The sequence below is a fragment of the Callospermophilus lateralis genome, chromosome 1 (assembly GCF_048772815.1).
Source record: "Callospermophilus lateralis isolate mCalLat2 chromosome 1, mCalLat2.hap1, whole genome shotgun sequence".
Taxonomy (NCBI): Eukaryota; Metazoa; Chordata; class Mammalia; order Rodentia; family Sciuridae; genus Callospermophilus; species Callospermophilus lateralis.
In genome coordinates, this window is record NC_135305.1 from 60629802 (window position 1) to 60773980 (window position 144179).

Below are 144179 nucleotides of genomic sequence, written 5' to 3' on the forward strand. Positions count from 1 at the left end.
AACAAGAGCACATACAGGTAGGACATTAATAATGTTAATGTTATTTAATTCTTAACTATATTCAATGCTTAAAAAATTTCCACAAACATGGTATGCAAACTGAGTTTTGTGCCTGCAGCAAAGAAATCTAGATAAGTTATAAATGTATTGCTTATCCTTGCTCATTGACACAGATGTCCATACATAAATACCTGATGATACAAAGAATAACTTACTGGTTTGTAGTAATTTCAATAAACTCAAATAGAAAGCTCATTTCTATGGTTGTGCATCTCTGAGTAATGCAGGGTTCATTGCTTAGCCTCTAAGGACCCATCAGTATGCATTACCAAGATTATCATAATTTGTAATTTGTATGTTTGTATTTGTCAGAATTCTCTTTTTTTGGGGGGGGGCAGGGTGGGTACTGGGGATTGAACACAGGGGCACTCAACCACTGAGCCACATCCCCAGGCCTATTTTGTATTTTATTTAGAGACAGGGTCTCACTGAGTTGCTTAGAGCCTCACCATTCCTGAGGCTGGCTTTGAACTCATGATCCTCCTGCCTTAGCCCCCCTTGCCACTGGGAATACAGGTGTACACCACCATGCCTGGTTTAGAATTCTCTTAATAAAGCTAACTGTTCATATCTTGGTTTGTCTTCTAAGTCCTTATTACTCAAATGTGATTCCTAGATCATCAGTATCCACATTTCCTGGCTGCTTGTCAAAAATGCAGACTTCAGGCCTTAACCCAGATCTTCCTAGTTGTAATTTACATTTTAACAAGATCCTCTGGTTATCTGTATGCACATTAGAGTGTGAGCAGACATGCTTAAAATATTAGAAACCTAATAAGTCTTGGGTAATGTGGAAAGAAAACAAATTCCAAAGAAATGTAGCCCCAAATTATATTTAATTTAATATTTTTCAATCTTGGATTCTGTTTAGAATCTTTATGTTGTAATTACATCATTGAGTGACTCTGTTAAGCAAATAGGCATATTTCAGGATCTGGTAGAAACCACAAATTTTAATTAGGGTTAGTATGCTGGAAAATTGCTTCTTGCACTGGGGCTGTAGCTCAGTGGTAGAGCATCCACCTTGCATGTGTGAGGCACTGGGTTGTATCTTCAGCACCACGTAAAAATAAATAAAGATACTAAAAAGAGAAAGAGAGAGAAAATTGTTTCTAAAGTAGAAAAATAGAGCTAGTAGTTCTTGCTGAGTTGTTTTTTCTGGTGAATTTCTTCATCATTTTAAATCACAAATTCAGTAATATTCAATGTGTCCCTGCATTAAATGCAAAAGTCTTTAAATAGTCAAGTGATTGAAAACTCCATTCACTTTCTTTGCATGATTTGAAAAGACTTCCAAATCTAAAGAAGTTGTAATAAAGTGGAGAATACAGAGGCATTGGTCCTCTTGTGACAATCCACCTGATTTATGTGCTGAAAATTTTTCCACCTTCACATATTGAGTCCTTTATGAACATTTGCTAAACGAATAAACTAGTCAGGAATCAAAGGCAAAGACTATTCTTTCTACAATAGACTATAATAAAAATATACTGGGTAATGTGCAAAAATAATATACATTCAAAATGATTTTACTTAACTGTTCATAAACCCAAAAAGCCAAACTGTTGTTTTAAAATGAGAATTATATCATCAAGAAAAAGAATACTTGTGTTTACTGATCAGGACATTCTCTTCCTGGAGAAAATATGTTTCAGAAGCAGTGTTTAATCAGAAAGTTATTGTGAACCAGAGATGTTAGATGAATGATTATAATGACTAGTGCCATCAAGCCTGAAAAACAAATGCATTGTTTTTTGCCATAAGAATGTGTTAAGCTCACAGAATATTTGATTTTGTGTGTTCAGGGCACCTCATCTGCTGATCAGTAGACACATTTACAACTATTAGTTTTCTTGATTCCTCTCTCCCTTGTGCATGCGCTCTCTCTCTCTCCTTCTCTCTCTCTCTCTCTCTCTCTCTCTCTCTCTCTCTCTCTCTCCCATTCTTCCCTCCTCCTCCCTCTGTCTCTCCTTCTTTAAGACAAATAGACTGAGGGATAGATTGAGAATGGATTGAGAGAGAGCAGTTAGCTGTTATTGCTCCAGTAAGTTTGTGAATGTGTGTGTGTGTTTGTGTGTACCCATGCACATACATGACCTCAGTTACTAGTTTGGCTAGAAAGGCCTTGTTTACATCTATTTATCATTTTGTTAGGATTTTCTGTTTTTATTAAAACATTGGTATTAATATTTGCATTAAATAATCAGGGGTTAGTTTGTTAGTTATAATTTTTATATTTCTCGTTTCTATCAATCTGTCCAACACATAGTTAGCATCTTTTTTAAAAAAATTATTTATTATTTTTATATGGTGCTGAGGATCAAACCCAGTGTCTCACCTTTGCTAGGCAAATGCTCTACCACTGAGCCACAACCCCAAACGCATAGTTGACATCTTAAAATCAATCTTCTATAACCATCTGCCTCTTCCAGAGCCTCTCCAAATTCAGCGTAACTAACATTTTCCTTTCAAAGATGGAATACAGTTCACTCACTATTAACACCAAGCACTCTTAGATATCAAGGTCTAAGGACAGTCAACTCTTTGCAGTTTCAGGTAGTGATGAAAAATGCTTTTGAAGTTACAATTTCTGATAGACACTTGACAAAGCAGCCCCTCTTTTGTGACATAGGCCATAGCCCAGAAGATGCTTGAGGTCACCAATCAATAATAAATGAAAAATTATAAAGAGAAGATATTTCTGCAATATAGGTAGAAAATACTCTAAAATATCTTGCTACTGTAATTTTGACATATATTGAACACTGTGAATACTATGAATATTTATTTTATTATTTGGTAAAGCTTTTTTATTTTGCTTTAGACGTTTTTGGCATCAATGAACTCAAAAAAGTGAAAAGTATGTTTGATGAAAAATCCAATACTGAATATCCACTTTTCAATCAAATAGAATATTAATACAAACTTGCACAAAAAGTGCTAATCAATACTTTTATCATTACCATAGAGACCATAGTAAAGTTAATAGTCACTGGAAGGCCAAGAAATACAAATCTCTAAGACATATCAACATCTACTACAAAAGTTATTTTTAAAAGAATATTCCCAAAGACAACAATTTAACATGTGCGGCTGCTACATTCCATTCTCAAAAGCATGAATTTTTATTTAGGTCAGATCAGTGTTCTTCTAAATAATTAATTTATTTCTAATTCCAAGTGAAGTAAATAGTTTTGATGTTATTTTTATATAAATACTATTAGAAACTTCAAGTAAGACATTATAGAAGATAATTCCAAAATGACTGTGATATTTTTCCACTCACTTTATGGAATAAAAGTAATATTAAAATGAACATTTTTGGGAAAATGAAACATATTGTCTTTTAATTTGAAAGCTGAACATTTTAAATATAATTGTTTCCTTTTACAGTGATAATATGAATACTGTAAAAGGCAAGCATTGTGGTAAAAAATAACATTGTATCTAATTTAAGAAAACTATTGTATCAATTGGCCATTTCTACATTAATATTTCATAATAAATCAACCTAAATCCAGTGGTTTAAAACAGCATTTATTCTCATGGACATATGATTAGCTATCAGCAGTAATACTAGCTGACAGGGTAATGCAATAATCAAGAGTGAGATGATGGTGACTCAGAGAAGAAGTGAAGACTTGTGTAGTAGTGAGAAGTTAATGAATTTAACTGTGGGTTTGGGCTTTGTTTCAGGCTATGGCAGCTCAGGCCAAATGATCTGAGCTCCATTCGGCTGACACTCTATTTCATGTTTCCCACCCTCTCATGGAACCAGTTGTCTGTCTAGACCAGGTCTTGCTCTTCTCCTAGTGATGGAAAAAGGCTCAGAAGCAGAAGCAGAAGCAGAATTACTGAAGGCCTCTTAGAGCCTAGACCCAGAATTAGCACATTTTCAAACCTATCCACTGGCCAAAATAAGCCAAGAGATGGGGAAGTACTCTTCTCGGAATAAGGGTATAAATTCAAAAAAGATGCAAAGATGTGGGTCATTCAGTCTATAAACCCTTTTGGAATTGGCTAGCAGGCACACATAATTTTTGCATTCCCCAAAGTGTGATAATCAAACTAGAGAATTTAGATGTCAAATTTTTATTATTTTGTAGTGAGAATCTAATCCAGAGCCACTGGGCTACCTCCCCAGAACTTTTTATTTTCTATTTTGAGACGGGAGCTCACTAAGTTGCTGAGGGCCTGGCTAAATTGTTGATGTTGATAGTGAACTTGTGATCTTCCTGCTCAGTCACTGGGATTACAGGTATATGCACCATCATGTCAAAATTTACACATTTTTGTATGTTCAAAGACTAGCTGAACTACAAAAAATTTTTGATAAAAGTTATTTTTAAATAAAACCCACTTCAGTTTGGCAATAGATATTTTTTCTCTTCACTGTTCATCATCAATAAGATTTTAAAAAAATAACTGAAGTTTTGATGAATTTGTTTATACAATAACTTAAAGACTGCGTGGAATTAAACTAAAAAAAAAAAGGTACATGATTTAATATTGTAACCCTATAATTGCATCCAAAATACTTAAATTTGTGGGATGAACCCTTTAATCAAGGGCTTTTTATTTGATAAATTTATAATTTCTACTAAAATTGAATAAAAGACCTACAATGTCAAATTGGTAAAATATTCATAAATTTAAAATATTCAGAAATTTAAATAATCATCAAAGAAAATTTTTATGAATGAAGACAAAAATGTAAAAGTGTGCCAAAATATTTAGACTTAAATACTTGTATATTTTAATTAAAATAAGTAAATAAACAGTAAAATTTAAGAAAATTGCCAATATCCCCCACTTAGCAGTTTGGTCAGATCTTAATCAAACATTTTAGTATCCATAAAGAGAATATTTAATTAAAAATATGATGATCTACAAATAAAAGTCAGTTTAAATAATCAGCAATTTCAAATTTATTAATTATAAGATATAAACTGGATGATTGTAGGTAATTTTATCAAAATAGGACAATATTGAAAAAAACATAAGAAAAATATTAGTGGTATTATATATAGAAATATACATTGTAAACTGATTAAAGAGTATTTTCTAAGAATAATTATTTTGCTTACATTTTAAATGTTTATATAATCAATATAAATCAATGTTAAAATTTTCTTTTTTGACCATGATTATATATATGTTATTTCTGTTTTTACAAATTATTTTATAATTTGAACATTATACTAAAATCATTGTCTTTTACTGGTAAAAAGAGAAACATTTAAATATATATGCATTTTATTTTGGGTCCTCTTTAATCCCCTAAAATATGCCAAATCAAAGGCTTAAAACAAGGTGTCAAACCCATATTTCAGAGGCCTATACATGATAAAATGGTACATTAAACTAGGTAGATGGTATTTGTCAGAGAGAAATGAAGATAGAGTTTAATTTTATTTAAGAAGTAAAATCAATAGGATGTGACATCGACTCTCCTAGGCTTATTGTAGTTAGTGAATCTATGTGGCTAGTAGGTTAGTAGATGCTGGCCTTCAAGGGATTAAAAAAAAAAAAAAAGATACAGTTTGTCAGGCAATTAGTTTTCAAGTGAGATTTTCAAGAAATATTACCCATTGGTCTGAAGTCCGGAGAAGTGTTGGCTATGGATGTAAACTGAAGGAACAACTTCTTCCTCAAGTGACTGCATCAAAGGCTTTTCTCTTATCGAATGTACTGAGTTCTATTCATTTGAAATCTCTGAATATAGTCACATTAGGTGTTCTGAAAAGATATCACAGAAAAAAATAACATTTTCTGTATTTATCTTGGTAGAATAGAATAAGAAGATAGTAATAAGAAAAAATACTCATCATGTGTTAAAATTTTTATACCAGGTAAATCAATGAAGAGTTCAGCAAGATAATATTGAGAAGTAATTTTATAATTACATTTATCCTGAAAACATAATGTATAATTCAACTAAACAATAAATCCATTGGAATTTAGTGTACTAAAGTAATTAAAAATTAACATATTTTCATTCAATATTGATTCATTATTCATAAAAAAATACTGTTTTGTTGTGTATAAAGGCATATATTGACTCACAGCTCATACAGTACCTCCGTTAAAAATGTTGATATATGATATATAAATCTAGGGCAATTGAGCATTTTATTTATTTATTTTTGTTATTGATCTTTATTCCATCTTTTTTCCCCCTTTTTAAAATTTTGTTCTAATTAGTTACACATGACAGTAGAATGTATTTTGACACATCATATATATACGGAATATAACTTCTCATTCTTCTGGTTGTACATGATGTAGAGTCACACTGGTGATGCAAATCATATAAGCACATAGGGTATCAATGTCCAATTCATTCTACTATCCTTCATACCTCCATTTTCTTCCCTCCTTTCGCTCCCCTCTGCCTAATCCAAAGTACCTTTATTCTTCCCTAGTACCCTACTTTTTGTGAATTAGCATGCACATATCAGAGAAAACATTGGCCTTTGGGTTTGGGGGATTGCCTTATTTTGCTTAGGATGATATTCTCCAGCTCCATCCATTTATCTGCAAATGCCAAATTTCATTCTTCTTTAAGGCTGAATAATATTCCATTTGTATAAATACCACATTTTCTTTATTTATTCATCTGTTGAAGGGTATCTAGATTGTTTCCATAGTTAAGCTATTGTGAATTGAGCTACTATAAACATTGATGTGGCTACATCACTGTAGTATGCTCATTTGAAGTCCTTTGGGGATAAACTGAAGAGTGGGATAGCTGGGTCAAATGATGGTTCCATTTCAAGTTTTCTGAGGAATTTCCATATTGCTTTCCATAATGGTTGTACCAGCGATTGGGCATTTTAAAGGTTTTAAAAACAATAGACTATTTTAAAATTTTAACTTGATCAAGGTTTTTAGTCTTCTGATATATGTAATAGGACACTTGATTTTTGCTTTAGTATTAATTAGGTTATTTGCATTATCTTATTACTAAAATTTATGCTTTTTTGTTTCCCATCTTTAAGATCTTAAATTATTTTATATTAGTTTAATCTTACTTGCTTGAATATCTTGAAAAGAAATTTTTGCATATGTGTACATTATGGAAAATACTTGTGGAAAATATGATGTAGATTCCTGCAATAATATAACAACTTAATTTATGGGGCAGGAATTGGTATTTCCAGGATTTCTCATTACTTTCAAGGTATTCTAAGTAATACCTGACTCTCTTTTTTTTTTTCTTTTTCTCTTTACTGGGGATTGATCACTGGGCTACTGTATTTCTTTGCGGTATTCCCATTCTTTTGATTTCTTACTTTGACACAGGATCATGCTAAGCTGCCCAGGCTAATTTCAAACTTGTGATCTATTTGCTTCATCTCCCAAATCTAGGATTAGTGACATATGACTAAATACCTCTCTTTATTGAAGACATTTAGATATTTAGTCAGGCTAGGTGTCAGCGTAGCTAATCAAGTGCTTCCCAGATAACTAAAAGCAGAACAGAAAATAAATTAGCTAAATGGAAACACAATCAATTAGATTATAACAATTATTAGAAAGCTGAATCTCAACTTAATATGAGGCCTTAATTTCTGAACCTGTGAAAATATGTCAGTCAGACTACTTGATCGCTCATCTCTCATGTCATGTCTCACTCATTGTGATATTAGAACACAACACGAACATCCTCCGTTGCTCCTAGTGAGAACATCCTCATCCCCATCCCATCCCCAATTAACTGATGCTCAGGTCTTCCTCTTGCTCCAGACCTGCCTCTGCTCAGCTCAGTCTTTGCTCTTAGCAGATATCCATATCACAACCTACCTCCTGGTTCACTGAAAAAGTTACTAGAAGCAGATTTATTCACTTTTTGTTCATTCACTCCTACAGGTTCAAAAGAACTCACTGTCCTATTAACTCTATTATCAGCATATAGATATTTTCTATTTCCATTTTTAAAATCCCTCCCCTAAAACTTTATACCTGCCAGTTGCTGCTCTATTTTTTTGAAAAAAACTTTATTTGTTTTAATTAGTTGTACATGAAAGTAGAATGCATTTATGCACTTTGATATATCATATATAGTTGGGGTATAATTTCTCATTTTTCTGATTGTACATGTTGTAGAATCACATTGGTCCTGCAGTCTTATATATACATAAAGTAATAATGTCTGTTTCATTCTACTATCCTTCCTATTCCCATATCCCCTCCTGTACCCTCCCCTTACTCCCCTCTAACCAATCTAAGGTAACTCTATTTTTCCCAAATGCCCTGCCCCCCACATTGTGAATTAGCATTCACATATTAGAGAAAACATTTTGCCTTTTGATTTTGGGGGGTTCAGATAGTGGTCTATTCTTTTTTTAACTCTTCTTCCCAGAAAAATAATTTGTTTAGTTGCATTGATTACTTTTTCTAATTCCATTTCTACAATTCACACATTAAATTACACATACTTGACATGATTCCCCTTTCCACTGACTCTATCCTTTCCAAGATCATCAGGTCAAAGTTGCCAATTCCAGGAGGAATTTCTCTCTGTTTAGGCTACTTGGCCTGACAACAGCATTTCACCCACTGGCTGCACGGTTCCTCTGGAAACCTTCCCTCCTGGATTCCTTGACCTCATAGTCTTGGGCTTTTCGTCCCTTCCTTACTGTCTCCTCAAACTCTGTCTAATTTGTGTCCTGTTCTTTCTGACCCACTTTCTTCATGGCTATTCACATGTTTTTTTCTCTGTTATCCCTGTCTCTCCTGTTGCTTTCAGTAGCATTTCTGTGCTCCCATTCACAATTTTCTTTCTGAGGTGAGGTCTATCCCCTTAATCTCAATTTTAACTCATATATTAAACTGCCTCTCTGACATCTTAGATACCTAATTAGGTTGAAATGTTCAAAAAGTAGCTGGTGATTCTCTTTGGCAACTCATTCCTCTTATTTTTCACTTTATAAAATGGCCCTGCCGGTTAATTAATTAAAAGAAAAATCTAAAATATATCCTTGGTTCCTCTCTGTTCTATTGCACCATCCCTAACATTCTATTGGTCATCAGCTCTTCTTGATTCTAACTCTGGACTGCCACAGCCTTATTCTAAATTATCTTCCTGTCTTTTCTAAAATACTGTAAGAATGTCTTAGTTACTATCCCTCTTTAATAGTTCATCTATTCTCCACATTGTGGCAAGAGTGATCTTTTAAAATAAATTTGGATCACTTCCCTTCTCTGTTTATTCTTTGATTGTTCCCATTGCTCCTCTGTTTACCTCTGCAACACAGGTCCCCATATTATCTCTTGCTTGTGCTCCATGCTCTCCAATATCCAGGTTACCTTTCTCTGCTTGAATCTTCTTCTTTCCACCCTTACTCTTCACCTGGATCATTCTTATCCTTCAGATTTGAGCTCAAACTTCTGTTTGTGTATTCCTTCCCTTTCATACCATTTAAAGTAGACTCTGCCTTATGTTCTTTATCTTCTCATTCTGTTTATTTGGCCCTGCATCACACCAAAACATCCAATTTGTCTTATTGATGATCATTTGAATATCCACTGGAACATAACAGGGACATTGTATTTTGTATTCTTTTGGTTCTATAAAAGTGCTTGTACTATATATCAGTGGACAGATAATTGTTTTCTAAGTTCAAATGAATGTTCAAATGAATAGATTATTTATATAGCTTCTTTTTATACGGAAAAGGCCAAAGACTATGGTGTTGGATAACATAACAACGTAACTCAAAATAAATGATCTGCCAACATCAATTGTATAGAAAATTCAGAAAATATTTCAAAATCTTAGAGGACATGGAACAACAGCAGAGTTGAAAACAACAAAAATAAACATTTTTTAGAGGGACAGTTTTTCTTTCCTTTTCTGAGAAATTATTCAGCAATGTATATATAACTATAAAAATCTTAGATAATTATGTAAGGTACCTGAACTTCCTTCATCTGGTTAGAATCTCAATTAGTACATTATATAATTCCCAGATTTTCCTATGGAGATCTGAGTATGATTACTGAACTCTTGAAATGTGGTTAGTGCAAATGAGAAGCTGAATTTGAATTTGAATTTATTTTTAATAAAACTAAAAACTTAAGAAATATTTTCCAGTAAACACAACTCTATTGTTTGGTATAGTTACATTTATTGAAAATGCAATCTTGAGCCAGGTGTGGTAGCACACGCTTGTAATCTCACTGGCTCAGGAGGCTGAGTAGGAGGACTGTAAGTTCAAAGCCAGCCTCAGCAAAAGCGAAGTGCTAAGCAACTCAATGAGACTCTGTCCCTAAATAAAATACGAAAAAGGGCTGGGGACGTGGCTCAGTGGTCAAATGCCCCTGAGTTTAATCCCTGGTACACACATCCCCACCAGAAAAAAAAATGCAATCCTGAAATTGAGATGTTTTGTAAATATAAAATATCTGAAGGATTTTTGAAGAAAATGTACAAAAGAATGCAAAATATCTTAATGTTTTTGTTGATTAGATGTTTAAATGGTCCTATTTTGGCTCTAATGGATTAAGTTAAACATACTTCAAAAAATAAATTTAACTTATTTATTTTTAGTTTTTCTACTGTGGCCACCAGAAAATTTAGATTACATGTAGTTTATTATATTTCTACTGAATTGCAATAGATATACATATACACATATCTGGGTTTTTAATGAAACTTAATTAAATAAACCACTTCTTAGCAATATCATAAAATCATTGAAGTAAATAAATACAAATTTATATTTGGCCTTTTTGAATAATTATTTAATATTTCACTGTGACAAATATAGATTTTTTTATTAGTAAATGTTTAGGTGGTTTCTAAATTTTCACCTTTATATTTAACACCAGTATAAACACAGTATAGGGCACTTTTACTGATGGGGAATGATTATAAAGATCAAGTATCTTCTAGGCTAACATTTAAAAACATTTGAGAAGGCTATGGGATAATTTTGGAAAATCAATTTTATGATGTACATAAGCTTACATTGCTTTGTGAAAGCATAGATCATATAATTTTTCATATATTTAAAATATTTATTTTAAAAATAATTTATTTTAAAAATCATTTTTCTGATTGTACATGTTGTAGAATCACATTGGTCCTGCAGTCTTATATTTATTTTTTAGTTTCAAGTGGACATAATATCGTTATTTTACCTTGTGCTGAGGATCAAACTCAGTGCCTCAACATGCTAGGTGAGCACCCTACCACTGAGCCACAACTCCAGTCCCTAACTTTTCATATTTTATAAAGTGCATTAATCATAATATAAAATGCATAATGTGTATTATGAAGATTTCTATCAATAACAAATTTTTTAATGCTAAGACATTTTTAATTTTCTGAAAAATAAAAAGATGATGATGATGATTTTACCTAAGAATGCTTTTTATAATTTTGAATAAGTGAAATGTTGCTATTTAAAATAAAATACAAACCCTCAGATATAAGTTACTGAAATCTCTGATCTATTTCTGTCATTTTTGTCTGTCTGTGAGAAGATGCCCTGAGTACAACCTCTTGTAAACAGCCTGCATGAACAGGTTCCTGGAGCAGTCCTCCTGAGACCCTGCTTGTCATTTGTATGCTGATGTCACCCATCTAGGTTCTAGTCAGGGTTTGCAGATATGTGGAACTGAATACTTCTCAGGCCAGGTAGCGAGACCTTTATCCCTCACACTTAACCTGTTATACCTACTCCACATGAACAGAATCTGTAATATATCCCTAGAGTATCAGAATATACTCTATATTAGAGGAAATACATGAAGTAGGACTCTTTGTATCAATTGTCTAAGTGTTTTGAGTATATTAAATGCTCAATCTTTCAGTATTACATATATTCAACATGTATTTCAGTATCTAAGGCCACAACCAGGCTCCTAGATAGCAAAGGATTCAGGCTTAACAAAGAAAAATTACAGATATAGACAGAGAAAATTACAGATATAGACAAGAAAATACTGTATGGTATTCTATCAAAGTAAAAAAATGAGATAAACATTATATTTAGTAATGCTAGAAAAAGAATCTTAGAATTTGAATCAGTTGTTTTTCTTAAAACAAACCAGTCACAGTTAATGGGAACTGGCCACCAAAGACTATAGGGGCAGTGAGACCAATGAAACAGACAGACAGATCCAGGACTGTACAAAGTGCAATTTATTGGGGACTTAAGGGCAGAAACATGTCTTGGGCAGCAGCAAGACAGAAGGATCCCCCACACCTCAAGGCAGGAGGAAGGATTTGTGTTCAACTAGACAAGGTGGGTGTGGCTAACCAGAATGTACCTCACCTTTCTCAAATAACTGTCAGCATCTGTAAGGTCAGTTAAGAAACAGTCCAGGCACCAGTGGCCAGAACACCACACTCTACTGACTATATATATTACTGACATTGTCCTAAGGGCATATGTGACAGGGTCACGTGGTGGGCAAAATGGCAGTTATGACCAAGATGGCTTTAGTCATACCAAGCTAGATTCCTACAGTTATGCCACTTGCCTTCTAAATCAAATGCCTTTCTTGATTAAGAGCAGTAAAATTCCATAATTTTCCATTGTTAACAAAGTTTTCACTCTTTTGTCACCTAGGTCTTCCATTAAAATTTTACTATAATTTCACTCAATTTAAATGGATAGTGAGATCTAACCAATGTTCAATTTCTAACCTTTACCCCTTTTGTATAACTAAGTTAGAAATTCAGTTAGCAGACCCTTCTGTCTGAGGTATCTCTATAGTGTTCCAGAAGCACCCAGAAGCTCTGTCCTCTTTTACTGGTTCTGTCAGTACTAATTATGTAACCGAGAACATGCCAATTAATTCCTCTGCAAGTCAATTTCTCACCTATAATACAGGGACAATGAATCCCATGCTATCATCTACTTCATAGGATTGTCATGAGAATCAAATGAGTCAAAACATTTCAAAATACATGGAAAAGACACACCGACTGACTATTCCAGGAAGTCTAGAACAATTTTAATACTGATAACAATAACGAGCCCTCATTTTGTATCTGTTCTTTATATTATTAGGTCTCTTGTGATTACAAGCAATAGAAATCAACTAAAGCTAGTTTGAGTGGGACAAAAGGTGGAGACAGTGTTGTATTATAAGCACACAAAAGCATTTCCTGCCAGCGAAATCTAGGAGCACATCAAGGTCCCAGGAAAAAAACCAAAACCAATTACTTTTGCTCTCTCTCCTCTCTTTTATTTGTTCTGTTTGTCTAAAGCATTTTTTTTTTAATCTAAAGATGGATTTCTTCTGCTTATTCTTGAATGAAAATGTCACTGCCTGCAGATTCATAGCATACATTTTACAGATCCAGTCAAATACAGACAATGATCTCTCTTTTATTTCCAGCTACAAAATCACAGGGCATCTAACTTTGCCAGATTATCAATGATCAAGGAGGAAACAAATCAAATGGGTGCTGAATGAGTAATGCTATGTTCCAATGTATTGGAAAGAGAGCTCATCCCCCAATCTACTACTACAAAGGGGTCTTCGAATATGGAATCCCTTACGTATCTACTATTCTCTTTAAATTTCCAAAGCACGTTCACATGTGAATGAAATGGGGGGGGGATGTATTAACAGATAGAAACAGAATTTCTCTAAGGGATGAAACTATTTTGGTTGACAGGGGAAAAAAAATAGATACTTTGGCAAACCATTTGAAAGAGAAGTGATAGCTTGGGGGCATTGGTACCAGCTGAGTTCCAAGAACAAAAGAGCTTAGGGTGCTCTGCTGTAGAAAACTAAAGGCATTGGCTTCTGCTCCTAAGAGGATTGGGGAACAAAAAGGCAGGAAAGAGGAATCTGTAAGGCAAAGTGTTGTGCATCAATGCTGATGGAGTAAAGTATTTGTAAAAATCTCCATGGTAAAAATCTCCAGTATAGGCCCCAGTAAACCAACTCACTGCTCCCCTCCCTCCACACACAGGGAAAAAAATACCTTTAAGTTAAAAAATACCCAATGTGTGAGTTTCAGTTGCTTCCATATAATTTTGGTTCTTTGTCTTCTCTGTGAACATTGCATGAACCAGAAAGGTGTGTGTGTGTGTATAAATTCAGTGTGTCTGGACCAGATCAGCATAGAACAGAGGGGATATGTTTTAAAACAAAGGTGGAGGCAGAGCATACATCACTCAACCACTCCGAATGCCAAGGGCAAGGAGGCAGAAGCTGAATTTGAGTTATGAATGCATTATTTCCTATAATCTGCCCAACAACTTGTCAAGTAACTGCAACAGATGTCATTACCACTTAACAGATGAGGAAACTGAAGATAACACTTTACCTAATGTCTTATAGCAAATGAGTCTCAGAACTGAAATAAAGCGTATATGTCTTCCCTCCCAGGGGAGTTCGTATTATTGCACTAAACTTCCTTCCTTCAAATAGTATGACAGTGACAGAACAGTGGTAGAATACCTTAGTGGCAAGAATCAAGAAGACATTCCTTTAATGAATACCTTCAGTGTTTTTAATGAAAACAGTAAGATTACCTTGTACTCTCTGTTCCTTTCATTGAATATATATTTCCTAAATTCCTACTCTGTAACCAGTAGCAGGATAGGTGCCAATCCTTTGCTTATGAGTAATAATGATCTGACTAAAGTGAATGTTAAAATTATGAAAAGACTAAATAATAATGAAAGGCCAAGCACTTCACGACATTTACTTCCTTTCTTTCTTTTTTATTTTTTCTGTACTTTTTGAAATTTCAATGACACACAAAGTCTGATTATGGTTCTAGTAGCAGAGGTGACTAAGAATTCAAGTCTAGTCACATCAACCTCATATATTGATAGGGAGAATATAATGATATATCCATTTTGGAAAACACCTTGGCAGTTGCTCTCAAACCTAAAAAAGAGTTAGCATATGACGCAGCAACTCCTCCTTAGGTACATGCTTAAGAGAAATAAAAACAGGTATTAAAATCAATATTTGTACATAAATCTTCATATCAGCACTATTCATAATAGCCCAACGGTAAAAACAAACCAAATTGACTAACGTCTGGATAAATAAGAGGTAGCATATTTATACATAGAAAAGTATTCAGCAATATATTCAGGAATAAATTACCCATGCATGCTACAACATTGATGCAGTCTGAAACAGTATGAAGGAAGACACAAAAAGTCATATGTTGTATGATACCATTTATAGGAAAAGTCCAGAATAGTCAAATGCACAAGACAGAAAATAGTTAGTGGTTGCTATGGGTTGGGACAGTAAGGAATTGGAAGTGACTACTAACAGGTAGCAGATTTCATTTGGGGGTGATGAAAATGTTCTGGAATTAGTGTCAATGGTTGCACAACATTATGAACATGCTAAAATTTTCTGAATTCTTTACTTTAAAATGGTGAATTTCATGTATGAATTAAAACAAACTAACCACATAATATTTCTATCTGTGTACAAGGACAATAAAACCAACATCAAAAGGAACACTGAACACAGAGAAATCACAGTAGGTCACCACCTTCTCCTTTTCAGTGTCTCCTCTGTGCTATCCAACATTTCCTCAGTCAGCTCCCTTATGTTAAAAAGCAGCCTCAGCAGTCTTGGGGAGGCTGAATTTCTAAGAGAGAGCTGTGCCTTTCTTTACTCTTCATTTTTTCAACATTCTGGTTCTACTTTATTATTTTTTAGCTATATTCTCATAATAAACTTTTTGTTATTGTTGAAAAAGCAATTATTAGTGGCTCAGCCTCCTGTAGATCAATTGACAACCTTCGTTGTATGAATTATTAGAGATTAAGGTAAAACATAGATAATAATTTTGATTTTTCTTTGTAGGGTCAAGAAATGCTTGGAAAGTGCCCTGTCAACAGAAAGCCTCTTCTTTATGTAGGAATTCCCAGGAGCTGTTTAGAAAATAGGCAGGAGTACTCTGTGAATCAAAGCATCACTCTTGTCAATAACCACGCTTCCCCAGATATCCAAAGTCCAGCCTCAGTGAAGGGAAGAGGGTGAATGCATGGCTGAAGTTTGAGGACAAAGCAGCACCTCCTAGTGAATTGTGGGAACAACAGCAACAACAAACATGTAACCAGGCAGGCTTTGAGCCTGTGTTCCCATTAGGGTGAATCAAATGAAAGAGAAAGCCCCACAGAGGCCCTACCTGAGTCTGTCCAACCCTTGGAGGTCAGAAGCAAGACGTGTAAGCAGAACCCCTCTTTACAAGACAATGTTCTGGGACCCATTCCATGTCTAGGGCGTTGGCCTATTGAATTGATTAGTGCATCTTCCTGGATGTTAGGGTAACCGTAAACTGGAAATCAAAGGGATATGTGCCATAGATATGTGCAGAGATACTGTGCCAGGTCAGGAGAGGTGACCATGGATTTTACTTCATTAGTTCTATTTTGTCCCTGTCACTTTTTGTGCAGAAGATTTACGATATAATATTCATCATTTGACTGATTGACTTTCCATTTTGCTGGCTGGTATGGTATATGGAAAATGTGGATAATCCCATGCCTTAAAGCTTCACATGCCATTTTTCTCCCACTCAATGATCTTGAACTCTTACAAAGAGCTTTTATTTAAAAAAAAAAAAAATCTGAAAACATATCTTGTCCCTTTTAGCTTCTAATTTATATGCAATCTAATAAGGTACTGATGTTGGCAAATGTTTGCCAAACTCCTTAATACCATTATTTGGAATAACATTCCTCCTAATAGTAATTAGGATAGAAAAGCTCTTAATAGTGCTTCTCTGAATCCCTTTGGCCCAGTCCTCTATCAACCCTTCTGTTGCAGTTCCTGCTGAGCTGAACAAGAGACACACATGTCGGCTTCACAGCTTAAACAAAGAGCTACAGTGAGTGGAAAAACAGCTGAGCCAGCAGGAAGCATAAACAGAGGGGGAGGTGTCAATATAGCTATTTTTTAATCCAATGTAGTAAACAGGCGTTAGTAGAGCCAGGTAACTCTTTCCTTGAGAAGCTAGCCCTTGCTTCAAGCTTTCGCTCCAGGTTGGCTTCATTCTTTATTAGGACCGTTCTTATGAAATGTTGGTAAAGTCAAACAAATATTGGGCGCAAGAGAAGATATGTCCTCCTGCTTAGCCTTATTATCACAAAGAAAAGCAGGAAGTTTGAGAATCATGAAAACACATGGCCTATAGGAATCACAGAAATATATACATATACGTATACATACATAATTTTGTTACCCATTAAGCTACAAGTGTATATTGTATCATGAATTTAGTACAAAGCAATTTTTCCCTTTTGGATCTAATCCCCCTTCAAAGCCTCAGATATTTCTTTACCTTAATCTCCTTTTTCCTTCTATTTTGCTCTTACTCTGATCTCACAAAGCAGAAAGAAAACAGTACTATAATTATAAGCACATGATGTGCTAGGAACAGTTATGCATCATATTATTCATACAGTGCAACATTGCTGGTACCTCCAGTTTTGAAGAAGAAATTGACAAAAATATCAATTTAAAATAAATGGGAAATGATTTTACAATGAAGTCCGATTACCTTCAGATGGCCTACACAGCTCTAAGGACCTAGTCCCTGCTGACCAGGCAGCCTCAGCTCTCCAGTCTCCTACTGCATATTCAATTACTAAATTCTGGGTTCCTTGAGGAACTAGGAACTAATCAGGCTAACTTCAGTCCTACCCTAGGGACTTTGCCCTTGCACTCTGTGAGAGAGGTTGAAATCTTTTTCACGCAAAATCTGTTTCCTTCTTGTTATATAGTTTCAGCTCAAACATGTCATCTCCTTAGAACAACCTCCATGAACATTCAGGTGAAGATGCCTAACTCTTCCCTCAGAATGACTCCTTGCTGTGGCCACTTAGGTACATGTTCAGTTCTCCACTTAGGATAGTATAGGTGGCCTACAGGCTCCAAATGCCCATCTTTAGACCCACCACAGAGTTCACAGCTAGGCCTGAGGCCTCACTCCAGGGAGGCTGTCCCCAACCCAAGGCTGCAAGGCAGGGATACTAGACCTTGACCATTTTATCCATTTCTGCCCAGTGAATAATATTGCCCCTCATGAGCAATATTCATTCAAGATAGGCTCTGCAGACATCCCTATAGGCCTTGCTAAGACCTTCTCAGAGTGGCACCGGGGTCAGAGGCTCTTACTACACAAAATGTGTTTCCTTCTCTCTTGCCCTGGTTTCAAAGCTGTATCCCTGGTTTCAAGGCTGTATTCCCTACTCCTGTGCACTTTCTCCTTTGTGTTTCGTGACCATATCCCCCAGTAAATAAGAATCTCATCAAATTCTGCTTTAACATCCACTTGTCAAAACACTGAACTGTTGTACTTTCTTGTGAGTTTTATTATCTTCATAGCATGTAGGACAATTTTTATTTTATCCCATTTAATGAATCTACTTACATGTTGTTTCAATATCATCCTTCTACACTGCTATCATCTCCATCTCAATTTAATCTTATTCACTACCTTATTCTCAGTGTTAAGAACACTTCCTGGATCATAATAGGTCTTCAACTAATATTGTTGAGTAAGTGTATTAATAAATTTAGAAAACTAATTTATACTCTAAATCCTGATCCTCCTCTTTGTTCATGTACTATAAATTTTACTGTTTTAGGCACTGGACACAAAATAGTACACAATGGGAGCAAATCCTCTGACCTTTTGAATTTATACTCAATTAGAGAAGATAGGCAATAAGTAATCACAAAAATAATATGCTTTATGATGAGAGTTATAAAAAATCATAGTGCATAGTAAAGGAATAAAGAAGGATGAGTGGGTGGAGAGACTATACCTCTCTGATAAGGTGACATTTGAACAGAGATCTGAATGAAATAAGGGGGTGAGTCAAGCAAGTATCTGGCTGAGTAGTGTTCTAGGTACGTGGAACTTAAGTGCAACGGCAAGTTCAAGGAATAGCCTAGGGTCAAAGAGACTGACCATAGAGAATAAGAGGGAGGGTGATAGTATATAATATGGGTAAAAGGGGTGGGCATGTTGAATCAATCCTTTTATGACATCATAAGAACTTTGGATTTTTTTCCAACATGTAAATAAATGAATAACTCTGATATTTTGAAAGGATGACTCTGGTTACTACGTGAAACATAATAAGGGATAAAGGTGGAAACCGAGGGACCAGAAATCAGGCTATTACAGTATTCCATAAATGTCTTGAACTCAGGTATATTAGTCTTGATGGATAAAATTCTGGATATATTTGAAGATGGTGTTGACAGGATTTTTTGACAGCTTGAATGTATATGCTTTGAAGAAAAGGAAATAATCAAAGATGACTTGAAGTTTTTGACCTGAACAAATCAAAGGGTGGAGTTCTTGATTACTGTGTTTTCCTCCAGTGAAACTTAGCTGTATAGGTACAGACACAGATAAGTAATGGTAGATTCAAGCAGATTTTAGGTATTTAATAGTGACTACAGTGGCAGAGATGTTTTGAAAGTATATATAAGGGAATGATTATCCTGATGAAAAAATGGAAGATAAGCTGAATAAGGAGAAAAAGTAGCATATGAGAAGGCATAAAGCTCAGGGAAATGACCTATGATCACTAGATGGAAGGTCTCTTAGGATTAAAGAAGTAATAGTGATGAGGTAACAGGAATGAGATGAACAGGTCAGAGGTGGAGGAAGAAAGTGTCATAACTATATTGTTTCCTTTGTACCATAATAATATTTTCTCCACCTGCATGACACTAGAGAAGAGTAGTCATGACAGAAATAGAACAACCCCCAAAACCACCTCCAGATCTACCACCCCATGTGTCTAACACATTCTGTGGTTAAAATTTAGTACCCTTATCGACCTTCTGAATTCTCATTATTTACTTACTACAGAATCCTATATGGGAAGGCTTCTATTCATACAAATGTTTCAGTATATTTGCCAACCATCTTGTCTGGTTGATATGACAACCTCATACAAATTCAGAATTATTGGAACTTTGTTTTGATGATCTAATTCAATACATTCATGTTTATAGATAGGAACATAGCATTTAGAGATTAAAGGACTTCAAAAGACAGATACGGAGTTAAAGACAGAATTCTGAATCGCTATAAGCATGCCTGATTTCTGGTCTAGATTTTCTTCCCTATACCACAACCACCATTTCCTTTTCTTTATGTTTGTTCATAGTGATCTTCTCTTGATGCATTGAAAACCACATATTTCTTTTCTTTTTTTTTTTTTTTTTTTAAACTTCTCCCACCTTTACTTATGAGGCTGTGTTGCCCTCTCTGCCTTCTGGCCCTATCAACAGTGACTTCAAGACTTATCTGCTTCAGTAGAAAATTAAATCTCTCCAGCCTATTCCCTAGATATTTCTGAGTCCTCCAATGTGGTATCATGTTTACAAGTGCTCATGAACTTGTCTATTGGTTGGTGTCACTGCCTAGTATTTTCCATTTCCCCCTCTTTTACAGTTCTTTTTTTGTGGTAGCCACTGTCTATGAAGCTACTTGAGGGAGACTTTGAGTGTTGCTGATGGTGTAGGACCCATCAGCAGAATGCAAATGTCCATACTCAAAGTGTTGTCTTTAGATGTTTTCCTTCAGTTCATCAGTGCTTGGATGCCTGAGTGGTTATGTTACATGCAGGGTCAATGGCCACACATGATTTCTTTGCCAATGTGATATATAACCTGAGTACTCAAAGAATGCTGTTTGTTTTGCAAAGTCCCTCCATGGGTTTTGGCTTTTCAAGCTTTGCCTAGAATCTCACAATATCTCTAATGAAAATGCTTTAAGTTTGGGGCCTTATATCATTCTACAGAAGGTTATAGATGCCATGTGCTCCCTCTATCTTTCTAAATATGCCTAGCTTGTGCCAAAACATTTTTCTCCTATAGGATGCAAAAACGTCAATGCAGTAATGAAGAGGTGTGAACATGCCACATTGGTTAGCAGCTTAACTAGCCAAAGATATGCAATGCCCTTCTGATCTTGCCTCCCCTCCACCTACAGGTCATATCCTCTTTCCAATGTTCGTCTTTATTCTCATGCTAATCCATCAAAAGATCAAACCAAGATATCTCAAACTATCCTTTCCCACTTTTGCGTGTTTATCTGAGGATAGTATGAGTAGGAGGCCAGAGGAGTTTACAAGTAGTACAATCTCAGCCTCTGACACCAGTCCCATTTGATGTCTGAATAATACAGAATCTCATAGTTGGGAGTCATCCTAAGAGTTCACCCAGCTCTAGATTGTGCCCAATATGAGAGTTTTACATCTCAGTCAAATGTTTTTGAGATTGCCTATTTCACATGTGCACATACACTAGTCTATTGGTTGGTATCACTGCCTAGAAATTGTGTAACATTTTTCCTCACATCAAGATAAAATTTTTCTTGTCATAACTTTCCTTTAGTACTTCTAAGTCTATGTATGACCTTGAAGCAGGACAGAAAGTGTGTCTTTCCTCTGATTTGTGACATTTCTTCAGTCATTTGGAAATAACTGTCAAGTCACTTGTATCTTCTTGTTCCTTCAATAAATATCCCCAGTTTCTCCAATTATTCCTTATGACACAGTATGAGTTACTTAAAGCCTGATGCTTTCAGCTGAACGTATTCCAATTTGTCTCTTAACATATGTCTAACTCTCTTAACATATGATGCTCAGTATTATTCAGCAATAAAAAGAAATGAAGTAATGAGACCTGCTACAACATGAATAAACCTTAAACATTTTATGTTGAGTGAAAAAAGTCAATTATAAAAGACTACATCCATATTATCCCTTTTATATAAAATGTCTAGAATATGCAAATACAGAGGCAGAATTTAAATTGGTAGTGTCTAGGACTAGCAGAATGGAAGGATGGGGAATGATGGGGATGGATACAGGGATTCCTTTGGGGGTGATAAAAATGTTCTACAATTTGGTAGTGGCTCCACAACTGTGAATATACTAAAGCCATTGAACTGTATGCTTTAAATGAGTAAGTTCTATGGTATGTGATTTATGTCTCAATAAAGAGGTTAAAGAAACAGATGATGTTCCGAAGGGAAAACACTATTCTGAAGTAGAATGCTTTAACCTCTGCAATTTAAATTTCTCTCTTTCACTCTCTATAAAATAGATGAGTTAATAATGTCTGCTCCATCTCCTTGAAAAGGTTGTTGTATCATATTTCACAACCTCATAACTATGTAAGTTATTAGTCTGAACGACTCTCTTACCACCCCATGTTTGGATTACTAATACCATGCACTTGTTGGTAACTCATTTGTTTTACACATATGGTAAGAGGGTTTTTATTTTTTCTTAAACATCTATTACCCAACTCAGGAGAATGTATGGGACACTTAGTATTCACTGTGTCAAGTCCAACTCTTCACCTTAAGATGTAAAGCTCTCTTTCAATATTGTCCCATATATCTTATCATTCATCATAGCCAAACTACCTTTAAATTGTTAAATAATCACTATTTTTTTGTGTGTACTTTGTCATTCCTCTGAAACAAAAATTCACTATTCTGGACTGAATGTGTATGTCTCCCCGAGATTCATATGTTGAAGTCCTAAACCCCAATGGAGGGAGAACCTTGGTTAGGTGGTTTAGTTTAGTGGTCCTAAAAGTGGAGTATCTATGACAAGATTAGAGACCCTATAAGAAAAGGAATAGAGAGCAAACATGGCTTTTCTCTCCCTTTCCCTTCTGTCCCTCTCTCTCATACCTCCCCAACTTCTTCCTTTCCACCATGTGAGGACACAGAAAGAAAGCAGTCATCTACAAGCCAGGAAGAGGGGCTTCACAAGAGATCTCAATCAGTTGAAACCTTAATCTTTGGCTTTCTGGCCTCCAGAATCATGAGACATTATTTCCATCCAGTCTATGGTATTTTGTTTTGACAGATGGTATTGACTAATATATTCTCCTTCAAACTGGCCTCTAATATCCTGTTATCACTTACTTCAATATTTTTTTTCAAACTTTTTTCTCTTGGAATTTCCTTCCATACTGATTATTTCATTACTTTGTATCCTCTTAGAAGTTTTGTTTCACATAAGATTAATTTGCAGTTCTTAATTGTCTATGTACTACATATAAGCTACTCAACTACTTGACAAGCTTTTCAAATTGATAGAGATAATGTGTATAATTTCATTACAACTTCATTTCTCCAAAACACAAGTTCTGTAGTGGTTTCTACCAGTACTCAGTCATAATTGATTTCTCTTTGGCTAAAACTGTTGATCCTACACTCCATCTGGCCTGAAGCTTATAGGAAAGACAGTAACAGATCAGCCCAAATGACTAATACGGAAATACTGTGTTGAAAGTTGATTTCATTAAATTTAATTTCAGAGTTCCTGATGGACATGTAATGTGCCAGGAATTATAATGAGGGTAGAAGGTGATTATGTACCATTGAAGATTGCTCCTTTTTGTTGTTATATTACAAAAGGCCATAGGAAAATTTAGGCAGGTTTTGAAATCATATCGCAGGTCTGACTTCGGGGAAAACAGGAAAGGGCAGGTCCCACATAGAAGGAATTGACAATCCAACTCGCTCTGATTATTTGGAGCACAAGCATGGCCAGTGGGGTGTAGAGCAGAACTAGCTTACAGGCCCGGTCTGAATGACCCAACCTAAAGGTATTCTGCCCTCTACCCATGCCATCAATTCAATCTCAATTTCTCAGAAAAACTCAAGCCCGGTTTTCTCAAATGATTTTTACAAAATAAGACTTCTGAATGGAAACCTAGAAGCAATTAAAAAAAATACATCAAGGAAGACGTCTTTCTTTGACACTAGTTTCATCTTTCCATCAGTCAACGTTTTTTTCCTGTGGTGTTTGTAAGGAAAAACTTAGAACAACAGGCATTGAGAAATGAAACTTTAAATCTATCCTCATCCATTTGGTGTTGGGTGTATGAATGCATCATCCCTGCCTGCCGGAGTTGGAAGGAGGCAACAATATCGCACAACTCCTCATTTTATGTGCAAGGAAGCCATAGCTTCCAAAAAAGAATGGCATGCCCATTGGCACAGGAGTTAGGAACATGGTCATAAATACTGGTTCAAAACTTGGCATGGGAGCTTACATGTGCCCTAGAGGAGATCTGCTACCGCTGTGGAGCAGACTTGTTTGTGTGGGTGTGTTTTATTGCTCTTGTCATTTTTAAATATACTCTTTGATTTTTGGTCTCATATTTTCTAAGGTTATGAAGAAATCCTTAAAATTATAATCTGTTTATGAAAAGGCGACAAAGGAAGGAAAAAGGGAAAGAAAGAAAAGTGGAAGGAAGTTGACCTTGGTGCCCACTACCACCACATCTCCTGACTTCTGTTTCCCACTGTCCCCACCTCTGGTCCCACCGCGGCTCCATTTGCAGCTCCCTGTCTTTCCCACCGCCCTGAACGCCGCCGACACCGTTTTACATTTTAAAACCCTTGTTTGTTTGCGGGCGCTGGGTTTGCTCAAACGCCCTGGACAGGCTTTTCTGGGCTTCCAACTTTGGCAGCTCTCCCATCCCCATCGGTAGAGGGGCAGGTACGCACACATTCCTTGGTATCAGTAAACCCGGAGAAATTACCCCATTCCCGCCGCGGGCGCAGGGTTAGGGAGCGCGAGGGCCTGAGGCCACAGCCCCGCGGGCAATTCCTCGCTCTCTGGCACTTCCAGGGGGTGCGCGGGGGCGCGGGGCCCTCGCGGGGTGCGCGGCGCCGTGGTCGGCGGCCACGCGGGCGCGCGGCCCTTCGGAGGGGGCGCTGTCCGAGGGCACGTGCGCGGGAGCGCGCTCTGGGAGTGGTCGCGGGGTGGCGGGAGAGGCGGGCAGGGGCGGGGCCGCGGCGGCGCGCGGACGCGGAGCTCGCCTGAGCTTTGCGAGGCTGCGGCTCAGCCACCGGCTGGAGGGCGGTAGCCTCTGAAGTCAGAGCCTTCAAACCTGGGTCTCCCGGCGCTGAGCGGAGCCAAAAGCGGAGCCGGGCCGGGGAACTAGTCGCCCAGGGCTGTTTGCTGGTTTGCGGAAAGCGTTTCTCTGGACTCCGTTTAGGACGTAGTGGGGGTGGTGTGGCCGGTTTTGGGAGGTATTCCAAAGAGAGCTTTCACCTGTGTTCCGAGGCAGCAAGAGGGCGCGGAGGGAGCGGCGGCAGGCTCTCGCTCTAGGCACCATGGGCTGTACGCTGAGCGCCGAGGACAAGGCGGCGGTGGAGCGGAGTAAGATGATCGACCGGAACCTCCGCGAGGATGGCGAGAAGGCGGCGCGCGAGGTCAAGCTGCTGCTGCTCGGTGAGGCTGGCCGAAGGGCTAGGTGCCCGGGCGGGCGAATGAGCGAGTGGGCTGGGCGCGGCGGGGGCCTCTGTGGGCCCCTCGGCGTCGGGAAACCGGAGGGGACGCGTGACAGCAGGCGAGGGCGCATCTGGCAGCGCCCGAGGTTGGTTCGGAGTGCGAGTGTGGCCATTGCGGTGCGGAGCCCAGGCGGGTCCCTTCCTAGGTCCCCTTCCGCCCTCCTGCCAGGCGCTGAGATCTCCCCGCGGCAGGGCAGGCATTGCACTGCGCTCGGTGCTTTAGTGACCCTACTGGAAGCCGAGCTGCATTTTGAGGCGGCAGATCCCGTGTAAACCCTTTTCTTTGAAGTTTAGCTGAGCCTTACAAATATGAAGGGGTATTCTTGTCAAGAAAATAAAAGAAACCACCACCACCACCACCCCCCCTTTCCCGGAAAACCTTTTATCCAGAGGATGGTTTCTCGTTTGTGGTTTTTCTCACACCAGGAGTGCCGCTTTTGGTGAAGTCAGTGTACCTTTCCTGGGGCCTCTGTAGGGTTGAAATGTGTCTTTACTGTCAACTTCCCATGGCGACTCAGTGAGTGTTAAAAAGCACCGATTATGTTTACCCTGCGTAAGGCAATAAGCTATGCTGGATATTTGATTTTTATCACTGTGGGGGTAGGGAAACCACCAAAGTTGGATTGCGTTTGCTCCAGTAGTAGGTAAGGAAGATACTTCAGTGGTAGAACCGCTGTGAAAGGTGCAGAGGGGTCACCGGAACAACAGGATTTTCTCTACTGCCATGGTTTCTGATGAATGAGGTTTGCCAGGTGCACGCCAGGCTTTGATTTGTTCTTAGCCCTGTTCTCTTGCTGAAGTGCGACGTGGAGATCTTTTTCCAATTGTTTGAAGGGGAAGAGAATAATAAAAGTAACCCAGGGACACTTGACTGAGGGGAACATTTTGATAATATTCACAGTTTAAGATCTTTAAATCTCTGAGTTAGGGGTTCCTTTTGTTTGGTTTCTTCCCACACTCTAAGTATTAGATAGATGAAAGATTTCTTAAAATCTTCATTTGCACTTTCAGCTTGTATTTTTTTATATAAGTTATAATAAAAGAGAAATATTATTGCCTAAATCCGTTTTCAGTAAGCTCCAGTTTTATTGGTTTAATGACTGCAGGAAAAAATGGTGGGCTTTTTTTTTTTCTTTCTCCATTACTAGTAGGCTTAGAAGCAAACTTGGCATGACTAAAAGTAATAATGATCTGAGTCATTTTGCAAGCAAACTGTGAAATAACTTTGCATTTTAAAGACCTGGTGGCTTTTTCACCCTCCGCAGCTTCCAGCATAAATCTTTCTTTGTAAATACTGTTAACCGAAGTTTTTAATTAATAAGATATATTGTATTTTGATGACGCCAGTGAAATTTCAAGAGTATTGGCTATAGAAGACACACAGCTTGATAATGGAACCATGTAAATGCTCCTCTTGTAAAGTGAATCTCTAGACAGAAATGAAATGAAAGGATTTAAAAGTTCTTTTTCTGCTTTTCTGCTCTGATACATTATCTCTATTTCTGTGTGACTTTTAGTTGGAATCAACCATCCACCATCTTTAAACCAATTGAAAAATGGGTCTTTGGGTGGTGGTGGTTTAGTCCTTTAATTGACTGTTAAGACATGGGCTAGGATAAAGGTCCAAGAAGTAGGTTGTTGCTTGAACAGTATTCAGGAGAGATCAGTGTTTCTTAACCTAGTACTGTTGGCATTTTGAACTTGATAATTCTTTGCAGTCAGGAAATCTTGTGCACTGTAAGGATGTTTAACAGCATCTTTAGCCACCATCCATTAGATGCCAACAGCTGCCCCCCATACCAAACTGTGACACTTAAAAATGTTGTCATATGTCTCCTGGGGAAAAATTTAACCTTCATTGAGAACTACTGTTCTAGATTAACATATATAGTTTAATATAGTGTAGATCCTAAAGCTGAATTGCTACAGTCATCTATGACGATTTATGAGGAAGTTGAAGGAGAGTCCTGATTTTCAGAAGAAATTATGGAATTTTTATTTCTTCTTACCAGTGACATTAGAAAGATTCCAAAAAGATTTTTTTTTTTTTTTTAATTAGGCAACTGATTTCCTTCAGTTGTCTAATCTAGCTTGGGCTTGGGCTTTTGCATTTCCCTACATCTCTTCTTTCTATAGGAATCCAGTTACTTCCCTTTCTTGTTGGTCTAACACTCTCATCTGTCTTACCCCACTCCACTCTACCCTTTGCCCAGACTTCCAAAACCGTATAAACAGAATGCTGGCTTACTTATTTCATAAATCTTAATTCTTGGAAGGCTTGAAAACATTTTTCCCCCCTAATTTGACTTTAGCAGTGAATTGCGACCTTTGGTTCATTTTTGGATGTTTAAAGGCTATGTGTAAGCAGCTCAATGGAATCATTCCATTGAAAACATAGCAATTGAATCAACTAGAAATGTAAAATGGATTCTAGGTAATCTATAACAATGTCACTTACATTTACATCAATAGGTCTTCCTCATCAATTATTTTGTTTTTCCTCATTAAATGATTTTTCAAATTTTATTTAAAGTACAATATCTTTAGAGTACCTTTAGCATGGTATATTAATAGTTCATTATGTTGTATTTTTTTGCTAGAGAATATATGGTCTTTAGATATTGGAACGGAAAGATTAAAGAATAAGATTTGCATTATAAGTAAAGATTTGGTGCTGGGATGTCTAATATATATAATTTATATCAAAGGCATTTCACTATCCTAATTAAGCACAGTAAATTAGGGCTTGAAAAAGAGAGGACCTCGTCTAATCATTGACCTAAAGGAAATTAGGTCATGGTTTGGGTGATTTAAGGCTTTCAGGTCTAATTTTCAGGTTTCATAGTGTTATAATATAATCCTAAATAGAGAAAAATTAATGAAAGAAATAAAAAGAAAAGTTTCTTTCCATTATATATAGGTACTTGTTAACAAAGGAAAATATTTTTATTGTTGTATCTTTGAGGATGTAACTTATCATCTTTTTAAGGTCAGTATCATTAGTCTTCAAATGCTTTTCAGTAAGACTATGGTGTACTACTGATTTTATGAAATTACAGTTTTCATGAATTAGCTTATTCCTAAATCACAATATCACTTCAAATGTTTGTACTTCATTATACTAGTCCTTTTCTTGACTCCATATATCTCTACAACCAGACCAGCAAACAAAAATCCATACCTCATCTTCTTCTCTAGTTTAGTTTAATATCGCAGGGTTGGGCAAAAATAAATGAGAAGTTGCAGCTCTTCTGTTTCCTGCATATTTTTCCATTGCTACCACAAACCAGCTATTTGGGATGTTACATCATTAATCTTTTCACTCTCTTTGAACTTGTCCTGTGACTTCCCTAGTTGAGAAATTATGGCATTGCAGGACTTATTTCATTGCTTTAGCTTTTTCCTTCCAATTGGCTGAGGATCTTAAGTAACACAAACCTATTTCCTTGAACAAATGGATCTGGTATTTAAACATGGGTTGTGTGCTTCTCTCTGCCTGGTTTACCTTGAATTAGTAGATACTTTTGATAGAAACCACAGGTGGTATAAAATTATGTGCTGAGATTCGAGATTTTTCTGCATCTTATGTTTTTCATTCTCAAATTCATAATTCAGGTTCTCTCCTTCTGACAGCCTAATTCCAGTAGGCTCTCCTGCTTCTAGTCTTTCCTTTTAGCCTGTTCTTCTGGTATCATAATACTAGCTTGATCAAAAACTTTCTTTTAGACCTGGCTTTCCTGAGTCTTACACTGTTTTCCCCAGGGTGCTCTCCTCCAAGCAGGAGCAGTTAACATATGTTAAAGCTATTTTGGTCTTGGTTCCTAGCGGTTGAGACTTAGGCCCTGCTTGTTTCACTATTACTGTGAGCACTTTAGCAGCAGAATCTTCATCTTTGTGTTCTTAGCAACGCTTCTACTTTGTCATGTGTAAAATGTGCTCTAAATGATGTAAAATTATCTTTCTGCTTTCTGGAATATAAACCACACACTCTGCCATTTTCAGTATTTATCGGAATAAATAACTACCCAAACAGTGTTTTAAAAAAAAAGAAAGAAAGAAAAAGAGAATAGAAGAACATATATGATGACCAAAGTTAACGCATGGTATTTGAAAGCAAATAGAAACAAAGATAAAAGCAAGCAATTTGATTTAGTATTTTATTTTCCATATGTAATAGTTTTTCATAGTCATTATATTCTTTGACAAAGAATTAGACAAAATCTCTATTGATGGAGAATCTGCTATGTCTGTTGAAGCTGTGATGTTTTTCCTTAAATTTTTTTTTTTTTTTTTTTTTGGTGAAGGTACATCTCATTTTCTAGCATTTATTTTGGCTTCTCTTATAAAGAATTTATCAAGGATAGCAAACATAATGCCTACCTTTTAGGATTTAGTGGAAAATAGTAGGAAATATAATTGCTTACAGGATTTAGTACATGTTATTTAAACATGAAAAAGATTGCTATAATTTTTTAAACCAAAATGAACTATCCAGCCACAATTCTTATTTTGTTACACACTTCTCATTGCCCTGGAAAACTTAAGATAGAGCATATTCATGCAAGGGTTCTTGAGTGTATTGGCTGCATTTCTAGGTCATGTATTTCTTAATCACATGTCCTGGCCTGCATTTTACTCAGTGTGTGACTACCCAGAGTATGACGTTGGTGAAGTTCAGATCCCAGATGGCATTTGAGCCTGTGAACTGAAGTTAACAGTACCTAATCTTAGGCTGTTTTCTGGTATAATTTATTAAACAATAATTAAAAACCCTAAGATAAATAGCAAACTAATTTTAAAATGAATATTTATTACTATATGCTTAGCAACTTCTGAAAAAAATATTATTATATAGTTACAGGTTAGAAATCCACAGAGGGTATGCACAGGGCTAAAAATCGGGGCTTTTCTTCTGCACTTTCTAGGAGACTCCCTTTCCCCTCTCCAGGCTCTGTCAAGGGGCTGCCTGCTTTTATTGGCTCATGCTGCCTTTCCCCATCTTCAGAGGCAACTGTGGTTGGTGGTTTTCCTCCTTTGGCTTCCCTCTCCTGTCTTCTGCTTTCATTTATGAGAACCCTTGCAGGATAACAGCCCCACATCAAAACTCTTAATCAAATTATACCTGTAGTATTCTTTTTACCATGTAAGGTAACATATTCGCAGGTTTCAGGGATTGGGGGATATGTCTCTCTGGGGTCTATTATAGTGCCCACCATAGTTCACCATCTGGATCCTAAAGATTCAAGTCCATTTTTCATGAAAAATGCATTCACCACCTTCCAACATCTGCAAAAGCTTCAACTCATTATAGAACGTACTCAAATTCCAAAGCTCCGGATCTAACTCAGGAATGGGTGCAATTTGGGGTCTAATCAGTACTAGGATAAATCCTTTTAATCTGTGAACTGTTGAAACGATAAAACAAGTTATCTTATCCCAGATTATAATGGTGGGGCAGGCACAGGTTATCAATTACAGACATTGTCATTTCAAAAGGGAGAAAATGGAAAGGAAGAAAGAATTATCTATCTCAAGTACAGCCAAAACTACGTTAGGTATCAAGAGCTGGGAATAGACCTCTGTGACTCGACTGCGCCTTTGCCACCCTGGACTCTGCCCTTGGGTGCTTGTCTTTCTAAAGAAGAGTAGGATGTGTACTCAGCTGGTAGTCTGTCAGCCTAGTACTTACTCATAGCAGTTTGGTGGTCTTACAGCATTTCATTTTGTAGTCTCATAATTTTTTTCCCATCTTAATGTAATCAGCAAGGAAAAAACACATCTTTAATACCTAACTTGGAAATGTCTTCATTTCAGTATCTGGGTTCCTGGATCATAAGGTTTGATTTCACATAATAGCAGGACCCAATTCATCTAAGCTTTCTGCGTCTGAATAACAAGTGTTCCCTTACCTCTGGTTTCTAGTAAGATGTCCTTCCTTTCTCACCAGGAGCACATTTAAAGCCTATGTTTCTTTTCCACAGTCTTTCATTGTAATTTAGGTATTTTCTAGGATGAAATAAATTTCCTCCATCATGCTTCTCACTTCTTTCTGAGCCCTCATGAGGAGAGGCATTAATATCAGGTCTCTCCTAACAGTTATGGAAACAGCCAAGGCCTTTTCTATCATGTTCCTTAATATTCTTTCAGCCTTTGCCTATTTCCCAAATCCAAAGCCATTTCAACATTTTTAAATGTTTGTTAAAGCAATGCCCCCTCTCCCAGGTATCTTTATTGATATCACATGAATTATACTTTAGGGAAAGCATAATGATTATAATTTTGTATTCTCGAATCCTTCATACTTTATGTAACTATGGAAACCCTAAAATCACCAGTTTCTGGCATTTAATATTGAACCCCTGGTATTTTACTCAAGTCATGATGTGAAAGAGAAAGGCTTTTGTTTGTCTCCTCTTCAGTGAAGTTTTTCTTGATCTTCCAGCCAAAATTACTCTTCCTCGCCCTTCCTGCTTACACCATACTAAAATCATTCTGTGCATTTACTTGTTCTAATAGTTAGTCTCTATGGCATCAGCTCCCTTAGAACATGAATCCTGTAGAACTTGTTTATCATCTGATGGAATGGCATATAGTATCCATTTCATAAATAAATGTTGGTTGAATGAATGAATACCATAGTGAACACAAATTTTGTCCTTCAGAAGTAGAGAATTGATTTATTTTCTTTGTACTTTGAGTAATTAAGTGAATTTTGCCACAATATTTGCACTTTTTTTTTTTTTAAATCTTGGTCGTTTGAGTAACTAAAGCCTATATTATTCCTAACATTCGTTCAAAAATTAAGTTAATCAGCATGACAAATTATTGCATGATCAGAAAAAAATTGTGATTCAGCTAATTGAAAGTAGAATTTTCATATGTGCTATTTGAATACTTTGTTTTCTTCAGTATTGTTTCATTGCTGCTTCACATTTGAACACTTTCTTAAAATGCCCAATTCTATGTGGCATGTGCTATGTTCTCACAGCTGTGTGTATCACACAGGTTGGTGTGATTATTGGTAACCTTGGCTTTCAGGAGCCAGCAGGGTGCTCATCCCCAGTTTGTTTTATGTCTTGCCAGCCTTTATGTGGTGGAAATCCTTGGCTGCATTTGTAAAGTGTGTTCTGTGCTTTGGGGAGGTCCAGCTATGCCTTATGCTTACCAGATCATTAAGAGAATGTGTGCAGTCTACTTAGGGAAGTAAACCAGATGCATGAAAATGATTCATCATAATGGCAAATGGGGAGGTAATAAAATGATAATAGACACTAAGAGAGATGAGGTTCAGTATTGCGTACTTCAGTGTTGGTCCTGTGGGGCAGGGGTAGAGGTGGACATAGAATGACTCTCAGGAATTATTGTGGTTCTAAATCTGTCAGTTTCCTTCATGTATTTCTGAGATGCTTCTTTAATTACAATTGACTGTAAACTCTATGTTGTATAGAAATACAATTTAGAAGAGACTCTGCTGTTAGTGAATGGTGAATTTAGTTTTCTTCTCTTCTTTCTGCATAAGGAAATTTATCCTCCAAGGTTTATTCAGTTCTGTAGGGAGACTCTCCCGATAGGGGATAAAGCAGTTGACCTAGAACTCTGGTGGTTAAATGTTTTTTCTTGGGACCTTGAACAGGTTATCCAAATTATTTAAGCTTCAGTTTTCTTTTCTGTAAGTGCTGGATAATAAACGTAACTACCTCACAGGGCCAGGGACAGAGTAAGCTAATGTACTGACGTACTGAGACTAGAATGTGGCACATAAGTACTTAATAAATATAAGCTGTTATTATAAACATTTTAGAGACTTTGAGATCAGCCCTCCCTGCAGTTTGATCCATTTTTTGTCATAGACATTAATCCCTTTGTTGGTTTTTCTTAGCAAGGGTGTGTATATAGCAAAGACTTCAAGAAGTACAAAATCAATTTTAATTACTGGTTTCTGATCCCACCCTAGATTACTTGTGGAATTGGAATTTCTGGTAACAGGGTCCTTATTAGGACTAGACAAGGTAATATCTGTACTATGTTAAGAATTATATACAGAGTGAATTTTAAGCAATCAGAAAACTATACAAATCATTTAAAAGTAATTTTCTCTGTATTTTATTACTCATTGTTGGAATAAATTCAACGATTTCTTCTGAACTTTTCATTTGCACTTTCTTGCAAATAAAAGCTATTAGTTTTTTAAAATATGAAACATTATTTGAGTTACTTAAAAAGAATGTGCTTTTTCTCAGGCACAAGATTTTAAAATCCCACAAAATTTAAAATCTTACTGAAGCTTTCCGTATTGTTGGCTCAGGAGATGCCTAACAAAACTCTAGTTACCTTGATTATACTTTTAAGAGAAGTGTCTCTTGAAAAGCGGTACCAACCTTGACTTAGAAACACTGAGGCATTAAATCCATGATAGTATTTGTACCTTTTAATAAAATTTAAAAGCAGTCCCTTAAGACCTAGCCTTGAGTTGTCAGGGCCTCTTTCTGTTGCCTCGTCTTTCTAAGGTACAGTCCAAGAGCTTTTTCTAGTGATTTACTTGTCTAATCCATATTATATTTTTTCTTTCTTGGACACGTGCCTTTTATTTGACAGCCTTTTATTAAGGTTTACTAATGTTGTTCTTCATGGTATTTAAGAGGTATGGAACTTGTCAATAAAATTGCAGGTAAGTTCAATATAATACACTAAGAATTAGAAAAAATGCTGTTTTTAGGCTGTTTTTCTTTTTTTAAAAACTTTTTAGTCACTTGAAAAAAATGTTTTACTATAAATTATATGTTTTTTTTTCATAGACACAGAATAGACTTTAAAATGTAGACATTTTTATGGAACTAGATGTGTTGAGAAATATAGGGAGACAATCATGTAAGCCATAATACCTGTTTATATTTATTTAAAGAGGTGACATCTTGTGTTTGTTCTTTCTCCTTTCCTTATGGAATACTTTTTTATGTAGGTTGGGCTTCTCATTTTACCTTCTATTTAGCCTCTGTTTTATTTCTTTTAAAACTTCTTTACCTTGTGTGCTATTTATTATATATCTTCTAGGTTCATTTGTCTCTTTGCTAATAAACTAATCTGCTTTTAACATATTGACCTTTCAATATTAATGGTGACATTTTTATATCTGGAAGCGATTTCTAATCCATCTTTTAACATTCATTTACCATTCTTTCCCCTTATTTTCTGGTTACTTTTGTCTTACTATGCCTCTTGTCTAGTTTGAAGAGTGTATCCTTCCAGGCAGTTGTGTTCGGTTGGGTGTCTGGACCTCTCAACGGCAGTATCCTCTTGTAATTCCTCATTGTGAGCCTATGTTAAGCAGTGAATTGTCTGTGTGACCCTGTGCACACTGGGTTGGCTGCAGTTTTCCTGTCAGTCCCATGGGGTAGGGGTGGAGGACAGGTCTATTTCTAACTTACCCTAACACAGCATAAAAGCTGAAAGCATCATTTCTCATCCTTGGGTTAACTACTTTCTCCATGCTTCATCTGTCTTAGTTGACACCCTCCATCCTTGTCATCTCATTTATCTTAACACCCGATAAATCAAAAGCCTCATTCATTCTAAACATTTTACTCATTTTCCTGCCTCACATTTTATGATCCAGTAACACAGAACTGATGGTTTCCTGTGTGTGTTTGAGAGAGAAAGTGAGTGCGTGCGTGCCCTGAAGGGTTTCCTAATACTCTTCTGGGCATCTTGTGGACTTTCATGGTGTGCTTGTAAGTCAGCTTATTTCTTACCTGCTGGCATCTGCTCCTGAAGTGTGAGTGTATTTGTTAGCCTATTGTCTCCCATTTTTATCACAGCCAGGACCAAGTCTCTAACTGTCTTGGCACTATTGTGTCTCGTGAGTGCTGTGGCCCTCCCAGTCACCATTTTCTCCAGGCAAACCTTTACTGCAGAGCCACTATGCGGGAGCCAGGCTTTGAGCTATCTTGAGTCCTCTGCCTTCTCAGGTCTTTTCAAGCATGAAGAAAATTACGCGTTACATCAGTTGCATAGAGGTGCCAATATGCTAGGGTGAAATGAGCTCAGGAGTTCCTTCTGCTTAGCCAACTTCTCCACCAGGCCCCTGGGAGACTTTCTTACCCCAAATCGGTACCTCTGCCTCTAGCAGTCTCTTCATCTTCCCCAACCTACCATTTACCTCTGGAACTTGATTCTGCCCAGAGAGGCAATCAAGATAAAGAGTTCTGCCTCTCTGCTTCCCTTACCCCATCTGCCTTCGGCAGTTGCTGCTTACTGATTGCCCAAGTGCCTCCCAGTTTCGTAGGCTTTGCCAGGGGATGCCTGGGGAAGTAAGTCACTCGTACCCTTCCAGTTCTATCTGGATGACACTGATGTGACTTTTCTACCATTATCCATGCAAGTACAAGAGAGCAAAAAGCACATTAGTAGGCTTCCAACTATGCATCTTTGTTGTTTGCTCTGAAGTTAAAGTTTTAAAATTTTTTTTTCCCAGTTGTTTGCATTGTCTTTGGTTGTGTCACATTTGTGAAGTTTACTTTTTCTAGAGCTGCTCTTCTTTAATGTAAATTTTGCTGTGCATAGAAATAATTTGGAATCTTTTAATATGCAGATTCTTGTTCAGTTGGTCCAGGGCAGGGCCTGAGATTTTGCATGTCTCACAAGCTCCCAGGAGATGAATGTGCTGCTGGTCCACTTTGAGAAGCAACATCCTAGAAGTGGTGATCCTCCTGACTATTTTTTTTTTATCAACTTGTGAGCACTTTTCACCGTTTTTTAGCCACATTCATGAAACCTCCCATAATCTTACCAAAAAAGTGTTTGAAACGGTGCCTTGCCAGAAGTAAGCACTCATTATGTTTTATACATTCACATATATGCCCCCCACACACGCATGTAATGCCTGTCACACTTGATGTTGTTGTTCTATAGTTAAGCTTCTGATGTTAATCTGGAACCTTATTTCAGCAGTGCGTTTTGAGAAAAATTATTCAGCATTATTTTATATGGAAACGTGCACTGTCTGAGGTGTGACCAGAAGCTGTGAGTGATAATGAATTTTCTAGTATTTCTATGTATGCAAGAACTTTGTAAGTGGAGTTCTTTTGATGACAGGATTATTCAGGCCAGGTTGAACGTGTACCTAGAATAGTGTTTTTATGACTGTTTTTATCTCCGGATGTTCATGATAAAATTTCTTCGTCAGAAGTAAATAAAGTGCGGTTGCTTGCCATGGACTGAATGTTTCTATCTTCCCCAAAAGTGTATGTTAATAATCAACCCATCTCCCACACCCAAAAAACCCCAATCCCCAATATGGGGACTTTCGAAGGTAATTAGGGTTGGATTAGATCATGGGGGTTGGGCCTTTGTGATAGGATTGAAATTAATGGTGCTGGCACCCTGATCTTGGATTTCTAGCCTCCAGGACTATGAGAAATAAATGTTTAGTTTTTAAGACACCTGATCTATATATGCCATTTTAGTAGCCCAGACTGAATGAGGTATGTAAAGTGTGAAGATGCTAGAGAGAACCATTTGATAACATTTTATAGTCATTGGACTTGAAAAATTGATCATGTTACTTTTATATAACCTCAGCTCTCCTAATCTAAAGCCACATGCAATGGAATTTTCATTGCCTTTAAAAGGAAATTCTGATCTTAGAAAATTCATCTTCCTGTTAATATTTAGTGATAAGTAATCACAAAAAATGTTTTGTGATTAAACATGGCCTAAGTGTCCCACAACTTCTTTCTTTCATTGTAGTATCCTTTGCTGGTTGGGCTTACTTGAAGTTAGTCATAACATCTGGTTCTTATGAAACAAGTGTAATTCATTCAGCAAATATTTATAGAATGTCAGCTCTATGGACTACATGTTCTAGATATCTGGATATGGAACAGTCTTTGTGACGCTGATATAAATTAGAGAAAATGTTCTTTAAACATTTGCCATTAGATACAACAATGTGGTTATTTTGGATTGTTGAGTTATAAATACTAAAAAAAAAAAAAAAAACACAGGTTCTTGGTACTTTCCTATCCCATTTATCTCAGTATACCTTTGTAGTAGGTTATTTTAACTTTGTTTTGAATGACTGCACTTTGTAGGTCAGGTTAAATTTTATTTCTATTTGCTAAAAGCTACTCCAGGATTCTCAGAGCAAAAACTAAGTAGTGACATCTCACAGAAATTTATATTGTGCACATGGTGATACTTAGAATTTCAGAATTTCCTGAAAAAGTTACTAACCAATGGAAAAAAAGTTATTAACCAACAAAGATATAGTCCATTTTTGACAACTTAGTGGTGACATCTGAAATAACTTAAGCCCCAGTTTAAAAAGTAACTAATGTAGAGAGTGATTCTGAATAAAATATAAAACTCTTAATGAGATCTCAATAGTGACTTCTTTTGGAGAATAAGGATTTATGTTGTATAATTCATTGACTTGTATAGATTTGAATTGTATTTTGCTATTTGTGTATTTTTTTTGTTCATCAGTGAGCAAATGTCATTTTAACGTTAAATCATGAAAATAAGAGCTCATAAAATTCAAACTTCTGAATGAGCTAAAAAACAATATTTTCTGAATATAAGTAAAAAATGCCGTGAAGCATTTCTGGAATTGGTTCATATACATAAGCATATATGTAAGTTGAGAGCTAAACTTTAATATTTTAGAATTATATAGTGCTATTATTCTGTAAACAATTTATTTTTAAGACTTACCTGTATTTCTGAAAGTTAAGATTGGGTATTTTGACTTATGGCAATTTTAGTCCTTAAATATTATGTGGATAATATTTAATATGCGTATGTGTATGTATTATTGTCTGTGTTCCTTATTATTTCCTTAAGTTACTGGTTAAAAGTTCTTGAGTGTTTTAAGGCCTGCTGTGTGTATAAGGAGATCAGGAAGAGGCATCCATTGTACTGTAATGTTTAATTCTTAAGCATGTTGCTGGATACCTAGATCTTTATCATCTTATTTTTCCAGGACAAAAATATTTCATAAACAAACAAAAATTTATTAATGTAGGCCAGTACATGTCAACTTTGTCATCTTCTTTTTCTGTGCTTTCACATCTGATTATTTCCTAAGCCTCACTCTTAATTTAGATTGCCTTGACCATCATCCTCTCTCTTCCATTTTCACGTAAGTCAGTCTGTTGAAATATCCTCCTCCTTGGTCTTCCTACCTACATAGTTTTCCACCCTTCAGTCTATATATGCCTCCTGAATGATAGCTTTGATCTTATCAGTAGTTCCAATTGTAACAGAAGTGGCCACCCTGTTCATTAACATGGTGTTTGGGAACCTCTGTGATTTGGCTTCCACCCAGCCTTTCTGTATTTCCCATCATCAGTGCTTCCCTTGGTTTCCCATCTCAGTAACCTTACTCATACTATTCCTTTTTGCTAGGCATGCCTTTCCACCCTTATTTGTTCTCAGTTCTTTCCATGTATGTCCATGATCAGAGTTTGGGATATTTTTTCTCAAAACTCAATAATATCTGGATCCCACATAAAGCAATTTTTATCAATTCCTAATTTAAATGTATTTCAGTATCTCTTAAAGGTATAAAATTATGTATCTCAGCCCTAGTCTCCACTTAGGTAACCACAAAGTTCCCCCTAAAATTATATACAAGACCCATACAAATTCAGTTCTCATTAACATTAGTTGTTTTGTGGTCCTTATGATGCCAGCCAAGTAGAGTGCTTTGCATTGGGCATGTCCACCATTAAATGCCAAAAGATGTCTCATTTCTCCCATCCTCCTGCTCTAATTGCAAAACCATCATTCTTGGAATGGTCCCACCTTCAACAGAATGAATTCTTCCATGAGGCATTATCTGTGGTATCATGAATCATAAGGCTAATTAGTGTGCCCATTAAGTACCTGCTTTTATATGTGAAAAAATAAAACATCTGGATTAGAATTGGAATTAGAATTAGAACTTAGAATTGCCTAAGTTCAGATAAATATTCATTAAATATTAAATTATCTTCTGTCTGTCTGCTAAGGCCTGTGTCAAGGATTATATGCATCCAAACATGAATCTAACATGGATCCTGCCCTCAAGAGGCTTCACAGCAAAAGAAAAAAATGAAATATTTATTGGAAGGATGAATGCTGGGAATGAGATTTGGACTTGCATAGGGAGCAGTGAACTTCAAGTTGAGAGCTGTTAACTATTTAGCCCTTTCAGCTATTAAAGGGCACAATCAAGAATAGGAGATCTGTTTATTTTGAGTTGACTTTTCTATTTTTATATTTTATTCGTTGTTTATTGCCTCTTCTCATTACTTTTTCATAGACTCTATTTCCTTGAGTTGTCTAGAACTAAAGTAAGTAGTATTAATCTCATGTTACAAATCAGGAAATCCAGACTTTGATAAGTAAGTTATTTGCTCAAGGGCATGCAGTTAGTAAGTGGCAGGCTGGGTCTTCTTCTGCCTCTTTTTGTTTGATTTCCATTTAACTCTTGATTATACTGCCTCTTAGTACTTACTTATACTTGAATCCAAAGAATACTTCTATTTATTATTTCATGTGGACATTTGCACCTGTGAAATTAAATAGAGCCTGATAGAATAGACACCAAGTAAATATTGTTGAGTATGTGAACAATGATAGGCTCAGATAATAAATTAACTATAACTTATCATGCCAGCATTATCCATTATACCTAATCAGGTGTTTTAACCAAATATTTTTAAAAGTGGGGCTGAATTATACATATATGTTAAAATAGTGTATTTCTATTTTAAAAATTTATTTACTTTTTTGTTTTGGTACCAAGGGGTACTTAAGCACTGAGCCACATTCTCAGATCTATTAAAAAACTTTTATTTTCAAACAGGGTCTTGCTAAGTTGCTTAGGGCCTCACTAAATTGCTGAGACTGGCTTTGAACTTGGAAGTCTCCTGCCTCAACCTTCTAAGCCCTGGGATAACAGCATGAGCCACTGTGCCTGACTTACTATTTTTTTTTTTTTTTTAAGAGTGTAAGATACCAGCTTCCAGATATAATCTGGGATTAGTATAAATTCAGCCTCATCTCTTACATCTACTATGTATAGGCCTGAAATATTTCAAATGGAAAGTGAAATTTATTAAAAGGAGAAAAAAAAACCCGAGGCAATTAGATGTCCTGAATCTTTTAGGGGAGACTTAATTATACTTAATACACTATATTTACCGAAGAAAGGATGTAGATGGTTCTATTTTTACAAAGTTTTTTTTTCCATTTTTAACATCAGTAACTTCCATTAAACAAGCTAACTAAAATATTAAATTTGTGAGGTCTTACCAGAATGTAGAAGAGTCCCTGTCATTGACCTGCCAGCTGCTGCAAGATTATGATAGAATCTCAAAGAAATTTTGTGTCTTTTTTTTTCCCCCTTTGGCATATCTGTAACGTAGTTTAAAACCCTTTGTTTAAATTTTTCATTCTAAAATGACTATCTTAAAAATTAGTAAACTGAAATTAATGCTTATATTTTTCCAATAGCTTTTTATATGTGTTTGAGCACTGATTTGTCTTGGTTATTAAATAGAAATTAAAACCATTTCTAACACTACAGGTTAACCAGGAACTTGTTGAGGGTGTTTTTCTGTGATAAGGTAGGAGACAAACAGTAAGACTATTAATAAATTTAAGTCAGGGTGGCTGGGATAGGATGTTGTTAATCTCCAAATGCTCACTTAGTGTAATTATTACAAAGAAGTGTTCCTGTTCAGTGTATTTTGAGGGGTCATGTTTGTTAATGGCTTTCCCATTCTGAATCATGGTCCTGGATGCTTTTCTCCAAAATCCATAAAGAAGAGATATAATCTTTGTTCACAGTGAAGAGAAGGAAAAAATTTATTGGACAGAAAATAATACTTTTTTTTTTTTTCTGGCAAGTCAGCGATTATGTTGTTTTCCTAATCTTATCTCCTGTCACTTCTATTTTATTTTCTTTAGAATTCCTCCTACAAGTATTTTAGGCAATCAGGTTGCATAAATTTCAGTGGAAATTAGGCTGATATACTTACCAAGTCGATATTTTTTTTAAAGAAATAAACATAAGGGCACACATTTATTTCAGTTGTTAGCATCATGGTTAAAATGTCTTGTGTTTAATTGATTTTAATTGGTTGGAAGCATTTTGTTAAGTGTTTAATTTTAAGTAACTGTGTGGTTTTGTGTTTTCTACAGTTGAGGAAAACTAGGATTGTACTTGGTATCAGGAACTTTAGGAAGAAAGCCCTACACCACTTCCAATTTGTAGAATTTTATGTCCTTCCCCCCAAAGAGTGTCAACATGTTTCTGCACACTCTTTGCATATATTAATTTCCAGACCAAAGTTATTTTGTATTCCAGTTTTTATTTGGTGTTTCTTATACAAAAAAACCACTAACATATTTGTATTCTTTACTAGAATAATTTTATTTAGGTTCATAGTTACCAATAACAAAGCTCAAATTTTATGTCATTTTCAAGGTTTGTTTTTCTTTATCCATATTGTAGGAAATGAAAAATACATTTGACATTTGAGGAAAAAAATGTAAGATTCACTTGAAAATAGGATTGTCCCTGAGTTGGAAGAACTTAGAAGGGTTTCGATTATTGTAACTGGAGCTTTGGGATCAGCAATAGCTTTCTGGACTGTATTCCAGCATTATATGAGGGATATAATTGTGAAAGACTTCTATTTACAGTTTACTAGGTTACAGGTACAATATTTTAAAAAGTAGGTTATTGTTGTATGAAATGTAGTTTCATCTTCAATGAAATGTGTTACTACAGGACTGATACCTTATTACATGCTACAGAAAAAATAAAATAATAGATTGGTTATTCCATATTAGTTTGCTTTGGAACTCCTTTTTAATTGTGTGGTTTATATTATAAATATTGTCTCTCTAAAGTGCAGATTATTAAAAATCATTGATTCAATATGTGGGATTGTACAGTGTTTGAATTATTGAGCTTTTCTTGGAAAAAGAAAGTTTAATGATATTTATAATTATGTTACATGACTAAGAACAAACAATTTTGCATTAATATTGAACACATGAATTATTTTATCTTTGGATATTTTAAGCATTGTCAAGTGCTTTTGTCTTACATAGACAAGGAAACAAACTTTCTTTGATACCTTAAGGCTTTTAAATAGTTTGCAATTCTGTATTTCTATTGGACAGTGCAATTATAATGCACAAAATGATTTTTTAGGGTGTGCAAGGTTTACGATAGTTGAAAGTGATTTTAGAGTTTGGTCATTAAAGGTTTTGTTTTTATTTACTCAGGAATCAAATAATTTCATCAGAATTAAGCAAAAACTCTTATGCGCTTACCTTCTTTAAATATTTTATGTAGTCTAGTTTTCAAGACTTTGCACTTGTAGTTATTAAGGTGTCAAAGTCAATGAGTAGGCTGGTGTCTTTATATTATTAAAGATCAGTGATTATAATTGAGGTTTTGAAATTTCAAGTAGCAGTGGTATTCCAGGAGGAATGATAGCAGAGCTGTGCCAGTAGATGTTCAGCACACACACACACAAAAATTTAGTGTGTCACTGAACAGACTATTAGGAAATGAATGTACGTGTCAGCAGGTGAGTCTACCCCTCTTGCTTGTGGCATTAAAAACCAAGAACTGTTGGAGAAGGCCTTAGTTGTCTAAGGATGCTGTATTTGCATAATCTTCCCTTTGTTCCTCACTTAACAAACTTGTATTCCTTAAGTTTATTGTGCACTTACCATGTGCCCTGTGTCCTGTTATTAGAAGAAGTAAAAGAAAATAAGGAAAGAGAAGATCTGGGACTCTGGATCTAGCAGTGAGAGATTTAAGATATTCTGTAGGGTGGAACAAACTCCCAAGTGTCTATTATCTGTCCACTTATTTTAAAGGAGGGAGTTTGAGCAGTGTGCTGAAATGGAATCATTGCTTTCTAATCCCATCACTTTTTAAAAAAGAAATAAACTTTTAAATTTTTTTCAGAGCACTTTCAGGTTTACATCACCTTTGAGCAGAAACTACAGAGTTCCCATTTGTCCCCAACCTACATGTGCAGCTTTATGTATCTTTGGCATTCTCTACTGGAGTGGCATATTTTTAAAAATGGATGAACCTACATTGACACATCATTGTCATCCTAAGTCCATAGTTTACATTAGGGTTCACTGTTCATATTGTTCACCTTTGGTATTGGTGAGTTTGGACAAATACATAAAGGAAATTTTCCCACCATTATAGACTCATACAGAATAGTCACTACCCTGTACTCCTTCTGTTGTACTTCTCTTGCATCTAACCCCTAAAAATCACTTTTTAACTTGCTTCGTAATTTTGCTTTTTCCTGAATGTCATATGGTTGGAATTGTACAGTATGCAACCTTTTCAGGTTGACTTCATATTCTAATATGCATTTAGAGTCCCTCTGTCTCCTTTACGGCTTGGTGGCTCATTTCTTTTTAAAGCTGAATAATATTTCATTGTCTGAACCTACCACAGTGCGTTCACTTACCTGCTGAGGTGCATCTTGGTTGCTTCCAGGTTTTGGCAGTTATAAATGTTTGTGATGCAAACATCCATGTGCAGGATGCTGTGCAGATGTGCAATTGCTGGATGGTATGCTAAGAATAGATTTAGTTTTGTAAGGATCTGACAAACTGTTTTTTCTAAAGTGGCTGTGTCATTTTCCGGTCCCACCAATACTGAATGGGAGTTCCTGTTGCTCTGCATCCTCGCCAGCTTTTGGTGTTGTCAGTGTTTGGGATTTTGGACATTCTGATGCCTGTTGAGTGGAATCTCATGGTGGTTTTAATTTGATACATGACAAATTAATGATACACAGTGTCTTTTTTAGTTTTAATTTTTATTTGTTTTAATTAGTTATACATGACAGTAGAATACATTTATGCACTTTGACATACATAGATAGGATAAAATTTACTTTTCTGAGTGTACATGTTGTAGAATCACATTGGTCATGCAGTCATATATATACATAAGTAGTAATGTCTGTTTCATTTTACCATTCTTCCTATCCTCCCATCCTGTCCCCTCCTCTCCCTTCACTTCCCTCTACCTAATCTAAGGTAACACTATTCTCTAGTGCCCCCCTTATTGTGAATTAGCATCTGGCCTTTGGTTTTTTGGGGATTGGCTTATTTTGCTTAGCATGATATTCTCTAGTTCCATCTCTTTACTAGCAAATGCCATAATTTCATTCTTCTTTAAAGCTGAGTAATATTCCATTGAAATATATATATATATATATAAAACACATTTTCTTTATCCATTCATCTATCAAAGGACACTGAGGTTGGTTCCATGGTTTAGCTATTGTGAATTGAACTGCTATAAACATTTACATGGCTACATCACTATAGTATGCTGATTTTAAGTCCTGTTGGTATAAACAAAGGAGTGGGATAACTGGGTCAAATGGTGGTTCTATTCCAAGTTTTCTGAGGAATCTCCATACTGCTTTCCAGAGTGATTGTACCAATTTGCTGTCCCACCAGCAATGTATGAGTGTACCCCCACCACATCCCCAACCCTTGCCAACGTTTATTGTTGCCTGTATTCTTGATGATTGCTATTCCAACTGGAGTGAGATGAAATCTTAGTGTAGTTTTGATTTGCATTTCTGGATACTTGCCATCTATCTTCTTTGAGTTATTTGGTGTTACGGTCTCTGGCCTATTTTTAATTAATGGTTTATATGTCTATTGTTGAATTTTAAGAGTTCTTTGTATATGTATTTTCTAATTTTTACTTTTTTAAATTGACAGAACCCTTGTGTATTTTACATAGTAGTTATTTGTCAGTATATCTTTTGCCACAGTCCGGCTGCAGCAAAATAGCCAGGGGGTGACGAGCAACTTGTGTAGATTGATACAGCAGGAGTGGGAGCCCTTTATTGTAGGACAGGAGGGGTATATATACATTCCACACAGCTTATCTTAATTAACATAAACTAGATACAGCAGTCAACCGAGAAGGAATCTCCACATTTAATGGCTCGCTGGTGTTACTTCACAAACCACTCCCTCTGGCAAAATGCCAGGCGCCATCTTGACTTGTTTACAGACTAACATTTCCCCCTTTTGTTTAATTTAAATAACGACCATAGTGGTTTTTACACAAACACCATAAATAATCTGCTACAAGCAGAAGGGGAGGATACAAAATGCCACAATACCAAGCCAATTGATGGCTCCATGCAAGAAGCCCTTGGAAAAATTATACCAGCAATGACACCATTAGCAAAGATACCTAGTTACAATTTGTTGTAGATTACAGTTTGTTGTCTCAGTCCCGGTAAAGCAGTGTTTCAATAGAGTAACTCACAGTCCAGGTAAATCACAGTCCAGGTAAGTTCTGCAGGCAGTTAGCTTAACTCATAGTCCAGGTAAGTTCTGTAGGCAGCTAGCTTGATCCGAAGTCTCTTCTGTTTCTCAGCAGCACTGGAAATTCTTCCACCTTTGTCTTCACCGGCACTGGGCCGAAGGCAGGAACTCTGGATGGTTAAAAAAATCCTGTAGCATTCCACTAAGAAAACAACCTTCTGAACAACTTAGTACATTATCTCAAGGTTTTTACTTTGAAATAGACCTTAATGGTGCTCATTACTCATTAGCTTCCAGGTGTGGGAGAACCATTGTAGTTACTGGCCTTGGAAATGATCAAACTTCAGGGACTTCCACCTGCAGCTCCCGGGCAGCCCCAGATAGCCCTGGGGAGAGTCCAGGGAGTGTCCCGAACTCAAACTGCCACTGGGCACAGGGAGCAAGAGCCTGTGAGACTGTGCCTCCGGGTCAGGTTTGGATTTGGGCTCCGGCATTGGTGTCCCGCTCCCCGGGGCAGGGGGGCAGGGAAGAGCTGGCTGCCACTGCTTGGAAAGTCCTTGCTGCGCCATGACTGGCTTGCACACATGGCAGCTGCTGCGCCAATTCATGCATCCTCTGGTAACGAAAAGTATTCATTAATAGCCTTTTGCTGCAACTTTTTTCCTGATAATCCTTCTTCTTTTGAACTTTCTTTTTCTTTCTGACTAGAGTTCCTGGGCTTTTATCAACACATGCCCTAACTATTCTTGGTTCCACTGGGGTGCCTTCTTCCCTTAGTAATTTACTTCTCACCCCTTTCATATTTTCGTCACAAAGACAATACAACATTTCAAGACAAAACAAGACACAAACATACTGTATCAATCTTCTCCATTTTCTCAAAATGGCCATTTTTCCTTTCGTCCTATCTGCCTAGGGACGAGCAGATTTGCTCCCGTCCTATCTAGGGAAGGGCAGCTTTTTTTTTTTCGTTACTTACCCACGAGTGTCCTGGAGCGCCCAGTACGGGCCACCATCTGCAGCAGTCTGGCTGCAGCAAAATAGCCAGGGGGTGATGAGCAACTTGTGTAGATTGATACAGCAGGAGTGGGAGCCATTTATTGTAGGATTGGAGGGGTATATATACATTACACACAGCTTATCTTAATTAACATAAAATAGATACAGCAGTCAACCAATAAGGAATTTCCACACTTAATGTCTCGCTGGTGTTACTTCACAAACCACTCCCTCTGCAAAATGCCAGGTACCATCTTGACTTGTTTACAGATTCTAACAATCTTTTGCAAATAATTCTTCTAATTTTGTCTTTTCATTCTCTTGACAGTGTCTTTTAGAGAACAGAAGTTTTTTTTTTAACATTCATGAGGTCATTTACCAACTCTTTTATGGATCATGCCTTTGGTGTAGTATATAAAGCGTTATTTTAAAACCCTAGATCATCTAGGTTTTCTCCTCTAGAAATTATGTTATCTTCTAGGAATTTTGTAGTTTTGCATTTTTTTAGGTCTGTGTTCTATTTTGAGTTAATTTTTTGAAGGTCTGTGTCTAGATTCTTTTTGTTTTGTTTTATTTTGCATGGGGATGTCTAGTCATTCCAGCACCATTTTTGAAGACTGTCTTTTCTCCATTGTATTGCCTTTGCTCCTTTGTCAAAGATCAGTTGACTGTGTTTGTGTGGGTCTATTTATGGGCTCCATTTCTGTACCCCATTCTGACCCATTGACCTGTGTGTTTTTTCACCACTCTTGTCTTGATCATGGGGCATTATAGTAAGTTTTGAGGACAGGTGATGTCAGTCCTCCAACTGTATTCTCTTCCCTGTGTCTTCTATTCTGTCTTTCATCTCTAGGTATAAACTTTAGAAACAATTTGTTGATAGCTGCAAAACAACTTACCTGCTAATCGCATACATAACTCTTAATGAGGTGTTTGTATGCTTAAATCTGCATGCTAATGTTTAACAGTGTTTCAATATATTTACTAAAATTCTTTCTTACCAAAAGATGACCTTTAAATAAAAAGTCTCACAGAGACTTTTGTGAAACAGTTCATTTGGGGTTTACTTGGTGGTTTACTGTAATACTTTCATGCTCAATTCCAATCCAAGTCAAGATGAGTTGGACTGGGATGAGTGAGAACGGGCTCATACCCTTAGTTCTGAGGCTGCTCCTTTGCTTTTGAGTCAGCTGGTATGGATTGGCACTGCCCCTTCCCTAGAGAGGTGTGTATAAAAGTCTCATTCCGAGGTGAGCAAAGCTGAGTGCAATGGCCTAAGACTGAAGCTTGAGAATTGTGAGTTCATGGCCTACTTTAGCAAGCAACTTGGGAAGACCCTGTCTCCAAACAAAACAAAAAACCACGATAAACCAGTTACAGTGCAAATGGAAAAATACTGTTCTCTCAGTTTACATCAGGCTTACTCATGCTAGCCTGGAAATCCATCTCTTTTGAATGCTTTCATCTTGGGTTTGTTAGGGAGGATCTCGCAGTAGTGATCTTTGACCTCTTGACTTCAATGAACACTCCATCATTTTCACCCCTCTCTCTCACTGTGGCTCACAGTGGCGATTTCTTTTTAAAGCTCAAGTTGAGGTTAGAGAATGTTGTAGATGTTGCTGCCACTGCCCACTGCCCTCCATTGACAAGCTGAGACTGCTGATGCTTGGTATGGGTTTGCTGTGTTTGTTTTGTGGCCTCACAGAGCCCCTTGTCATACTCTGCATGTGAAGCCCAGAGTTCTGTCCTGGGCCACATGATAAATAAATAAACCCTGTGTTGCTAGAACACATTCTAGTGCCTTGTGCTCCCACAGGCCCACAAAGACTGGTGAAACAGTTCTTTTGGGTTTACTTGTTGTTTATTGTGATACCCTTGTGCTGTATACCAGTCCAAGTCCGGTTGGGCTTGGCTGGGTTGAGTGACACCATGTTCAGAACCATAGATTTGAGGCTGTTTCTTTGCTTTTGAGCCAGGCTATGTGGATAGACACCCTACCTCTCTTGAAAGATGTCTAAAAAAATTTAATTCCTAGGTGAACACAGCTCAAGTTCAAGCAAGATATTTCTATTTAATGTTTTCTCTTTCAGTCATTTGTTAACATAAAAATATTCTTTGTTTTCTCTTTGAAAAGTGGAAAATGTTTGGTTGTGATTACATCTAGGTAGATGTCTTCTTTTACTTTTTTTGTGCTGAACGAGTCCAGTGTTCAGGCAGGTAGGATTCATTTTGAACTTGAGTGCTCTCATTTTAACTGCTGGTGTGATTGCAGCACTTTTCTAAAATTCTGGGGAACTCAATTTCCTCATCTGTGAAGTTGGCAGGAAACTCCTCTCTCATGGGAATTGTGGGAGGATTAGAGACTAGTGTCTGGTCCAGGGCACATGCTGGGTGCTCATTATGTGGTGCTGATGTTACCTTCTCTAAGTTGGTTAGATCCCTCATTAACCATCAGTAAATAAGTGGATTGCTTCTGCTCCTTTTTTTTTTTAAATTGATCTGTGCTTATAGGAAGCCCTCCTGCCTTTAATCTGCTCATATGAATTCTCAGAAAGTATAGTATACACTTCAGAGGACTGATAACTTATCCACACAGCACCTGTTGGCATTCTTCATATTAGTGTTCCAAGAATACAGTTGTCGAGAAGCTCCTCATATAGTACTTTGCAGTTTATCAAGTAGTGATGTATTATTACCTCATTTGATGCTCAAATCCTTGTTTTTGGTGTTGTACTGGTCAGGTATGCAAGCATCTGAGAAATTGTGACTACCTTATGAAAGCACATACTTACTTGGAGATTAGATTGTGCTGAAAAGGGAATTAGATCTTAAATCAGCAGCAGCATGTTGTTTTGAGAAGTATTTGAGAAGTTAATTGAGTACAGCTTTGGTGATTAAAGAGAAATCTGTTAAAGGATGTTGATTTGGAGAATTGAGAGTTTAAGAATGTCAGCTATTTACCACTGGGCATGCTAGTGAAATTTTCCACTCCTTAATTCTGTTTGTAAAAACAAGAAAGAATTTCTTTAGATGACATATATTTTTAGAAGTGCATTATGATTCTGCAATGTAAATGCTCTAGGTTCCTATTGAATTAAATTTAAATATGCATTAATCTATAATGTTATTGTTGCATAAGGTTATGTTTGCTTCTAAAGTGGAAGCTCCACAATCTAAAATACCCTGAATCATGGACTGGTAGCAAACTGAGACCAAAGAGATTTTTGACATTCCTTGGTTCATTCTCCTATTCAAAAAAAAAAAAAAAAAAACCAACTGAAATAATCTTTGAATCTACTGGACCATAGAATTGTATAGCATGATTGAAAGTCACTATAAAGGTGCTCAATTGTTCTCTTTTTATTACCGTTTGCCAGACAGTGTCCTAGGGATATATAGATATCAGATTCTTTAGGTGACATGAGTGTCTGTTCTATAAACTGAATACTTACATTGGCCAAAATGCTGTTGATGCCTGGACCCACAATATGGTGGTATTTGAAGTTGGGAACCTTTGGGGAAGTAATTGCATTTGGATGATGTCATGGAATGGAGGCCCATGATGGCATTGGTGACCGTATCAGGGGATGAAGGGACCAGAACTCTCTCTACCATGAGAGTTAAGTAGCCATCTATAACCAGGAAGAGGGCTTTCACCAGGAACCTGACCATCCTGGTAATCTTATCCCAGACTTTAAGCCTTCAAAACTGGGTGAAATAAATGCTTGTTGTAGAAGCCACCTTATCGGGTGGTATGTAGCAGCCCCAACTACAACAGCCTGCTAATGTGCCAGGGAGTTTGTCTGGTTCTTTATCTCAGGCATTTTATTTAATACTATAGCAACTGACTAAGGAAGTTTGTATTATACTTTTTATAGATGAGGAAACATACTTGACTAATCTCATGCTTCCCAAACTGATGGCACACAGCCATATTTTGAGGATAATACAATCAGCAGGAAAAGTACCATCCTACATCTTTATAATTTGTTGAGGCACAGGAAAATTAGCTGCATGCTTTTCAGTTTTATGTTTCAAAGGGGAAGCTCTACTCTCTTAGCTTCTACTTCAGGAGAAACAGAAAATCATTTCACCCAGAAAGAAGCCCTTCAAGGTCATGAATACTTTGAACAACTCCTTGAGATGGGGGTGGGGGGACATGTTTGAGACACTTACCTGGGAGAAGTAATAAGCAGTCCTTGTTCAGGCACACAGTAGGACTTCGTGGCTGAGCACAGTGGGTAGGTTTTGAGATACTGTGTGGGAAGAGATTGAAGAGAATTGTGGTGAATCTGGTGGAGAGCAACCATTAGGTAATGTGGATATGTGTGGGTAGTATTCATAGATTTCTGCTCAGCATTGTGTGATGCAAATGTAATTCCTAGTCTCCCAAGGAAATCTTTATTATATGTTTGTTTTAAAAAATAATCTGCAAAGCTAGATTTGTTTTAGGGAAGGTGGCCAAAGTCTCCTGCAGCTTCAAGGGAGACTCAGAAGACTCGCCAAGGCCACCCAGGGAGGCTGACATGTCTGCCTTTCACTTGACTTGTGTTTATTTCCCCTGGTACCATACCCCGGCATCAGTTCTCTTTTGCTCTGCATCTGAAAGAGTTTAGATATTAGAAGTACAGAATGGTTATTATTGCAAAACCTCCTCAATATTTTAAGTTAAATAACTTTAGTTCTATAATCATCCTTATTGCATTACCCTGGAACCCTCAGTACTGTGCATGCCCTTCTGTAGGTAGGATCGTATAAAATCCAAATGCATACTGAATAATGGTGAGCATTTTCACCTTGCTTGGTCTCATATAGAGTCCTCTTAGTAATACGGTCTGTTTATAGTAAATTCTCCATTGTTGTGTTTTGTGTTTATCAGGCTCTTCACTGTTGGCACCCTAGCTGTATTCAACTGGAATTTACTTATGTAACTACTTAGTTAAGCCAGTAACACACATTTGAGAGATTGGGCATTTGGAATATGTTTGAGTATATACTTAAGCATTTGAGTGTATTTTATATTAATTTTAATACATGTAAAGATAGTTTATTTTAGCCAAATAGTACTGATTTTTGAGTAATATTACTGATCAGTCCTCCTTCCATCTTTTGTCTAACTCATAGAGTATAAATTCTTTAGCACATCATCTATGTGGTGGTATCAGCTCATTAAACCACATTCTTTAAATAAAGTTATCCCACCAGATACAGACTTGCCTGAATGAACTAGTCTCACCTTGTATTCTTATCTAGAATGCAGGAACGTCATGCAACATATAGGAAAGCCTTGCTGAAGTTAGGCTGCTCTAGCTCTCAGATGCTCTCACGCTGTTTCCTCTAAGCATCCTAGCTGATCTGGCCTGATAATTTTTAGTGAACCTATTGCTACTTCCAGTGCTCTCTTTTGAGCACTCAGAATGTGCCTTTTAATGAGGTGACTTCAAAATTGCCAGAACTTGACTCTAGGTTTTAGCCAGTTTGACCCCCTCCCTTTTAATTGGGGGCATTTGTTCATTTTTTTTCTTCTGTAATGTGCTCTATGACTTTTCTGATTCCATTTGATGAGTTTACTAAGGGACCAGTCAATTCAAGAAGCAGGAATGATGACTTAATAATAGCTGGTTGACATTTCCGAGAATTAGAGCACCACCTGCTTTTTTATTTGGCCTGGAAACAATAAGGGAGAGACATCAGAGAAAAGCAGTAGTTTCAGAAAATAAAGCTTATGAGAAAAAAGCTCAAGAAGGTCTTATTTGTCCCCCAAGGATGGAAAGTTGAAGACTTTAGATGTGAGAATGTAGTGTAATGGCCAGCTGTTTTGCACATTCCACAGAGACCAAACAAAAGGAAATGGATTTAAGTTGTATTCAAGGATTTATATTGAGTATAAATGGAATTTTGTGATTCTAAATATTGTTCATCTCTGAAGTGACTTTTTGGAGGAAGTTGTGATTTTTCTCCTCTCCAGAGTCTCTAAAAATAACACAAATTTTCATTTCTCAGTAACGTTGGAGTCTTAAGTGCTCCCAGAGGCTAGCAGATACTAGGTGACCTTCACAAGCCCTTCCTGGCTCAGTGATTTTTCTCACAAATCTCCTGCACATCTAGAGCTCTGTTGCATTGGGTTCACTTTTGTTCTTTCTCTTCTGCCTTTTAAAGTACTGTTAACATTCTGTCATGAATCTGCTAATGGAAAAGTGACCATGCAGTTTAGTGTGCTGTTCTCAGTGTAAAAATAAAACCCTATTTCGTATGTTTATAGAAAACATAAATACTTCATGCGGTATTTCAGTAATTTGAAAAGCATGAGATACTTGATAAATTATTTTAAAAGACAGTCTTTGCAATTTGCCTTTAGAGTTTTGGCAGAATATTTTTTTTCTGTTGTGAAATTGAACATGCCTTGCTTTTAAATTTTCTTTTAAACAGTTCATTACTAGTTAATTCTTTTGATTAAAATATTCAGTAGTGAGGGGTTATTTTTTACTGTAATACTTTTAAGTTAGGTTATTACTGAGCATGTCATCCTATCTGTCCCCAAAGAAAAATGCTGTTTGAAAATATCATCCCTGAAAGATTCTGATTTAGAAATGAAATGAAGATATAGAGAAAGTATAATATAAAGTATTAAAGTAATTATTTCCATAACAGTTGCTGTGCCATTTGGATTGCATCATTCCATTTCTCTTTACTTTGGACTTTAGTGTGAATTAATGACCAACAATGTAAATTAACATAAAAATTGACTTCTAGATCTCCATGCATAAATGGTGTGGCTTTGGACAACTTGTTTAATCTTTAAGATTCAGTGTTACCATTTATAATACAGTGAAGTAAAGGCAAGATGCTTGTTAAGATTAATGGAAAATAAATGCAAAATACTCAGCACAGTGCTTGCTACATAGTTAGAGCTTAAAGGTAATTATTTTTAGGCATTAATTAAAACAGGTGCATTTTGCTTACTTGTGTTTACTGGGCTTTTTCTGTGAGGGAGCTTTTACGCTTGCATCAGGTGTTTAACTGGAAACTTGTAATTGTGAGGAAGGAGGGAGCATATATAGAACTACAACTTTTCAGAAAGTAGGGTTGGATAATAACTTCATTATTGGGTGAAACAGAACTTCCAAATTGGTTTATTGAAAAAGAGAAGGGTATTTTTTTTTTTTAGATTATTTCCCGCACACAAAATAGATGATACATTGTTCCTATAAGTAATCATAAGGTTAATACTGGAAATGAAGTTTTCATTTGCTTGAGTATAAATGATTGTACATAGACCATTGCTGGAAGAAGAGGAGAGACTCAGTTCCATTGTGAATTTACCTACAGATATTAATTTAATAGTTTTGGTTGACTTTGGGATTAAAGTCTCATACTGAATTTTGATTCTAATTTATTTCTTTAACTTTATGTTGGATAATTTTATTGTAGGCTCTTTAAATTACACAGATAAATTACTTTTAAATATAGTTTTGACAGTATCATCTGTATTTATAAGACTATTTTCAGTTTCTTCCTCCCCACAAAATAATCAGAATATTGGGGATGAAATGTTACAAATGAATTCACTCCTATGCACAAGGCTCTATGAATTGTATAAGCTGTGGTTCCTGAAAGGGATTTGTTCTAGTTTTCCAAGCAGGTTCCATGTGCTCTTTACTTTTTAGTGTTCAGGTTTATATGTTAACAAGATCTATAGAGCATCTTCCTCATGGCAGATTTTTTTTTTTTTTTTTGTCCTCATAGGGTATTTTACCTGGGGGTGTCATGTTGCCTGGAGAGCTGATGGGTAGATGGAGCTTTATAAATGATAACCAGTGAGAGTGAGTAGGTTGATTCACAGCTGTTTCCTAGTAGTGTTTCATAACCTGAAGTCATGGAAGAGCCGTTTGTGGTTTCATAGATTTCTTGGAGTTGGAAAGAATCCTGGAGTTGACCCTAGTCCAGCCTTGCAGGTAATGTGAGAATGATCTTTATCATTCTACATCTCTAACTGATGGGCATCCAGCCCCTAAGAGTAATACACATGGATGGATGAGAGAGAAGAAGGCTTTTTTTCTGTAGTGCTTAGCATTCTGTGGAAAACAGGCATTTACAGTGTATTATAATGTATAACAGGAGGCATATGGATTTCAAAACTCACTTTTCTGTACTTAGTTGCTGGTAAAGTGAGGATGGAGTCAGATGGCTGGCTAAAGAAAACATTCAGACAGTGGTTCCTTCCCATCCTCATCAGGTCCAGTGTTCCCTTTTGTAACAAATAATTTTAATACCTCCTATAATATTTTGAAACAGAATTTGTAGACAAAAACTTCTCTTTATCCTTTTTTTTTTTCTTTTGGTACTGGGGATTAAACCCAGGGGTGCTTAACCACTGAGTTGCATCCCCAGCCCCTGCCCTCCCACTTTAAAAAATATGTTTTATTTAGAGATAGGGTCTCACTAAGTTGCTTAGGACTTGCGAAGTTGCTGAGGTTGACTTTGAACTTGTGATCCCCCTGCCTTAGTCTCCCAAGCCACTGGTATTACAGGCATGAACCAACACATCTGGCAATAATCTATCTTAATGTTTATTTATAAGAGACAATTGGTATGACATATCCTGACTGTAATTTATGTTTTTTCAGCATGTAAGGGCCTTTCAGCCACAACTATTTCGTTTAAAAGTCAGAGACTTGTTTTCATACTTAAAATCATTTGTAGTTTGTTCACATGCAAGCTTCAGTAGGTTTGCCACTGAGAATATGATTTGAAAACATGGTGCTCGGCTTTTCCAGAAATTCCAGAAGATAAGGGTACTGCTGTCTTATCTCCATTTATGCAGTAGTTTCATTGATGGAACAACTCATATTAAAGCTATGCAAAATGGTCTTTGTGTTCATATGCAAAGTGGAGTTAGATATTATGAAATTTTTTTTTTTTTTTTTTTTTTTTTTTTTTTTTTTTTTACCAACAGGATATCCAGAGAGTCATAGGAAAATTGTACAACCTAAGGGCAGTACTTCATTGGTAGGATTGTTTCATATCTTGTCATAGTTTACCCAGTGACTCCAGTCACCAAAGATTCCCTTGCAGATTTCCACTACATTCACTGCCCTATGCTGACTCTATTAGAGCTCCAAACAGCAACTTGAAGCTATCTCACACCAGAAAATTAACATGAACCTGTATATTTGAAAGGTGGTTTAGAAATCTCCAGTCATGCAACATGATTCTATATTTAGAAGACCCCAAAACCTCCACCAAAACACTTCTAGAACTCATAAATGAATTCAGCAAAGTAGCAGGATATAAAATTATCCATAAATCAGTTACATTCCTATACATTAATTAATGAATCAACTGAAAGAGAAATTAGAAAAACTATCCTGTTCACAGTAGCCTCACAGAAAATAAAATATTTGGCAATCAGTTTAGCAACAGAGGTGAAAGACTTCTACAATGAAAACTACAGAATCCTAAAACTACAGAATACTACAAGGAAAACTATGGAACACTTGAGAACTGAAGAAATTGAAGAAGACCTTAGAAGATGAAAAGGTCTCCCATGTTTTTGGATAGGAAGAATTAATATTGTCAAAATGGCCTAACCACCCAAAGCACTATAAGACTTAATGTAATTTCTGTTAAGGTTCCAATGATATTCATTGTAGAAATAGAAAAAAGCAGTCATGAAATGTATTTGGAAAAATAGAGGCCCAGAATAGCTAAAGTAATCCTCAACAAGAAAAGTGAAGCAGAGGCATCACAATACCAGAACTTAAATCATTACTGCAGAACTGTAGTAACAAAAATGGCATGGTATTGGCACCAAAAGCGACATGAAGACCAGGGAGAGGGATGGAGTAGAAGACACAGAGACAAACCCATATAAATACAGTTATCTCATACTAGACAAAGGCACCATAAGCATATATTAGAGAAAAGATAGCCTCTTCAACAAATAGTGTGGGAAAACTGGAAATTCATATGTAACAAAATGAAATTAGACCCCTATCCCTCATCCTGCCCATAACTCAACTCAAAGTAGATCAAGGACCTAGGCATTAGGCCAGAGACCCTGAGCCTAACAGAAGAAAAAGTAGGCCCAATATCCATCATGTTGGCTTATGAACTCATTTCCTCAACAAGATTCCTAAGGCTCAAGAAGTAAAATTAAGAATGAGTAAATGAGATTGTATCAAACTAAAAAGCTTCTTCTCAGCAAAGGAAACAATCAAGAATGTGAAGTGAGAGCCTACAGAATGGGAGAAAATCTTCACTACATGCACCTAAGTTAGAGCATTAATCTCCAGGGTATATAAAGAACTCAAACAACTTAACACCAAACAAACAAACAAAAAACCCCAAATAACTCAATCAGTAAGTGGGCAGCAAAGGAACTGAACACTTCATAGAAAAAGAAATATGAATGGCCAACAAATATACGGAAAAAAGTACAACATCACTAGCAACTAGAGAAACGCAAATCAACCTACACTGATATTTCATTTCACTCCAGTCATAATGGCATTTATCAAGAATACAAGCAACAATGAATGTTGGCAAGGATATGGAGAAAAAGGTAAACCCATACATTACTGGTGGGACTGCAGATTGTGTGCAGTCACTCTAGAAAGCGCTATGGAGATTCCTCAGAAAACTTGGAATGGAACCACCGTTTGAACCAGTTGTCCCACTCCTTGGTCTATACCCAGAGGACTTAAAATCAGTATACTATAGTGAGTGGCAACATCAGTATTTATAGCAGTTCAATTAACAATAGTTAAGATATGAAACCAACCTAGATGCCTTTTAGTAGATGAATGGATAAAGAAAATGTGGTACATATATACAATGCAATACTACTTAGCCATAAAGATGAATGAAATTATGGCATTTACCAGTAAATGGATGAAACTGAAGATATTATGCTCAGTAAAATAAGCCAATCCCACAAAGCCAAAGGCCAAATGTTCTCTCTGATATGCGCATGTTGACTCACAGTGGGAAAGAATAGGGAGGGAGTGGAGGTTCACCAGTTTGGAGGGGGGGAAATTGGGAGAACGGAGGAGGATGGGAATGAGAAAGATAATAGAATGAATTGGACATAACTTTTCTGTGTTCATATATGAATATACGACCAGTCTAACTCCATATCATGAACAACTACAAGAATAGGAATTTATACTCCATGTTTGTATGATATGTCGAAATATCTACTACTGTCTTGTTTAACTAAAAAGAACAACAACAATAACAAAAATCTCCAGTCATGTATTTGTCCCTCTTTTCAATGATTTATTAGATTTTTTTTTAAAGATTACCATGAAACTTTTTAGGAAAAAAGACTATATATACAGAGGCCACACCTGGAACACCACATTCACTTTTGTGTGCATGTATCAAAATATTCATGACATGAAATTTACCATTTTAACTTTTTAAGTGTACTGTTCAGGGGAATTAACTATGGTTACATTGTTGTTCAGCCAGCAACATTATCTATTTCCAGAACTTTTATATCATCTCCAACTGAAACTCTGTACCTATTAAATGATAATTCCCCATTGCCTCTTTCTGATAGTGGACATTCTGCATTGTGTTTCTATGAATTTAACTGTTCGGAATAACTTATAACTATTGAAATCATACAAAAACACTTGTCCTTTTGTGTGTAGCTCATTTCACTTAGGGTCAGCAAAGTGTGTCCATTTTGTTGCATGTATCAGAGTTTCCTTGCTTTTGAAGGTGCCCCAAATTCCATTATTTATATACAACACCACATTTGTTTATCCATCCATCCATCAATGTACATTTGGGTAGATTCCAAATTGGAACTATTGTGAATGTGCTGCAGTGAATATGGATGTGCAATTGTCTCTTTGAGATCTTGCTTTTTAATTCTTTTGGGTATATAGCCAGAAATAGAATTGCTGGATCATTTGCTAATTCTATTTTTTAGAATAAAAGTTATATTTTTATTAATTGATTGTATTTATTATTTAAACTGCCACACTGTTTTCCATAGCATCTACACCATTTTACATTTCCACTCATTGTGTACATGGTTTCTATTTTCTCTACATCCTTGTTTACCAACATATTTTTTTTTTCTTTTAATAGCAACCACCCTAATATATGGGAGGTAATGTCTCATGGTGATTCTGATTTGCATTTTCCTAATGATTACTGATGTGGAGTATCTTTCCATGTGCTTTATTGCTGTTTATATATCTTCTTTGGAGACATGTATATATTCAAGTCCCTTGTATATTTTTAAATCAGGTTCTTTGTTGCTTTATTGTTGTTCCACAGGAGTTCTATATGTATTCTTTTTTTTTTAAGATAGAGAGAGAGGAGAGAGAGAGAGAGAATGAGAGAGAATTTTTTAATATTCATCTTTCAGTTTTCGGCGGACACAACATCTTTGTTTGTATGTGGTGCTGAGGATCGAACCCGGGCTGCACGCATGCCAGGCGAGCGCGCTACCGCTTGAGCCACATCCCCAGCCCTCTATATGTATTCTTGAAGTTAATCCCTCATCACATAAAAGATTTGCAAATACCTTCTTCCACTCTTCAGGTTACCTTTTCATTTTCTTTTAATATACAAGTTTTTTATTTTGATGTCCAGTATACTATAATTTATTTTATTGCTTGTGCTTTTGACATCAGATCCAAGAAAGTTGTGTACATTTTCTCCTATATTTTCTCTGTTTTGTAAATTTTATTGCTTATGTTTAGATCTCTGGTCCATTTTAAGTAACTTTTGCATACAGTATAAGGTAAAGGTTCAGCTTTCTTATTTTTATGTGTGGTTGTCTAACTTACTGGATTTTTAACTTTTTATTTTGAAAGTTGACATTTACAGGCTTAATATCTTACCATTTTAATGTCTTAAACCCTTTGTCATATGTAAATTTTCCTACTGTATCTGTTATTCTACTTGTTTTTTTAAGTTGCATTATGCTTCATTTTTTATTGTCAAATATGTGCACATTTTATTTGTAAAAATTACTCTAGTTCTTTTAACAAACCGTTTTCAGTCTTCCTCATTTGTAAAGGCCACATTTCCTAACTCTCTTCACTAGACCACTAGATATATTACTGATTTTGAATGCTGTTCTTCCATTGTAAGATCACTGCTTTTATTATAAAGTTACATCTGGTAATTATAAAAAAGAACTTATGAGAGAAAGTATATAAATTAGAAAATGAAAAACACTATCCCAAGCCTCAGGGGATGACTAGTTGGTATATAGTCTTTCAGAAACTGATGATTGTATATGAATATATTTATACACATACATTTAATCTATTCACATACTTTTATAGCTTGTGTCCTGTACATTTTTCTGTGTTGACTCATGCAGAATTGTCACATTTTTAATGCTTTATAAAAATACACTGCGTGTATATGGCCATATGATAATTTCTTTAATGACTTTCCTATTCTTGGTAACTTAGTTTCTCTTCATATTGTTAAATGCTTTCAGGACTGATTGCTAAAAGGGACCGAACTGTTTGGATTTGGAATATTTTTTTAAGGCTTGGAAGTGTATTGTCAGTTGCCTGTGAAAGACTACAGCAGCTCTGCTCCCAGTAACTGTGTGTGAGCTGCTCCTGCTTCCACACCATTGCCAATAGTTTAGCATACTAGTTTGACCAAAGGTATTTTACTATGGATTTTTTTGACCATAAATGACATCAGTTGTCTTTATGTTTATGGGCCTTGTATCTCGTATGTTTCCTCTGTTGCCCATTCTTCCGCTTCGTTTTTCCATTTAGCTTGTAGCTTGTTCTGTCTTTATTGCTTGTTGGTTTCATTTTCCGGTTTTACATGCAAACATCTTTCTCATCACCCTCTTTTTGTACGTTTGTCCTTTATTGATTTGATTCTGTTTTTATCATTCTTTTACAATAAAATGATTTGTGATTTTTTCCCCTTTTAAAATACTGTCGAATTCAAACTAGAGAGCAAGAACCATGACAATTATAAGGAAATCCTATCTCTTAAGCAAGGTTTTGGGGTGACTTTTCATCCACTGCCTCACAGCAGCTCTCCTGGATCTCTCTAATAAAGTTCTGTCATGACTGATTCATGGCCTAAAACCTTTGAACTTTGGCAAGTCTGGATATTTCAGGCCAAAACATCCTCCCAACGAAATAGTTTACTAATGTAGTGTCATACTGAAGTAATAGAAGTACATTATTCTCTCATATCAAACACCACTCATCTGCTAGTATAAAATCTTATACTATATAATCTATATATATATCTATATATATCTAATCTCTATATATCTAATCTATATATATAATAATAATCTATCTATCTATCTATCTATCTATCTATATATATATATATATATATATATATATATATATATAGACTCCTACTCTATATGAATAGTTTTTCAGCATACTATTTGGTCACAAGTGCCATTCAGTAGAAGAAGAGGTAAGCTCAGTCTAGCTTACCTGAGCAAGGAAACAAGTGTGGTCATGTTTCAAGATGATTTTGTCGGAAAGACTAACAGTGAAATAACTATTACTAAGATTTTAAATATCATTCATAGACTATTTTGATAATTATTGATTACTAAAAATTTATTAACATTTTATATTTTTATTTGTTCTTTTTAGTTATACATGACCATAGAGTGTATTTTGACATTTTATACATACTTGGGGTATAACTTCCCATTATTGTGGTTGGTTTTGCATGATGTGGAGTTAATACTGGTTGTGAATATAGGAAAGTTAGGTCTGATTCATTCTACTGTCTTTTCTATTCCCAATCCCTCTCACTTCCCTTCATTCCCCTTTGTCTAATCCAATGAACTTCTATTCCCTCCCTGCCCCATTATGAGTCAGAATATTCAGCCTTTGGTTTTTTGTAATTGTTTTATTTCACCTAGCATTTATTAACTTTTATAGATAGCTACTTTGAAATATAATTCACCAATCATGCAATTTCCCTAATGTATGCAGTTGTTTTTTTTTTTTTGAGTATATTCACAGTGTCATGCAGCCATTGCCATGACCAATTTTAGAATATTTTCATTACCCTGCAAAGAAACCCTGTGCCCTCTAGGAGTCACCTCTGATTTCTTCTTAGGCTCCATCCCTGCAACACACACCACTGAGGAACCACTAATCTACTTTGTTTTTCTATGGATTTGACATTTCTGAACATTTTGTTTAAATAAAAGCATATATAGTAATATGTATTCTTTGTGTTTAACTATGTCACTTAGCATGATGTTTGTAAGGTCCATCAATATTCTGCATGAGTCAGTATGTACATTTTTCCTTTATGTGGAATAAAATAATTCCATAATAAAGATTCCATTGTGTGGCTAGGCCACATTGTTATTCATCAGTTGGTGGACATCTGGAGTTTTCCATATTTGGGCTACGTGAATAATGCTGCTGTGGACATTCATGCACAACTTTTTAGATGGGCTTCTGTTTCATTTCTCTTGGATATAAAATAGGATTGACAATGTTGGTTCAAATGGTAATGCTGTGTTTAACTTTCTGAAGAACTGCCAGAATGTTTTCCACAGTAACTGTACTGTTTCACATGCTTGAGGTCAATGTGTGAGGACTCCAACACTTGATTATGAATTCGCCATCCTAGCTGGTATGAAGTAGTATCTGTTTTTTTTTCTTTTTAGATATACATGACAGTAGAGTGCATTTTGACATATTATACATCTGTGGAGTGATGCTGGTCATATATGAACATAGGAAAGTTCGGTCCAATTCATTCTATGAAGTAGCATCTTTATTGTATTGGTGTTCATTTCTCTAATGGCATTAAGTATCTGTTTAGCTGTTATGGTTTGGATGTGAGGTGTACCCCAAAAGCTTATGTTTGAGATGATGCAGAAAGGCTTAGAGGTGAAATAATTGGGTTATGAGAGCCTGTGGGGTTTATATTTTATGGGTGGTGAGGGGGGTCTTTCTCTCTCTGCTTCCTGCTGTGATGTCTTGATCTGCTTTCCTCCACACACTCTCCACCATGACATTCTGCTCACCTTGAGCCCTGAGGAATGAAGCCAGTGGTTCATGGACTGAGACATCTGAAACTCTGAGCTCTAAATAAACTTATCCTTCTTTTAATTGTTCTTAGAAGGTCTTTTTGGTCATGGCAGCGAAAATGCTGAGTAAAATATCGGGTTTATTAACTTTTATTGTCTCTTAAAACTTAAGCACACTAAATCCCTAATGGAAGATCTAACCTCTCATTTAGATTTTAGGATGGATCAACGGGACGTGGTATTTTGTTATTTCTGAGATATAAATTTTTCACGTTTAATATTACTGTAATCATCTCAAGTTCATTCTGGCTTAAATAAAGACATTTTGAAAAAAAAATCTATTTGATAGTTAAAAGGTTTGTTGCTTCTGGTTTTATAGTGCTAGAGAAACTTGCACAACTAGAAACTAAAATTTTCTCAAATTATGATCAAATGATTTCTTCTCGTATAGTTAATCAGACTAAAGTAGTTAAATAATTTATGGTGTGAAGTCTCTTTATCTACATAAACCTTTTCTGAGTAGTGGCCAATACCTGCCACTTAAAAAAAAAAAAAGATTGTTTCTTAGCCGTTCTGGAGGGATTTGATGCAATATTTATCCTCATTGTATTAAAAAAAGAACTCCCATTTCCTTGTAGTGAAAACTTATGAATTGATTGGTTATTTTGACTTTTTGCTTATATTCTTCTTTATAAGGTTTAGATCTCTGTGTTTATTACCTGAAAGGGAGAAGAGGCTAGTTAAAGATACACCATCATCTGTCATTGTCAGTCTCATGCTCCTTGGGTGGAGACAGCTGATGAGAAAGGCTTGTCTTTTATTGATCTTCATTTGGACTTTGACCCTCTGCAGAACTGACTATGGCCAGAATATGAACCCAGTAGTCTCACTGATCTCTGAATCTTACATTTTAAATTAACTACATGAAACAGGTTAGACAGTGTTAATGATTTGCAGCAGTGTAATCTAGCAGCATTTTGCTTCCCCTTTCTTTTTAACTTACATCTTAATGTAAAACGACAACTACAGACACTATGCATATACTCTCTACAATAATGGACTGGGTGGGGGTGGCAATCCTATTGACAGATGATGTACTTCTATAGAGTCTGGCATAAGATTAATAGGTTCTTTCTTTTCCAAAGCCAGATTTACCTCTGTATAACTGCTGTTATTGATCTTAATTTTAGTCTCCTGAGTGTCACATGATACAACTTCCCTTTCTGCATGAGGGCTCGCTAGCTATTTATCACACATCTTATTTCCTCCTAGTCATCTTTCCCCCTAAATATTCCTCCCTCCCTCCTTCATCTATTTTTCAAATGAAATGGTTTATAGCTTTCTACATCATCTCCTTGATGTAAACTTACTTATCAGTGTCCTTCCTATAAAGATGGTTTTTAAAATGGTGTAAAATATTAGTGGACCAAAGAAAAGTATAAAGGGCCATAGTTCTTATACTTTGGTATTTTACGTGCTTGCACATGTTTTATTTGTATCAAATTTTGTAATTCTTTACTGTCATTTTCTTGTTTTTCATTAATTTAGTCCTCACGGTGAGTTATTACATATATTAATTTGTTGTTGAAATATATTAATAGCAAGTGTTGATATTAAGTAAACCATGAACATGAATTGAGCACTTCCTTTCCTTACCACACAATCTGAAGTGTTTCCTGCCACCTGTTCCTCCCCCACTGAGAGCAGGGACCACAGCTCTTGTTCCCACTAACTCTGTCCTCAGTATCTAGCGTTGTGCCTTTCATTTAGTAGATATTTAATCTAATTTTTTGAATGAGGCATTAGATATTGTGATGATTCCTTTGCATGTCCCTTTCCTTGTAGTCTGCATTGAACTTTAGAGAGTTAGGGGATCTATATTCTATTCAGTATATTCTTAACACATTCCTTGACCCAAGTTGCTAAAGTTCTGACTGTGGAGTAGATGAATCATTTGAAAGAATCAGTTGACTGGACAGTTGGGTTGGAGGATGTAAAAAGAGGTGAGGCTGAAAACACTTGGATCCAAGTCCTAGAATGCCTAGATGCCTTACAAAGAAGTTTGTGGTAATAGAATTGATAGAGATTTAAACATTTTAGAAAAACACTTCTGAGAGGAAATGGAGGTTAAGTTTTGGACTGAGGCAGATAGAAGTTTGCTGTATGAAGATGGGATTAGAACTCATCTGTCAACAACAACCTGTCATAGGGGGAAATTCTAAAAAAAAAAAAAGTTGTAAATATACCTTGGGATCTTATTTTAGTTGAAAATATGTCCATATACTTTTTAAAAAATACTTTTTAATTTTGTTTTATTTATTTTTTATGTGGTGCTGGGGATTGAACCAGTGCCTCACACATGCTTGGCGAGCGCTCTACCACTGAGTCACAACCCCAGCCTCATCCATATATGTTTATCTAGTAATCTTTTGATATAGGATCATGGCTTTTTTTTTTTTTTTTAGTATTATTCACTAATGACTGTTTGCATATCCAAAATAGACTCCTTATTTCCAGTTAATGTTTCTTTCGAGTGAAAATATAAGATATTTGCAAAGCAATCCAAACATTCTAAAATTTAAATTTCTTTTAACTCCCTGCATACCATTTTTCTTCACCTTAATTCAATAATTTTGTTTTTAAACAACTTGTCTAATTTGTTCTTTTTCAAAGGCAGAGGGAAACCAAAACAAGTTTTAAAAACCCTCAGATCTCCAGCTCTTTCATTTACATGTATCAAATTGCATAATATTTAATTTTTAAAGATTAAAGTAGGACAGTAGTAAAGGAAATTTAATAATAAGCTTATGGAGTACAGCAGAGACTTCTGGTTATTCCCCAGTGTATATTGTCCTTCATTATCTATTTTGTGGGCACATCTCCACATAGCTACTGACGCTCCTTCCCAGCCTTACTTGTAACCTGTTGAGATGAAAAGACAAGGTTCTGGCCATGGGGGCATGAGTAGAAGCAGTGGGAACTTTTAGGTCTTGTCTTAGGAGGAAAGGGCATCCCTTCACTTCCCTTGCTTGTTCTTTCCCTCCCACTGACTGCAAGACACATGTGCCGGTGGGATCCTAAATGTGCATCTGAGATGGAAGTCATGTCATGAAGATGGCAAAGCAAAAGCACAGTATTTATACCTTTTTCTTAATGTTTTAAGACCAATTAGTTAGGTATTAATAAGGAGGCTTTCAAGAGTTGATTCACACTGTTGCTTGGGTATAGAGGGGTAAAATTATTTTAACTTAGCCTAAAATCAGGCTGTCTACTGCAATCAATAGGGAAAAACTACAAAATGTTTTTAAAAAATTCAAAATGTTTAAAGCTTAGGTCTGATAGTGTAAACAGTCCACTAATGTAGTGTTTGGATTAAAATGCTTTGTCCCTTGCCATGCTCCCCATCTGCTGTTCTTCCTAATCAGTATAGGGGGACAAAGGGCAGGCAGGAGAGGAGGAAAGAGTGGTTTCCGTGAGCCCTTTCTGTCAAGGACAGTCTGGTCCCTTGGATGTGATGTGCTCTGCTGCCTCTGGTCTAGAAGGTGATGGCTCTCTCCTTGATGCCCCTGGCATCACAGCCAAAATCACCATGCTGTAGCTTGTGATTTGAGCCTGCTTGCCCAAGTACCCTCTAAGTGACAGCCTCAGATCTCATGTAAGTTTGTATAGGGCTGTAGTCTTGGTGGTTGTCACTCCTCCTGCCATACTGGGCCATGTAACAGCCTGGTGTCAACTCAGTTACTGTAGTCTCTGAAAACTGGAGGTGACTTGGTTGGGAAAATTGAACCCCCAGAGGTATACCCTTGCTTAAACACGGTATGGTCCCCTTTTAGGACCCAAGTTTATAAGTGGCTCAATTTGGGAGAAAGTGCAGGGGAGGAAGGGGGAGGCAGGGCTGATCCTGAAACTTGAGAGTAAAAGTAAATTGCTATGGCCTAGAGTGTGAGATTTATGTGCATGAGTGATGCGATGGGAAGGTGGGTAGATGCAAATGAGTTTAAAGAAGATGATTTTATTCAGCTTTAATCATGGGAGAGATGTGACTGAATTTTTCTAAATAAATTACATAATTTTGATTCAGTCTTATTATGTACAATGTAAAAATTTGGAAATTGCAGAAATGTTTGAGGAATAAAATTGCATTACTCAGTTATAAACATCTCTTCAGTGTATTTCTTCCCATGCACTTTTCTTGTGCATGAATATATGTATATTTATAGATAATTTTAAAATTCTGTGCTTTCTCTTTTTTTCTGCCTCTATTGGTTGTTTTTGTGGGCTTTTTGCTCTTCTTTCAGAATATCGCAGGTGCCTAGAATAGTGCCTGGCACACAGTCAATATTGAATAAATATTTGCTAGTGATTAAACTTATCCGGAGCCCTGGAGTGTTCCTGGGAAACAAGTGATACCTACAGCACCCAGGATTTTTTTTAACCAACCCCCATATCCATGAATATGGTCATTTTTTTTCTTGTGAATTAATGACAGTTCTCATTGTATTAAAGAAATCTGTGCTTTGATACTCATTAATCGTGAATATTTTCCCTGGCCTGTAGTTTTGCCCTTTTACTTTATTCATGGTGTTTTTTAAACATATGTAGGTTTTAGAACTTTTTGTTTGTTTGTGTCTGTGTGTGTGTGTATGTTCATATATTTAAATTCAGCCACCTTTTAAAAATATTGTCAGCAAAAAACCAAGCTCTGTACCAAAGAAACTTAACTTGATCGAGACCTAAAGAAAACAAATGTTTATTTCTTCCATGTAAGATAGCTAATGTTAAGTAATGCAGGGGTATTCTGCCTCTATGGTCTAGAGACCCAAGTTCCTGTCTTCTCCTTGCTCAGCTATCTCCTGGGCATTGTCCTAATCCACATGTTCACAACAGATCCATAGTGATACCCATTCTCACCTGAAGGGGCAGGAGAGAGAGGGTCCATGGCTGCCCTTTTCTTCTACACACACACACACACACACACACACACATATCATGTGACTTTGGTGAGAAATGTGGGGATGTGACTCCACCCAGCAGCAGGGGAGGGTGAGACTTGCTGCTGTCTCTAGCAGGACAGACATGCTCCCAGCCACTGTCTTTTTGTTGTCCTTGTTTTATGCTGGGGATCACTGGAACCCAGGCCTCACACATGTTAGGAAAGTGCTTACCATGGAGCTACATTCCTGCTCCAGCCACTACTCTTCCATTCAGTAACTACTCTTCCATTCAGTAAGGGAAAGAAGAGAAAGTTTTAGTGGACAGTCATAAGTTTCCACCACTCTTTCATTGTTTCATCTGTCTTTTGCCAGAATTCTGGATCTCCTCCCATAGTTCATGTAAATATTCACTTAACATTTTCTTATGCTTTGTGGAATACCATGGAATACCTTCCCCCCCCCCCCCCCCCGCCAGTCTGTTGAGCTCCTACAATGTGCCAAGTATAGTAGACAATAGGTGTATTCCCTGGGAATACCATGGCTATAAAAACCAAGGAACCTTACTCCTTACCTAGTTTATGTTCAGGTGGGTGAGAAGGACATTAAATCATCAGTGTTTGGAATGACCTACAGACCCTAGGGGGAGTCTAGGATACCATTTTCTTAATAATAGTAGGATGTTGATCGATTGCCTTTTTCTATTGTGATGTTACTTGTACCAGTGGTACCAAAGTACTAATGGGTCAGGATGCTGGCACATTAACAGGAATAAAGACAGAAACACCAAATTGTACTACTATTACTGTAATTTTTTTCACTACTTCGTACCTGTGGTTTAAAGAAAAATAGCAGAGGCAGGAAAAATTAAGCACACATCTCTTTAGTATTCTGCATGATCAAATAGGAAGTGCACCTGAAGTACTCCTGCTAAATACCAAAGCATGGTAGTTTTCCTGAGGAGAGAGGTTGTATGATGAGTTGTGAACCGGTAATTGTCCTTTTATTGGGAAACTGATTTTACTTGAAAGGATGGCAAGCTGTGCTTAGTCTGACTTGGGGTTTTGGCAGCATTAGCCTTTCACTCTGAGGAAAACAGCTAACAGTATATGTGTCAGTAGTGAAATAAGCTTTCAAGAAAAAAAGGAAAAAATTAAACACGCACACACACACACACGAAACTTCTCTCTGCCACTGGCATCTTGAAGTCTTCCCAAGATTTTAAGCCTTTTCTGATGAGATTTTGGGTAACATTAAAAAGACAACTTAAATATACATATATGTGTGTGTATATAATAATACCATGGGCTGTGTCAATATTTAGCTCTGCATAACTCAGTGAATCAATTTCTAAAACAGACATTAACAAAATGCCTATTTCAGTATAAGATAGACCAGTGGATTTAATGTACCGAAGTATGAAAAGTTTATAGAAATGGTTCAAATTTCACATAGCAACACTTTAGGATGGTACCCCCTTTTTCACATAAGATAGACCAGTGGATTTAATGTACCGAAGTATGAAAAGTTTATAGAAATGGTTCAAATTTCACATAGCAACACTTTAGGATGGTACCCCATTTTTCACATTTCGGTATAGAGTCAAAGACTATTCATGGTTATCTATAAATGCTGTTAAAATACTTGTACTTTATCTATTATATAATTGTGTGGAAATGAATTTTCTTGGTATACTTCAGCCAAAGTAATGTACTATGACATATGAAGTGCAGAAGTAGATATGAGAATCCAGATGTCTTTTATTAAGCAGTGTGCAAAAAAAATAAAATAATGCTACTTGTTAGTTGTATATTTGGGGCTGAAGGAAGGAAAAATCTAATTTTTTAATAAAATAATGTTTTGGTTTTTAATATCTAGACAGCAACTTAATGAATATATTTTGATCACTAATACAAAAAGGATGTGGTCCTCAATATTTTTCTTGCCTCAAAATCATTTGGAGGGATTTTAAGTTACAGATTTCTAGACCCCCATTTCCAGAGTTTATAAGTAAGTTTTGGCTTGTTCTAACAAATTACAGATGCTGTAATACTACTACCATGCTTTTATAAGAATCCCTATTATATCTGTTTCATTGGATTTGTTAGACTAACCTGCTTTAGATGCCATTTGGAGAAAGAAAAAGATTTTAAATTTCAAAGTAGTATAGTTTTAAAGACAATGGCTAGAAGTGTGCTTAGTTACCAGAAATTTGGAAATTAATTAAAAGTGACACAGAACAGTTGGGAACCTATTAGAATCATGGATGCTGGCAAAAGATAGAAGATTCCTAGTTCATAGGCAAGAAGTACTTCAGTACAGCCATTGCAGTCTCCAGATTCAGCATTTGTGGAGTCGTAACAAGCCTCAGTTCTCTGATGGTGACATGAGAGAACCATGTGATGGCTACACCAGCATTAGGTTGTATTATAGTTGAGGAGTCCTGAACTAGGGAGTTTCTCATTTTCTTTTTATATAATGCACGGTAAGTCAGCCTGACCTTTGTTCTGCAGGATGCATTACATTTATTATACTGGACAGTAAACAAATCTTCCTCTGCTCCAGTGGAACACAGTATCTCTATCTCCCAAGGCTGTTCTCTACGCACACACTCTTCTGAGGAAATTGTGAACATAGGCAGCCAGTCCTCTGCTCACATATGTTCACAGATGCAAGAGGCCCATCAAAAATTGTAATTTGACCTAAGAAAAGCTGGTAGTATGTATCTGTGGCTTATTTACCAGTCCTTAATAGTAAATAGCTTAGCAAAAGCAAGAACAGTTTGACTTTCGACAGAGTGATGTATATGGTCCACAATGAAGTAAACATATCTCCCTTGAGTGATTCTAAATTATTTTCATAAATGTGTAAACTGTCATAGGGAGCAAATTTAAAAAGTAAAAGTAATCTTACAGTTACTGACACGTTAGCTGCAGTGAATTGCACTTGCAGTGTGAGTCTTTTTTGGCATACCACTTCTACAGTTGACTTCTAATGATTAATTTTCCCACATCTTTCCACTATGTAAACTGCTGTAGCTCTGATTTGTGAAGTATGTAGTGATTATCATTTGATCTTCATTCGGTGCAAATGCATCATTAACCTCTTTTGTTGTTCCCTCATTATCTCAGGATAATTAAAGTAATACTGCTTGGCACAGGGTTAGTCCATGACTCTTGGGTCCACAGGACAGAAAGCATATTCATATCTGGTTCTCGAAAGTTGGAAATCAAGGTGGGCTTGTTCCTTGGTTATGACTCCAGTCATAAATTTCCTGCCTTGCCCATGTCAGTCCTGGAACCTGAACTTAGGGATTCCCAGTTATTTTAATATCTATAATATATAGTAAATCTGCCTGACCTCAAAAGTGTCCCAAGCTGGATGGTAATTACATCTTCCCCCAACTGTGATTTCATTGACAGGTGTAAGCAGTGCTGTCCAAATTCTCATCCCAGCTTCCTCATAGCCTCTCGGTGCCACTTTCCTGTTTGGGCCTCATCTTCTAATATTGTTTTCTGTGACGTGATAATGGAAAATGGTATTTGTGAGCCATTTTTCACATCATACTTTTAGCACTGTGATCTTTCTTGATAACTTTCACATAGAGACCAGATAAGGAATCTGGTTGGTTCCTTATTGTCCTTCTTTTCTTGGGAATAGGGGGAGGAATTTGCTGTATCCAAAAGTGATTGGGGTGTGTGTGTGTGTGTGTGTGTGTGTGTGAGAGAGAGAGAGAGAGAGAGAGAGAGAGAGAGAGAGAGAGAGAGTGTGTGTGAGTAGTTTTACACATCCTAGTTCATAAAATGTATTGTTTAATGGTTAGTAAAAGACCCATAAGCATAAGGAATTTCACTCCCAGTGACATATTCCTGTGGTCCAGCTGGAGATGCAGCTGTTGTTTTCAGTGGTCAAAAGTCAGGTGATTGATAACCAGATCAGAGTTGTGCATAAGAGGGTCTCTAAGGCATACTGTTGACACTTCTTAAGGATCTTAATGTATCCATAAATACACATCAATACATATTTATGTCTATCTATAAATACATATATATATATAACATAAGTATCTATAAATACAAACTCAGATATAGATGTTAACATTGTATGACTGTTGGATATGTGAAGTCATCTAGGTGACTCAGTTTCTCATTTTTATTCCTATACAAATAAAAACACTGAATTAAAAATTGATGCAGAAATCTTTGGACTACCACCATTGTGGCCTCCAGTTCCATTCTTCCTCATCCTCATCTTCTGGGTCTGCAGACCCTAATTGTAGAGAAACATTGGTCTACCAGTTAGGGTTACTGAATCATGACTGTTAAGGCTGCCAGGATGGAGCTTCAAGTGCTACCCATTTTTTCTTTATGAAATTGTCCTGTCTTTCTAGTAGTCTTGTGTACACATTTGTTCTTTTTTTTTTTTTTCCAAATAATAACCACGTTAACTTTATTCTTCCACAGTTCTGGAGGATAAAGTTCCAAAATTAAGCTGTCAACACACATACATCCTAACATTTTATTTATACACTTATCTGTCTTCAAATATTTAGGTTGATTTCATTTTTTAACTATTATAAATGTTCTACAGTAAACATAGTTTTTGAACATTGATTTTATTACTTTTGTGTACATTCATTCTTAATATGTATGAAAGTATTATAACTATCTTAGGCATGAATGACTTAGCATGTCATTTTGTGAGGAGTTAAGATTGAGGAAAGTGGATCACCTTGAGGATCTAGATTTTGGTGTTTGTATGAGTATTGTTGAATTATTCTTATATCCAAGAATTTCAGGTATATCACTCATACACGTATGTGTATGTGTATACATACATATCCGTATACATGTGTTTATTTAAATATAAGTTTTAAGCTTCTTATAGCTAAATAAAAAAGATCCTAGATTATTCCCCTGCTTGGGCATTACAATTAAAAACAAAATCTTCTCTCATCCTAGAATTCCTCTTCATGAAAGTAATAGAGAATTAAAACATTTATATTATTGAATAAACATTAAATCAGAAGGTGTTGTGACTCCTAGACAACTTGCTAAGAGATTGTAAAGACAGAAAGTAATCTCGCCCTTTGTATAGCCAACCTCGTACAACCTGTTATATACCTGTTGACAATATGAACGGTAACAGCCCTTAGATAGGAGAACTTGACCCCACCTTTTGTCACACATGCTCGTCCTAAGCGTCCTATACCAGTTGGAGTGACCATCTGTGTTAGGCCAACTGGCCTCATCCAGAGGGAAATAAGCTTCTGGTCTTGAGGAAAGGAGGTAATAAGCAATAGACTCCTACCCTCCCACAGACACTGAGTGATGGGTCCTTGTGTCTTTGAAGTTTATATTTCAAAGAGGATTCCCAGGCCTTGATAAAGATACTCCACATCATCGAGCTGGCAAAAGGACTGCTTAGTTTTCAAAAGGAAACACACACACACACACACACACACACACACACACACATATATTTATATTTCAAAGAGAGGAAAGCTACTCCTAATTATAGTCTTCCTAAAGTAAATGCTCTAAAGAAAAGGAGGGAGGGAATCTTTTTCCTTACTTTTAACTGGAAGAATTAAACCTCTTATTTTTAATTTTTATTTCCTATTATACCCATTATGCCTTTATTTGCTTGTCTCTTAAATAAAAAGAACTTGATATTGCTATTATTATAGAAGAACTATGATAAATAGAAATGACTTTAAATGCAATTATAATTTAGTAATCTATTCCAGTTAAACTAAATTAAAATTTAGTTTGATTTAGTGAAAACATTAGTTGTTAAATTCTATATGAATAAATAGAATTTGATGAAGGAAAGTAGTGGTGTCAGGAATTCAAATTATTTGACTAAATCACCATGTTAAATGTGATACTAGGCAGAGAGTTAGACAAAGGATGTTCTTTAAAAAATTAATGTGTTTGTTTTTAAGGTCAGTGTTTTTCTTTTTTTGTTGTTGTTGTTGGTTGGTTGGTTTTGTTTTTAACCTTTGCCATCAGTTAAAATGTTAAAGCCTCCTATATTGCCTTTTAGTAAAATCAGGGACAGAGACACTATTTGATAGTCATCTTTATAGTAATAAATTATATGCCTCTATTCAATGAATTGGGATCTTGCTTGATTTGGTTTTAGTTTTCCCTCTCCCTCTGCCTTCCCTTGTCCTCCCTCTCCACATTTCCCTTTTATGGATCCCATTAATAGGCGGTGCCTCTGGGACCCCAAACTGCAGATGTGTTCCCTCTTGATGTTACTATGCTGTCTCCTGTGCCCTTCCAGCATCTGTGCATGCAGTTGTGTTTATTTTGCTGAGCTTCACTTCATACACCTGCTGGGCTGCACATTTGCTCTCAGAGATGGAATTTTGTCAACTACTTCCTCCTCAAAGGAGACCTGAGGGAGACTCCTCAGTGCTCCCCCTTAGGGCTTTATAGCCACAGGCCTGCTAGGAGCAATATGACCATGTTCTCAGCCTCTGGGAGCCTCAGGCCTCCCTTCCCCTCCCCTGAAGGCTACCTCATTCCATGGTGACCAGCTTTATAGGCCATATAGTCACCTTGACTGGTCCGCCCTTATGATCCCAGTGTTCACACACTTTGATCTTTCCTAACTGATACATGCTGTGTAAGGATTTCTTGCTTCTTCTTGAAGTTGCTATTGGTGGGGTGGGAACACTTTTTATGCCGCTCAGGATTTAAGGGAAGAGTATTAGCCTCCTGGCTGAGTACTGAGTACTTTCTGGAAAGAGGTACCCCTTTCTCCCTGCCCCTGTCCGTATACCATCCCTTCATGGATTTTTTTTTTTTTTTTCTTTAATTGCTTCCTGCCAGTCAGTGACAGTTCTGACTGTGATTGTGGAAAACAATCTTTGAACTCTTTCCTAAGTGCTCTATGGAAAGCCCATCTGTGTTAAGCATGTTGAAACTTTCACCATGCAGGTTTCTAATTTTCCTGTTAGGAATCTCTCCATATGGAAGTGAGAAAACAAATTACATAAATTGCTAAGCTTGGAGAGGTTTTTGCACGGTGTCTGCCTCTGGCTATCTATTCCACAGAGTATTTCCTCATTAGTAAAAAAGAAAGTAGGAACCCAGTTAATAAGACAGGTACCCCTTCTCTTTAATATTAAGCCAATTTCAGAATTTTTGAACCACAAGTCACAGACATGATGCTTATTACAAAATAAGCTAAGTGTCCCATGTTGTCAGTTATTTTAAAGAGATATAAAGGAAATATGAATTTAAAGGTAATATCTAATCTCAGAAGATTTTACTTTTTTCTCAGGTTTAAAACTTATCAGTGTACACATAGTTTAACTGGGAACAGCGTAGTTCTTTACAATTACTGATTTCCCCCGCTGTGTAGCTCAAACCTCTTGAGCTTATTTCTCTCAAACATTTCTCTGGGCTTCCAAGTGGTTTCACTAGAAGGGTGGACTATTCATAGGGGCTCCTGGTAGCTGTGGAATCATCACCCTCTGTATGGGTCCTAGGATCTGACATGCCCCCTCCCGGCATGGCAGCTTCTGACTTAGCATTCAGTACTCCAAAAACTGGTGGCCACTTGAAGACAACCCTGCTGGAAACTGCCCGCCCTTACAGGCTTGGTGGACCGCCCCTTGCTTAGAGAGATGTGTGAGCCATAATGCCCGCAATTGTGCTGTGTCCAGAGCCAACTACACTGTGGTTGATTAATAAATAATGGGTTGTTTATCTTGGAATTGTTTATATTGGCAGATGCTCTGAAAGATTCAAAAGCTGTCTGTAAGTGAAGAATGCCCTTTATTGTTTATTCAGTGCCTAATTTTCTATTTAATGTGAGGGTATCTTGGGTGAATTTCTTGAATATCAGACCACAAGTAAATCTTACGCAATTTTCGCCTCAAATTTTTCAGAGGCCATTTAACTACAACCTGTGGCTGCAGATCATCTCCAAGGCCTCTGATGTTGTGTGTGTGTGTGTGTGTGTGTGTGTCTGTCTGTCTGTCTAAATGTATGTTGGCATGTGTGTTTGTGGCTCCAGGGAGAAAGGGGCAAAGGGAAAGAGGAAGGCTGGAGTGCTACCATCTAGTTTTGTCCATCACAAATACCTGAAATAAACTTAAGAGCATTTCTGTTTGGTTGACTGTGTCTAGCACAAGATAGCGGTTGAGAAATCAGATAGGAATGTGTGCACAGTGTAAGGCAGCAAGCATCATGTGTGGAGTGGATAGGAGTGTTGACACAGGGGATAGAGGATCACCATGTGACAAGAGAGAAAGTGTATTTTGTCAAGGGAAACAATGTTTGAAGGCTTGTTGCATGGCCAGCAGCAGTGCTCAGTAATGCTCAACATAAAACACTGTAGAATGGCTGGGGAAATGGGACTCAGGTGATGAAAATCCTGAGTTCTGTCCCTCAAACAGTGATAAATTCCTCCAGGGTGTGTAGCTGTGGCAACAGGCTCATCCTGTCTTACATTTGTCAATCTCTGCTCAAATGTTCTCAATATCCACCAATTGAGAGGTTTGACAAATTGGTCTAATTTCATATAAAGATAGCAGTTACTGTTAAGTGGGAAGGAAGGGTATTTAAGAGGACACTGACTTTGTAAGTGGTCATTTCATTAGTAATATTTTCATGTGAGAGTAGTACAATGGGAGGGACTCATCATAAAGAGACCCTGCATGTGTAAAGAGTGAAGGAGTTTTTGAGAAAGGCTTTTTGATTTGTGAGAAAGGAAGATGAAATAACCTGGTGGACTTTTTGTCTAACATACCATTGCAACCCCCCAGTGTTCACTGTATTAGGTGTTCAGGGGTGCTAGTTGAACATAATTACATAAGACAGAGCTGTAGTGACATAAGATGTTTTAAACCTTTTAAAAAATTTATTGATTTTAATTAGGTATATATGACAGCACAATGCATTTTGATTCATCGTACACAATTGCAGCACAATTTTTCATTTCTCTGGTTGTATATGATGTAGCGTCACACCATATGTGCAGTCATACGTGCACCTAGGGTAATGATGTACATCTCATTCCACTATCTTTCCTGCTACCATGCCCCTTCCCTCTTCTCTCTCCTCATTCCACTATCTTTCCTGCTACCATGCCCCTTCCCTCTTCTCTCTCCTCTTTGCCCAATTTCTCCATTTTCTCCATGATCCTCCCCCAATTCAGATCAGCACCCACTTATCAGAGAGAACATCTGGCCTTTGGTGTTTTGGGATTGCTTACTTCACTTAACATGATATTCTCCAATTCCATCCATTTACCTGCAAATGCCATGCTTTTATCCTCTTTTAATGCTGAGTCATATTCCATTGTGTATATATATACCAAAGTTTCTTTATCCATTCATCTATTGAAGGGCATCTAGGTTGGTTCCACAGTTTAGCTATTGTGAATTGTGTTGCTATAAACATTGATGTGGCTGTGTCCCTGTAGTGTACTGTTTTTAAGTCCTTTGGGTATAATCCGAGGAGGAGAGAGGAATAGCTGGGTCAAATGGTGATTCCATTCCAAGTTTTCTAAGGAATCTCCATACTGCTTTCCAGAGTGGTTACACCCATTTGCAGTCCTACCAGTAATGCATGAGTGTGCCTTTTCCCCCATATCCTCGCCAACATTATTTGTTGTCTGTATTCTTGATAACTGCCATTTTGATTGGCATGAGATGAAATCTTAGAGTACTTTTGATTTACATTTCTCTAATTACTACAGATGTTGAACATTTTTTCATATATTTGTTGATCAAAAGTATATCTTCTTCTGGGAAGTGTCTGTTCAGCTCTTTACCCCATTTATTGATTGGGTTGTTTGTTTTTTTTTAGTGCTAAGGTTTTTTTTTAGTTCTTTATATATCCTGGAGATTAGTGCTCTATCTGATATGCCTGTGGCAAAATTTGCTCCCAGAATGTAAGCTCTCTCTTCATCATACTGATTAGTTCTTTTGCTGAGAAGAAGCTTTTTAGTTTGAGTCCATCCCATTTATTAATTGTTGATTTTATTTCTTGTGCTTTAGAAGTCTTGTTAAGAAAGTCAGGGCCTAATCTGACATGATGATTTGGGCCTTCTTTTTCCTCTGTTAGGCTCAGGGTCTCTGGAATGATTCCTAGGTCCTTGATCTACTTTGAGTTGAATTTTCTGCATGGTGAGACAGGGGTTTATTTTCATTTTGCTGCATTTGGATTTCCAGTTCTCTCTTACCATTTGTTGAAGAGGATATCCTTTATCCAATGTATGTTTTTGGCACCTTTGTCCTGTAGCTCATATAACTTTGTCCAGTTATCTCATATAACTGTATTTATGTGAGTTTGTTTTTGTGTCTTCTGTTCTCTGCCATTGGTCTACATGTCTATTTTGGTGCCAATACCATGCTATTTTTATTACTAGAGCTTTGTAGTATATTTTAAGTACTGGTATTGTGATGCCTCCTTTTTCACTTTTCTTGCTAAGGATTGCTTTGGCGATTCTGGTTCTCTTCTTTTTCTAAATGAATTTCTTGATTGCATTCTCTATTTCTATAAGGGATGACGATGGGATTTTAATTGGAATCACATTGAATCTGTATAGCATTTTGGGTAGTATGGCCATTTTGACAATATTAATATTGCCTATCCAAGAGCATGAAAGATCTTTTCATCTTCTAAGGTCTTCTTCAAGTTCTTTCTTTAGTGTTCTGTAGTTTTCATTGTAGAGGTCTTCGATCTCTATTATTGATTCTCAAGCATTTTATTTGTTTTTTGAGGCTCTTGTGAATGGGGTAGTTTTCCTAATTTCTCTTTTAGAGGATTCATCACTGATGTATAGAAATGCATTTGATTTATGGGTATTGATTTTATATTCTGCTACTTTGCTGAATTCATTAATTAATTCTAGAAGTTTTTTGGTAGAGTTTTTTGGATCCTCTAAGTATAGAATCATGTCATCAGCAAATAATGATAATTTGAGTTCTTCTTTTCCTATTTGTGTTTTAAACTTTATATGCACTTTCTCAGTACTGCTGCCATTCTACTTCACAAGAGCCAAAAGTTAAAACCAATTGGCCAAGCAGTGAAAACATCTGCTGATATGGACTAAAACCTGGAATGAAACTCATTTATAGTGCTTCAGTTTTAATATAAGATGAAACTTGTTAGAGCTTTAAAAGATATACACAAACAATAATGAAAGGATTTTTTTTCAATTGAGTTTATTGAATTTGAGTATATTATGAAGAAAGAGATGACAGGACTTGCATCTGAAAAAGTTTCCATATATTTTGAATTAATAAAGCTCACTTATTTTTTAAATAAATCTTATTGTGTATTTTTAAGGTATACTAAATGGCACATAACTAAGTCTCTCAAACACACACACAGAGTCTCAAATGGTTAATACAGTTAAAATTAATATTTCTATCAGCTTATCTAATTATACATTTTTCTCCTGTGCCAACAACAGCTGTAATTCACTTATTTGACCAAAATTCTCAATATGGGGATGATATTTACAGTGGTTAAAGCGCTTGCTCAATATGCACAAGGCCCTGGCTTGGTCCCCAGCACCACAAAAGCAAAAACAAAACAAATTTTGAATAAAATAGAAAGAAATCCCAAATATACTACACTATTATGAACTGTAGTATTCATGTTGTATAGTGGGTCTTACACTTGTTCATCCTATGTAGTTGCTGCTTTGTATCTCATTTTCTTAAGAGACCCATAGTGTATATGTGTGTTCTGGGAGTTGGATTTACTTAAGTTGAATGTTGAAATTAGAAATTCTTTGTTTTTTAGGTGCTGGTGAATCGGGGAAAAGTACAATAGTGAAGCAGATGAAGTAAGTAGATTTAAAACATTGAATTTTTTTTTTTATGTTTTAAGTATACCCTTCATCAAAGAAAGTGCTTTTTCTTTGCTTTCATTTCATTAGAATTATCCATGAAGCTGGCTACTCAGAGGAGGAATGTAAGCAGTACAGAGCAGTGGTCTACAGTAACACCATCCAGTCCATCATTGCTATCATTAGGGCCATGGGGCGGTTGAAGATAGACTTTGGTGACTCGGCTCGGGCGGTAAGTTATTTTATTGCAGTAGGCTTTATAAGTAAAAAGAATAACTTGTTAACTAATCAGGACTCTTTTATACAAGGAGTCAAAAGGATAGACATGAGTCAGGAGCTTTAGAAGTGAGTGAAATGAACATATACAGGATAGTTTATTCTCTCCTTCATGGTTACACTTACCTTACCCATCAGGTAATTGGGATAATTCAATAATTATTATTGATGCAGTACTTTCTATATAACATGTATCAGGTACCTCTGTTTTTGTATTCATTGGTTTTCTATTACTGTAAAAAATACCTGGCATAATCAACTTAAAAGGAGAACATGTCTATTTTGCCTCACAGTTTCAGAGATTTTAGTCCTTGTATGGTTGGCCTGTTGCTTTGGGCCTATAGTGAGGAAATACATCATGGTGGTAGCAGGTAGCCAAGGAAGCTACTCACCTCATGGCAGCCAAGAAGTGAAAAAAGAGAGAAGAAAAGATCAGTTTTCCATGATCCTATTTAAGGGTGTGCCTCCAGTAACCTAAGACCTCCCATTAGCCCCTACCTCCCAATTGTTCCACCACCTCACAATAGCCCCATGGGCAGGGGTCCAGGCCTTTAACACATGTGGCTTTAGGAGACATTTCAGATACAAACTGTAGCAGTCCCCATAACAATATTTTTGTAGTTAATACGTTGTAAACTGCTTACACTAACACTATTTAAAATCTGTTCTTATAATTTAGAATTCTGAAGTGACCTACTTATTTGTATTCATGCCCAGACTACTGAGAAATCTAATCTTGAATAATGAAAACAGTGCAAAAGTTTGCTTATCTTTGGAATAGGAAAGTATTGGCTACTAAAAAACATGTATCAAATTTAAGAGCTAAAGAGGACCTTTGAAGACAAGCTAGTTTCACTCCTTTATTTTCCTAGTAAAGAAAAACTGAAACCTAGGAAATATTACAATCTAGAATGATCAAGCCTCTGTGCCTGTGCTTCTTTCTTTGACCCAGTAATTTCTTTTCAGTTTGATTCAAAGCAATATTGGTTGGTACTGTCCACAAAACATTGTTTTTCCCCAGCTCCCATTTGATTTTTGCTATTTGAGTACTTTACTGATTCTTTTTTAATAACTGTTATAAAAATTGATGAAAAACCTTTACTGAAGCCTAGCTTTTTTTTTGCACAAAGTATGTATATTATTAATAATACTGTGCTGCATTTTTATAGTTCTTTCATCTTTTTATGTTGTGTGTGTGCGCACACGAGCACACACGTCTCCTTACTAATACCATGAAGATTTTCTGCATAGAGACTATAACTTTCTGTCTTACAGTTTGTTGTTGTTGCTGTTGTTTTCTATTAACATACAGGGAAATTCATGCTTAATAAGAAAGGAAAATTAATAAACCCATATTAGGAAATATAGGTTAGAGAAATCTAAAATAAATTGAGCTTGTTTATGAGTTACTTTAAAATTTTCTTATAAGTTACTGAGTCATATTAACTTACTCAGTTTTTCCTTTTAAACAAAAATTTTAAAGGCTTTAGTATGTTAATTAAAATTTTCATATAGATTTTAAGATCCTTTTTAAGAACAAATTTTATTTTTTGAGATTTATGACATTGTTATTAGATATGTATACTTAGTAATATTGGTACTATAATGAAATAAATTAACTTACATATTATCTCACACTATGTGTTGGGGTGGGGGAGGCACTACAGTCTTATTTAACAAAAATCCCTCTTTCCGTTTAATTAGCTATAGTCCTCATGTTGTCAAAAAGAAAGAGATAACAGATTTTGGTGAGGATGTGGAAAAGAGGGAACTCTAGTGCACTCTTGGTAAGAATGCATATTGACTCATCTATTATGAAAACAGTAGGAAGTAGGAAGTTTCTAAAGAAATTAAAAATAAAATTATGATCCAGTTATCACTCTTCTGGGTATAAACCAAAAGGAGACAAAATAATCACTTGATTATTTTATCTGCAATTGGGTGTTCATTGCATTGTTTATTAAAAATAGCCAAGATAGGGAAACAACCTGTCAGTGGACAAATTGGTAAAGAGAATGTGATGTGTGTATACATGTGGGGAGACACACACACACACACACACAATAGAATATTGTTCAGACTTCGAAGTTTTTTCCTCAACATGGATGAACCTGAAGGGTATTATTTAGTGAAGTAAAGCCAGATACAGATAAAACTTTTGCCTGATTTCATTTACATGTAGAACTAAAACCAAGAAAAGTCATCTGTGCAGAATTAGAGAATAAAACAATGATCCCCAGTGGTGCATGAGAAGGAGGAGACATAGGTCAAAGGGGACAAAGTAGGAGATGTGTAGGATGAAGGAATCTGGAGATACAATGTACAATAGAGGACTGCAGGTCATTTAAAATAATGTATTCATTTATAATTTGATCATTCAACACATGTCCAGTAAACATGTGTTGAATGAACAAATGATAAGTAGACAAATTACAGATTGAGTAGTAGGGCAGTACATTGAATAATGTATCAGTATTCTGGACATATATTTCAAAAAAATTCAGAAGAATTATGAATTATTAAAATAATCTTAAAATCTTAGAAATGTTAATCACACTTAACTTTTAGTCTTTGTGTAAAAGGAGTACATATAAGGACTCTACTCTTCGATTAAGGAGAAAGAATTAATAAAATTTATACCAATTCCAGTTCCAATTATGGTATTTAAAACATTTTGTCAATAATGTATGCAGTATTCTGCATTCAGATCTTGTATGTGGCTATGAAAAAAAGATTTGTACCCTATAAGGTGGGAGCTAATGAAGGTTCAGTGCAAGGGCACTCTACAACTGAGCTGCATCACCAGTCCTTTTTTTTTTTTTTTTTTTTTGAGACAAGAGTTCTGCTAAGTTGCCCAGACTTGCTTTGAATTTGTAGTCCTCTGCCTCAGTTGAGTAGCTGGTTTATAGGTGTGTGCCACTATGCCTGGCTAGTGCAAGCAACTTTGAAAGAGGATTTTTTTTTCATATTATTCTCTCAAGGAATATTATTTTCTTACACCTCCATCACCTTTTTATAAAGTTAATTTCAGCTTAGTTTCAGGAATGACCAGGAATAATCCCTCACCATACCATAATCCCTCACCATAAGCCTTTTCTTATCTTTTTCTTTTTTAGTTGGTTACCTGAGGTTTTGGAATCTAATATGGCCTGCTCTGCATCTGTTTCTTCCTCCTCTCAGACCTTACTTCTGTTGGCCTTTGTGGTCCCTATTAACTCATCCACACAGACACCTATCCTCACACTGTTTGTGATTTGACTCTTCCCTGTTAGGTTGCCTTGCCTTTACACAGCTCTGAAGAACCACTAGGCCCTCAAAGTTATGTTCAGGGATGTGTAGATGGATTCACTTTGGACTGGAGGTGGGAAGGGAAGTTTGAGATGGGTATTGAATCAGGAATAAATAAGGAAAAAGCATTTAGCAAATAAGAAACAGTTTATTCACAGGCAGTCTGAATATATTCCTGTTTCTGAAGTATCAGTTCCTATGTTGAAGGATAATCAGATACTGAATTCTGGTCAGTGCCATAGATTTGCTTTACAACCTTCTGCATTGTAGCAGCTGTTTCTCCTGTTAACCTGTCTTAGTCTTCTTATATTGTTCTGTTAAATTGCTTGTCCTTTTCAAGTGTGTGTGTGTGTGTGTGTGTATGTGTGTGTATGTGTATGTGTATGTGTGTGTGTGTGTGTGTGTGTGTATGTGGCAAATATTTTTTCCTGTGTTTTTGAAAAACTTCTTGTTAGAGACCTGGGATTTTATTTTGTTTTTGTTTTTCAATCAATTCTAACTTTTGTGTTCCATCTTCATAGAAAGATAGTCTTCATGTTAGAATTATTTTTAAATTTTCATATTTTTCTAGAATGCCTAGTTTTGTTTTTTATATATATTGTTTTGTACACCTCCATGGAAATGGTGTTTGTTGGTAGTTAAGATCTGAATATATCTTGTAATCTAATTGATTCTTGCCAGTAGCCATTTTTAAAAATAATCATCCCATTTAGGTAAAAATGCTGCTTTAACATTTGATTTGAACACCTTTTTTTCCCTACTGATAATTTTTTTTTTTATTTACCCAACCAGCTACTAGCTAAGTTAATTAACCTCTCTAAGCATGTTTCATTAGAAGAGAAATAATAATAACATCTAATTTGCAGGGTTGTTAGGAACAGACAAAAAGAATATCAAGTGTTTAACACATTCTTTGGTTATAATAGATGCCCAATAAAATGTTTGTTGGTTGTTTTATTATTTACAAGTTTTATACAGTCATTATGGTCAGAATCGCATTATTTTGATTTCTGTTGCTTCATAGGGTTAATTGGCAGCTAGCAGGTAAAAATCACCTCATCCTGTTGTTGTTTTTAACCAGATATGCTTTTAAGCATTTCTCTTCCATGTGAACTTGAGAATGAATTCTCCTCAACTCTCTTGAAAACAAAACATTTTAAAAACCCAGTTGATATTTCTATTGAAATTACATCTTAAATGTAGAGTGATTTGGTGAGAATTGGCTAAAAAGGTGTAAAATTTTAAGAAATAATGATGACTAATGTGCTATGGTTTGCATCATATTTGGCAGTTAGTAGATTTGCAAAGCAGATTATACATTAGTTATTTAAAATGAGAGAAAACAATTTTTCAAGGCTGGCATAGAGCAATCAAATTTTATACCCAATGTCTTTTTAAATTTCCTTGAAATGAGGGTGGTTCATTTGTGAATGATAACATATTGACAACATAGTCTGTTATATTTCTAATAATGTTAAGCTGGAGGGTCATTAGTGTGCCTCAGTTACTGGTTACTTAGAACACTGTTGCACAAAATGTGGTCAGTGGACCAGTGCCTGTCCCAAGAATGTGTATAAAATGAGGACAGAGTAAGGATAAGTATGTATATGGATTTATAGAAATTGACAGTTCTATATAATATAGATCTATATATAAATAATATATAAATAGCAGACTTATATAAATATATAAACATACAAAATATAAAAATGTATATAGATTTCTTTAATTATAGTTTTCTAGTAGTATTAGTTACAAAATAAATTAGAAACAGTATAAACCAAAATACATGCCTTGTCCTTCATAACAGCTGGAAAACCACTTGGAATACCTTATTCTGTAAGCAATAGAAATTTTTCCTTGAATCCACTTAAACAGCATCCATTTCTGCCTCAATTCTTAGTGTTCTCTTGCATAATGCTCACTTTTCTGTAATAAATTTGTAATTTATTTTCCTTATTGAGTTGGTTTGTGTATGTCTGTTTGCCAGATTGCCTTTGAGAAAGGTTGTTATCAGTTTACCTTCCAAGCAACAGCCTATGAGGTACCTTTTCTTAAAGTACTCGGGGTAGCCAAAATTTAGGAGTCTTATATTAAACAAAACAAAATAAAACAAACTTTGCTAATTTGATTTTTGTAAATCTTACATTGATTTAATTTGAATTTTCAATTTTAATACAATTATGTCGCTTTCTTTATCTTCATTGACTAGATTTTATTTCTCTGTGGCTTGTGTTTTATATATATATATACCTACTGGAGTCTTGGTGTTTTGGTTACTATATTTGCTTGTTTGCACATATCTATGTGTTGACCCTTGTCTGTGATAGAAATTTGTTTCATAATTTGCTTATTGTCTTCAATCTTATGGATACATATATAATTTTTCCTCACATTTTTATTGGTACATTATACTTGTACATACTGATAGGATTTGTTAATACATATTTGTACATGCATGCAATGCAGTAGGCAATATAACAAACAATATAATTTGGCCAGTATAACCTCTCCTATTATTTCTTGTATTGTGCTTCAATTTAGAACATCCTCTGTCAACCATAGATTTGATATTTTTAAAGTGTTTTAGGGTAGTGAGTTTTATTTATTTTTTATTTATTTTTTTATTTATTTTTTATTGGTTATTCAAAACATTACAAAGATTGCAGAATCACATCGGTTACACATCCACATTTTTACATAATACCATAATAGTAACTGTTGTATTCTGCTACCTTTCCTATCCTCTACTATCCCCCCTCCCCTCCCCTCCCATCTTCTCTCTCTACCCCATCTACTGTAATTCATTTCTCTCCTTATTTTTTCCCATTCCCCTCACAAACTCTTATATGTAATTTTGTATAACAATGAGGGTCTCCTTCCATTTCCAAGCAATTTCCCTTTTCTCTCCCTTTCCCTCCCACTTCATGACTCTGCTTAATGTTAATCTTTTCCTCCTGCTCTTCCTCCCTGCTCTGTTCTTGGTTGCTCTCATTATATCAAAGAAGACATTTGGCATTTATTTTTTAGGGATTGGCTAGCTTCACTTAGCATAATCTGCTCTAGTGCCATCCATTTTCCTGCAAATTCCATGATTTTGTCATTTCTTAGTGCTGCGTAGTACTCCATTGTGTATAAATGCCACATTTTTTTTATCCATTCATCTATTGAGGGGCATCGGGGTTGGTTCCACAGTCTAGCTATTGTGAATTGTGCTGCTATGAACATCGATGTGGCAGTATCCCTGTAGTACGCTCTTTTGAGGTCTTCAGGGAATAGTCCGAGAAGGGCAATAGCTGGGTAAAGGGTGGTGAGTTTTAATATTGTTTTTTGTGTTTGTTTTTTAATCCCTTTGAAACTTGTATTTGTTCTGTGCATTGAATAAGATTCAACATTTTTTTTCTTATTTACATAACTAATTTTGAATAATCATATCCTTTCCAATTGATTTGTCTTGCTGCCTTAACATAAAAGTGAATTCAGATTTAGAATTGTTTCTCCTATTGACCTATATTAATTCCAGACTGTTCTACATATTATAGGCTTTTAATATCCAATAATATCAGCCCTCTTTCTCCAGTCTTCTTTTTCAAAATGTCTCTAGTTATTTTTAATTTGTTTTTTCTTGATTAATATTTGAATAATTTATTACAGCTCCTGATTTATATTTGAGACATAAAATGAAGGAACTTATACTTTTATGTTGTTTTCGTTTCGAGAAATATCAATATATGCAAAAATGATAGTTACTTGAAAAATAATGTGTGCTTCTAGCACTTCATATTTCTACCTTCCTCATTTCACTTCTTACCACATTCTTCTGTTCTCCATTGACAACAGGTTCTGTTATTCATACAAAGAACATATAAGTATCAATATTCCTTTATTTTATATTTTGAAAATATGTATACATATATAATATTCATGAATAGGCATTAAAATTATATTTGTGTCATACATTTTATCAGTAATTTTCCTTCTTGATATAATGAAGCTTATGCTTCATACTAAATTCACTGCAATTTAGTTAAAATTTTTGCTCTCTGCAATTTAGTTAAAATTAACTTATTTTATTTTTAGGCTTTTTTCCCCTTTTAAACAATCTTATGGAAAAAAAGAATAATGACTGCCTATTTTCTTGCCTCAAGTCTTCTGTACTTAGATTTGTGTTTTTACGGAAAATGTGTGTTTGACACATACTTGTTTCTTAAAGCAACCCTTTAACATCTTATAATGGGCACCATGAGCCATGGTGTGATGAACACATTAAAGTTCTTAAGATTTCCTTAAGGATACAACAGAGCAGTACAGTTGTTTTAAATTTATTGGAGTAAAATGGTATGCTATAGAAGTATGGTAGATTAAATAATGAGAAGTTTTTATCCTATGTGGTTTAAGGTAAGCCATTGAATCAAGATATTCATTTATACGTCAACCTTGACATTAGTCTCTTATTCCTAGGACCCAAAATTCATAGATATCACTATTTTTTAATATTATTTAGCCTATACATTAGAATGTCTTTTTTGATATTTTTTTATGTAAACTCAATCTCTTTCATAAGTTTTGTCTGCTATGTCATCTAGCTTCTGTTTAAATCCCCCAACCTCTGCATTACCTGGTGCAGTGGCACATGCCTGTAATCCTAGCTACTTGGGAGGCTGAGGCAGGAGGATTGCACATTTGAGGTCAGCCTGGGCAACTTGGTGAGACCTTCTCTACAAATTAAAAAACAAACAAAAGTCTGGGAATAGTTCAGTGTCAAATTCCCCTGGATTAAATCTCTAGAACTGAAAGGGGCAAAAAGAAAAAAGGAAAAGTTTTCTGTCCATCTTTTTATTCTTTTAGCTTGCTGTGATCATTAAAGTGTGTTCCCAATATTCAATTGAAAGCTTATATCTATTGTCTTAAGAATGCTCCTTTTTCTGCTCTAAGCTCAACAGGAAGTTTACTCCTTCTTACCTTTTATGATCTTTAATATGTCAGAGGATAGCCATTGTGGTCCTTCAGCATCTCCCCTCCCCCATCCTGAACAGACTCTTGTGGATTTGATCAAGTGGATGATAGCTGCACATATAGTGCACATCACTAAACAGCAAGAAAGTACTGCACACTAGGTGTTCCCTGATTTTCACGGAGAAAGACTGGTTACTTCTCTCTAGACACAATAACATATTGTAATTTCTTTTGAGTTTTCAAAGCAGAGTTATATGTATATGTTATATGGAATTTGCATTCTCTGAACCATCTTATTTTCATTTAGTCCTTAGTAATTTAAAAACATTTTAACTTGGCTACATCCAAGAATTTCTTTCCCTCTTGCTACTCTCAAATAATTTCTTGGCAAATAACATTCCTTTTTCTTTACTTTTTTATTTATATTTTTTAGAGGGGAATGCTGTGAATTGAACAAGGGCCTTGCACAAGCCAAGTGTTCTCTGCCACTGAGCTACACCCCTGCTAGGTGCTCTTTTTTTTTAAATCACCACAAAAAAAGTTTCTGTATACTGATTTACTAGCCTTCGTACCTCCTAATCAAACTTCAATCTTGTCTTTAATAATACCTGCCCTTTTCCTACTGTGTACCACACCCTTTTGGTACCCTCATGTTTGTGTTTATAAATGTTCTTAATTAATTTTAATACAAACCTATGAAGACCTCATTCCTTGTCAAGATAAAATCAGTGCCTCCATTCTACAGTTTTGAAATTTGTTCTGTTTTAGACAATTGCTACTGAGCAATTGTTGACTTACCAATTTAAATGACCATTGGGTGACTTTTTAGCTGTGAAACTTTAAGCAGATTGCCTAACTTCTCTGTGTCCTTGGGCTCTTTTTTGTACAAAACAAAAGATTACATAGAATAATTTCTACAGTGCCTTCCAGCTCAAATTCAGCATCTGAACATTCAGCTACTGACATGGAGGTGAATGTTCTAGTTATTTTTCCAGTAGAATCTATTTTGCATTTTAATACTGTCTATTTTTGAGGTTTAGAATTTGACCTTATGGGATACATATGGATAGTAAAATGGTTACTATTCTGAAGCAAATTAACATATCCTTCATTTCAAATAGTTACATTTTTTGTGACAAGAGCAGCTAAAATATACTTAACAAAAATTTCTGATGCAATACTTTTTTGTTTATTTATATTTCGCATGTTGTAATTATTTCTTTGGACTTGATCATCCTACATGTCTGTTCCTTTGACCTTTGAACTACATCACTTCATTTCCTTTCTCACTTCCTATGTCCCACTTCTGTTGAAGTCTTTCTGTATATTTGACATTGATTCATTCATTTGAATGTGGAGGAAGTTATGCTAAATGAAATGAGCCAGACACAGGAAAAAAAAAAATATTGCATGATCCCACTTGTATGTTGAATCTAAAAAAAGGAAGAGACATTTTTGAATGCCACAGAAAGTGCAGTTTATAAATAGAGCTTCCAAAGTTTCTTCTGCGTTTTCTTTAGGCTTCTTCCTAGAAAGTTAGAGGCAAGAATGATCTCCTGACCTATCCTGGAGGGCATTGGTCTTTCCCTTTCAAAAATTTATTGAAATTATGAATAAAGATACTATAATCAAAATGCATTTAAAAGCATACTTAAGTGAAAAGCATTTTTCCAAACAGAGAAATTATTTGATGTAGTTTAATAAATAAAAATGGTCAAATGTAGAAATTTCTCACATATGAATAAATATTTAGAAAATTGAATAGTCTTTTAATGGAATTGGGTTAGTGGTTTTCAGAATGACTTGAAACCATGATATATGGGGTTTATTAAGGATATTATGCACATGTTGCTTGCTTGCCCATATTTCTCTTGTGATTTACTAAAAAGGGGAACATATGCTTGAATAATATGTTCCCATGCTGAGACTTAATTATTTTTCATGATGAGTTCCAGCCGAAAAGGAAATGCTTCACAAATTGGCAGCAGGATGAATTTACATTGTCAGCTATGAGCTGTGTCACCAACTGCATCTTTTCTTCTGTATACCATATCGTAATGTGTTCCTTCTCTTTATAAGCATTTAGTACCATACATTTATTCTTCCATATCTGTGGGGGATTGGTTCTAGGACCATCATTAGATACTGAAATCCAAAGATTCTGAAGTGTCTTACACAATGGCACAATATTTGCATATAATCTATGCATATCTTTCCATACACTTTAAATTATCTCTAGAATACTTATAATACCTAAATACAATGTAAATCACATATAAATAGTTGTTATATAATATTGTTTAGGGATTAAGGAAAAAAGTTTGTACAGATGCAATTATTTTTTTAAAATATCTTCAATCTGAAGTTTGTTAGATTTGTGGTACAGAAACCATAGAAAACTGAAGGCCATCTGTATCTGGAAGTATGCCCCTTGATAATAATATTTTCCACCCAGTTAACATGTCTGAGGTTAATGAAAACCTCTATGAAGATAGCAGCTTCTCCCTTCCTCCATCCACTTTGAATTAGCTGTGTTATTACCCGTAGGCTAGAGTGATATTATCAAGTATGGTAAGTAGCTTCTACGTACATATACCATTGAGTGAATAAAATGTGTCTATTCTGAATTGACATGTGCTGTATGTGTAAAATACACACCACATTTTGAAGACAATATGTATAAAAATTTGAATTATCTCATAAACTTAATTGTTTACATGTTGAGTTATAATATTTTTGTATATAGGTTAAACAAAACATATTATTAAAATTATTTTCATGTGACCTTTTTTGCTTTTGCTATCTTTTAAGTGGTGGTTAGAAAATTTAGATCGCATTATTGCTTACATTACATTTTTTTTTCTTTGATAGCACTGGTCGTGAGTGGTTGATTACTTGTAGATCAGACTTAATATTAGTAGCCTCATATTTAAGCACAATTTAGCTAACTTTATAGACAGTATTCTCACTTAGAATTTTTTGTCTGTTGTCTTCTGTGTGTGTCTTGAATATTTCTATTCCCAAGATGTGCTTATTTTGTTCTCCTTGCCTGAGTTGGCAAACACCTGCTCCCAACTGCTTCCTCCTTGGTTTTGATGTATATACATTTTAAAGTCTCCTGTGAATCTACAGACCATATTTTTTGTGAAACCTTTCTTGCTTACTCCACATTGATTTTTTCCTTTCTCTTAACATATTTTGCATCTATAAATTACATCAGAAAGCTCACACCTAAATGGATTCTATTTAATGTAATCATTCATGGTGTTTTATGTTTCTTAGATTGAAAACATCTTGAGCAAGAAGGAGCAAGACAAGACTCTTCCTCTATTTTCTCAAAAATGATCATATCTAGTACGCAGGAAAGTGTAGATAGTTAACTCAGATCCCCTTCATGTACCATAACTGAAGAAATTCTGGCAGCTTCCTGGTGCCTTGGTGAATATTGCTAATACCATAAAACATAAGCTCCTGATTTATGATTATACTCTCTTGGTTAAGCTAATTTCTTAAGGGTGTTTTAGAGAGAGAGAAGCTAGGACACTTCTATCAAAATATAAGGAAATTCAATATTGCATTTTTATCTCTAATCTCTCCATTTGTACTTTTTAATCTCTAATGTCTCTTTTTTTACTCTCTAAAAAATGGGTTGTTGAATGTTCAGGATGACGCCCGCCAACTCTTTGTGCTTGCTGGAGCTGCTGAAGAAGGCTTTATGACTGTAGAACTTGCTGGAGTTATAAAGAGATTGTGGAAAGATAGCGGTGTACAAGCCTGTTTCAATAGATCCCGAGAGTACCAGCTTAATGATTCTGCAGCATAGTAAGTAATCATAACTTCTGAACTGCACTATCATGAATAATTACTTGTGAGTCAAATATACCTCCAAGTCAATTTTATTGCAGAATTGGTTGACATATTCTTGTACAACTCAGGATATTCAGGATGACAATATTTTAAAACTTTCTCTTTTTTGTATGTTTATGGATAGGAATGTTTTTATTTCCTGTGTGTTCAGTGGTACCTTAAGAGATTCTTGCTTATGTAAACTTTAATTGAAGCACGCATAACGGGAATGTATCTTGTATATTTCCAAGAAAATAATTGGAATTTCCAAAGTTCACGCTGCATTTGAGTATATGTCTAATTTACTTGAAGCTAGCCAAATGAGAGGGTAAGTGATGTGGGTGCTTTTCATAATGCTAATGATGCCTAAGAAGTGTACTTGTTTAGTGACAGGCACCTAAACTAGGGATCTTTTGAAGTACTGGATGGTGTTCCCAAGATATTTTTTCACTAAGTAAACTACCACTACACCTGAAGGTTGTTTGCTGTATGTGTCCTGACACATGAGCTACTATTTGCAAATACTTATTTATATATATATATATATATATATATATATATATTTTTTTTTTTTTTTTTTTTTTTTTTTAATTTAGAGACAGGGTCTCACTGAGTTGCTTAGTTCCTCACCATTGTGATTCTCCTGCTTCAGCCTCCCCATCCGCTGGGATTACAGGCATGCACCACCACACCTAGCCTTATAGATACTTACATATAAGTTCTTTAGAAAAAAAAGGCTGCCCTAATTTTCCAGGTGGTGAACCCTGAAAGTTTGCAAAGCAAGTTGTGATAAAAACCAGCCAACTTCCTATTTTGTGATATAGCACACACAAAAAATGATATAAAAACAAGAAAACACCAAGTGATTGTTCCATAGTTTGGGTCACATACCCAGAAATGTGAGATATTGCACAAGTAACATTAATTGGTTTCTAAAATATGTATTATGTACTCTTTACTTTCTGATAGTGTTCTGTTTTGCTGAAAGAGTTGTGTTGGCTGTTAGGAACCAAAGTAAGGATTAGCTAGATGAGAACAAATGTTGAGGCTCTTGGTAAATGGCATGCATGTGGTTACAGTGAGCAACAGACTAATGGGGTGTGGACCCAAGTGTCTTATCACATGTTGTTGGACATCCGAGTGTGCCCCATGTGTCCTGTGATTTAATGTGAATTAATAACATGCATCACATCACCCACAGCAATCTTTGTAACCCTGTTTCTTAATTTATACTTTAACTTTCATACTTGTGCGAACACCTTGTTACCTGTGTGGCTTATTGAATATGAGCCAACCTTTCTCACTGGTGTCATCACTTCTACAAGAAAACACTCTTTGGTGTTCTGAGAAGATCCTTGCTCCACTGTTAGGTACTTGTAATACTCTGTACTTTTCCTTCAGAATTACAAATATTTTGAGTTTATTTTATTTTCTTGTTATGTTGTGACTATTTAATCATTTACTGTCTCTGCCACTACACTGAATTCAGTAATGTCTGTTTTTGCCTAACATATCACCATAGCCTGACAGGTAGTTGTCACTCAGACTGATCTTGTTTAATAATAAATGAATTAATAAGCCAAACTTCACACAAGGTAGAAGACAAATTAGAAAAATTACTTAAAGGAAAAACACAACTCTTAAACCATGTTATTTGCTTTGCCACTATCAGTACTTGCTGAAAAATTCAAATTGTAGTGACAATTAGAGATAGAAGATTGCTCTTTGCTAAGCTTAGCAAAAGGAGCTGCTTCAGTAACTAAAAAGTTCTCCTTGGGTGCATAAATTGAAGGCCTCTTCCTCACAATGTGGGGATACTTCCAGGCCTCTCCATCCTCTTTGATCAAGAACCATCTGTTTCAGTGCATGCTGTTTGGACATGCATTGGGAAAGACATGTTGCTTTGGTTATTGTTATATTATTTTTGCTTTTTCTAAACTTAATATGCAATAATGTAGTCAGTTTTCAAGAATGAAGGAAGTCAGAGAAATCTTTTCCTCTGGAGTGCTGACATGTATCTTTAGTTCTGAGTTCTGGACTGGAGGTGGTGTTATCCTGTCATTAGGGCTAAGTATCCATTTGCAGTTTAAACTTGTGATCATTTAAAACTATGTGAGTATTTTTTTTTTTGAACTTTATTTTTTTATGTGATGCTGAGGACCGAACTCAGGGCCTCCCATGTGCCAGGCAAGTGCTCTACCACTGAGCCACACAACACCACCCACAAAGGGAGGTTTTTTTTTTGTTTTTTTTTTTTTAACAATGCCTATTTTTCTTTTCTGTTTTGTTGAAATATAAGTATGCCTATTTTAGGGTCTATTAGAATTATAGCAGTTTTAATAAAAAATGTATCTGAGTAATCAAAGCACATTTTAAATAAGAACTATTTTAAAGGGTTCAATAGTAAAATGTTGGTGTGGTTCATTTGGTTGATTTGTTAAATCATATTTTCTTATGATAAATTGTAACCTTGTATAATATATTGGTACATAAAGTATAATATGTAATACATGTGTATTATACATCATGTAATATATAGCATTCTTATGGCATTAAAGGCTCAGAGAAAATACAAGGGTATTGTTACCACTGTGATAAGATTCTCTTAAATTCAACAAATATAATACTGACTGGTATCACCACATCTACAAGAAATGATCAGCATTTCTAATCCAAAAATCCAAAATCTGAAGCATGTGTGGTTCTACAAATTTTGCTTTGTTTAGGTAACAGGCGTCATCTCCTCTGCATTGTAGTATCCACACCACATATATATACTTGACTGTCTATAACATTTTTGTTACTAATTCAGGATTTGGATAATTTCTCAACTCTATCCAAAATGAATCAAATATTTAGGATGTAGCTCAAGTGGTAGAGCACTTCCCAAACTTCCACAAGGCTCTGGGTTCAATCCCTAGCACTGCAAAGTAACAAACTCCTTTGGTTTTTAAGACCCCGTTCTGAATGACTAAGCATTCTGTTCAGAGTTTAATACCAATTTGCAGTTTCAGTAGTTGGTGTTTCTCTGTGCTTAAATTATTTCTAAGTTATCTGTCTAATGCTGCTGTAGTATTTCAGGACATTTGCAGGGATGCCCACCATGTTCAGCTGACCTCATTTAGGTAGTACAGAGCCTGTAAATGGGGCTACTCTCCAAGAATTAAGACCTCACTGTTTCTATCTCTACTGCTTCTAATAGAAGTGACATGCCCTGTTTTTCACCCCATTATTCATGTTTCTGATTATATTATCACTGTCCATGAATCCTTTACCATTCAGGCCCTTATTAACCTTCCATACCTGGACTTTCTGTTAGTTATTGCCTCTACCACATAATAGTGCAAAAAATAATTTTCATTTTTACATTGCATTATATGGTAACACTACATTTTTGCATCATGAAATAGTTGACATCCTTTGGAGAGAGTATTAGATGAGTGACTAAAATCATTGAGAAGTATAATGTGGGTGTCGGTTTTGAGAGCAGACTATAGGAGTCATGTGCAGTCTTATCCTGCAGATAAGACTAAGAAGCAGCAGTAGGGCTGGGGATGTGGCTCAAGCGGTAGCACGCTCGCCTGGCATGCGTGCGGCCCGGGTTTGATCCTCAGCACCACATACAAACGAAGATGTTGTGTCCGCTGAAAACTGAAAAATAAATATTAAAATTCTCTCTCTCTCTCTCTCTCTCTCTAAAAAAAAAGCAGCAGCATCTCATTCAGCCTTTGCCTAAGGTATCCTCAGTACTTGCACCAAAATTAAAACTTTTAAAATCTTTAACAGAAGAGTAATATAGAACATAAGTACAGTTCATCAAAAAAGTGTAATGAATAATAAGCATAAATTCATGGTGTTCATTAGCATGGGATTTTTTTTTCAAAATTCTCTTTTTCCTTTGGATTACTGAACCTAAAAGACAAAGTGCATGTTTTAAAAATACTAAAAGAAATTGGTCGTTGGAGAATTATAAACAGTTTCATTTCAGTCAGTAGAAATCCTGTAAGATTTAAGACTAAATTGATTGTTTTACATCATTACACAGAAATTAAAAAACATTTCCAGTGATTTCACAGTATGGCTTGCATTAAGATATTATAGTCTTTGTTTTGGATTATTTTTATTGGCAACATTTATGATTTACATGTTGTTTTGTTGTCTGTTTTTTCAGCTATTTGAATGATTTGGACAGAATAGCACAACCAAATTATATCCCAACTCAGCAAGATGTTCTCAGAACCAGAGTGAAAACTACAGGGATTGTTGAAACCCATTTTACTTTCAAAGATCTTCATTTTAAGTGAGTAGCTTCCAAACATATTATTTATAAATTTAGGTATAAAACACATTGCTTTAGAAATAAAAGATAGTAAGTGTTAATAACATTTTTATGCTTAGAAATTGCAGTCAGAAAAACTTTGCACAAATGATTAAACAAAATAATTGGGGGGCAAAAGAGAAGCATTCATATAAGGAATGTTATAAGGAATATTTTCATTTTTATTTAAGAAAAAATGCCAGATAAATGCCTGTAATTTTTACAGTGGTTTAAATGAAAATAGTATTTTGGCTTTTATTTCTGAACAGAAACTACTGGGAAATATTGCCCTCTGGTTTTATCAATAGACTATTTGCTTATTTATGGAAATGTTTGAAAAGAAGGGTGGCTTTTAAAATTTTTCAAGAAAAATCTTATTCATAGCCAAGTGATATTTGCACTATTTCATGATGAGAAATGTTTACTTAAAGTGTACTGAATATTAACTTCCTGAGGTCTGAACAGAGAAGCACTGAATTTTAGCTTTTAATGGGAGGGCTCTTAGAGTTCCTTTAGTTCTGTTCCCTCATTTTATAAGGAACCAGGCTCAGGGAAGGTCAGTAAAACATTGCATACAAATTTCCAGAATTGGATTTCTCTTTTTCCAATAAATAACTATTTTCAAGATCAGAGAAAAACTGTTGGACTTAAGCAAATATAATGTTATAATTTGTAAATTCTTATTTTATCTGTATGGTCTTTTCATCAGTTACCTTCATCTAGTTTTCCCTGTCGAGTCATCTGCTATTTTATCTAATTTTTCCACTTAATAATTCAGAACTCACCCAGTCAGAATTGTTGTATGTGTGCATTGTTGCTCATCAATTCTATGCACCTTATTCCAGTTAAAGTAATAACAATAAGATAAAGGAAAATGAGGTTTTATATCCTGTACAAAGATATGTGCATGAGTAAATGATTTAACACCACAGAATTTTCTACTGACATAAAACTTCTATGTTTTCATAAAAATCCCAGACCACTGTGGTTTTACTTGATCTGAAAAAAATATATATACTGGTTTAAAAAAAATAGCTATTCCTTTCTTTCCCCCTTGTATTATCCATTTCCATACTTTAAAGCTATATGAAGAGGGCAGCAAGTTAAAAAAAAAAACTAGCTTCTCATAATTCAAATTCATTTAAAATGTCATATTTCCTAAGTGCCATTTAAGTGCCCAGCAGAAGGGAAACTGAACACCAAGCCCTTGAACAGCTTGTGAGGCCCTTCACAGAGTCAGAGCCTAAATCTCACCAACACAACAGTCACATTATTCACACTCAGGAAAACCCACATGTTCCCTGATCCATATAAATATTAGCTAATAAGTAGTATTGGATAGAAAAAAAATGCTAAAATTAAACATGTGGATATGTGGATTTTATTTTTATTATTTTTCTTAGTTTAATATGTAGAGTTTTTTGTCTCTTTGGTGTGATTTTTTGTTTTTAAATCCAAGAAGGTTGAGATTCATTTTCAGGAAGATTGCAGCTGCAGTCATGCATAAGGTGCAGTCAGGTGCTGCTGTACACCTGCAGAGCTTTGCAGACAGCCTGACTCAAATTGAGCATGCACCAGTTGTCCCTGTAAAAATAAATAAATAAATAAATAAATAAAAATGCCTTTGTGCTCTGTTTTAAGGTTTTCATAATCTTTATGCTACATGTCTTTTTTTAGAGTTCAGTTTTTAAAATACTATAAGAGTTTAGATAGATCATTTGTTTTGTACTTGTGATAGATTTGTTTTTCAAATTGTTACTGAAGATTTTTATATTCTTTGTAAAAACTCAAACTTTACAAGACTATATATATATATATATATATTCCCTTAGCTTTTATCCTTCTCCATCCCCATAGTTCCAGAAATGTAGAATCAAAAATGAAAAACAAAAGATTAAAAGTAAAAAAAAAAAAAACAACCAACCAACAAATTGTTCAGTAATTATGTCAAAAATAATTTGGCTTACAAAGAGTATCCCATATTGTTATTATTTTCTCTTTTTTTTTACTTTGATTGAAAATGTTTTGATTCAAGATAATCATTCTAAAATAGGGCTTTAATATGAATTATGGGTTAGACTAATGCTCTGAAATGATAATGACAGTAAAGCAGAATTTCTAAAAACATTAACAAAATGTTCCAAGCCAGAGATAAAAATCATTGGTTCACTTCCTAAAGAAAGCTTAACTGTTACAAGCTGAAAGCACTGTTAAATATTTGCAACTATACCTCTGATTGCTTCCACAGCTATCTGAAAGAGAATACACTTGTTACTTCCTTTTCTTACTGATTTATCAGTGGTTCAAGGAACTGAGTTTTTTAGAGAACAAAAGTTCCATTTCAGTTTTCCATGTCCTCTTTTATCCACCAAAAAAAAAAAAAAAAAATCATTGCTGTGCTTTCTGAAATGAATACTCAGATCATAGCTAGTTTGTCTGGCAGTGTTAACTGTGCTTGATTCATGAAGCGGTCTAATTTTGTGTGTGTGTGTGTGTGTGTGTGTGTGTGTGTGTAAGGGTACCAGAGATTGAAACCAGGGGCGCTTAGGCACTGAGTCACATATCCCTAGCCCTTTTCTATTTTATGTATTTTGAGACATGGCCTTATTAAGGTCTCACTAAGGCTTTGCTTAGGGCCTGTCTAAGTTGTTGAGGCTGACTTTGAACATGCAACCCTCCTGCCTTAGCCTCCTGAGCCACTGGGATTACAGGTGTGCACCACAGCACCCAGAGCTTATTTCACTGTTAAGCCCCAGAGTCATGTTGAGCTACTGGTGTTCTCTTTCCTTGAATTACTTACTGTCTTATGGTATACTACTGTACTTGTCAGATGCTTAATGACCATGTGATATGTCTGATCTGGGAACTGTCATCATATTTATCTTAAAACTATTAAGTGATTGTTAACTTTAAGGAAGTTTACTGTTAAAAAGAGAATTTATGTTTTTAAATTTAGTGCATCTTACTTTCTGATTTTTTTTTACTTGTTTTGTTAAAGATTGTGTTCTTATAAATTATTTTGATATAAGTTTATATATAAGCAAGTAAGGATTCTAGGTCTAAGTTCTCCTATTAAGTAGCTGTATAAATAATATGTATTAATAAAAAAAGTCCAATGAGGAAAATGAGGCACCAAGAATAGAAAGAAGGGTGGACGGACACAGTTAATACAGATGTATCCCATCAATTTGTACAATTATGTGTTAATAAATAAATTTTAAAAATAATATATATTAATAATTATAGTTTAAAAAATATCTTAGAATTTCTATCAGGATATTCCCCCCCCCCAAAAAAAAAAGGATTCTTAACAGAGAGTCTATCACAGCCTTGATCTTGGTCAAATGCTTAAAGATAAAGCAAATTTTTGCCTATTTAAAAAAATATCACAAAGGTTAAAACTGTAAATGATGACAAAGGATAATGGCAAATGTTAAATCAGTTACTTGATACTTAAGGGCAAGCTGACTGTGAAATTCACTTTTCATCCTAGTTAAATGTACTTTAAGTATTTTTTTTTTCAGACCACACTCTTCACTTATTTAGGTAAAATCTAGCTGCATGTTTTAAAACTGTCATTTCAACATCAAGCATGTCCTAAGATCAGTGAAGTTGACTCTCACCGTGATTCCCAGGAAGTCCATTTACGTTGCTCCATTTGGGCTCCTTGGGTGAGGTATATTTTAATGGAAAGTATTTAATTAGTAATTAGTGCTCTGGTTTATTGACTTACAAAATAAACACAGGTTTTTCTAGAACTTCAGATAAATTTTGTCTTTATTTGAGTTCTGTTAAATTATTAGCATGGCTAATCTATGATTCCAACTTTGCTCCCCCCCAACCTTTGTTTGTTTGTTTGTTTGTTTTGGTACTGGAATTGAATCCAGAGATGAGTAACCAATGTGACCACTGAGCTAAGTCTCCTGCCTTTTTTTTTTTTTTTTTTTTTCAGTTTTGAGATGGGATATTGCTAAATTGCTTAGGGCCTCACTAAGTTGCTGAGGTTGAACTTGGAATCCTCCTGCCTCACCCTCCTGAGCCACTATTCTGCCATCACCCAGCCCAACTTTTCTTTTTCTTTTCTCCTCATTGGAGAATGGATGAGGGCAGAAACATGTTTAGAATGATTCTGCTGGGAACTCTCTATGCAGTCATCATCTTGTAGTTCCAGTGTATTTCATGTTATAATTCTTTGGTTTTAACCAAAGAGTTAACTAAGGTTCAAATTTCTTTGTGTGTTTGGCATTAACAAATTCAAAATGAGGCAATAGGGCATTTATTTTAATTTAAGAATTTATATTATCATCTCTCTGAATGGACATTTATTACCCATGCCCATGTGGTTTACTTTAATTAAAGAATCAACAGTTTTAGTAAACCGTTTTCAGATACAGTGTTAATGCATCCTTCTATTAGAAAATTTGCATAGTGTACGATAAATATATAATCCTTTACTATAAATGTGTAATAGGTTTTGGAATATAGTGTTCTGCTTATAAGTGTGAAATCCAAGTTGGTCAGTTCTGTACTGCTCAGTCTTGATCACAGTGGTATTAGGTGACAGTCCAAGGACAGGTAAGCACACATCTCAGGGTATTCAGCCTCCCCTCTATTCTTCTCTCCAGAAACCCAGTGAAAACTCAAATTCATTCCCTATTTGATGCTAGTCAAAAGTCTTATCTTTTTTTATGGAGAACATACTACTTTTTTGTTTGTTATTCTTTTAAACAATAGAGGGATTCATAATTTTAAAAAAACATATTAAATAATTAGGATATTTCTGTCTTCTTTGTCGAACAATGAATAATGCTTTGTATTTTATCTGCCTTTTCATGGAACATTTAAGACTGATAAAAATTAGTGGTTCTTCCAGTGATTATCTTCATCTCTCTCTCCCTAAATGCTACTGAACTGTTAAGCAAAGTCCAGTCATTTCTGATCTCAATTCCCAGTTGTTATTCTTTGATTTAAGAACTAATTGACTTTCAAACATATGTTCCCCAGACCAGTAGTATCGCGTCTCCCACCTATTGATTCTCATTCACTGAAGTTTGAAAATCACTGGCTTAGACCAAAAGATCTTTGTTCATAAGAAATACATGAAGGATCCTCATTTAGTTATATTTCATTGATTAAATATATACATTGAAGAGCTTTCTTCTGTAGTCAAATTACTTATTAAATAACGACTAAAGTTCTTTCATATTTAAGTTTTCCACAAAGTAACTGGTAGATCTGCATTTTGAACATAACAAAGTCTATTATTCCTTTAAAGTATTAATATTCTTTAGGCATGGTTTATTTATTCAGACCATAAAGATTTGTGAAGTACTTGCTATGTGTGTTCAATGTTCGGATGTAAAGTGAACAAAAAAGAGAAAATTCTTCATCTTTACATTCTTGGGGTAGAACTGGGGTGTGGAAGAGAAAATAAATTATACAAGTTGAATATTTATGAGATGAGCAATAGGGAAAAGAAGAATTTATAGGAAAAAAAAAATACTTGGTAAGAGGATCTGCTCACTTCCCAGGCTGCCATGACAAATTAACATAAAGTAGGTACCAAAACAAGTAGAAATTTATCTTCTCCCAGTTCTGGGAGTTAGAAAGTTGGAATCAATATGTCAGCTAGGCTTTGTGCCCTCTCAAAGCTCTAAGAAAGAATCTCCTCTCCTCTTCCTAGCTAATTGCTGGTAGTGGCTGGCAATTCATGGCATTCCTTGGCTTGTAGCTATATCACTCCAGTATTTATCTCTTTTCAGGAGTCCTTCTTCCCTGTGTGTGTGTGTGTGTGGTTCCCTTTTGCTTAATAATTCATTCCTCAGCTTACCTTTCTGCTCTTGTTTTACTGTGAGCACCAGAGAAAAATAGAAAAATAGAATTGAACCTTTCACACTTTTCTTTACAAATATCTTTCACTGTACATCTACAATCATTGCTTACAAGTTCTGTCTTCTACTCAATTCAGCCAACTGGTTATCATTTTACAATGTATAACATGTCCAGCAGCCCGCCTTTGGTACCAGCTAACACTAAATTGCTTTGGGCCTCACTAAGTTGCTGGCTTTAAACTTTCGATCCTCAGCCTCCCAAGCCACTGGGATTACAGGATATAATGTGTTTTTGTTTCTTTTTAAGACCTCGTTAAAAACAGCCTCAAGGTTAATCTGTCTATGAGCATTCTGTTCATGGCAATATCTTCATTCTCTAAAACAATGAAAGATTTCCCACTGTTCACTTCCATCTGAGTCTTTAATGCCTGTATTTCTATTACCTGTATCTTCAAAATAGTCTAGATTTTTGTTTTCTTTTTTTCCCCCTGTGAAGTGCTTCAGGATTCTTCTACTTGCTGTTCATCTTCCAATTCCAAAGCTACTTACACATTTTTAGCACCCCTGTCTTGGTACCAGTTTTGGTATCCTCCGGAGAAACAGAACCAATAAGTTGTGATTATTTCAAGGAATTGACTTCCATGTGGTGATGCTGATGGCCTGTAGTGCAGGTTTACAGGCTCAGAGACAGGCTATTGTGCAGTCTTGTGGAAGAGTTTCATTTTATTCTGAGAAACCTCAGTTTTTGCCCTTAGCCCCTTTTGACTTGATTGCAAGAGACTTGTCCATATTATTGAGGACAGTCTTCTTGACCTAAAGTCAGCTGATTATAGATGTTAACTGCACCCAGAACATTCCTTCACAGCCGCAACTAGAGGAGTGTTTGATTAAATAACTGTAATAGTTTAGTCAAGGTGATAACACAAAAGTCACCAGCACAGAGAGAAAATGTGGGATGGGTTGAGGTGGATTGTTATAATGAAAAGACAGAGAATAGGTAACATTTGATCAGAGTAGTTTTCTAAGAAAAGGCTATATCTCTGGCTATCTATTATTTTCAAGTCAGGTTCTAAAGCAATGTTACAAATGTTTATGCAATTAAGATAAATATATTTTCTTTTACTTTATTCTTGTTTGACCTTTATTGCCGTTTTTTGCATCTTATCCATTTTGTATTCTATCCTTTTTTGTTGCTGTTGTTTCTTATCCATTTTGACTTATGTGGTAGAATTCTTTTGTTATGTGGCACACTTTAATGAAAAATTTCTGGCTAACCAAAACAAAGGCTGCATTTTTAAATGATGATAAAAGTAACAATAGTAGTTGATGTGCTCAGAGTTGGTTTATAGGCCAATACTGCTCTGTAGGGAAACTTCTTTTTGCCTGGGAATTAAACAAGGGACTGTTTTAATTAGTGCACCATCTAGATAAATGGAGCTTTTAAAAATGTACCAGTTTGCATGGTGTTTCCATTATATAAGTGGTTATTTCTAGGTTGCATAATGTAGTCTATGCAAATTTAAACTTTTGCTTAACTTTATAATCTCTTGCCAGGAAAAAGAGGAAAAGGCCACTGTCGCTATGCAGTTTGAAAGTGTTATTACCTCGTTCACTTACCTGTAATGGTCCGCTATTGTATATTGTGTAAAAACTGAGGGTTTTTTTTTTTCCCCACTCCAAATTCCACGACTATTCAGTAGGTCCACCATTTATTTAATATTTTCAGTTCTCGTTTTTTTTCATACCATAATTTTATTTTTCCATCTAGGCAAGTTTTTTGCCCTTATTTGAATTTGATTTGCTTATCCTACATTTTCCTACCTGGAATTGTTTCTCCTTTACATGAAAGTAATAACATACTGGTTCTTGCCTCTGAGAGAAACTCACAGTAGGAAGTGGAAGTCATGCTCTCTGCCCCTAATGTTCCATGACTGGCAAATTGAATTTGTACTCTTTGATCTTTGTATTCCCCAGTTCCTTCATGTGACTTCTCAGTGTTTACATGTAGGACAGTCCTTTCATTTGTATTTGCTTTAATGTCCTAAGTGTTCTCATATGTTAATGAATGTCTTGTTTGTTGAGGGTGTTTATTTTTATTAGAGATACCCGCTTTGCAATCAAAGATGTAAAAAAAAAAAAAAAAAAACCAGACATTTTTCCCTTTGAGAAAACCAATTTGTGACATTGTTTTCCTCCCACTCAGTCCTTTTCTCCTTTCTTCCCATCCCACATTCCTCCAGCTGTTTGGAGCATTTTTACAGAGCCCCTTGGAGCTTTTGAACATGTAAGGGATGTCAACTCATGATTTTTGCTCTTGCAGAATGTTTGATGTGGGAGGTCAGAGGTCTGAGCGGAAGAAGTGGATCCACTGCTTCGAGGGAGTGACAGCCATTATCTTCTGTGTGGCCCTGAGTGACTATGACCTGGTTCTAGCTGAAGATGAAGAAATGGCAAGTACAACCCTTTTTGAAGCTTGAGCATGAAATATGCAGAGCTGGAGATGGTGTTGCCAAGAACTTTTCTGAGAAAAATTCTTGAGAAATTCTTGCTTATGCCTAAATTATTTGAAAGTTCAGGCTCTTTTCTTCAACTTTTCTGTTTGCATAATAAAAGGAAAGAATGCTAAAGAATCACAGATGCATCTTGAAGAGATTGAGAGTCAATTTTACCTCAACCCTGTATGTTTAACTGTGCATTTCCAATATGCTGTACTTACACACTAAATGAAAGTAAAGTTAGGTCCATTATAATCCAAGATTCATTTTTTCTTGTTATTTCTGCCAGTTTAGTAATCTTTGATGTGTGCTGTGCTTTGTAATTTTTAGATATGTTTCATTGCCATTAATTTGGAGAAGTAGAAATAGAAATTTAAACTATTACTTTAAATTAACTTTAATGCAACATGGGGGAAATAAAGAAGAGATAGGCTCAGTTTGTGTTTTTAAAATCAAGTATATACAATTATATTGCAGTAGGTACAGTGCAACACTACACTTTCTTTCATTTCAGCTCTATAAAATATCTCAGTGTCCCTGCTGAATACAGACCCTGGAAGGGCAAGAAACAAGAATTGAAAGTCTTCTTTCTTTGAATTTTACTTGTTAAATTTAATTTATTAATCTTTAAAAGCTCCACTTACCTCTTAATGAAAACAGAGGTGACATCTATAATCATAAATTCTTTTCAGATGTTCACTGTTGGGCAGCAGATTATAACATCCTGCATCAGGATGTTTCCAGGCATAGCACAGAACTCACAGCGAACACTCAGCAAGTAATTATTGAGTGCAAAAAGCCATGAGACACCTGTCTCACCTAAGATCAAAGTGTGCTTGTTCTGAAATGGTAGAAATGCATTTTAGTGGAGAGTTACCTCTTTTTCAACTAATAAGCCCTGTTTTATTGAACATTGTGTTTTCTAAAAATAGTCATCCAGATCCTTTCTGTTAATAAAAACTTGATTTTATTTTTTATTATAGAATCGAATGCATGAAAGCATGAAATTATTCGACAGCATATGTAACAACAAGTGGTTTACAGATACATCCATTATACTGTTTCTAAACAAGAAGGATCTCTTTGAAGAAAAAATCAAAAAGAGCCCCCTCACTATATGCTATCCAGAATATGCAGGTATTTTGCTTTTCTTTGAATAACTTAACATGTCATATATTTCTAAGTAAAGCCTTCCCTACGGCAAGATTTCAGTTGATTTAAATCTCTCAACTTGGTAATCCTTATACCTTGAGGGGATATTATTTATCAAACTGCATTTGAGCACAAGATGTGGGTGAGATTACTGAAAATGTGTTCATTTTATGGAAAAGCGGATTGATAGATAATTTTCAGTGATGACTACAAGTCTTCATAAAGTTAAAATATTGGTTTGTTCATCCAGGAAACAGATCCCATGAGAGGTATTGTGGGATGCACATAAATAAAACATGTCTCTGCTCTCTGTCTGAACTCAAAGACTGACATACTCATAAACAGACAAGAGCAGTGCACCATACCACTAAGAAGGAACATGGGCATTCTTATAAGGAATCGGCGAGACAGCTGTCTCTGGTTCCATCAGAGAAGGTTCATCAGAGAAGGTTTCTTATGAAATCTAAACTTCAATAACGAGACTGTTGATGATGCTTTAATTTCACTACCATGGGAAAAGCACTGGGAGTGAAAAAAAAAAAATAGACTTGAAGTACAATTCTAGCTTTTTCAAAACTAGCTCCTTGACGTTGAACAAGACTTACAATTTATCTAGGCTTCAGTACACCATCTGTAAAATCAGGAATTGGGTTCATACATTGTTTTGAATCTAGTCTGGCCCCTCCTAACCTGCAATCAGGAGCGAGCACTGGGAATAGAGCTACTTACCCTCCCACACTTACCATCTTACAGCTCCTCTCTTACACAGTTATTCAGTTCTCATCTGTTTTACACATTGGGCTTTTGAATAAGATTTTATTTTAGTAAAGAGAACTCTGTGCTTTAATTGTAAAAGTTATAGCTACCACTGACTTAAATAATCTCTAAATGGAAATATTCTGAAGAGTTTATTACTTAACCCTTGTCTAGTCTTTCCTACTTAAAAAAAAAAGAAATCTCAAGAACTATTTCATTATAAACAACATTTTTAGTCCATCTTAATAATAATTAATAGTTGTATCATCAATAACTGCCATTTCCAGGCAATATTAGGCAATCCTGTGTGTCAGTACTTGGGTTGCTCAGTTCATATAAGTGTGAATGCTTGAGCTTGACAAACCCATAGAGGTTAGTTCCAGACCCAAGTCGATTGCTCTCCTGCATCCAGACCACTAATAATGAGACTACATTTAATCAAATTCTCTGTGGAAGCAAAAGGGAAATACTGCTCATTATTATAGCACTTTTTTATGTGTTGTGAAGCTATACTTTGGTTCACAATAATTTTATACAGTGACTTGCTTAAAAACTTTTGCTTTTGGAAAGTCATGTTATCCTAAGTTACCTTATTCAGAAAGATTTTTAGTGCTTATTAGGAATAAAATTATTTATTGTTCAAATTCCAAGATTGGAGTAATTCAGAATAAGGTAGCTCAGTTTTCCCTTACTTGAACATGTTCTTCAGTTTATTTTTTATTGTTTTTTTATGTTGAAGTAGCTATTATGTATTAATTCATAAAAAAGTTTCCAAATTAGTCCATAAATATTGTATACCTATAGCAATTTTACAGCAACCAAGCATGTACTTGTTAGCCCTTTCCTTGCCAGGTATACAATGTGTTCAAGAATTTTTGCTTATGTTGTCAAATTAGCAAGAATTCCTGATTTCAGAATCTTTGCCCACAAAGATTTATTAGATCATTATTTCATATTTCAGTGTTAAGATTATAATTTAAAATCTGCACTGCATGCTGTAAGTATTGATTCAGTTGCAGCTTACTTCAGCTTCAGTTCTCATTCTTATGGCTGTTGCTTCCTATGGAACAAGCCTATCTGGCCCCCAAGCCACACCCTCATTTGTATCTCCAGCCTCTGCCTACTCCTGTGCTCTCTTCCTCTACCTCTTTTTCCTGTGTTGCCATTTCACTGGATTCCATCTGCAGTCCTGCAGTCCTGCAGCACTCTGCCTTTTCGCAGACTTATCTGTTCTCTGACACATTCTTGTCAACTTGAATTTCTCTCTGGAGCCCCAGGCTTGAATTAACAACTGCTGGGTTCCCTCTACATTTCTTAGCACCTGAAATTCAAACTAAGCTCATATTTTTTACTCAGATCCCTTTTAATTATATCATCAACTTCTCAGTTCTCCATTCTTAAAAATGTTCTTATTCCTTTTTTGTATACTCATTTTTGTTTAGGAAAGTTCCGTCACGTGTTCAGAAATACCTATCACCTTGAAGCCCACACTTTGCTGTTATTTTCTTAAGATTTAAAGTCAGATTAAGAAATGTGCTCATTGGCTCAGTCTTGTAACTTGTAGCTCTTTGGTATAGTAATTTAACCAACTACGCTAAATATTTATAGTCAGTGAGCACTTAGTGTAAGCTCTTTCTCCAAAACATATTTTTAATGAAGGGGTTATAGTAATTTCCTTGGTCCAAGCAGACACTGTTCATTGCTTCAAAATTTCAGAGCACTAACCTTATTATGCTGTAATAAGATAAAAATTGATTTGTTAAAATACATGATTATCTTCTAGCAATATCAGAATTCAAATGTAAACTTATTCAAGTTTTACTACTTCTTTGTCCTTTATATAATGAGTTCTGTAAGCCCAGCATCCCTATGGATTTTGTCATGGTTCATTTACAGGGTTTCATGTAAGACATGAAAGGAACTGAGTAAGCTATAGAAGATGATGTTTATCTTTGATGTGTTCACATTCTAGGTTAGGAGACATAATGCTGAAAAGGAATTTGAGACCCTGTTAAAACAACGTAACAAAAACTGAAATAGAGTGTTTCCACAGTCTTTAGGGGGTTTTAATGGTACAGAGCCCATCTGAATTGGGGTAATTAGGAAGTTATATGTAGACAATCGTGAGCAAACCTGAAAGCCTGGTTGGGGAAATCAGGTGGTTCAGGACAGTGCAGAGGAAAACATTCAGCAACACAGCAGGCAGTTTGTATATTGGGTCCTTCTGAAACAAAGGGAGCGACAGATGGGGAGTAGAGGGCCTCAGAATAGCAATCCAAAACAGACTGGGTAACAGAGGACCTTGAAAGCCAGACATATAATCTTGGATTATTAGTACTAAATAGGGATTTAAATAATGTATTCAAAGGACCATTTTATTCAACTATTTTATTTATCATATTGTATTTATTAATATATTTTATTGCAGTACCATTATATATATATAGACAGTACAAGTAAAGTATTGGATTTTTTAAAGTGAACTTGCAAAGTGAAAAGTGGAGAAGTAACATCCACCACTGGAGTTAGGAGACTGTTGGAGGGTCACAGAAGCCCTTTCATGCCTCCTCCCAGCCTTAACTGATCAAGTACCTCCCTCTCACCCTTCCAGCCGCAGAGTAATCATTATCTTGACTTTTGTCCTCTTCTGTGTATTTTGAATATTTTCTAAACACTTGTGGGATCACACAGTATGTAGAGTTTTTGTTTCTAGCTTCTTTTGTTGAACAAAACATTAAGAAGATTGATCTGTGTTACTCTGTGTTCCTGCGGTACTTTTGTTCTCATCACTCATTTCTGTATGGCAACATGTTGTATGAATATACCAGAATTTATTAGCCAGCTACAGTCGATGAACTTTAGTACCACTGTGAGTGTTTTTCATATGTCTTCTAATGAATATGTACAGATAGTAGTATCTATCGAGTATATACTAAACTTGCTGGGTTAGAGCATGCATGCAGTTTTCTTTAGTACTGCCAAACAATTTCTGAAGTCTTTAGTCAGTAACTTGAAAGTAGGAGTGTGTCATTCACTATTTGTAATCTCAGCCTTAAGCTACATTGTACATGCTTGTACGATTTTTGAATAAAGAAAAAATGATAAATGTTAGTTAATGTGTAAATAAGAAAGGGGGTAGAAAAATCAGCATTCTGCCAGCATTATTGATCTGCCACTGGACTAGAACTGCAATAGCATGCCACCATCAGGCACTCTAGTGATTCAGTTTGGGCTGTAGATGATAGAGGATAAGAGTAAAAAGAAGATTGGGCATTTGGAGATTGAGGTCAGAACAAAGATCATAACAAATATAGAATACTGTGCAAAGGAGATTTTAGTTTTAAGGATAACTTATAGTCCTTAAAGGTTGTTAGATGTTTTTCATTTAGAAAAGTCCTCTCATTCTATAAGGCAAAATGCAGTTACAGAGTCAAAATTTTATATTCTATGATCCCTTTTGCTTAGCAGTGTAAGTACTTTAACTTTTTACATTGTTTCTTTGCTTTTCCCATCTCAGGATCAAATACATATGAAGAAGCAGCTGCATATATTCAATGTCAGTTTGAAGACCTCAATAAAAGAAAGGACACAAAGGAAATATACACCCACTTCACATGTGCCACAGATACTAAGAACGTGCAGTTTGTTTTTGATGCTGTAACAGATGTCATCATAAAAAATAATCTAAAAGATTGTGGTCTCTTCTAAGTTTTGCAGTTAATAGTAAAATGCATTTTCAAACCAAATGAGTACTTATGTATGGATCTCTCTAGACTAGAGTCTTGCAGCAACACAGAATGTAGTTATACAGCAGATGCATCTGGGATCTGACCAAAGTGGTTCTGTTTTGTTTCTTTAGCTGAAAGTAACAGAAGGACCTTTCTTAATTGTGAAATATGGTCCTGAATGTGAAAATGAAGGACAGTGTTAACGCTGGGCTCTAGTATATTGATTTCTGTGTAAGTGTAAATATGCAAATGTATGTATAATGTATTTATAACTTTTATTTCCCACATTACTTTTAAGTTTAAGAGTGGCAACTTATAATTCTAGTGTGATGGCTTTGGAAATAACATAAATATTAAGTACCTTGTACTGAATGACAGACTTTTACTGTATTTGCCAGTTTTAAAAAGCTTTATTTATGTTCATGTCCTATAAATTTTTAGGTACAATAATTGATATTAGAAAATGTCACAGCCCCTTATCTTGATTATATGTATACTTGGATTCATAAAAATGTTATTTGTACAAACATTGCACAGACTATTTTAATAACATGATTTGTTCTTTAAATTTAATGTGTTTTATTGAAACGTTCTTAAAAAGGATGAGTATACCTGTCTTTGGATCAATTATTTCAATATGTATGCATTTTAATCATTCTTTTATTTAATGAGTGCATGCTGCTCTGATTCTACCTTAGATTTAGTCTGAAAAACTAAAACTTCAGATTTTTGAGGATATACTATCTTAGACTTATAAACACATAATTTTTATTCATTTGGTTTGTTTTCACTTTGAATTTTAATATCTGGATAGTATTCATGCATTACCTTAAAGGTGATGCCAGATTAATTTTATACACTTTAAATAACTACATTTTTATTTATAACTAAGTTTAGGTGGATGTTGAGAGCATTTTGTGGGTAAAAAAATAATTTAGCATAATGAATTTTGAGACATTCATTTGTGTATTTCCTTTGGGAAATCCCTTGTACTTAGCATACATAATAGTTTCTTGTTTGCAGGATAACACAAAAGATCTTTGAATACTCTATTGCTGATATTTTATGTAAGCTTTAAATTCACACATGTAACTTGTTTCCAATTTAATTATAACACTAGGTTAAAATGACTTTTTTTCTTAGATATTCAGATTCTCTTGTTGAAATTTATATTTTTTTCTTTTTAAATTATACTGTTATTTCTGACAATTAAATGGACAGTAACATCTAGAAAATGAGTAATAGTATTTAACAGAATCAGTGATTGTGTGTATGGTCAAATAAGTGTTACGTATCAGCTAGATATTGAACATTGGTAGAATCATTTTTCTTTCGATTATTTACAAGGTGTCTCTGTGACCTTGTTGTAACCAAATGAACAGCACTCCCTGCTCCCATTTCCCCCCCACCCCCGCCGCTTTTTTTTTTTTTTTTTTTTTTTTTTTTTACTCATCCTGAAAAACTAAGTCTTTCAGTAAGCGTTGCTGGTAAGTGGTTCTTGAGTTTAGTTATGTGTTGTCATTTTGTTCAAGTATGTTTGTTGAAATATGTGATTATGTGTGTGTATGGGTAACCATGAACTACATTCATATCTGTTTCATTAGGGGATTTTTTTTTCCTTCTTTGTAAAGAAATTCGAAGTTAGCGAAATTCCTTAAATGTGTTAGTTTAGATTCTTTATGTGCCTTCATGAAAGATATGTTTTCATTAATTTTACTGATGGAAGACCTGTAAGATCCACATTGTGAAGCTATCTATGAAATTTAAATTATGAATAAATTTGAATGATGAGGAATATGGTTTTAAAAGCCACAAAGAAGCACATACTGGTGATCATCATTGGTGAATTCTTGAACTTTATTCTCTGTGATTGTGTTACTAATAAATCCTAATAAATCTAAATTTTTAAAATTTTACAAACCTGTTGGCTAAACCCAATATGCATTAGAATTTAAGTATCATTGTATTGCATATTCATTTCTTCTTTCACAGTGCTCTTTTTGCAATTCTATTTCAGAAGCTTGAGTTTACCTGCCCCACTTGTTCTCATATTGAAATATTATGCCATGTTTGGGATTACCTGCTTGAATGTCTTTTGAGAATTCGTCACCTGCCCCAAACTAAATTCATCATCATTCTCCCTTGAATCCAGTTGTCACCCTTTATTTTGATATGTTAGCTACTACTGTAGTTTGGATGTTGAGTGTCCCCCGAAAGTCCATCCTTAAAGTCATGGGTCCCTAGATGGTGCTCTTGGGAGGTGGTAGAATCTCTGAAAGCGGGGTACTATTGAGAGGTCCTTAGTCATTTGGGGCATACCCTCAAGGACATCTTTTAATGTTTTGGGTTTTTTTTATTTTGTTTTTCTGTTTTCCATTCCCATAGCAACCTGATGAACTCAGGTCTTTGCTGAACTTCCCAACTGAGATGACAAACTAAATTAAATTCCATCTCCCACTTCTTCCTCCTCTAACTCAGATTAGTTAATGAAGAGCTGTGAGTATTTTGCATTCTGTGCAGGCACCTGCATTGTCTCTGACATGTCAATAAAATGAAATATAACTTAGCCTCCATCATCTGAGCTCTCCATCATCTGAGCCCACTTCACTACTCCTTGCTCTCCTCCTATACTACATCCAAGTAGTGCTCTGTTCATCGCCCAGGCTCTCTCCTCTAAGAATTATACCACATGGTACATGTTATATGCTTTGAAACTGCCTGGTGCATATGAAGTCTTCATTCATATCTGTTAATAATTTTATTTTACTCATCAGTACTTTTGTTTGTGATACCTCTTTTAGATTTCACTGGTATCTGTTCTGTCCTTTTGAGAGAAGTACTTGGTCCTCTATGTAGAGTTGCCAGTCACATTTCTCAGTTCCCTGGCTGTACATGGCAGGCCAGACCAGTCCAAGTTCCCCAAACTGAGACAAAAGTCCCAATTTCTTTTTAATTCCCTTGGCTCATCAAGTGTAACAAATGTACCACTCTGATGGGAATATTAATAATGGCAGAGGCTGTGCATGCGTGGGGCAGTGTTATTTGAGAAATCTCTGTATCTTCTTACTCTCACTCTTAAAAATAAAGACTGATTTTCTTTTTAAAAAACCTATTAAGAAAAGAAAGCCCCAGTTTCCATTCCTAAAGTCCCTAACACTCTTGTGGTATCTATAGTTCCGTTCATTGTAGTACCTTTCTGAAAAAATTATTTTTATGCTTGATCTATTTCAATCATGTTTAATTTAACTGAAAAGTGTTGGATAGAATGCATATTGGATGCTTGTTAATGCTGCCAATAACTGTGAGACAGATCAAAGAGGCTCAGAGAGGTTAACTTGAGCATGATGAAAGTTTCAAACTTAAGACTTTTAACCCCCTGTCTGCCAGAGGTCTCCAAAGAATGCTTCTTTTTTCCAGAAAATGTACACGTGATCTTTCATCTATCTCACTCAGCCTTTCTGAGTTTATTTGAATTTTACATTTAAAAAAGTACATATTATGTGCTATATCAAAGCTGTTTGTGTTATCTTAACATCCATTAGATTTTGAAGCTACTTGAGAGCACAGTTACATGAATTTTTATATCATTTTTTTGTCTGCAAAACTACCCTTGGTGCCTTGCATAATGAATATATTGAATAATGTGATCAATATTACAGATATTAGCCAGACTGATATTGTAGATGTTTAGCATGGTCATTTCTTAGTGTGTCATTTTGGAGTAGAAAGTAATGGTGAAAATCCTAGATCTCAGCACCCAGAATGGGTTCAAATCCTGGTACTCTCTTAATTGGTGAACCTCAAGCAAGTTATTTAATCATGCTGTACCTCGTTTTTATTATCTGAGAAAAATAGGATTCAATAGCCCATCTTAATGGTTATAGTCAGTCTTAAGTTCACAGTGCATGTGCAGCTCTTAAAAGGGAGCATGGCATGTAGTACACTGTCAATACCTTTGATGTAATCTGTATTTACCAAGAAAGTTACTGATATGCATTTTGTATGAAATGCCTCAAAACCAAAATAGCTATCACATTTCATCTTTAGTTAAAACTGTGGAGAATCTCACACTGGTAGAGATACTGGAACATGTGAATAAGAGAAAAATGCATCAACTTTAGGATGCTTCCCTGTAATTTTAAGGTAACCATAACTATAGGAAAACTTATTTTAATGTTAGTTTGGGAAATTTTCTTAGTTGCACTTCAAACCCCTGTCTTAACAGCTAAAATGCATTTATGTCAAAAGAGTTTTATATTTCACAACTCCACTGGCCTGTTTCCCAGGCATTTTTTCCTTAACCAATAACTGCTTGCTTTGGTGTTTGTTATGATTTATTTACTGGGATTTTTTTTAGTTACATTAGAAGTTAGGAAACACATTTCATCAAGTCAAGAGACACCCAAATATGCACAGACAGGGATTGGCTGTGGTTGTACAGGACAGAACTGAGGTCGCTTGACTAGAACAACCCCAGTATGTGTGATAAACCTTCTCAAGCACCATGCATAAGGTCAAGTAATTTCCAGCTTCTTTGAATTTTTTCCCTTCCTCCTGGGTCTTCATCTATGAAGGGGATGAAACACTGGTTTCTAAGAGATCATTCTTCTGATTAACAATGCATTGTAATGGATTTTAAATGATATAATTTAAGGAAAACATGCATCGAAGACTAATCTGGGCGGGGACTATTTTAGCCACTTTTAATAAAGGAATGTGCTGTTTCTTCCTGAATGCTACTGTACTGCATCACTTAAAAGAAGGTGCATAGAGGGGAATCCCAAGACACCAAAGGCTTTAATACACTTCTTTACCCAACTGCATTCTCTATGAAGGGTGCTATGGTGTGTGACCCAAACTGAGTCAAAAGTGTTATCAAAAGTCAGTGTTCTGGAAACTAATCCCCAAATTCAAATATGGCTGATATTTGAATGCAGGGTCAGATGATATCATGAGGATGGGGCCCCCATCATGGGATTAATGACTTTATAAGAAGAAAAAAAAGGAGATCTGAGCTCTAGCACCTGACTGTCTCAGGCCACCACCTTGACATTGGATGTCCCAGTCTGCAGAACTGTAAGAAGTAAGTCTCTATTCTGCATTCCCCCTTCTCAGCATTCTGTTAAAGTAGCAAAAAACAGATGAAGAAATAAAGGATTCATAAAATTTTACTCCTGTGGGAACACACTGGGTATATTCTCTATCTTACCAGGATTTCCTGTTTTTTGTTAAATGAGATGTATAGTAGTTAGTTTTACTAAATTGGCAAATGCTTGTGCTATTTCACTGAAATCTAGTCTTCAAAATAAACCACTGTGAAGATCAGATATTACTTGGAATTTTGTTATGCACTCTTGAATTATAATGATTTTTGTGGAAACTTTACAGATTGTGCTCCTTGCCCCACTTTTGAAAATCAAAAAAAGACAAGTCAAAGCTACTTCCAAACAATTCTGCCTTTAATTTTCATTTACTAAATAGTGTTGCATTGTCCGTTTTGCAGAACATGGACTATACCAGCAGAAAATTCACTAAGGTGAGTTGCACAGGACTTGCTTTGCAACACTCCACTGTAGTAGTAGATACGTTTCCCTTACTTCGAAATACAAGTCATTACCATTCCATACTGACCAGTTCTCCTAGCAATCTACTTCATAAGGCAGTCTACCTTTAATAAATAGAAACTTATTTTCAGACTTGAGGTACATTCTACTTCATCCTTAAATTTTCTATTATAGATTTTAAATTAACTTTAAAAGGATATTTTCTTTCAAATAGAAACTTACCTAAAGACTTAAAAGAATTTTTCTTGACTAAAGTTAAGAGTGGAAGCATGGAGACCATATAATGTGCCCTTTCTTCTCTAAGACCCACCTCTGATGTACTGCACTTGAGGCTTCTAGGTGCAGATTTGAAACAACATAGTTCCAAAGTCCCTTGAAATTTTGACAATAAAAGAGAATTCATTCAAAACTATAAACTCATACATAGTTTCAAATATAGTATAGGTACTCTGTCACTTCTGGTGTCTTTAATATATAGATTAAAATGCATGTATAATATATTCATTCTGTGCCAGCCCTGAACCAGGTACTTTTCTGGCTTCTCCTCGTTAATGTTCTCATTTATTCTTTAAAGTAGTGCTGCAGTGTCAGTAAAATTTCCATTTTCCAGATATGGACACAAATTTAAGAGATTAATAAATTACTCAGTGTTGGCTACCTAGAAGGTGTCACAGATAGGAGTGAAATACAGAAATGTAAGTCCTTTGTTAGTCTTGTCTTCAAAGTCTAGTGCATGAAGGAGCTTCTCCTAGGGACACCACATGGTTTAGTATGAGTCCGTTTGTGTTGCTTGAGCAGATGTAAATAAGTATGCCCGATGTACTTGAGCACATCAATGACTATGGAAAGTCCAGCAGTAATGAAATTAATAGGTATTAACCATGTTTCACAACACTGGAGGTGTACTCAACAGCAGCACTTGAATTGTTGCTAGTCCAAATTTGTGCTGTTCTTGTGTGACATACACACAAGAGTTCAAAGACTTTCCAAAAAAAAAAAAATGTACATGTTGAGCTGAGAGTGTTTTTGATATATTGGATTAAGTTAAACATTTTAAATTCCACCTGTTTCTGTTTATTTATTTTGGTGCCAAGGATTGAATGCAGAGGCACTCAACCTCTGAGCCACATTCCCAGCAAACTACCGAACACTCTTTTTATTTAAAGACAGGATTTTGCTAAGTTGCTGAGGCTGGCTTTGAACTTGAGGTCCTCCTGCCTCAGCCTCCCAAGCCTCTGGGATAACAGGCATGCATGCGCCACCAGGCCCAACCCACCTGTTTCTATTTACATTTTTATTTAATGTGGTTACTAGAAGAAATAATTATTCATGTATCTTGCATGGTATTTCTATTTAGAAAGGGGAATACTTTTTTTTTTCCCCTCCCACAACAACTCTATTTGCATTTCATGGGAAAATTCTCACATTTTAGGGGAACACAATAAATTAAAAGCTAAAATTTGAATGTAGGAGATCTGGGTCTTGGTGCCTTGAATAACTCACTACTTTAGTGACTCCCTTGGAAAGTGGTGGACCCAAATGAAGGGTAGGACAATTCCAGTTCTCAATGCTGTTGTTTGGTTCAATATATGTCCTTTACTGAAGAGGAAAAAGGAATCCCTTTTTCACTTCAAATATTTCAGCTGAAATAGAAGAGACAAAGCTCATTTGAAAATCTATATTATAGAAGTGAGGTTTGAAATTTTTAGTTCTAATACAGTGAGAGTGGACCCATGGGGTACTGGAAAGTTACTAAGCTCTACTTTACAAACCTATCTCTTCATGCTCTTTAGTCAAATCACAAGATTGGTTTTGGGGGTATTTTTTAAGTGTTATTAAGTTGTGTTTTGTTTTCTTAATATGTTTCAATTCCCTCAGTCAAATTCCTTTCTTCCTCTACACCTCCCACAGGACCGGACTGAATACAGTCATGCATGAAAAAAGCTTCTAAACTTTTTTTTCACTAAGAACAGCTCCCAGGAGCTGTGGAGGAGGATAGGAATTAGGTAGTCTGCAGAATCTAAATCAGGACAGAGTATCAAATATCCCTAGGTCTTAGAGGCATGGTGTGTTTTTCAATAAAGACAGAAGACTGCAAATAGTTTGTTCTTGAAGGTTGAATAAAGTCATATTTACTAAACTCCATAAATGAAGCTTACTAGATTCTCAGACTTCATAATTTGAGTTTATTTGTTTAATGGAACAGTTAATATTTCTATGTGCATATACTTGTACATAGGTAGGTAGGTAAATACACTACAAGAACTATGATGATTTTCAACCTGAGAAGATGTGCCTCAAATAAAAAAGTCTATTCAAGTTTTAAAGTGGCTAAATGATTAACCTGGATAAGTTCTAACAGTTATGAAAAACAGAAGATTTTATGTTAACTCAGTTCTCATTTTATTAAGCAATTATTTATCCTATAAAGGCCTTAAGAGTCAATTACATTTTTATACCAAAGAATCTAATGTTTGAAAATCAACTTTTCTTTCTCAAATCATCATACTCGTATTTATGTCATCATTTAAGTAATTCCACTATTTTTTTACCCCTCATATCATTAAATTAGTAGAATGTAACTTACCTTTGTTTAATTACATCATGAGTCACATGAGAAGTAGAAGTTTTCATGGGAAAAAAAGCAAGATCAATGCTGTAACTTTACTTCTTAGACTCCAACTTTATCTTTTAGACCTGTGATTTCTCTTGGCATAAGGGTGTGGATAATCAAAATCAATGTTATTCTGTTTGCTAAATAGCAAAAATACTTGGCAGGCAGTCCCAACCCAGGGCTATTTTGCAACATGACTTTTTTCAAATTTAGCCAAAGTGCTCACTTAAGAAGCCATAAAAATGCTCTATCTTTTCTAATTAAATGTTATCCCTCTTGTCCACAAATCCTTGGCAAAAAAAAAAAAAAAAAAAATACCCTTTCTGTTTACTGTCAAGGACAGTCAGGAAGCATTTGACCTGTTAAGGAAACACAGCTGCCAGCTCCACTTATAGACACTGTGGTAAAGCTGTAATCAAAAAGCGACTTTAAAAGGTATGTGTTTCCTCCAATAACTCTTATTTTCCTAAATCAATTCTAGTAATTTTAATTTAGATCTGAAAAGACCAAGGACAACTATTTTTTTTAATAGTTTGCCACAAATGTTTGGATAGAACACAAACTATTGACATTATTGTTTGTGTCCTTTTTACCATTAATATTTGGGATTAGGTGTGTAAACATGTGAACCTAAGTGTCCTTTGCATTTCACAAAAACGCTTAGCACTTTCTAGATGAAAAGTACTACTTGGGGAGACAAAATAGGGATAAGTAGTTTGTTCCAAACTGAACCCTGGCCCTGTCACCACCTACTGTGTGACCTTGAGCAACTTGACCTCTGCACAGCTTAATATTTCTCTATAAAATGAGGGTAACATTAGGGTCATCTTCCCGTGGCTTTTGCAAGGATTAAGTGAGCTATTTCTGTAAGATACATAATGTGGCTAGCAACATCCTGATGGAAATTTTTAGTTTTTTATAATTTTCATGATAGTGATGGCAGCTATGATCAAGAACATATCATGAAGAATAGAGATGAAGAGGAGACGAAGGGACAGGTAATGTAAGCAATTAATTGTGATTAAAGGCAAAGTGAAGTGGGACTTTAGTAGAAACATAAGAAGGGGAACCACCTGTCCCAGCACAGTTTCAATATATCCCTGTTGTCCTAGCATAATTATTTCCATCCCATTGCATGTTCAGGGAGGGCCTGAAGTTACTATCAATAAAAGCAGGCTGACACCAGAGGCCAGCGTTTGGATTTCAGGTCTCATAGAGGAAAAGACATGGGAACTGACTGGTAGAGAAAGAAAGCCATTCTCTGTTCCTTGCCATCTCCTACTGAAAAGAACTGGCAGGGTGAGTTTTTATCCAAATAGAAACAAAAATTCCAGATGACATCCTATGAGTTTCCTCTTGCTGCTATAACAAATTACCAGAAAATTAGTGACTTAAAGTGATACAAATTTTATCCTTTTAAGTTCTGTGAGGTAGAAGTCTAAAACAGGTCTACTGCACTTCACATTATCTTGAAACCTAGGAAAGAAATCGTTTTCCTTCTCTCTTTTTCAGCATTGAGGGGCTGTTTTCCTTAACAGATCAAATGCTTCCTGACTGTCCTTGACAGTAAACAGAAAGGACATTTTTGCCACAGATTTGTGGACAAGAGGGATAACACTTAATTAGAAAAGAGCTTATATGGCTTCTTAAGTGAATACTTTTGCTAAATTTGAAAAAAAATTTACATTGAAAAACAGCCCTGGGTTGGGACTGCCCACCAAGTATTTTTGCTTGTGATTGTATTGGGCTCACCTACATAATCCAGGATAATCTCCCCATTTAAAATCCTTAATTTAAATCCACTTGTCAAAATCATATTTGCCACGTAAAGTGAACATAGCCACTGGTTCCAAGGATGAGAAAGTGGACATTTTGGGGGGATCATTATTCCACCTGCCACAGAGACTCATGCTTTCACGGCTCTGGTATCAAAAGCAGAGTATTCAGAGTCCAAGGCGTTCTGTTAAAACTGAAAGCTTTGATATCTTAACAATCAGAGGAACAGAATAAGTCACTTAGCTCCAATTTCCAAAACCAGAATTGGGAACTCACTGAGAAAATAGGGCTCAAAACTTCAATGTGACTTTTTAGATGTATGTCTAAACTAGGAGAATACCAATGCAAGAAATTCTCATTACCTAAAACTTCCTGGAAGTCAAAAGGATCTCTTAAAATAGGGGGAAAAATCTAAAATAAACAATGATAAACAAGGTCGACTGATTTTTGGCATATGAATTTTCAAATTTAAAAAAAAATGAGTTGAATATCTTATGTTTAACAAAATTTAACTTCAAATGTGTTCCAATTTCTTGAACAAAGAATAAAGCAGATTTAATCTTTTGGTATAGTATTTTTTTTAAAAGTGTGATAGAGCATCACTGCCCTCATATTTGGCTTTCATGGAATAATCACAAAGAGAGATTTCTGAAAATATAGGCTTTACCAGGTTGCAAAGTTGCCTCTAAACAGTTCATCTTTGAATATTCTGCTTTATTCTTATAAATATTTTTCTTTAACAATTTTGATTCTACCAGATCTTCATTTCCTTATGGGACTGGATCCAACATTATTTTCCTCATTTATGTGAAATCCTATGTTAATGTGTATAATTTTACTTTTGACAATATTTCTAATTTTATTTCATAGTTTCAATCATAATACATCAGATCATACTACACAAGTATAATTAAAGCTTGGAAGAGCAAAGATGTTGCAGTATTGGTGGAGCTATGTTCTAGTAATATGTTCTAGTAATAAGGGAGGGATGTTTGAGCAGAGACTGAATCAAAAGTTCTAAATGAAATTTTTATCATGTAACTTTTTTCTTTTTTTTTTGTGGTCCTAAACGATTTTTATTTTTTATTTTTTTTATTGGTTGTTCAAAACATTACAAAGCTCTTGACATATCATATTTCATACATTTGATTCAAGTGGGTTATGAACTCCCATTTTTACCCCATATACAGATTGCAGAATCACATCGGTTACACATCCACGTTTTTACATATTGCCATACTAGTGATTGTTGTATTCTGCTACCTTTCCTATCCTCTACTATCCCCCCTACCCCTCCCATCTTTCTCTCTACCCCATCTACTGTAATTCATTTCTCTCCCTTGTTTCTTTTTCCCTTTCCTATCACATCCTCTTATATGTAATTTTGTATAACAATGAGGGTCTCCTTCCATTTCCATGCAATTTCCCTTCTCTCTCCCTTTCCCTCCCACCTCTCATCTCTGTTTAATGTTAATCTTTTTCTCATGCTCTTCCTCCCTGCTCTGTTCTTAGTTGCTCTCCTTATATCAAAGAAGACATTTGGCATTTGTTTTTTAGGGATTGGCTAGCTTCACTTAGCATAATCTGCTCTAATGCCATCCATTTCCCTGCAAATGCCATGATTTTGTCATTTTTTAGTGCTGAGTAATACTCCATTGTGTATAAATGCCACATTTTTTTATCCATTCATCTATTGAAGGGCATCTAGGTTGGTTCCACAGTCTAGCTATTGTGAATTGTGCTGCTATGAACATCGATGTAGCAGTATCCCTATAGTACGCTCTTTTAAGGTCTTCAGGGAATAGTCCAAGAAGGGCAATAGCTGGGTCAAATGGTGGTTCCATTCCCAGCTTTCCCAGGAATCTCCATACTGCTTTCCAAATTGGCTGCACCAATTTGCAGTCCCACCAGCAATGTACAAATGTAGCCTTTTCCCCACATCCTTGCAAGCACTTGTTGTTAACTTTTTTCTTTCTGTGTGTATATATATATATATATATATATATATATATATATATATATATATATATATATATTTTACAATGGGGAACTCAAATAGTAAATAATCAAATAACCAATCAACCTTTAATTTGAATGATGTTATAATAATTTGGGGGAAAAAAACAAGAGACTAAAAACAGATTAAATCAAGCTTAAAATTATGTTTCTTATTTTACCTTTAATAGAGAGGTGATTAATTTCTAAATTCTAATTTTCCTACAAATAAACATTTTTACAGGAAATAGCTGTCTACCTTGTTCACAATTGTGTCCCAAGCACTAAGACAGACTCTCTTATATAATAGGCACAAGGTAAAGTTTTGGGGAAGAAAGCAAAATGTAAACTGTTTAGGAAAACAATTATGTTAAAAGATCATTTGCTTTTAATTGTAATATTTACCCTAAAGAATTTGTTATATCCATATCAACAAAGAACTCATTGTTGAGTGCAAGAATTCAATAAAAATATTTTATTACTAAGATTTAATGTAGAAAAAAATAGCATTATCTTTACATTTAAGAACATTCTTGTTAGTAATTCAAACTCAGCATTTTCTTTTTTTTTTTTTTCCCACTGAACACTGTCTTTTTCAAGATTAGGTATTTGAAGACCAGGGAAATGTTTAATCAAATAAATTTGAAAATAAACAGTTTACTAGATCCTTCAGAATTCTAAAGAGTCTGATAAGTCTTGCTATCAAAAAAAAAAAAAAGTTTTTTAAAAGTGCTTACTTCACCAATATGATGGTGCACACTTGCAATCCCAGTGGCTTAGGAGGCTGAGCCAGAAGGATCATAAGTTCAAAGCCAGCCTCAGCAATTTGGCAAGGCCCTAAATTTAGCAAGACCTATCTCAAAATAAAACACACAAAAAAAGGGTCTGGGGATGTGATTCAGTAGTTAAGTGCCCCTGCTTCAATCCCAGGTACCAAAAAAAAAAAAAAAGAAAGTGCTTAGTTTTCTTTTTTCTAACCATTTTTATTATTTTGAGTTTAAGAACTTGGCAAGAAGGGAATGAAGGGGAAAAAAATAGGAAAGTGAAGAAAGGAAGAGAAGGAGACAAAAGAAGTATTCAAAAGGTGCAGAGTAGATGGCTGTGCTCTGGAGCCAGAGTGGCCAGAGGTCATTTGCAGGACAGCCTATAGGAGGAGATAGCCCATGTTTACTAATTAGGTCACAAATTCTGTGGTTTGTAGAGGACAGCTAGGAAAGAACTGGTATTTGTTCCTCCTCTGTCAGCCTTCACCTCCTTAGAGTATTAAGAGGCAGAGAGTCTAGAGATAAAGTCATGAAGACTGACTGGACTTGCACTTACATGATTCAAGAGCCCATTTAAGTGGGTCTTTACAGTAATTAATTATGAAATTATATGTGTGGTTGGGTGTGCATGATACATATAAAGTATGTGGTATATGTGTATGTGTATGTGAAATATGTACTGCATGATTTAAAGAATAATGAAAGAAACACATGTTCTCTGTGTTATATAAAATTAAAATAAGTTTGGAGCCCTCCTTGAATCTATACCTGATCATACCTCTCTGTCCCCTGTGGAGTTAACCAGGATCCTGAAGTTTGTGATCATCATTCACTTGTGTTTATTGACCTATTACATGAATACATATTCTTTATTATTTAACTACTCATATTTTGAACATTGATATTTGCTTTCAGCTCTAGGTGTTCTTCCTGACTTGCTTTTTTAATCATTTAATATCATTTGTAAGTTTTGTACCTGTTGGCATATGTGTTGTGTTTCATTTATATCATTGGCAAATTTTAATCTATTGTATAGCTATATCACAATTTGGTCTTTTTCCATTACTGGACATTTTGATCATTTTTCTCTGGGGGGGCAATACTGACATGAACACATTTATCTTGAGCAGATAGAGAGTAGAATTGTTGGGCACAAACATTCACACCTTAAACTTTGCTGGATGTGAAATTGTGTTTCAAGGTGGGTTTAATGATTGATTCTCCTACTAGCATTTTATAAAATTTTCAGTTTATTCACATCATTAAGAACACTTGGTATTGTTCAACTTGTGGTCAATTTGAAGCAAGGCAGCAAAGTTTGCTCCCTGATCAGCTTCTAGGAGATAGAGCTTGTTGGAAATTTGAGTTTCCCCTCTAGGAAGGTATCTGTGCTGCTTCCCTGTGAGTCTGCACGTTTTCAGACCCAGCAAGCTTACTATACTGTCCTGGTTTAGGAAGCAATTTGAGAACATAAGTACCTAAAACCTGTATCCTTACAGCAGGATTATGGGAGTCACTCCGTTCTGTGCAGGTATCTGGATGGGCAAGGGCATTCAAGCAGGAAGAACAGGCATGGACCAAATCAATGGTGGATGTGGACTAATTGACCACACAGTTCAACTTTCCTATCTGGTGTTTGGAAGTAGAATCATCTGATTTTATTGAGTTAGTCTCTTGGTTCTTTGGACAAGTCAGTTGGGGGTTAGGGTGGGGGCATGTGGGGATATCTTAAAAAGGAAAACAGGGGACCTCATGTTATATAAGGAAACGTGAAAATTCAAATTGACTGGAAAATAAGAGGTCTGATTGTATTTATACTGCAAGCAAATAAGGTGATGCTAAGTCCATTTTATAAGGTAATATAAAAATATTGTTTTTGCCTCCTATTTTCACACTAAATCCACTTAAACTTTTTTTTGACAAGTTATATAAAAGCTTTTTATAACTAGCCAGACATATTTCTTATAAACCTATTCAAAGTTTCACCTTGTCTCATCAGTTTAGCCTTCTCAAAGCCTTGTGAAGAGGCCACAATGTATTGCAAATGTTTTCCTTTCTCTGGATGACCTCTCTTCCTTCTCTGAAATGAGTAGTTTGAGGTTGCACTTAGGTTGTATCTTAGATCACAGTAGCTGCAAGCCCCCACTGACCTTGCTTACTGAAATTCCTGTAGTTTCAAGTACTTCCCTTTTCTAGACATTTCCAACATTTCCTTGTGATGAATTATGAAATATTTCTCATTGGTCTTACCTTCATAACTCCAAGGGAGCAAGCCTTCAAATAAAGTTCCTAGAGGTCAAACTCCATTTCTAGCCCCCCTCTTTCTTCCAACCATTGACCATGGTTCATATAGTTTTGCAAGCAAAACTTTGCTTGATTGATTGCTGTTCTTAATCGTGGTTCATTCAACTGGACATAAAATGTCACTGCAAATTTTGCTGGAAGCCCTAGCAATTTTGCAAGTCTATGGCTCACCTGAAAGTCACTCACTTCTTCCTGAATGTGCCACTAACGGTCTCACATGCTCCACAAGTTTCTGATGAAACATCAGTCAGTGCTGCATCAAATCCACGGCTCTGTGAGAAGGACAGTCTGTTCATTAGTCAAAATCCTCTTAGTAAAAATAATATCAAATGCCAACTCAAACCAGCTTAAATAATTAAATAAGTAACTATATAAACGCACAAAGTATTGACTCATATACCTGACAAGTAATCAAGTTGTCAGTGCTATTTCCCCAAAAAGGCTCCTAAATATAAATGCACGCATGGGGTGGGGTGCCCACTAAACCCACCCACTAGCTCACAGATCCTAATTTTGGAAATGAATAAAATCTCATTCCATGGTTCAGTATAATCTGAGCCCCAAGTTCCAAGGCTCTAATAAAGTCCCATGCTATTTTCCTTCAGGATATATTTAGGACTCTCTTATATATTTAACTTTTCTATGTTTATTTCAGCTAAAATTGTTACTTTTCCTTGAACTGTTATGTATAGATAGTCTTTACGATTCAAAACAAGTGTACATCACAGCCTACTGTATATTCAACAAGAAAGTGCGGTTATAGAGCGAGCCATACCTTATGTATATCATATTTCATGCTGGATGTGTTACTGAAAGCTTGGTCCTTGTCCCTGATACCAATTCAATAATGAGGGCATGTTTTTGAGAAAAATGAAAAGGAAGTTTTATTGCTTTGCAAGCAAAGGAGAAGCACAGAGGACTCCTGTCCCAGAGGCTGTGATTCTGCCCACCCTGGAGAACAGAGAGTTTTTAAAGAAGTGATTCATTTCAGGTGTTCTCTGTGAGGGGTTATGATTCACTTGTTAATTTGGGAGATAGCCATTTCTTAGATCTTCTGGAACCATCCCTGACTATATTCAAGGCATGAGGTAGACTACTTTTACATATGCATTTAATATAAACCTAAAATATCCTTGAAAATATATAAATAAGTTCTAGTTTTCTTTTTTTAAGCTCATAAAATTTATAAACTTCAGAAAATCATTCAGTACTATCAGTTTTCTGAAAGAAGAAAGGTCTCTGAGACATCCCTATTTTACTCCATTTTCTTAGAGTGAGGAATTTACTTATTCATTTAAGCTGTTTCTTAACTGTTTGACAATTCTGCAAGATGTCTTTTTATAAATATTTCAAAGAAATGCTTGCTATTTTCCCTTTTGAAGATTTACAAAACATATTAGCATAATAAAGATTCTGAATCTGCATCAAAGAAGGCTGCCTATTTATCTCAGCACTTCCCAAACTTGTTTGATCAGACAGACTTTACTATGAAACATCTAATAACATCTTACAGATCAGCTGCATAAGAAACACAAATGGGAAATGCTGAAAAATTTAAGAGGTGTAGACTTTCTTTTAGTGAGAGTACTTCTGAAAGGGTTTGCCAGAAGATGGTTGCTTTAGGCATGATAAAAAGCAAAGGACTACAGTCTTAGGTTGTTACCCTATAAGAAAAAAGACCCAGGAGATCAGTCATCCAGGCCCCACATCTATCACAGCACATTTAATGCGCTGCTTTCATTCCTGATTCTATTTTACTTTGTTGTTTGTTTTGTTTCTTGAATGCTTTCTTTTTCTTATTGGCTGCATCACCTGTTTTTAGGTTGTTTTAAATCTGTTCTTTTCATTTACTTCCTTGAAAACATATTATGAGCAGGCTCTAGTCAGGAATAAAATTAACAATAGATATAAGAAAATGCCTTTTTACAATTTTTCTTTTCACTGGGAATTTCAACAAGCTCTAACAAAACGTCTTTCCTCAGAAAATGTTATCTCAACTTTGCACAATCAGGTAGGTTTCCCTGGAAGAAATCATAAAAGCCATGAAGGTGAGGTGACATTGTCAGAAGTGGTATTCCTAGTAAACAGAACAACATGTTCCACCCATAGGAACAGACAGAGAGGATACTAGTGTCAGGAGATGCAGCATTTAGTGACACAACATCATAGGAGGGATTAGGGGAGAGGTTAGTGGATAGATGGAGCAAGAATATTACACAAGGCCATGTCAGTTATTTTTGAGGATTTGGACTTGATCAGATTCACCTTTTAGAAAGATAACACTTACTACAACGAAAAATGAAAAGGGATAAAATGGAAAGCAATATTTGGGAAGGGGGAGGGGTCTGTTAAATAATCCAATGGAGGACAGTGGGCTGGTTTTTAAACACATTTCTAAAATGGGAGCGATTTATGAAAACCACTCTAGTAACTAGGTGTATAAATAAAAGCAAATGTATGAGCATACCTTTAATATACACACCCTTTGTCTCCCAGCTTCAGCTAATGGAGTGGCAGGGAAGCAGGGGCAACAGGTATTCCCTACCAAATAAGTCCCAAGCTTTCAATTCTGCAAATATTCCAACAAAATTGACGCAGGTGCATTGAAATAGGTTGGAAATCATAATTTAGTGCTTATATATCCTTTATATATACATTTATATTTATATAAAAATATTTTTTTTCCAACACTCTAATCATTCACCTATTACTTTTCTCCAAGGAGTAGACCTCTAAAAATAAATATTTCAAAGTTAGCAAAGTGGTATATTGTTCAGCTGGGACAATGGGACAAAATAGGTAAATGCAGCAGGGGGGCAGGGGAGCGGGGGGTTAGTCTGAGAACAAGTGTGTGCTTCTCCTCACCAGGTCTCTCTCCTGTCCCTTCATGAGACCCACCAGGAAGGTTTTAAATGCTGACTCTAGGCCAGAGATTCTGATTCCATTCATCTGGACTAGTGTCTTGAAAACATCCTCAGGCGTCACCTGTAGCAGACCTATCTATTTTACCTCCAATAGTCAAAGGTTTTCAAACTTCGGTAGGCATCAGAATTACATGGAAGCCTTGTCAAAACTCATTTTACTTCTAAAACTAAACCGGTACCAAACTATACATATAAAAGCAAAATAAACCAAATGATACACCCACTCTGAGAGTTTATATTTTGATAGGTCTTGTGGGACCTGAAAATACACATTTGTAACAAGTGTTTGGGTGATACTGCTGCTATTCCACAGCCCAGGCATTAGAACCACTAGTTTAATGGTATAAGGCTATCATTTTGGAAATGAGAACTTTAAGAAAAATTTCCTTTTTGCTAGAGGAACTTCTTTTATTCTTTTATTTTTTGGATAGACAGAGTCTTTTTTGTTTCACCCATATGAGCTGTAAAAACACCAAAGGAAACAAAGATTAGGAAACTGACGTGTTTCTATTTTACTATATATTTGAGAAGGAAATACAGGACTTTGAAGAATTTCCTCAACATACTTTCTATGATGAGCACCTTCTTTTAAAACATTTTATGCTGATTCAAATAAGGAAGGAAACCCATACTTTTAGAATAAGGCCTGTACAGTTAGAGAACATTTAAAATAATCTAAAGGTTCACCACTGTTCCTACCGTAGGAAAAGCTCATCCTTCCTTATCGTCAGACCTGCCGTTCCTGCTGAAATGAGACTGAAACCATGACAAAACCCAGAGCCACTGTGCTGCTGTCCTCAAGCTCGGGATCAGAATCCAGTATGATCTGGTCTGATGATGCTAAGAATTACTGTTACATGGCACAATTGTTCTGTTGTTAGGATTGGACAAGAACTTTGGCTAATTTATAAAAGACTCCTTTTCTTATGAAAAATATCACCAAGGAAAACTTGGTGTTATAGTCAATTCTGATTTATTTCTAAATGTACACCTTTCATCTCAAAGTTTTTGTTAAAAGTAAAAATCTATTTTTTAATCACATCCAATATAATTTTGATCAGGAATTTAATAATTATTTTTTATAAAATAACTCATTCTTGAAAACATGTAAGTGCCAAAATGTCAAATTACTTAGGTCTTAATATTATCTTTCTGCTTAGCATATTAATAACAGTTCTTATGTCTACTGGTGAAGAAAAAAAAGTGTAATGGGTAGCAAGGCATTTTGATACTAAATAATTTAAACAATGTTTCAAAATAAGCATGGCATGCTTTTCACATACACACATTTTCTTTCATTGGTATTATTTTTACTAGTAACAAAATGAAATCTACTCAAAGAGCACCAAACAATTATTCAGTATACATTTTACTTCTAGAACTACACTGATATCAAACTATACATATAAAAATAAACCATCCAAATGATACAAACTGATGCAATTATGGAATTAAGGCATTAATTGATTTCTCCTCAATTAGGAAGAATCTGGCTAAAGAGATGAATGGTATGCTGAACACTGAGGTCCACAGACCTGGCTGTAGTGGACCATAACCTCTGGCCATGGCTTTGCCCTTTCCTTTTTATTAACTCATAACATTTTACCAGATTGGAATGCTCTAAAAATAAAGTGACTATTTAATTAGCTTTTGAGTACATCTTAAAAACTGGAAGAAAAAGCAAACAATCTGGCACTTTTTACTTTTATCTATCATTTCACATTAACTCACCAAACAACACAAGAACTTTTAATAAATTTGGAGTGTCTCTAAATTTCATGTTTACCCCAGTTTTTCCTGACATACCCTTCTTCAATAAGATCTCCCTGTGCTTATGAAAATTCCATTATGAAAGAAATAATGTCCTTTATGCAATCCAATTATTATGAGAACATGCCCCAAGGACATGCCCTAAGAACTCATAATTTACTCAGAGCAAGTTCAACTTTTCAAGGTAATTAGAAATTATTTTAAGATATCTTAGAACTATACAATGAAGCCTCCATAAGCCTTTGGAAAAGTTTACTGATGATCATTTAAATCATGCAAACAGTATTTTTATAAACCATTATTTATGCCAGAATTCATGGAGTACTTAACCACCAGTCAAGGATTATCAATTAAGCTCAGGCTATAAACCTAATCAGCATAGGTTTGGTTTCACTCTCATTGCTTATTCGTAGGTTAAAAAGACATTGTTTAACTCCGTATTACCGGGCCTGAATGACTAAACATGCAATCAGGTTAGGTTGATTATCACAGCTTAGGTTGTTAATATATTTATAAAGATTGCATTTTTATAATAAAGAACAAGGAAAACTTGTGATTAAGATATTGAAATAAAATGGGATTGTTATAGCTTGATTTTGAATGTTTCCCAAAGGCTCATGTGTTGAAGGTTTATTCCCGGTCTGTGGCGCAATTCTAAGTTGGTAGAACCTTTAGCAGGTGGGGCCTAGTAAAAGAAAATTATGTCATTGGGTGTGTGCCCTTAAGGTGGGTACTGAGATGGGTACCCTGGTCCTTCCTGTGTCTTTCTTTGCTTCCCACTCTTGCATTCTCTGTTGAAGCATGCCTTCTTCTTTTCAAGCGTCTTAGGTGAGAAGCTTTCTCTGCCACACCCTCCCCATCAAAACGTGCTTCCTTGCCATAGGCCCAGAGGCAATGAGGACAAGTGACCATGGATGGAAAACTCTAAAACTGTAAGACATAATAAACATTTCCTCTTTAAAAGTTAATTATCTCAGGTATTTTGCCACAGTATTACATATTAATCTCTATTACATATTATTACATATTAATTTTGTTGTAAATATGATATTTGACTTTGGAAGTAAAAGGAAATAATTCAATCATCTAAGATTGCCCAACAATGTAATCACTGTTTTGAATACTTGTAGTAAAAAAAAAAATTAACAAATTTGCAATAAGTGGATCAGAGAACACATGAAATATTTAAAGCATCACTCTCATCTCCCCTTATTTTGTGCCAACAAGGGTAATAAACTTTAATATTTGCCTCTAGCCAGTATTTTAAATGACACAGTTAAGAGCCCAGAGGAACACCATTCAACATTGTTACTTCAAAGTAGCTATGTGTATAGGTTCATAAATGAGTAATTTAATCAGCATTTTTTAAAAAGAAATCATTCAACATGCTCACTTTAACATGAAGAACCTGAAGCTCAAAGCTAACACCAAAAATGTAGGTATATCTTTATCATATTTACCCCTAATGCATAAAAAGCATGTCCGATACACTCCTTGTATAATATAAAACATGAAAATGCTTATTGATGGCTAATTTGTCCACTATTGCCCAGAGATTCTGTCCAATAAGTCTGAATGGGACCCAAATATCTGCAGTCTCAACAGGTGCTTGCAATGTTTGTGATGCATGTTCATCATTAGTTAATATTTAGAAATACAGAACTATAGATAAAATAAAATCCCTAGAAAGAGAGTTCATGCTGAGTGAGTATACACTTTTCCAACAACTCAGTTTTTTTTTTTCATTCAAATTAGTTGCTTTTCCCTTCCTTTGCCATTCTAAGTAGAAGAAAATGTTGCTTCAACAAACTGGGAAGACCACAGAACAATACTTGTGGTTAACTTCTTACACTTAATTAATAATAATTAGATTCATTCAGGGATATGGGCAAAAATACAGAATTACCTGACAATTCTTATTCATATGGAGGTGTGTATTGGGATCCAGGAATCTGTAGGTTTCAGAATCACTCCTATCATTCTATTAACCAACCCAATTTGAAAGCTCAGCTGTGGTCTGTTGAATCAGAAAGTTTCAGTGGTTCTCAGCTTTGGTGTGTAGAGTCAACTAGGGGGCTCTGTCAGGCCCCATCTCCTGAATGGCTAGGTCTGGAGTGGGGCCAAGAATCTGCATCCCCATTGAGTTTCCAGGTGCTGCTGCTGCTGCTCTTATTCAGGAATGACACTTTGAGAACTTCTAGGCTAGATTATGGTGTGCTGGTTGGGCAGGGAATTCACAGGAGAAATTCCTAGAAGCTGCTGCAACTTTGCTGCCAATACTCACACACTTGCTTTCTGTTGACCTAAGAATGATAATATGCCCTTTACTTAATTCTTCCACATCTTGAGCAGGTGCTTCTAATTAGTTGAATTGACTCCTCCTGGTAGTGGTTCTAGTAAGTGGAATTCTCAGGCTGTTAGCTGGTACCATGGTTAGTTTAAAGCTGCAGCTGGAGTGGGCTGGACTAGGCAAAGTTGAGTTCTAATGCATATAGAAGCAAAGATGTGCAGGTAGGCTTTTTGTAGAGTTTGTTCCAAGCTATAGAAATCATTTAATCCCTGGCCATATTCCAAATATGTAGGGTTAGTAGGATCTGGGAAAAGGAACACAAAATAAGAGAACTAAAAGAAAGAAAAAAATAGGGTTGAAATGATCAGGATAAGATCAGATTGTTTAATGTGGCTAATAAAATGATAAAATCAGGAGACTTAGCAAAGCCAAAATGAAAGGTGATGATGAGTGAAGGAGTCCTTGTTTGGGGGCAATGCATGTAAACAGAAGCCCACAAAAAGCCTGGGTATCTGAAAACTATCCTTATATGTGTACATGATAGTAAAAAGAGTAGGCTTTGGAAGCAAAAACAGATCACAAAAAACCCTCCAAATCTGTGTTGGGGAAGAAGAGATTTGAAGAGAAGAAGGCATGCTTCAGCAGAGAATGCAAAAGAAACGAAGACTGAAATCTAATCAGAACATACAGAGGGAAATGTCACATTGACCAGGCAAATGAATGCACTGCTGTGTAATGATCAAAATAACACAAAATACTTAGAGACAAGAAACATACATGACTGCTAAAGGCATAACCCAGAGAGTAAATAGCAGCTAAGGCAAAAAGCATGGTACTTAAGAGTTCAGTAAACAGAAGGAGGTATATTATTAAGATTCCAGTTAGCTTCACCCTCTTCTGCCAGATGCCACTTTCAAAAATAAGTATTAAAATAGAGAATATCTCTGATATAAAATATTCAGCTTTACAAATAGCACTAAACAAGGACATTGAAGCCATCATTAATTTTGGTGGCTCAGCACAACCAGATAATTACATTAGCACAGAACCAGATTTTCAAACACTAGGTTCTTTTCAATTTTCTCTTGAATTCTTATCTTAGTTATATTTTAGGGAGATAAAAAAGCAATATTCTTTGTTCTCAGTAAGTTAAGCAAATGTACCATGTTACTGAAATATTTAAACACATTGTGCCTTCCATGTAAATATTTATAAATAATTGGGTAGAATAAATCACAAAATAATTAAACATAGATGTGACTACATTAAAATTTTGTTTATGTTAAAAACTAAAAAAAAAAATAATTACATGGATTGGAAGGGAAAATGCCTCTGATAGATTATAGCATAATATGTGTGCTATAATCACATTTTATAAGACTTAAACATGAAAATGGAGAGAGATACATTAAACTAGTGAAATGGTACATCTTGGGGTGAGGGAGGTAAGAGCCCCAGGGCTTGAACTTTTTACTTTATATACTTTAGTTCCACTCAAATCCTAAATGAACATTTTGTTTTACAAATATAAACAATTTATGTTTTAAATATTAAAATATCAGATTCAGAAGTTGATTATTTACACATTTTCAAATTCCCCTTGCTTTAGATATCTTCTCAGCTCCATTTTTATATCAAAAATCAATGGAGTGATACACAATGAAGGAAAAAATTTCAAAAAAATGTGATACTAAGTTTTCAAAAACACATCCTTCAATGAGCAAGTACTCAAAATATACATTATGCATGTGTTCCTAAATAATGCATCAATACATATATAACCATTAATTTTAAGTCATTATATAAAAATACCAGTTATGAATATTTAATTCATTAAAGCATGAAACGAATGCTAAAACAATACAGAACATCATTACAGAAAATAGAATAGAAGTTATGATTCTTGGAATAAAGCTACATAACAAAAATAATTTCTTGATAAAAGACCAAAACAAACATTATGCAATGTAGCCCCAAAATGGGGAAGTAGAAATGGGAGAAAAGCACAATCATAAAAATGCTCTCAATTTTCACATATGAAATGCGGTGAATAATGTGATAAACCCTCCAGGTCTTCCTTCGGGCGTGACACATTTCCACATCTGCCAGGAAAGTGACGGGGTGTGTCACCCCGTCAACAAACCTCAGGCCTCAGCAATCTCCAGGAATTGCCTCATATGCAGTCACCTGGCCCAAGGCATAACCCCTCCAGGGCCAGCCTGCGTACAAAATGACATAAAAAACTATAGTTATTTATCAGTTTAATATTGGATGAGGGATAAAGAAGCTATGAAATAGCAGCATCTAAAAACAAGCTCCTGAATGTATGAGGATTTAGTTTGTAATAAAAACAGTATTTATTGGACAAAAAATGAACTAGTCGAGAACAGGATTGATATGAATGACTAGCTACTTGCAAAACATTGTCAGATTTCTAAATCACACCGTAGAACAAAGTTAACTTACCACTCCAGCAAATGATTCCCACCCTCCCTTCAATTCTGTAACCTTATTTTCCTCACCTTTTTTTCCCGTACTTTCAGCCTCTCCCTTTCTGTTCTATCAACATTTAAGCATACTTAAGTCTCTCTTAACTTTAATAATTTCTAACTTTCAATAAGAAAGTTCAACCTCACCAGCTTCTTGGAACTACCACGTAGTTCCTTCCTCCTTTTGATTGAAAGAGCTGCCAGTTACCTTTTGCATTCCCCCCCCCACCCCACCATACACACACTTACTCTTCCATTGACAGCAGCTTGTCTTTTGCCCCCATGTCTTCAGTTGGGTCCCTGCAAATAGATTCTGAAACAGAGAATTCAGGCCAAAGGCTTTTTGGAACAAGATACATTAGTGAGGAAGTGAGGGAGGCAGGGAAGAGGGCATCTGTTGTATGGCTTCTACTGCGCTCTTGGTGGGTCTTATAGTGGCATAACACATTCTTCCCATTGAGACGAAGGGACCAGGTCTTCATACCCCACATCAGACAGGCATTGGCCTAGGTTGCCCCATGTGCAGCAGTTCTCTGCCACTGAGGGCACCTCCCTTGCTGAATGGCAATTCCCATAGAAGAAATGAGGTCATTGGCTCCACAGAGAGAGTCTGGGTAGATAGTACTGGAGCCATATAGTGCTTTGAGAGTCTCACAATCACTTGCTTCCCAAATAATTTCTCTCCACCAGGGAAATGGCTAATCAGGCCCTCCACCAGGACCTCTGCCCACTGGAAGGATTTCCTGTCACCAGTGACTTGCAGGCCAGCCCTGAGTCAGAGTGTAGGCAGAACCTTCCACTTTTACTTTTGAACTCACTGTAGCAACTGATCCTTCCGTTGGATTAATGCTTGTCCTTTTAACTTCTCTGTAGTTGTCTGAAAGGGCTTTCTATGAGGCTAAAGGAGTGAGCTGAGGGAAAATGCCTGGGGATCTGAATCACATGCATGTGGCTTTCTTGTTCTTGCTGAGCCTGTTATGCTCAATTCCAAATATGCCAATTCCGTCTTAACAGTAGATTGCTGTAGGGCCCTTCCCAGCTTATGAGTGGATGATTCTGACAGAATGAAGCTTGTGAGGAAAACTCTGGCCTTGTGGTCACTTGATGGTTCAGAATCAGATGCTCTTTGCTGTTGGCTTACTATAAAATTCACATGGTATATGTTCTGCAACCAGAGAGTTTCATGTTGTATGATCAGAATGACAGGATTGCTGGCCCCATAGCCTGAACTTGTTCTTTCCTGCAAAAGTCTGTCCTGTTCTTGTCTTCACTAAATGATGAGAGCTTTTCATGTCACATAGTAACTGGATTCAAGTAGTATTTCCAGTTTCAATGTTTACAAATAGTTACTAAATGTGACAAAGTTGTTTTGTTGTTGTTGTTGTTGTTGTTTTTTCGTGGTAGAAGGTGCAAATGTAATAGGTTGCTTTTTATTTTGGAGAGGACATGCTGACATACATCCAAGATTACTGGATTCATAAAATGTTTACTGGAAAGGCAATTTGTTAAAACATGTGAGGTTTATTTCCCATCCTAAGAAGTGCATGTGTTACTAAGCTTCCAGCACACTGTTTACTGCTTGCTTATCCCATCAGATTAAAATAATATATTTGTGAAATGTCTGGAAAGCTCAGGTTTCTTCAGATTATATTATGATAGCAGGAGAATTAACAGTGCTCTGGAGCAAGATCATTAATGTATAATTTTGTCCATCTGTCCATCACATAGAATTTGAACTGCCCCGATCCTATTTCTTATATGAATGAGAAAGGAAGGATGTACCCAGTTCACAGTTACATAGCCTGAACCAGAGGCTCTGTTAATTGCCCTAAAAACACTTTGTCAGGCATAGCAGCTGCAATTGAGACTACTATTTGTTTAAATTTGTGACAATTCATCATCAACCATCATGATTTATCTGATTTTTGCAAACTGAAAGGGGGATATTATAGGTACAAAAATCCTGCCTTTTAAAAACTCTACGGTAGGTTCTCTTGCTCTTTGTATTCCTTAGAGTTGCTTTGCCTCTGGTTACCATGAAAGGTCCTTCTCATCCATATAATGGATGGCTTCCAGATATCAATAATTCCTTTGTACTAATTTTATCATAAATAGTTATATTGTTTTCTGGACATTTAGAAAGACCAAATCCAAGCTCAACGTGTTAAAAATGGATACTATCTTCTCTTCTTAGGGATCAGCTCCTGTTCTCAGGTCTTCTGTCTCAGCAAAAGCATCACCTTTCAGCCATTAGTTTAACAAGAACTTGGAGACTTCTCATTCTCTTTTCCACACTCCATATTCTCTGTCACCAAGTGCAGTTGATTTAACCTCAAGTCCATTTACTTCTCTCTGCCTCTTTGATCAGACCATATTCACAGCCTCCTATTTGCCTGCCCATAGCTACCACGCAGAAATGCAAACTTCTTATGGAAATTTTCCAGTATCTCTATATCGGCCCACTCCTTACATTTGAAGCCTCATTTCTCACCACTCCTCAGTTTCTATCCTCTTTACTCCTGGACTCTGAACTAATCATCTCTTCTTAGCTCTCAGATCTTAGTTGGTGCTGATCTGACCATTCAGTAAAGACTCTTAAGCATAGTAGAATAGGTATATGCTTGTTAATAGAGTATGTTGTAAAGTCAGACTCACTTGGGTAAAAGGCTTCACTTCTTATTAACTGCAACTCCTTTGACAAGTCACTAAATTTGTGTCTTAGTTCCCTCTTCTATAAAATGGGCATATATTTTCTTCCTCCCAGTTTGGGTTAAAAATGAGATGCAATAACAAATATAAAATATGTAGGGTATTATGAGACAATTGACACACTAAACAAATGTTAACTATTTTAAAAAATTTCCTGTTAGATTCTGCTATTATTCTTCATACTAAACATCACATACATCATTGCAATTATCTATTTTCCTACCTTATATTCACCTTTAAATCATAACTTCTTTGGGGAACTAATATATTCTCCATTCCAATCACAGAATCTAGTAATAGTTGCATAAGATTTTATACAAAATGCGATGGCAGTGATAGAAAGATGTCCAAATAATTGTAAGAAATTAGTAGGTATTCCAGAAAAAAGCAAAAACTACATATGTAAAGACCTTGTTTCCCAGGCATCCCATAAACCTATGATTCATTGTGAACCTGGGAAGCAAAACTGCCAACCCAATACCCTGACTGGCTGGAGACTTAGAATTTTATTGAATAATGGTCATTGGAAGAAATGAAGAGATTTTCTTCCTTCCTTCCTTCCTTCCTTCCTTCCTTCCTTTCTTTCTTTTTTTTTTGTACCAGGGATTGAACTCAGGGGCACACTGAGTGACCACTGCACTACATTGCTAGCCCTATTTTGTATTTTATTTAGAGACAGGGTCTTACTGCATAACTTAAAACCTCACTTTTGCTGAGGCTGGCTTTGAACTTGAAATCCTCCTGCCTCTGCCTCCTGAGCTGCTGAGATTACAAGCGTGGGCCACCGTGCCCAGCTTAGATGTTCCATTTTCTCTGTGTTTATGTCTCTCCCTAGTTATGGAGTCACATCTACTGCAGTTTTGGTGAAGTATTATTAGTTACGCTATTTTGTTTTCAGATCAAATTTGAGCTGAGGTAGCAATGAAAGCAGTAAATACTACTTTGTTAAAAAGAGATATTGCAAACTATAAGAAAGAGATGAGGAGCTGACTCAGGCGTAACTGGGATCAAAGACATGATATTTAAGATAGGTGGGAAGTGTAACATTCCCAAACCATGTACACTCAATAAGTTTTGTATACTCTTTAACTTGTTTTGTTTTGTTTTTAAAGAATAGGCAGGACTTGGCAATATTTAAATGTTGCACAAAGAAGGAAACAGAGATTGATGATGAATCACAGCTTTAAGAAGTAAAATGCAATAAAATATAAAGAACAGGAGGAAGAATTATCCTTGCTGTGGTGGCGAGGGTTATCTTACAATAAGAAAAGAGGGAAGTAAAGAAGGATATGTACAAATATAATGTAAGTTATTTTATGTGGTGGAGAAGAGAATGTTTAAGTACCTGGGAGAATGAAATAGATGGGACTGGAGTGAAGGTAGTCATAAAGAGGATGAAAAATTGATACATTGTCCAAATGTTTGTGGCCCCACCTCCAAGTCATATGTTGAAATCCTAACTCCCAACCTGATAGTACTAGGAGATGGGGTCTTTTAAGAGGTCATGAGAGTATAGCCTTCATGAATGGGATTAATGTCCTCAAAATTGAAACCCCAGAGAGATCTCTTGCCCCTTCTACCATTTAAAGATGCAGCCAGAGGGTGCCATTATTAACAAGAAAGGGGGCCCTCACCAGAGGCCAGATTTTCTGCTGCCTTGATTTTAGATTTCTTCACTCCAGAATAATGAGAAAGAAATTTCTGTTGTATGTAAGCCACCCAGTTTATGGTATTTTGTAGCAGTCTGAACTAATTAAAAGAGCTCAAAAAAATCCCAAGAAGAAAAGAGAAATGAGTGCACTGGAGATATTTAGAATGTTATCTAGTAGAACTGAGGGTAGACTTCATATGCTGGCATACCCTGCATTTGAAGAAAGGGATTTTATTGGAGGTGGCATGGTGGTCTGAGATGGCAATGGAGGGCAAGAAAATCATGGTGACTATTATTATCTTTAACCACTTTACATTTGCTATCTTACCTAATGGTCAGACCATAATATCTTCAAAGACAATGACCATGTCCTTTAATATTTTTGTTTTCCTGGCCCTCGAACAGTGTCTCCACATAGTAAGTAGTGGAAGGAATTCATATTTGGAGAGATCTGCCTGCAGTGGGAACATTCTGTTAAAACCAAAAATGGTTGAGGATATATTTCCAAGGAAATGGGGCTTGCAGGAGACAAAAGGGAAAGGTGTAATAAGAAAACAAACAAGTGTGGGGACTAGGGAGCAGAAGAAGGAGGACAGGGCAAAGTTGTATTGCCACTACATTGAAAGGGGCAGAAATTTTCATTAAAGCCTGTGGTTAAATAGGACCAGGAGGAGACACAAAGTGGGATGGACTGACCTCAAGCAAAAATTCTGGTCCCAAATTATTTACATATTAAAGTGGTTAAAGACTGTTTTGAGGTTTAATGCCAGTTTGTATGGTCTATTTGGGACCTAGTCAACCATGAGCAGACAGAATATTATGGGAAGTTGTTTTTGGTATGATCAGTAGTCATCCAAAAGAGATGATGTAGATAACTCAAGTCATGAGGCCAACAGAACAACAAGTACTGGGTAAGTTTTTAAGTAATCATTCAGTGATAACCAATATTCTAGGTGACAGTGAGTATGTAATACTGAATATTTCAATATCTTTATTTTTTTGTTTTAATTGTTTTTGTTTGTTTGTTTGTTTTGTTTTAAATCTGCCTTTTACCCTCTTTCTGTTTCTCCTTTCTGAGGAAGAGGGAAAGTTTGTGAAAAGGAAGTAGAACAGAAAAAAATGAGGTGGAGAAAGAGGCGTGTGTGATGTACAATAAGCATGCCTTTGTCTTCCCTGTTATACAGAGTGTGACCCTCTGAGCTGTGTTGACAACACAGAGACTACATCTGTTTTCCAGTATGAATGGAGGGAGGGATGGGGAGTTCTAGGATCATAGGTATAGCACACTGAACCTGAACACAAATGGACTTGGCCTTTAATTCTAGCTTTGCCATTTATTATCTTTGTATTTTTGGCAAGTTCTTTAGATTTTCTTAATCTCAACTTTTTTTATTTCCAAAGTGAAAATGGAGCTACTTAACTGGAATAAACAGAAATTTGGCCTCCATGACTGTGGCTCCCTGATGTTATACCCCTGAATATGTTACATTATATGACAAAAGAGACTTTCAGGATGTAATTCAGCTTACTAATATCTTGGGTTTAAGTTTGGAAGGTTGTCCTGAATTATATAAATTCATCCAATCTAGTCACTCAAGACCTTTAAGGCATGATCTGGGCATGCAGCCCAGTGGTAGAGCCCTGGCCTATCATGCTTAAGGCCCTTGACTGAATCCCCAGGAATAAAAAAAGGTGGAGAAGAAGCAAGTCAGAAACTCAAAGAATTGAAAGGGTTCCATGTGCTATTGCTGGTTTGAGGCATCTTCTGGATGGCAGCAACAGAAAACTAATACTACTACACATACTATTACAAGAACTAAAGAAATTGACAGGTATGAGGGTTTTAGGGAGTAAATCATATCAATTTCATCTCTCAGATATAGGACTGAAAAAGAAGACACACAAGACAAATGGAAAATTTAGAATGCTAGTGTTATTACTGCTAAGACCAAAGGAGATAATGGGACCTTGATAAGTGGCCACTATGTGCCTTCTAATGTTTTATTCTGTAAATACATGCTTCTGGTCATGAGACGCAAGACCACAGTCTTCTTCTTTAGGGGCAAGTGGGGACCATTTATTATGTCATTAAGAAAAGATGAGGTAGATCACTCTCCAAAAGCAGACAGGTATGAAAGAGAGAGACCCCAAGTATGTGAGCTGAGCTTGATCATTTTGCCTCACAAACTCACTAATCATTAAATTGTAGTTGCCCAATGAGTAGGAAGATATTAGGAAAGCTATTCAAAAAAAAAAAAAAAAAAGGCTTCCATGTGGAAAAATATTCCATGAGAATGAAATTCATAGCAAACAATTTGCCAAAAATTAAATGCCTTGTATATAGCTAGCTAAAAGTGACAATTATTTAATTTTCCTTGCTCTGTCAAATTCCCTGAGTCTGGGACACATCTCATTTCAGAGTGGCTTTTTTCTCTGAATATGTTCCTGCTTCCTCATATTGACCTCCTTGTGCTGAACCACAGCCCACAGGCCTTCATTTATGTGCCCAACTGAGTCTGGCATCCTTTGCTTGGGACTCTCATGTAGCTATCCAGGTACCTTTACCTCCTCTCCAGTTAAGATTTGGGATTGGTGTATTGGTCTCAGATGCTTAGGACCAAATCTTCCATGCTTCAGTTAAGGGTAAACTTGTAAAGTATGGAAAGCAATCATTATTGGTGGGTGCTCAGTGAACAGAAAGAGCAGGCTTCTCTTCTCTTCCCTTTAAGGACATCTCTTGGAACTCAGTATGTTTCCTGTTGAGCTTGAGTATTCTTGTAGCTCATTCAACAGTGGCAATCATTATTTCATTTTAAGTCAGAAATAAAAGTGACAAATCAAATTTTATATTTTTAACTATTTTTTTTTTTACCAAGACGTTGCTAAATGTTATGGTCTAGTAGCCCAAAATAATTTATCACAAAATTATTGGAAGTATAATTTCAGGTTAATATTAATCAGAAATTTAGTGCTACATAATGAACATGATTTTCAGGTCTTAAACCAGAACAATCTGGTAAAAAGATGTGGTGTTAAAAATGATGTTAGATGTAGGAATTTAAGACGAGGTAAGAAAAGATGTAGAAGTGTTGTTCTTTGGTGAAGGATTCTGAAGAAGGAGCACACATCAGAGAGGAGTATCATAAATCACAGAGTTATATAGTCACTGGATTTAAATATGTGCTGGCTTTGACTATAATGCTATTTTATGCTTCTCTTTCCCAGCCAATTAAAATTCCAGCAATTGCATGGCATTCCAGTTGGCTATTTTTGCTATCTGCGTAAATGCAGGCAATCATCTTGGAATCATAGGATGTGAAGGCGAAGTGAGAATAGTACAGATTCCTCTTATAATATATAAAAAAATCTCACACATATATTTTGTTGAATTTCATAAGGAGAAAAATGTATATTCATCTTATGATACTATTAAGATACCAAGGTCATTTCTAAAATTTTGTGCATGTTGATATAATTCATTTTAAAAACTCTTTTGAAATTCTTGCTGCACTTGTGAAAAATTCTTATGAATATCTGAGGGACCTTTGGCAGGTTATTCAAATTCTTTGTGCTTTAGCTTTTCCATCTGAAAATTGAGGATAATAATATGATTTTCACAGGATGGTTTGGAGTGTTAAATTAGTGTCTCTTTCTATATACATCTCTTCTCTTTCTCATTCCCTTTCTGTATATATATATATATATACACACACACACACATACAATGTTTAGAATAGTGCCAAATAAACTGAATGATGCATTATTTTTGTGACAATATTTGTACTATATATATAGTATCATATATAGTATATATATATATATATATATATATATATATATATATATAATAACTACATGCATTTTCTGCTTTGGAGTGTTTAAATAGTTTTCAAAGCTTTATTCTGTCATGTAGTTGTATAAGAAGGGCAGGGAGAATTATATCTAATAGGTAAAAAAATGAATATATTCTTAGATTTTTAAAAAAAATTACCATTGTGGTTAAAAAGTATATTTTCAATTCCCCACTAGGATTGTTTATATAATATAATTAATATAAAAATCATATAAATTTTAGTAAAAATGTTTTTAACTTTTATCTTCTACACAGAAATTCTATTAGAAAAACAAATACAAGATTATTAAAAAAATTAGCTTGATTTTAATTTGCTTTGAAAATGCTTTGTTCTCCATCATCTACATTTTTGGTGGATTAAGAGGAAACACCCATTTGTGGGCTCTATATGCTTCTGAACCAGTGAACATTTTTCAGTTATTAATAGGACTTTCTGGCAAGTGGTTGCCAATGACAAATGTTTGCCATTCTCTAATATTAAAGGGAGGACTCTTTGAGCAGGAAAATTTATACCGTTTCAATAGAGCAGTGACTAGACTGACCTTTGCAAAATGCTCTAAAATTGATTGAAAGAAGAAAGAAACTTCAATGAGATAAACAAATAAACTTTAAAGGCTCACAAGGAATGTCCAGCAAGACACAGACAAATCATAACAAGCTGTACATTGAAGGCCAAAGAAATCACATATTGTATAAGAAATCAGTCTGTGAGATAAACAGAAGTGAAGTGTGGAGGAAGAGAGAACCATCTGACTGTGAATTGTTGGATTTTTTTCCTTTTAAGTCAAATAGAGACAGATAGGGACACCTATCAATAGAACAGTAGTTCCTTGATTCTGTTACTCTTGCAAAAGATACCAGTTTCTGGGCTTCCCCCATAATTCACTTAAAAATCTCAGATACCACTTTGTTTTCTTTTTTTCTTCCTCCCTCCCTCCCTCCCCCTCTTCCTTCCTTCCTTCCTTCCTTCCTTCCTTCCTTCCTTCCTTCCTTCCTTCCTTCCTTCCTTCCCTCCTTTCTTTCTTTCTTTTTTTCTTTCTTTCTTTCTTTCTTTTTTCTTCAGGTACTGGACTGAACCCAGAGCCTTGCACAATACAGGTAAGTGCTATACTACTGAGCTATAATCCCAGCCCAAGAGAACATGCTTTTTATATACATCATCTTGCTTTAAGAATACTAAAATTAAGTGTAGCTCTTCTAACTTGGGCTTCAGTATTCTCATTGTTTTGTGCCCTAGTGGAAGGTTCTAAGTTAGAAGAAGTGTACAATATCCTAGTCTTAGGTCTGGGGATGAAGAAGAGGTGATGTAGGAAGCATAGAAGATAACTCCACTAAAAAGGAAAGGGG

General features: G+C 35.7%; 1 protein-coding gene across 1 annotated transcript; it reads left to right on the forward strand.

Moving 5' to 3' along the window:
* Positions 1–24892: 24892 nt before the first annotated feature.
* Positions 24893–112040, forward strand: Gnai1 (G protein subunit alpha i1). Its single transcript, XM_076835040.2, has 8 exons — positions 24893–25307; positions 79438–79480; positions 79574–79715; positions 91668–91825; positions 96021–96149; positions 104319–104448; positions 105477–105630; positions 109919–112040. The coding sequence occupies exons 1-8, from the start codon at positions 25190–25192 to the stop codon at positions 110107–110109; spliced, it is 1065 nt and encodes a 354-aa protein (XP_076691155.1). The 5' UTR covers positions 24893–25189; the 3' UTR covers positions 110110–112040.
* Positions 112041–144179: the final 32139 nt, after the last annotated feature.

Bases quoted from the DNA above. Each gene is read 5' to 3' on its own strand.
- Gnai1 (XM_076835040.2), top strand. From the start codon at position 25,190: ATGGGCTGTACGCTGAGCGCCGAGGACAAGGCGGCGGTGGAGCGGAGT. The intron at 96,150-104,318 runs GTGAGTAGCTTC...TTGCTCTTGCAG, and splicing joins TTCAAAGATCTTCATTTTAA to AATGTTTGATGTGGGAGGTC. The intron at 105,631-109,918 runs GTATTTTGCTTT...TTCCCATCTCAG, and splicing joins ATGCTATCCAGAATATGCAG to GATCAAATACATATGAAGAA.